Below are 126,419 nucleotides of genomic sequence, written 5' to 3'. Positions count from 1 at the left end.
TTATGATTGAACTTCAGCCATCACTGCCTTACCTGACAGTAAGAAATTAATAATCATTGCTGTGCCTTGGTGCTATGGTGGAGGATCTGAAGTGCCAAATTCAGACAAATGAAATGCATGAAGCTGCACTTCTGAAACAGCAAAACAAGTGAGATCTAAGAGTACTGAAATTATACCTACGAAATCCTGGTCAGGGCTGAATGTCCCAGAACACTGATTTTTCTTAATGGCTTATGTTTTTGAAAGCATCTATAATTTCATTAATCCCAGTGTTCTGAATATTTGTTCTTAAAAATATTTCATGTTATCACAGTACCAAATAGATGTCAACATAGCCAAGTTGAAGAAAGTGAGGGAGAAAAGATGAATAAATTTGAAATTCCAGGCAAAGCAAGGCAGGCAAGCTTGTGCTGGCTGTAGATTCAGCTGGGCAAAGACTTTGCAGTCAAAGGCTGCCAATCCAGTACATTTTGTGAATGCTGAGTTGAATTTACAGGGTTTGAAAGTGATGTCATTTTAATCTAGAAAAATGCTTCCTGGAAGTTGCTTAGACTGGAGTGAAGTAATGGAAGGAACACTACCCTGAGGACAGAGCAGGAGCAGAACAGCCCCAAAGAGTTACAGCTAACAGGGAAATAGAGCAGGGGTGGTATTTTATTATTAGGTGCTAGGTTATTCATCATTTTCTTGTAGAACATGGGTTTAATGCCATAACTATATCATGTTGGGTTTGGAGTGGCAGTCAAAATACAATCCCTCATTCTTTTCACCAGACTGACTTGATGAAGCCAAGGTAGAATTGGAGTGGGACAAAGCTTTGTTTATATGGATAGATCACTCTCTGGCAGAGTTTTTGTGTCCTCCTCAAAATTATGAGATAGATACAACTCAGATCTCAGTTTCCCTTGGCAGTGTTCTTCATGTGGAAGGGAATGATCAAGAAATAGCTTTTCTAAATTGGAGCAAAGTGCAAAGTGTCTCCTAAGGATGCTCAGCAACACCTTTCCTTGAAAGGTTGTCTGAAACACGAGTTCTCTATATCTCCCATTCTTTTTCAGCTTCTTTAAACTCAATGAATGAAGTAAACACCTGAAATATGAAAACAGATAGCACAGCTAGAGTTTATTATAATAAAATAGCAGGAAATATATTCAGCTTCTTAGACTAAACTACCATAGCAATGAGACCTTGCAGGTCTATGAAGCACCTAAATCAGCAGATAATCACTTAAGTAAGATTGGGGAATGTGATGAGGAAAAAGATCATTATGCCCTGGGGTTATCCCTTACCAGAACTTCTCTGACAGGTACATTGACACTGTTAATTTGAAAATAAATCTGACCTGTTTGTTGAAAATTGTGTTGTAGGCACTAAGATCTCCTTGTTGAAACCAAGTGATTTAGTTAAGAACCAGCAACATGCAAGAAACTTCTAGTAACTGCTTCCCTCGTGGAACAACTTGTATGTTACATGCCAAATCATTATTTTTGTTTATTAGGAAAAAAAGGAAGAGTAGCTTCCCTCAAGAGAGAAAACTGTTTTTTATTTGCTTGAAGTGACAGGTGAAGAGAAGCAAAAAGACACTCATGGTAATGCTAGAAATAGAATCCAGGTCGTGCAGTACATTGAACCCTTCTCCAACGTGTGTGTACTACTTTTACAAAAATTGGGAAGTTGGTGGGAATAGCAACAGTGTAATGAAAGCAAAATTGGCCTTCTTTGCCTCATACTGGGAATTTGCCTACTTGCCAAGAACCCAGCGTTTTCAAGGACATTTAGCTCCTACATCAAGGACTTCTATGAAAGTCTAAACAGGTTCAATCAGCGTGAAGGGAAAAGGAGTGATGTGATGTCACTGATCTGTAAGCAGATCTCAGCCTCAGAACTAATATTATGGTTTAAGGCTTTTTACATGAGATGAAAAGACACATTCCAGAGACTTGAGCCTGTAATTTCAGGCACCCTGTGCAGCCATTCAGGCCCATGTGAAGTGAGTGGGTATAAAGTGCTGTCAAATCACCTACTGCAAACCAGGCCCTCAGAGCTGTGCATTGCAATGGTATTATGTGGTCTACTTAATAATAATAGAAGGCTACTGAAGTGCCAGTGGTACCATGAGGTAGACACTAGCTACATTTTCAAAGAAAAAATGGACAAACACTTGCTTTTTTTGGCATTAAGTGGCGACTATATGTACATTTACATGTTTGCACCTATTAGTTCCTTTTTTCCTAAGGCAAGCCAGGTATGTGTTTAGACAAATCCAATCCACTTTGGAACGAATCCACAGGATCCTGAGCCTGTGCCAATGAAGTTTCATTCTTCTCTTTTCAGTCCTACTAGTAGAAATTAGAAGTTAGCAAGCTTGCCACTTGGAAAGGGACTGCAGGATCAATTTCCCTTATCTCTGCATTGCCCTGGGGACTGAATGTAGCTTATAACCTCCACACACTTTACTTTCTTAAGATTTCCTTATCGTTTCTATATAAAGGCTGGATTTTTTCCCTAGATTGGTTTCCCTGTCCCTGTGTCAGCCAATACTCCTTGAAAATGTAAACATGAACCTTAGCCTACAGCTGAGTGCTGCGAACCACATGATAAGTAGATTTATTGTCACAAGCCAACATCTTTAACAAATCATTTTTCTTTTTGACAGTGATGCAAATATGGGTACCCACCACTTCATGGTACCCATGAGTGCAATGTGCCCTCCTGTCACTTGGCTGGTTGATAACAGAAGTTACTGCAGGGATATTTCCAGTGTTTCAACTAATGAGGCTGAGGGTTGCAATGGATGCATGGAGTGCAGAGTAGCTCTTATTTTAGCAAGTTATCAATGATTTCCATCCTGTGCAAGTAATTAAGTCTGAGTATTTTTGGACACAGTTTGATCTTTCTCTGATTGGGGGATTTGAGTCCCTGTGGGGATCAGAACAGGGGAAGCAGGACATAATAAAAATAATAGCAAAAGGCAGAAAGGTCAAGTGATGAATTCAAACAGTTCACAGTGATTTTTAAACCCAGAAAGAAGTGGCTTTTTCACACTGCTTTGTGTTGTAATGTATTTTAATCTGTAGACACATTCTCACTTGTGGCTCCTTAGCAGAAAGAACTTCAAGCAGCAGCTCACCAGTAGGAAAGACAAATCTGAGTGAGAAGCATGGCTCCCTGAGGAGGAGAAAACCCTTCATCCAGGTTTGCACTCTTCTAAGCCCCTTGTCCAGGGTGTCTGGCAGTTCTGACTGAAAGATTGCCTGATTCTGTCATAGTTCAGAGCCTACTTTCCTTAAACCTCATCATTGGATAAATACCATCTGGTCCTAACTACTTGCTGTGCCTCAGAGCATTAAACTCCTCTGGTTGGAAGAGGAGTAAATACCACAGTGCAGTGTTGATTGAAAATGTAATCTCTCCTTCTGTGGGCTGCTGTGGAGTAGGTGATAACATTCCAGCAGAGGTGCTCTCTGTTTGAGTGACAGCAACTCAGGGGGTCATCCCAAAGCCCTGCTTTCCATCCTGTGTCAGAGGGATGGACAGCTACCAGGGGGAGGAGATCAGAGGAAGAGCCTGCTAAGCACTGTAGCTGTGCTGTGAGTGGGAGCACCTCCTCCTGTGCAGCTCCAGAGTCATTTGGGGCCAAGGGAAATGACAGCCTCATTATCTGGTACAGCAGAAATCATGTTTCCAGCTCTACCAAATAATTCTTACCCTTGAAATGGTGTTCAGTGCTGAGTGAAGGGCTGAGCTTGCTGAGTGTCATCATTCCCAGGGGAGCAGGAGATGATATTGGCAACTGGTGGGTTAGTCTTAAGCCTCCAGGTGATAAACTTCTTACAAAGAGGCCACAGCTCACCTCTGAACTAAGAAAGAAACAGAAACATTCATTAGGAATTAATCAGAATTGATATCAGAGGCATGGTGAAGCCTCAAGTCTGATTCAAGCAGCCACAGGTGCCAACACCCTGCTTTTCCATAGCATAGAACATGTTTAACTCACCTCATTATGGCAAGGGGAGGTGTTTTATAAAAGGTTGGGGATCCCATATACTGTGTTATGAAATGAAAAAAAATCCTATATGTACTTCTGTCACAGTTGTCCTGCCTTATATGTAAGAAAAGCCACTGTTCATAAAAAGGAGTGAGGAAAGGCCAGCATTTCTAGCAACTGAGAGGTGCTCAATAACAAAAAGAGGAAAACCCCAAGCAAACAGGATATTTGGAAAGAGACTATTCCTGTTACACTGCTGGTAACAATCTTTGAAGCAACTAACAGAGAAGATGAGAAAGTGTGGGAAAAGGGAGATATGACATTATTATCAATTATTCCCTGCAGGCAATTTAGAATATATGGAAGATACAAAATCTTTTGCCAAGAAAATTAGAATAACTCTTCTGTTGTCAATAACAGGTTATGTCCCACTGAATTAATATGTGTTTTGGGAAGGAAGAAGTTTGTAGAGGTAAAAATAAGGAAAAAGAACCTCAGCACTTCTGTCTTTCACTGGTCTCTGTGGTACCCAGCATGTGTGACCAGGTGCTGACACACAGGTATGGACATCACATTTCCCACTTTAGTTTCCAAATTAAGCAAAGCAAAAAAACCTTTAGGGATCTTTTCTTGGTTTTTTTGTTTGTCTGTTTTGGTTTTGCTTTGGTTTGTTTGTTTTGTTTTGTGGTTTTTTTTGGGGTTTTTTTTGTGAGTTCAGGTCAATTCCATCAATCCCATTGCAACCACATTCAGTGAAGTTTGAGGTTGATATTTGGCTTTCAGTAGGAACAGTAACCCCTGAAAAGCTGGGAGAAATTTTCCTAGGGTTTCAGAGCAGAGCCAAGTCCAACTGGACTGGTACCTCAGACAAATGAAGGCAAAAAGGTAAAACTCAGGAGACCCTCAGATGCTGCATTAATTTTTCAAATATCCCTGTCCTGGTTTTTAGGAGTAAACTGCAACTACAGCTCCCATTAAAACTCAGAGGATGAGAGCTGAGCTGCTTATTCAGCAGAAGAGCTTGAGTAGAAGGCCAAGTATTTTGTGATAACATGACAGACAGACACTAGGAAGTGTCTTTCATGCAGAAAGCATTTATATGCCTATAATAGAGGTATTTCCATCTCCTTCAGTATTTTTCATTACATTACCAGAGCTGCTGTGTGGAAACTGCCTGCAACAATGAGGGCTTTGTCTAGGAATCCCACCCCTTAAGCTTCCAGGTTCAGCTAACAGGGATTTCTTACCAATAGAGAGCTCAAAGGAAATTCATCTGAATAGCCAGAGGTAGAGTAAGCCCTGAAACATTGAAATTCTAAGCATCAACATTAGTCCATAAGGGAAAAGTGATACAAACTGTTTCCTTATCAGATGGAAAAACTGTTGACAGAAATATGTGCTTGCAAGCCAGATTTTGGAAAACTGGCAATTTGCACATTGTGGACTTTGATGTGGGCATAGAATTCATTTGAAGAGATCCAAAGGTTATTCAGGGGCTTGTTAAAATCAGGTGAGTAAATATAAATTAGGTGTTCATCCTGTGTGTAAAACCATTATGTTGGAAGACTTACAGAAGCATTTTAAAAATTTGCATTGTGGCCAAAATTGGGTTCTCAAATTAATAAAATCCCTTTTACACATGTAAATCAACAGAAAATAACTGAACTGCAGTATTACATTAAAAAAAGAAAACTTCAGGAGCCTCCTAAACTTTTTACACATCTAAACTTTGTAGCATGTACATTTGCAGTGTAAAAAGGGGAGTGTGAAAATTGTGAACATGAGCAAAGTTCTGGAAAAGGCCAAGAATGATACACTGACTTGTCCCCAAACCAGTGAGATACATAGAAAATTATTGAAATATTTTGAGGAGAAGGCAAGAGCTTGCTTCAGCCATCTTACCACAGAAAGGAGGTAGGAATTCAGAGGGAAGGAAGCTTCAGTATATCAGTGTTTTGCCCTTTTCTCCCTGTGACATTCCCACAATTAACACAACACAGCTCATTAGATCCTGAAAGGACTGCTAGACACTGTCCTGAGCAGTGTCTCCCTGCAGCCCTATTAGATTAGATATGCTGAGCAAATTAAATAATCAGCAAGCATCCAGTTTTGTGGAAACCACAAATAAAATCCAGATACAAGGCACAAGGATGCCCTTGACTTGCTGGAGCTGAAAGATCCCGGTCACATACTGAGATGTTAAACCTGACTGTACATCCCATGAAGAAAAATAAGCAGGAAATTTTGTGTTCCAAGGCACATGAAGCTTGCTTGTTCCTATGTAAGTTCCCTACTTATGTTCCTTTACTTTGCCCATCTTTCCTCTTTTCCCTCTGCTGCCATCCCCACGCAATGCAGCAATCATTATCAGTAGTTCTTACTGAGGCATCTGGACCCAGTTCAGCAGCAGCAGAATATGATTCAAATGATGGTAATTCTATGGAGCACTCCTGCAAGGCTCTGACCAGTGCATCCTGTTTGTAGTTGTTTAATAGAAATATCCTCTAATGTCTATTTAAAATCAGAAGTGATTTTTTTAATACTGGCCCAAAATTGTGGAGATTTGTGAATACTATTGATTTATTCAGCTGCTGGATTGAAATAGAAATGGGAGAGGTAATGAGAATGAATGTGAGCAGCATTGTGCACAAAAACAATTGACAGTTCAAGAGAAACAGACCCAACCAGAGCATAAACACAGCCTTAAATGTTATTAAAATATTAAAGAGGTACATTGGGTCATTCATGCCATTTGATTACTTTAACATTTGCAACCACATGGGACAAGGACTTGACATGAGGGATGGAGTGGCTTTTGCACAATGGACTATTCAAATTGAAAAATTGGCCAAGTGCACAATGGACAATTTGCCTTCCTTTGAAGCATCTTGCATTTGCCAGGCAGAGGGGACAGTATTGGACTTGATGGATCATGGGCATAATGGAGCATGGCAGATCCTATGTTTCTATTAAAACTGACTGGCAGAGGACATTGTTCCAGACACAAATTTGGGGTTGAAAGTGAATGTATATATTCTTCTGAGCCTTGCCTATATAAAAAAAATTACAAGCTGCATGATTTTTGTTAAAACTCATTATTTTATGTAGCTTGTTTTTTTGGTGGATCGCTCTGATTTACAGATTTATTTATGAGACACATGATTTAATATTTATTATTCACTATATTACTATATTATAACAATGTAAGCTGTTAAAATTTGTGTGGCTGAGAAGTATGGTGGTCTTGTGACAGAAGTACTTCTAGGTAAAATGAAGGGAATAGTCTTGGGAAACCAGAGAGGTAATTCCCAGTGATGGCTGTCTTTATAACCTTTCAGCCAGTGTAATGCAACAAACCTACCTAGCCCACAGCTACAAAACCTCTTATCAGAATTAAGCCAGAATTAAGAAATAAAAAAAATCCCATTTAAACCTTTTTACAGGCAGAGGCAGGGCTGGAATGGATAAGTATCTCAGAATGACATAATCTTCCACTCTGTCCTATTTGTGGCAGGTCCACACCCTTAGAAAAAGGGCAAGGCAGGGCATCTGCTGCCTGGGCACCCATTAGTGCTACAAAATGCTCTCCCCAAATCTAAAGGGACTTGTCTTGTAAGTAATGAGGTGTTTTACCTGCTTGTCTTGTCCTTTGTTAGAAAGCTACTCTAGAATCCTTCATCTTTGTCCAAGTAACTAATTTTCCATGGCTGAACACCATTGTTGTTGTCTAGGGACTGCATGCAGTAACACAGTGGATTTGTGCACGTGGTTTTTTCAAGCTAGATAACTATAGCAGTATTAAAGGCAAAGAGCCTTTAAAATCCATCTCCCTCCAATTTACATCCTAATTATTAAACTGCCTCAGAGCTCAGGTGGACATCCTGCAGTGAGCCATAGCAGGAGCAGAGAAGACTATCACTGTCTAACTTCTAATTTAAGTAATGGATTTAGAGCCTTCCTTCCTCCCTTATGTATCAGTGCAGAAAAGGAGCAGCTCTTCCAAACAATCACTCTAAATGCCTGCATTAGGGAATGTAACAAGGGAATCCAACTGGCTTCCCAGTTTAGCCACCTACATTTGGTCCCTGAGGTCGGCTGGTACATTATGGTCAGAAAGGGAAAGCTCTGAGAGGGATTGCTTTACCAGCTTCCTCTAAGTTTTTCTGTATTATCACAGGCATATTAGAGGGCATGGTAAGAACTTGGAGATAGCAGCTCTACCAGAATCCACTGCTGGAAGTGGGGGTTTAAATGCCAAAAGGGCAACTGCAAGGTTTTGATTCCTATCAGACTTGCACACTTCCTCGGAGAGAACACAGGTAGAGGACATCAGGGAGAAGGTGAGAAGGTCCCAAGAACAAAAGCCACCTTGGATTTCTATTCAAGGCTTGCAGCGTTCAGCTTCCTCCTTCCTGATAATCCCAACTCATCCAGGGAGCTTCACTTGTCAGAGTGATGTGAATGTGACGAGTGGGCGCTGCTGAGCAGGGCCTGTGGGCAAAGTGCCTGAGACAGGAGACCTGAGTCCACCTGAATTTGGTGCTTCTAAAAAGTGTTTGCATTTTAGACCTTTCACGTTGTGCAAGCGCTCACCTGGGAACGCTCGTGTTGCCATATGAACAGATGTTTAATGCTTACAGAGTGCTTCATTTTTTTTCCAAAGAGCTTAAAGAACATAAATAATTGCTGTGGTGTAGCCACTACTCCAAATGTTAAGTTCATAACAAGTTTAGGGCCAGATGATCTGCCTGTACCTTTTTTCACTAGAAAAGGTTTGAAAGTGCTTTCAAAAGCAGTCATAGCTGGCAGCTGTAAAGAGATGATGATAATTTCTTCCCTTTACAGAAACCAGAGAAGACACTGGAAAGGCACAAGCTGTCACAAATAACCACTTCCCTGTCACAGGACAGGCAGGATTTTGTGAGAGCTGGAAAAGTAGTAGTTTTTCATACTGATGACAGCTTGGGCACAAACTGAAGTCATCTCTGAGAACCCTGAAAGTGGAGGTAGCAAAGAAAAAAGTGGATAATAAACCAAGACAGTTACATGACGAGGTTTCTTCTCAAGTTTCCAGGGTTGATGATTCCTGCTGCTTTCTGAACATGTTTCTTTGGAGCATGGAGGTAAACAGGTACGTCCCTCGATGCTGCAGATGCCTGCAAATGCCTCCTGGCTTCAAAACACAGTAAAGCCTAAGTTTTACTACATCTTTCAGCTTGAAGGGATTTATGAGAAGCTTGCCCTCATCTGTGCAGCTCTGTGCAGCCAGGGAATATGAGGTCTCAAGGGCTTTCCTTTTTATTAGAACAAACCCATTAGTTTTATGAGCTTTTAAGTAAAGCATTGGCAAAAAGCAAAAAATAGTAGCTGATATAAAAGATGCATACCTCTTTATGAGTGCATGAGAAATTAAATAATTTTCATTAATTTTCAGGGATAAAAAGGGACTTTGACTTACATCTAAAATCAGGCCAGGCTGGGGATAAGGCAAATAAAACATTCTGTGTGAGAGCTGCTCTTGACCAACAAAAATGTTCATTTCTCATTCACCAAGCCACAGCTCAGGCAAATATATTTGGGTCATTGCCCAGCTCCTTTGCTCTGCATTTGGATTGGCCATCTTGCTGCTGTATTAGCAGTCACTGTGCTCTACTCCAGAGAATGCTTCTGGGAATACATTTTTGTGTTGGGATTGCAGTAACAGTAAATACAACTGGTCTTTCAGATTATGAAATACAGGACATGTACAGGTCACTCCATTTAGCCTGGCTGCTTTTTGAGTGCATTTCCTCTCCTGCCTTTTGAGACAGCAAGGTCACTAAGTTGGCCAAATGTGGTGAGAGTCTCTTACTTACGTTGTGGAAAATGTGTTTTCATATACATCCATTACTAGTGTACAGAACAACTTATAAATTATGCATCAAGCTTTCTTACCTACAAAACCATTAAGGTAAATAATATAATATGGCAGGGGTTGATTAGGGGATACCACATTTAAATAAAAATCTGCTTTGCTGCAATAGAAGTCTATGAAATCACAGATATGTAGGGCTGTGTAAAATCCCAGCCATAAATTCTGTTCTCTGGGATCAAGTGTAGTAACTCACACAGATATTTGTATAGCCTGTTCTAACACATGCCCAGAAATGCAGATTCCACAAATTCTGTAAATTACCTCCATATTGCTAAAATGTAGCAATGTTGGAAAGTTGAATTTTTAAAATTATTTTTCCATTGCCATGAAAAAGTAGATTTAATTTACAAAATGGCAAGTTTGCAATTTGTTCTCTTGGTGCACTCAGGGCCCTGAAACTGCTAAGTAAGCTCTTGCTCTTCCTCTTATTATTTTCATTTTTAATTTCATTGTGCAATGTGTGGATCATAAATGGATTTTTTGACTGAAACCATTCTAACCTAATTTGACCTATTCTGAGTGCAACTATGGCACCTTATTATCACAATCTTTTGAAATCATAAGCTTCAAGGCCAGTTTCCCTACAGAGACCTCACAATGGGAGTGCTTTATCCACTTATTTCCGTAGACTGGTATATAAATAATTATTTTCACACTGGATGGACTATTATGTATCTATTTTCCAGGTAGAGTGGTAGAGTTTTGACATGTAGAAAAAGGTATTTTGCAGAGAATCATGGAATAGTTTGGTTTGGAAGGGACCTTAAAATCACCTGGTTCCAATCCCCTGCCATAGGCAGGAACAGCTTCCAGCAGACCAGGTTGCTCCAAGCCCTGTCCAACCTGGCCTTGAACCCTTCCAGGGATAAGACATCCATTTATAAGCCTCCTTTTTTTCTCCTCAGTTACCCCTTGGCTGCTGCTCATAAATAAGGGAAGTATCAGGCTGCTTCAGTATCTTTAGACAGATAAAACAGAGAGGTTGTGTTCTTAAGAATAATAAAATAATTTCTGTTGCCATTAATAACCAGCAAATAAGGTTGAATTGATAAAAATAGAAGAACTAGCCTACTCAGGCATTATTTTTAAGGGATCATAGTTCTAGCAGCATGGTATTGGACTGCTTTGCTTTTGTATATGGATTTATCAACATTTCTGGAGGTAATATCACTGTTTTAGCAAGAAAAATATTGTATGTTTTCACTGGCAGGCATGCAACATTTTTTCACTAAAGCAAGGATCACATCACCAGGCATGGGGTTGAATGTACAAACTAAATTAATAGGATAACTTCACCATCTGATAAAGCCTGCAATTCTTCATCTCCTGACCACCCAGCTGAGGGAGATGCAAAATACTCAGCCAGACAGAACATGTGCACAGCCTTTATAGGAAGACATGAAAGAAATTTTTATGAAAACAGCATTTCTGGTGTGGAAGAGGAGCCTGCCTGCTGCTCCTGCTCTACCTGCCCATGAAGGGGTGGATTGGGCCTGCTTCCACAACTATCAGTGAGCATTTTCAGAATTAGGGTATCCTCTTCTCCCCTTTTCTGAGAAAGGTGCTTGCTGGGGAATTGCAGTTTTGCCTCACTCTTTCTCCCTGATCTGCCACAAGTCTTGGTGACAGGCTGGAATAATGTCAGTTGTCCTGATAATAAGAAACGCTGATTTCCTCACCACTGTGAAGTAAAACAATAAGTTGCTTTATGATAATATTTGCCTCAAACCACACTTAGACAAAGCTCTGAATTCCCCCTGAGAGGCTAAACTGAGCTCCATGGGTTATTTATAGATCCTCTGCTGGCTGGTGATAATGATCCTCCTCAGGCTTAAGTCACAGGCAGAATAATCCCCTGAATTGGAGACCTTTTATTAATTGTTCCTGTAATTTTGCTTTGTGGGAGGAGAGCTACGTCCTACCTGCGTGCTTGGATGCTATTAACAAAACACCTCAAAGAGCATATTGTACTGTTCCAAAGGAGCCTTACCTCAGAGAACAGGGCCCTGCAGTACCTTGGCTCAGCCTCCCAAGAAACTGCACAAGCTTTATCCTGAGAAGGGTAAAATTCTCAGGCTTTATCCTGAGAACTTGCTTACTCAAACCACCATGGCTGAGGCCTCCTTCACATGCCCACAGCATCAAAAGCCAAGAGCAGTCATCCCACACCACACAACTCTGCAGCTGTGTTGTCCAAGGTATTCGACCCTGTAGATGCTAAAATTTTCCTCCTTTTCTTTTTTTCTCTTTAATTTTTAATTAATTTGGAATGGAGCAAGCCCTAATCAGATAACACAAATGATCGCTCATTATTCAGAAAGAAACAGACAGAGAACAAATGCTCCCTCTTCTTTAATGTGCCTTTGGGAATGAAGAAGCAGGAAAAGTGGAAAATTGAAATTGGAGCAGAGAGCCTTAGAGCTTCTGTAAGGGAGGAATAATGTAGCTTTTGCTGCACAGTTCTTCTGACCTCCTTCACTCAAGCCTCTTCCATGATGTCCTCACTAATGGGGCAGGTCCTGCAGAGGTACTTGGAAGAAGAAGGTGTTAATAAAACAATTCTCTTCTTTTATTAATTTCCCATGTATAAGTTTGGGTGGGGGAAATAATATTCTTTATGCTGGTGTGTGGAAAGAGAATGCATTCTTTGTCACATGTTTAGCAAGGGGTTGTTTTCACGTGAATCTGACTCTGGCAAACAGGTATTTTCCGAAGTGATAAGATTCCTTTCATCACAATTTTGTTTCCTTCATGAATTTTTACCTAGTTTTCTGCATATGTATGTGTTGAAAAAGAGACCACACTCCATGGAAATCTTGAAGATGGGAGCACTTGAAAAATCATTGGCATTACAGATTTCCTACCAGCAATTCCACTGAAGAGTGCAACGAGAAAGGAAATGGCAGATTATTTCCCCTCACTTTCCATGCTTCCAAAAGAGTTTCAGGTGAGAAGTAATATCATAATGAAGTCAGTAAAGACAAGCTTTACACTGCCCCACAAATTAAGAAGGGTCAAAACTTTGTTAGAGGGTCAGGTCCTACACTAAAGGAAAAATAATTGTATAATCAGACAGTTCATTGGTGACACAATGGAGCATTACTTGCACCACCAATAGCTGCTAGAATGCAGCTCCATTCTGGAAAATGTTTTAAATTAATTTCTAATAGACCATGCCTGCTGTACAAGAGCAGGCAACAAGTTCTCATGAGATTCCTTCAGAGAAACATCTTACTGAGGGACCTGAGGAGAAATCTCTTTGGGAAAACACTTTAAAGTTGCTTTTGAAATTAGAATGTTGTACTACCAGATAAAAAGACAAAAGTGCTGCAGATTTGCTGATAGGAAGAGTACCTACAGAAATTTCTTTGTAGTCTCCATAAAAGTTGAAAACACACATATATCTAATGTTGAGGAACTGGTCTCTGTTAATTTGCTTCAGTATTTCAAGCTATGGGAACCCAGAAAGAATAAATTGCCCAAGTCAGGGTTATGTGTAATATGTGGATTAATTCTCAGAAAGAGAAATGCAGACGCTGCAGTGTTAGGAACTGCCCAGTGAATGGGAGGAATATTCAGAGTAATTCAACAAAGAATACTGATAATGTCTGAGTAGGTGATCCTTCACGGGCATTTTGTATAAACCACACAGTTTTACAGCCCTGCAGAGACATGTGCAGCAGTTTAACCAGATGCTTATGCTTAGAAATTAATATTATAAAAGAGAATTTAAAAAATCATCTTTTTAACCAAATTTGCTGTATCTGTGTTAGCTTCCTGAGGCTCCACTGGTAATTAAAGAAAGGAGACCCATAACAGCCACCCCATTTGATTTCAAAGAACTAAGCTAGTAGCAATAGAGTGAACACAAAATTTATTACTTAGTCACAGTTTTGCAAAGTATCTGCAAAATAAGTAAATAAACAAAACCCCAGAGATTTTTTTTCAAAAAATTCTTCAAATGAGCCTACAAAACAGCACTTACCACAGAACTTCATTAAAGAGACTTAATGACATAATCTCTCTGTGTGTTTACTTCTTCAGAACAATTACTTGAGGCAGGAAATCTTTAGATAAAAACCTTTAATGATGCTAAGTCTCCTATCTAACCTCCTTCCCGAAAACATTACAGTTAATGATGACAAATTCTTTCCTTTTGTATCATAATAAAATTCAGCCTTTGTATGTGGTTCAATAAGAACAAAAGAAAATTTGCCCTTCTTTCTGATTATAGATTGACAGTGGTAATTAACTTGTGAGAAATTTAAAAAGGTGGAAAAAACTGTTTTTCTTCTTTTGTCAATGCAGTTTTTATTTCTTCTGAACTTGCAAACAGGTCAATTTAATTAAAGACCAGCAAATCGAGGAGTTCTGGGGTACAGTGAATGAGGGATTCTGCATTTTCTTTTCTCTTTCATAGGCTGCAAAGATAATGAGATGAACCTACAAGATGCAGTCAGACCAGGTGAGAAATATAAAAGTACAGCTACAGTTGGGAAAAAACCTACCTGGTGGTGTGTATCATCCTGTGAGAGTCAGGAGCTATGAGAAGAATTTACAAACCAGGAAACTGGAAGGGAAAGCAAATACTGCCAGCCTGGAGTGTGGTATGTAGGTCCTGTGGTGGGAAAGCTCATTTCCAGATAGCCCTATCTAAGGGCCACATGCTGCTTGGGAGCACAAAAGTGCCAGCAGACCTGCTCACCTACTGATACTGCCAAATATATTGGGGGTTTATCACAAGTTTTCAGTTACTATGCAGAAAATGAACTTGGGCCAGTTCTGCTTGCATCTAATGAGAAAAGAGTCAGTTTTGCAGAAGGAATTACTGAGCTAGGGATTACACACAGAGGACTGCAGGGCTGTTCTTCAGTTTAATTATGATTTTTTGCATCTGAGTCTAAGGTAAGTCCTGTCAGTGGTGCTAGTGGCAATGAGTCCTCTAGTACTCAGAGGATTTGCAGGAACCTTTTGCCCTTTAAAGAACCCACTGTCAGGGACATGCACGTAGAAAAGGCTCTGGAGCACTTTGGTGAGAGATGGGATTATCACCTGCGAAGGTGATCCCTGGGTTTAAATCCCAACAGCAATTTTAGCATTTTCTATCCTAAGGCTGTGTTCTGACAATCCTTGCTGGGAAGGTGGTGGCAGCTTTAGACACACAGAGCTGCCTGTTAGTGCTGTGCCAGAGCTCAGCCCAGCAGTTCAGCAAGAGAGTGAATCTCTGGAGGGCTCCTCACCAACACCACTGCTGCAGTCAGCCCATTCTGATCTGTGCTGCTGCTGTGGCTGCCTGAAGTAGCTGGGCTGATTTAACACTGCAATGGCTGAGGAGAGCTCATGTAATCTGCTCCCTGGCTGAGCTGTGGGGATGGAACTGCCCTCAAGCAGCTGCTGGTGACAAATGGGAGAGACTTTGTGCATAGATCATCTGAAGGACACCTAATGCTGCTGCCAGTGCTACCTCTGTCAGGCTGGAATCAATACAGAGGAGCTTTAGAGGCTCCTTATCAGTCTGGGTAAAGCCAGAGACTCTACAGAAGCAGCATCTTAAAAGCTTGAAAAGCATAAAAGCATAAAGCTGATGTTTGAGGCGATGTGGGCCCACCAATACCAGAATTTTTTATGAAAGCTCTTACTGAAACAGTAAATGAAATTGCCTGAGCAATTGTCCCTTAACATTGCACATGCCAGAGAAACATGTTTAATTCAATATGGCATGTCTTTGTGTTTTACAGGACCTGGGTAAGAGTAAGGCATTGATAAAGTTCAACTGGGAACTTGAGGAAGTTCTTAGCTGAACAGAAGGTTCTGGTAGGCACTTTGTTACTGGAGCTGGGCCAGGGCAGCTCCTGAGTAAGGACTCCCACAGCTCAGAGAGCTGCTGATACTTTCTTGTAGGTCCAGCACATTATTTAAAACAATACATGATAATCTTTTGAAGTACATGCTGGAGTTTCCACTTTTTGAATTTAAAATACACAGCACTGCAGTTCAGGCAAGAAAAACAAACAGCACACACAAGAGTGGACTCCCTTGCCTGAGTCTAAAATGCAAACAGAGCACACACCCTCAAACAAATATCCACCATAACCCTCAACCCCAAGGAGCAGCCCTTCTGAGTGTACTGAATTCTGCTGGTACCTACAGGTGTTATCAGCTTTTATTATTCTGTCACTAAAATTAAAATCATGCTCAATTTCAACTCTCAGGTCACAATCTTTTCATTCCCAGAGAGAAATGCCCAAAGAGCTCAATATTGTTGTAAAACACAAGAGCTCTGTTTTAAAGTGATTTTTCATCTTTGTTGCTGCTGTGGCTGGGCTGAGGCAGAGGTGACCCTCAGAGGTGACTGAGGAAGTAGGAAAGAAGCTCAGTGCTCATTTTCTCAAGGTCATTAGGTCTCAACTGTGAGATCAAGGGCTGTGCTGTGTGTACTCACAGCTCATTTCAGTTGTGCATCAGACACAGCTTTGCTGGGAGAGAAACTGGGGTATTTTCAGCCCAGCACTCCTGCTGATACCCTCACTTGGGACTGATAGATCAGAGCTGCAAGTTTTCAGCACATGCCCCTGCTAGGCAGAGCAGGCGTCACCTCTAAGTCCCTGTCAGACCCACACTGTGTGCCCTGGGAGCTGGAAAACTGCTAATAGCACCAAAAGGCCGTGCCAAGGTCCCAATCTGGGGTTGTTTGTTCAGGAGACAGATGAACAACACAGCTGGAAACCATCCAGGTATGGTTTCCAAGCCCTTTCGGAGCTCCCTGCCCTCATCATAACTCCTCTACTCTCTTGCTTCTGCAGAAGTTATATCCACCCTGGGCAGGGGAGCAGGAGCTGCCAAGTCACCCTGTCAGAAGCTCACTGCTCTGCTGGTGTGCAATTTCTCCTTGTTCCTGCTCTCCCTGCCTCTTCCCAATCTGTCAGCACCAACCTCCTGCATCCCTCTGCATAAGATACACCCAGGGAGCTGGAGAAGGGCAGGTGGGAAATGCAGCAGCAAGTGTCAAAGAGGGAAACATGTAGGAAATTAAGAGCAAATAGCAAAAAAACACAAGTGAGTATGTGTTTGCAGGTGTTTGCAGATAGTTACACTACATCCATCACTTCTGTCATCATCATCAGAGCCCTGTGGCACAGCCTGTCCTCACTGGTGTTAGTGGGCTTCAGATTAAATCTGTAATCAATACAAAGTATTAAAAGAGCTGATTAAGAAACAACTCCAGGAGCTTGGCTGGTCAAAAAGCCATTTTGGTGCTTGAATGATGCCCCCTGCTCAGCAGTCAGCTGCATCACTCTTGGGCCCTCTGCTTTCAGAGGATGTGTCTGTGGTGACAGTGACAAAGAGAAATGCAACTAGGGGATACCATCTGATCCAGGGCTGCTCCCTGCCAGGAAGGGCTGACTCTGGGCTGATGAAGATGCTTGTTCTTAGATTGAAATACTAAGCTGGCATCTACATTGCACTAGGCCAAAAGAGAGTAGGCTTGCTCTTTTGTGGGAGTGCTGGTGCTAAAGCCAGCAGTTTTCATTTTTGCCAAGTCTGCAAAAGCAATGACTAATATGGTCAAAGTCAAAGGAATACTGCCAGTTTAGCAGAAGCCCTGTTTCTAAAGACTTTGAAGTCTCTCTTGTAAAATCTGGTAGGAGCAGAGTTTCTTACCTTGCACAGTTAATACTGAAAACACTTTTCATTGTAGATATGATTTTTGGTTTCCTTCCCTGCCTCTTGCAAATGTAAATTGAATAAAAATAAAAGTGTAAACTCCATAAACACATTTCAAAGGGTATCAACAAACCCTTTCCTGTGCACGTGTTGAGCCAGGGAAGTGGGATGACTGCGGGCTGAAAGGGAAACTGTGCAGCTCCTTCTGCCAGAAGATAGTGCTTCCCTATCTCCCCATTCTGGCCACTGCCATAGGAAGCATCCAGGATTTCAGATAACAGCTCTTGAGGCAGCACAGTAATGGTGAGCAGTGCTCTCTTTTCAACAACAACAGTTTCAGTAACTTTGACCTGTGGTTCAAGGGCACCTGCTGGTGTTGACTGTTTTCAAGGATGGCTCAGGTAGATGGAGAGGACTCACTGTGCAAACAGAAAATGTTGAGCTGTCATTTGCCAGCTACCCGTGAGATGGAAAAAATGAAGAGTTGATTTTATTTGAAGGCAAAAACCACCTCACTCTTGCAGGGTGGCAAACAGCAGAATAGTCAGAATATAATCAGGGAAGCTGCTTAGTTTAATGAATGCAAATGTGATAAATTGCTTGTTTATAAATTACTTACTCCTTGTAAATATAATTAGTGAAGTATTTATTAGTTAAAATCGCCAAAATCGTGTGTCTCCAAGCTTGTGAGCTGTGTATTAGCAATGCTAAGTGTTACCATCAGCCAGTTTCCATCACCATATTTTATTACCAGTAACATTACATTTATTTGCACTGTTTTGTGCATGAGCCAGGTGGGATCTGCAGTGATTACACTGTGAAAGTGTCAGCCACACTTCCTCAGGGTCTCTGGGGAATATTCATGGCATGTACCCTGCCTCCATGGATGCCATGGTCACAACTTCCAGTGATTCCACTGAGAACAGGAGCAAGCCTCACATGTGCTGCTCTGCTCTCTCCTGGCATGATCCCACTCTCCAAGCTGAGGGCTTGGGAGCTCCCCATGGTCATCTGACACCTCATTAATTTATTCCCTGGATGCAGTATGTCTTGAAGCCTTTCCTCTTCCATTTCTACTGCTGCTTGTTATTTTAGTGACATTTTTAAAGTCACCTTGCTCACACTGAAGCTGGAAGGTAAGATGCAGGAACTTTGCAATTTGACACTGCAACATTTGGAAGTGAAGGTGTCCACAGTGAATTAAGACACAGTCCTTACAGGTTTTATTTTTCCCATTAACCCTGGAAAGCACAGGAGACCTGGAAAATGCAGGTAAAGAAGTCACTTAACCCATTCACAGCAGCAGGCACTGCTCTAGCTGAGTGTGGTCACTTCTATGCCTCAAAGTAATCCTGCCAAGCATCTACCCAAAAAGATTGGGAAAAGATGCCATTAGAGGTGTATAATGAGCCAGAGGATCTCCTAGGCAACTTCCAAAGTCCTTGGTCACTTAGGGTACAAGGATTTCAAGCACTGAACACAGGTAAGTTGCACTGCACAGTAATTTACAATAATCAACCATCACTGTTTCCTATGTTTAATGGCTCTCCACAAGCACAATTTTGACAGCCTTGGGTCTGGTTTTTGTGCCACAATTATTACCTTCACATCTCTTCTTTCACCCCTAAATAATTTTCCTAAAATCTGCACTTAAGCATCATTATTCCCTGAGTGGCACAATTATATCACCCCTTAAAATCCATGTTATATTTGTGCATGAAGAATGCACTGCTGGATTCCTCCATCCTTTTCACTTTTAAACCAAAAAATGAACAAGTAATGAAAGGAATAAACTCCCACAAAGTCTCAGTATGGTCCTGCCACACAGCAGCCATCGAGACACCAAGTGAAAAGTGGCTTCTGCAACAAAAACCCTGGAGGAGGTTGAAAAGAAATGTAGGTGGATATTTGCTATTAAAAAAGGCTTATTGTACAGAGCTGGTATTAAACATGGGGTGATACCCCTATGTCTGTCTTTGTACACCCAAACTTCAAGTCTGTGGGAATTTCCAAAGTGCAAAGAACATGGAGTATAAGCCAGAATTATTTGTAAACATGGGATAGCTGAGATTTATATAACAGGCTACTGCAGATTTATGAATCCAGGAAAGGAAATAATTACAAAGGAAATTAAAGTTAAAAATAGTCACGAACCACCAAAAAGAATGTGCTTGCACCTCTTTCTCTGGCAACAGAGTGTAACACCCACTTGCTGTGAGGCAGTTCATTCTTCTAGATAATTAGTAGTGCCAGGAATGGGGTCTCCAGTTTAAAAAAGAAACTTTACTTGGTAAATACTTCTCATTATATGTTCAAAATGGGTTTTAGATTGCCTAGACAAAAGGCTTATACTATATGCCTATACATCTAGTACAAAAAGTCTAATAATAGTGTGTTTCAGTATAATGCACTTCTTTTGAGAGCCGGAATAACTAAAAATAAGAGAAATTTTAAAGCCTAAAGCTAACCTACCATCTGACGCCATTTATTACCAGCAGAACAGCACAAAATGCAGTGTGTGAAATGTAAGATATGAGCACTGGAGGAATGGACACAGCTGCTTCTAGTTACCCTGCAGATAACTATTTATAGGGCTGGAGACACACAATAAAATCCAGCATAAATCAAGAATGCAACTGGCCAGAAACAAGATGGGGAGAAAGAGCTCAGCACCGCTGGATATTGCTGTCACCTGTGGTGCATGTGGTGGCACTGGGGCCATGGCAGGGAGCTGGGAGGATGTCCAGGGTCTTTAGGGGCATCCAAATACTGCCCTGAAGCAAGGCACAGGTTATTAGTGGCTTCAGTGAACTGATCATAGCAAAACACATTTTCTTAAGAGTAAGGAAGTTATAATCCATGCCAAAAACATCCCTAACGAAAAAAGGAAGCGGTAGCACAATTAAGTTTCTCGTGTGCAAATCCAGCAAGTGATGTGGGGTAGAAAGGTGGGATTTTAAAATAATAAATGAAGGATTTTGTGAAAAAACATGTGCAATGTTGCAGGTGCAACACAAGGGCACTGAAGTGTGTTTTACAGACTGCCAGGATACAGCAATGGGACCTCATGGAATCCCTTTCTCTTTGCTTGTTTTCACCTGTCATTTTCTGAAATTAAAAGTACCAGTTTTTCACAGAAATAGGATGTTTTGTCCTGTCTGAAAACACTTTTAATAGATGAATTTCAGCAAGTTTTTGGTTTCTACAAGCTATACCTTGGGCTCACTGAAATCACTGTTAATTTTGTGTGTTTGATGCCTGTTTCCTCACAGGATAATCTGTGTCCAATAGGTCTGAATGAGAGGCACAAGAACAGTCCTGAGAATCTGGCTAAATAACACTCATATCTGAAATGCAGATTTTATTGTCAGTGGTAGTTTACAGTCACACTCATTAATTACACCAGGAGGAAAGAGTTTATGAAAGTGACAGTTTGAAGAAACGAATAAAAATGAACATGTTTTGTTGGTATTCTCATAGTCTACTCTGACTGCTGATCAAAGTGAAAATGATATTGCTCAGTTTAGAGGAATATGACAGCATATCCTTTAGTAAGGTAAGTTATGTTTTCCTTAGCATTTTGTTTAGGGATTGAATTAAGAATATCTTGATCTTTCTACATTTTTCTTATATTCACATAAGATCTGGGTGCACAGATGCAGACAACAGTAAATTACTCATGGAGCAAGGATAATTTCCTCAATTAAGGGACCTGTTTGAGAATCAGTTTTTAGGGTGCACCACGGAATGGGGAACTCCTTTGGAAGACAGGCAATGTTCAGTGAAATTCCTTGAATAAATATGCTTTGGAAGTTAAACAGACACTGAGTACTGAAAGGTCAAGTATGGAATAAATTAATTCTGTAATTGATAACAAGCGACTTCCAGCTCTGGCAAATTATGTACTTAAAACAAATTATTAATATTTGTTTGTTTTCTGAAATAAGTGTCTGTGATTTTATCCTCAGATGAAAAGAACCAAAGAATTTAAGATTTTGCTCTGAAGTTAAAGGATGTGGGTGTTTTGACCCAGCAGCTTCTGGTTTGTTGAAGTGAGTTTTTGGAGTGTTCTGTGTATTTTGCATAAGGAATATTTATATTTCTTTATCTCTAAGCTCAGTGTTTGTTTGTTGTTAATGTAATCTAGAATGAACTCTTATAGTAAATGCTGATGTTATTTAGAAGAAGCATAAATCAACCATTGATATCCTCACAGCTCCAGCAACTTCAAACCCCTCACTAAAGCAGAGCTGAAGACAGAATAAAGTTTCACAATACACAGAGTGGTAGTAATGTGCTTTTCTCTTTTCTATTTATTTGCAATTGTTGCCTCAGCTGGGAGCAAAAGGGAAATATTTGGAATTCTGATTTGATTAGCATGCTGCTCTTGGTCCACCAAAGGTGTGAGATGCCCATGGCTGCACACTGCAGTCTCCTTGGATAGCAAACACAGCACCAGGAGAACAATTCCCTGGTATTCCTACAGAACTCCCTGCAAGAGGATTGCCTGACAAGGGCTTTTCAATCTGATAAGGCTATGGAAGGGCTCTTTAGAGCCTCCTGATTAAATGAATTGTCTCCTCAAGTAACTGATGCCACTGAATCAGCTTCCAGCTCCGATGGTGAATGCCTGATTCTGCTTACTGGGTTGTTGCAGGGCTCTTAGAGGGGTCATACCTGTGAGTGTCATTTAATGTCAGTTGGGCAGTGACTGCTCCATTCCCCTGGAAAATGCCAGGGCTGCCCTAACAAGGTAAATGGCTTAAGTCCCAGAAAAGACTATGAATATTCATAGTCATACTTTTGCTTTTGTTAAATAGTATCAAGTACCCAGCAGCTTTCTGATTCTGTCTAAACAAATTCTGGCAGCTTCAACGTCAGCTTCTCTTTGACCCTTGGATGGCATCACCCAAAGATAAAGCAATGGGCTAAATGACTTGGGAGCTTTTAGAACAGTGTTCAGAGAAGCATCTTCCACTGCAAAGCAGGAGAGGCATAAATAATTTAAAGACAGTGCTTTTACTCAACTATTCCTTTTTGCTTACAAAGAAAGTCTTGGAATTTCAGGCATGAAAATAAACATACTGAGGTGAATGGTCGTGCCACCCAATGTAAAACAAGTTAAAGCATAGAGGATGTAACTTTCCTTAACTTGAAAGTTGTATAATGGGACAACATTTACAAAATCTCTTTTCAGTTGCCATGCTGATAACTAGAGATGCAACATCAAATGCTGGGAAGAATGAGGGATGAAATATTCTCTGTTTTCTAGACCATGAGAAAAATTTTGAGCAAGATTGAAAAGTTACACCCTAGAGACAACATTGAAGCCTGGGCCATTCTTGCTGTGTGCATATACATAACACCATCAAAAGCTGCCAGCTTTGCCCCAAAAAGGAAATGAACCTCTGGTATGTTACAGAGCAGACAGGGGTGAAACAACCCTTTGATTTAGCCCCAGCCTACAAAATGTGAATCTAGATATTACAGTCATTTTGTTACTCTGCTTTAAAGGTACTGAATTGTGTTGCAGTGCATTATATTTCATCTGTTAATCTCAAACTGCCCCGAGGAGGGCTCAGTGTGTCAGGAGAGGCTTTCCTGGTGCTTCAGATCTGAGTCATCAACTGGCTTACAGAAGACAAAGGTAACTAATCAATTCACTTCTCCTATGACATGAGCTTTTAGGTTTGTGTGGCTAAGGTATCTTGAAGCTTTCATTATTAGTTTACCCTTTTTAAAGTGATTTCTACAAATAAATTTCAAATGTCAAATATATTTTATTGTCTGGAATCAGGGTACAGAAGGAAGGGCTGAGAAAAGCGATTCAGCATCATTCCTTATTGGAAAGAAAATGAAGGAAAAAACTCCTTTAAGAAGAGAGAGAATGAAAAGAAAGCAGGGGAAAAATATCAGAAGCTAATTTATAGACACTCCCCCAAAAGGTCATGGGAGGCAATGGAAGGAATGAAACTGGTGATGGAAATCAGCATCAGAGGCAAACATCCTAAAAATGCAATCTTCAAAAAAGCAGCAGGCAATCAGGCAGGGGTGCTGTGAGAATCCACAAAGCTCACGTCAGCACTAACCTACAGCAGCCACCACCAGCCCCTGTCACACCCAGGCAACAGCCCTGCTTCCAGGGAGCTGCACTCAGGGGTCACAAACTTGCACATAACACCAAGAGGCCACCTAAAAAGAGAAAATCCTGGCACCCGTTTTCCACAGTCCCAGGCTGGGATGCTGTGACTCAGTGCATTGTCCACATGCAAGGCATGGTGAGAGCCTGAGAACTAATCTCCTTGAACCAAGTGAAATGATGCTGAAAAAATAATGCTCAGGCATAAAAATAGCGGGATCAAAAACCAGAACAAATCTAAATCTTAAATTTATATGAATTGTTGGCACTAATTGCTAAAATTACTCTTTGTTACCAGTTTTGGAAATAGTTCTTATTCTTGCTGCATTAACAAAAGAAGGAACAAAGAGAAAACTACAGTGCTGCTGGCTGAACTAAGGCAAAGCAAAGCTGTTAAATCACAGCTTGCAAATACACACAGGGGCTCATATTTTAGTTCAACATTTTGGACTTAAGCTGACCTTTGCTTAAAAATACTGTGTGGAATAAATTCTGCACTTGATTTTTTTCTGTTGCACAAGTAGCCTTAAAGCCTCTCCATTTCCTGCCCACCAATGGAATTGGAACAAGACCCAGAGTTTTGGCTATCCTGGCTTTTCTATTTCAAACCTGGTAACTTGAAGTTGAGGTATTACTCTAAGAATAGAAATAATTTCTCCCTCTGTCTTATTTTGGTTGTTCTGGGACACATTCTGCCCTGTATTCATAAGAGTTTAAAAATAAGTGTAGTCAAACACAAAAATATTTTTGTGAGAAGAAAGTGCACGTTTCTTTTACAGAGAATATGAACAATAGTGTCCTTTAGAAAACAAATAAGTTCAGAGGTGTAGAGGGGTGGGTAAATATTTTTCCTTGCGTTAATTCCCTATTTCAGTTTTCCAGCCAGGCCTACTCCAGCATTAAAGCTTTAACCTCCATCTTTTACAGCAGAATATAAAAATATAAAGGTAATATAGATAAAGGTAGTATAGGAAGTAATCTTATTCCCTAAAGAGTTGCAGCTGGGTTAATTACTAAAGATTAGGAGCAGGCCTGACTTTAACAGGCCACAGCTGTAGCCAATAACAAGAAGAGTGCTATAAAAGAGTGGATTGGTTGGCTGAGGGGAACTGGAGTGCAGCAGGCTGCTGTGAGGGGAAGGAAGAGTCAGTGCTTAGAGGAGTTGCCTGTGAGAAACATCAAAAAAGTATGAAACTCTAGCAATGTGGAACTCTTGCTATATATGACAACATCTAATGATAACTTTGAGCTAAATTTTTTTTGTGTGACTTTTCTGCATGGACCTTATTAAAGCCTTCAGGCACCCTGTGGATAAAATTTGGAAGAACTTCCCAAGACTCCATCCCTTTGGCACAACAGACCAGGGAAGAGTGCTGGAGTGCACCAGCAGGGAAGGAGGTGGAAGGGGGGCCTTCAATATGAAAACCAGGAATGCTTATACAATATTTTCCTTCCTATGCTTAGTATGATGGGAATGTAGCAGACAACAGTGAGGATAAACCTTGTTGCTGGCTTTGATTCTGGCTCATCTGCTGGGTGGAGGATGCCTGGAGCTGCTCTGAGCACAGCTCTGTCCAGCAGGGTGCTGGAGGCAGCTGGGGTCAGGGTTCCCCTGTGCTTTGTGGCACTGCTCAAGGACAATCCTGCCAGTGCCTTTCTGTGCCCAGGTTAGGAGTTCCTGCCAGGCCCCCGGGGGCATCCGTGCCCTTGTGTTTGCTGATCCAGCTGAAAGTTGGCTCTGCAGGGAAAACCACGGGGAATGCTGGAGCAGACGTGAGCCAGGAGGGTGGCTCACAGAGAGGAGCCATGAGCCCTCTGCTCAGCTGGGCTCAGTTTCACTTTGGCCCGAGCAAATCCACGGATGGGTCTCACTGTCAGACCAGGGAGAGCAGCGCCATGGCTTAGGGGTTCTGCGTTTCTCACACGGTTTCTCACCCACAGGATTTATTTTACAGGTACCAGGGGGTAAAACAGCCAGGATCCAGATGCCCAAGGATGGGTGTCCCTCAGGAGACACGGCGTGGTGCAGCTGCTGGAAACCTCGGGGGCATTGAGGGACCGTGGAGTTCAGCACCGGTGTTGTCAGCGTGCAAGGAACTCATGGAAGAAGGTACATGAACACACACACAGAGTCACTGTTTTGGTTTTCCCTAGCATGCTACTGAAGGCTGGAGGATGCACGCCTGAGTGATTTTAAAGAATTCTGTATGTTTTACCATGTCTGGGCGATTCTGAAGAAATGTGTGTACTTATCCTATTTGGTTACACCTGGCAGTCCAGTCACGGCCACGTGTTCAAAAAACCCTGAAAATTCACTTTGTATCTGGTTTCGGGGGCCAGCTTTCTTCACCTGCTTCGGAGGGCACAATTAACGGGCGGGAAAACGAACAGCCCGTTACCGGGCGGCTCGGCCAACAAACGCCTGCGGTGCCTCGCAGTTGGGCGCTCCGCGGACACGGGCGAGCGGCAGGTGCCGCGGGCGCGCAGGCGCTCGCTCCGCCAGCCGCTGCCGGGCGGGCACCCTTCTCCCGACATAACGGGCACCCAACCGCGCCGGGGGCAGGATCCATCGGCGACACTTCGATTCGGGAGCCGTGTGCCCGCCAGCCCCGCAAGGTACCGGCCCCGGCCACGCCCGCGGCCCCCGCGCACATCTGGCGCCTCCAGCTGTGCCCGCGCCTGCGCGCGCCGCGGATGGGCGGGCGCGGCTCCCCGCACACACACACGGGGCGGTGCCGCCCCTCGCCATTGGCGGAGCGGCGCCTCGGTCCCGCCCCCGCGGGGGGCGGACGGCCCCGCCATTGGCCGCGCGGGCCGGCGGCGCCTCTCGGTTGGCTGCGGCGGCGCCGTGGGCGGGGCCGCGCCTTCACCGTGAGGTGCGGGAGGGCCCCGGCTGCCGCCGCCGCCGCCGGTTCCGGGTCCGCGGGGGAGAAGCCGCGGAGGGCGATGGCGTAAGTGCGGGGGGGGAGCCGGGACCGGGCTGCGCTCCGCTCCCCACCGGGATGGGCCCGGCGCGCAGGGCTCGGCCCCGCCGCTCGCCCTGGGCCTGCCGGGAACGCGCAGCCGCCCCCGCGCCGGGAGGAGCCGCGGTTCGGCGCGGGGCTCCGCCGGGCCGGGACGGGAGGAGGCCCGGTGCCTGTCCTTCCGCCCCGCAGGGCCGTGTGGTGACCCCGGGGGCCGGTCCCGCCGTGGTGCCGGCCGCCCCGCGGGGGAGCGATGCCAGGAGAAGCCCCTCCGGAGTCGGGAGTTCGGTGTTTCCCCTTTGGCGGGCGGTAACGCCGTGCAGAACGGCTCTAAGGCCGGGGGCGGGAGCTCGCAGCCTCCGGTTGTGTCTGGCCTGCGAGGGAAGTTTCCCTGTGCTGGTCCCTGGGCGGTGGAAGGCGATGTCTGCCGGTGCCTCTGGTCCCGAGAGGGTTTAGCACACGCACGGTGGTTTAACACGACGTGCACCTGCTTTTTGGTGTGTCTGAAGCTGTAGTGGTGATGATACGTAATGACGTTGTGATAAGGTGCTTGCACTTTGTGTTATCAATAAAAAACCCGATTCAGTTACCAATGTAACGTGTGCATAACAGGTATAATACATAATATAACGCTGATACGGGGGAGGTGTGTTTTGGAGGTAGTCATGTAGCAAATGTCCCAATCACAAGCTCTGTCTGCTCTGGTTTCCCATCATAAGATCCATTTCCACAACAGCCTTCATTCAACTTTGTGAAAACTTCCCAAGTTGACAGTTTGCTGCAATGTGTAACTTTCTCAGGTTTAATATACAAAAGGCCACAGTTGTTGCCATGTGAGTTCTTCTGTTGTGTCACTTAATCCAGTAATTCTGCTTTTCTGGCTTGTTCTTTTTATTGCAGCCGTGCAGGGTTTCCCTCCCCTGCTTTTTATGTGCAGTGAGCAGCTAAACAGTGGGGCCAGAAATTTTGTAACTGAGAAGAAAAACTGGAGGGGGAGGAGGGAGTATTCCTCTTGTTTGTTAAAGTGTGTTAATAGGTTACTCAAACAGCCATTGATAAAACCAGTATTGATTGTCCACTTAGGCGGTTGGCTCTGAATGGATGTTTGTTTAGGGTCATGGCCTGAATTTGCACATTCTGGCAGTGATCATGTGTAGCTTTTGCTCCTCGTGGATCGTCTGGGCTCGTTGTCTGGAGGTATGGACACATTTAAGGGGATCTTATCCTTGTTTGTGGCGTGCTGAAGTCACTCACCCTTTTGGGAATGCTGTTAGGGAGCTTTGGCATGTGAAATGTGCATCAGCTGCTGTTTGGCCATTGCTCTTCTGCACCATTTCATCCTGGGGGAAATAGGCAAGAGGTTAGTTAATGCTTTTGCTTAGCAGCGAGCAGAGTTCTCACATGTTACTGTGGCGTGTCATAGCTTCTCCTATCGCTGCTTATCTCCTCACATAACTTATTCTAGCACTTGCTGCTGCACCCAAATCTTTGTGGTGACTCCAGGCTGAGGTGAAGATACAGGCAGTTCCCTTAAGGATGATGCTGTATGTAGCTACAAGACTGACTCTTTGTGTGATTTATGGCAAAGACTTCCTCTTTCTCCAAATTGTGGTGATGTGTCAAAAGAGAAATTTAGAGGAAGCATACTTCTGGAAGAATTCATAGGTGTGGAGTAGATGGCTTAGTTTCATAGAGTATTTCAAAGGTACAGTGCTGTACTCAAAAAAGGGAGGAAAAAAAAAAGTTATTGCCTTGTTAAAACCAACAACAAAGGCCCCAAAGGCAATATTTTTATTTTTCCCTCTAAGTTGAGGAGTGTGCATGAGGGAAATTCTTATTTATTTCTACTGCTGTAAGCCTGTAGGTTCTTCTGTTTGTGGGTTTTGGGGTTTCTTTTTTTTTTGTTTTGTCCTTTTTTTTGTCCTCTGCAGCATCAAAGCTTGGCAATGTAAGCAGGAAAAGAGCCAGCTCCCCTTGAAGAAGTCTGGGAGGCAAGGTCAAGAAGTATATTTTTAATTTTAAACAGTTAAATACAAAATCATCCCAATTCAAGCAGGTATTCCTAGGCTAGCAGTGGCAGTACTGTGTGTTGGTTGCCATAGCAGGAGTTTGTCTTTGATCTCTTTCCTGGGAAAACTCATGTCATTTACTGTTAAAAATAGATAAATAAAAGCTACCACTTGTGCTGTGAAACTCAACTTCATTGGGCAGGCTATTGTGAGAATGATTTTTATCTTGTATCTTACCGTTCCTTTGAGTATGCTTTATTTTGATTTAATGAATTTTGAAGTAGACCTGTTATTTGCTGAGCTACTGTAGTGCAAATTGTGTTTGGCTAAGGCTGTCCACACACCGGCTCGACCAGGTGTGGCTCTGCTGGGCTCTGCTTTCAGCGCAGCTGCTTCTGCTGGGGCCGTAGCAGGATTTCATTAGCATAATTAAAGCTCGAGTTTATTTTGTTTACAGTTTACCGCTAGTGGGACTTGAGGCACGGGCAGGCAGGGAGGGAAATAGACCTGATTGTTTGCTGTTTTCTTAACAAAGCTCAAAGCTCATTTCAATTGGGTACCAGGTATGAGAGCAATGCAATTTGCCCTGTGGCAGAATTGCTCTGTGGGTGCTGTCACTTCACTTAGTTTTTTGTCTGTTTTGTGGGTGTTTTTTTGAGAACAACTTTCCTTCTCTTCCTTCCTCTTTCCCTTGCTTGCTGACTGAAGAGCAGCCGAGTTTCCTAAGCTGTGCTGGAATGGGTTTGAAGTGTTTGACCTAGCTGGAGAGTTTTGGGATGGGTGCCAAGGTTGGCAGCTTTTTGTTTTGTGAGAAGTGTTTAATGTGCCTCTGGGTGCTGACAGTGTGAGAATATCCTGAGAGGAGAGCTGTGTCTGTGTTTGTGAGCCTCCTTTATGATATCATTTACTTATCTAAACCTCTCATTTCACAGCAGTCGTGCTGAAGACCCTTTGAAAGGCAGTGATGGAGTGGGTAATGCCAAAAATACCTTTTCTTTCCTTTAAAGAGCTGCCTTAGGTATGGCTTCTTGTTTGAGATGAGGCATCCAGACATGTCATCTACATGCATTTATTGACACCAGGGGGATTTAATGTGTCACTTTGGGTGTCATTGGAACTCCACTGATTAGTAATTGCTGTGGAAGTTGGGAGTAGCCTTGGAATGGCAGCTAACCTCTAATAACACCAATTAACATGTATTTGATAAGCACTTGATTTTTGTGTAGATCTGAAGGATATGTCTGGCAAATTTAAACTCCTGGTTTATTCCCCCTGAGAATTCCAGCAGTGATAAGAGAATTGGCATGTCCTTTATTTCCCTACCCGCTTCATGACCATATAGAAGTATTTCTTCTCAATATAAAATGCCAGTTTTTCCCCACCTTTGGACACCCCTTTTATTCAGCTGTCTCTCTCTGACATGCCAAGAAAATGACTTTACAAAGGATGTGGTAAAGAGACATTTCTTGTTCTTTCTCCTCTTCTCGCCCAGCTCAAGACCTGCATCACCCTCATGTTCCCAGGCACTGAGTAAAACATTTGTTGCCTTTGTGCTCAGCTGTAGGTGCAGGACAGACCTTTTCCAGGTGGGTGCAGCTGTCCCTGCCAAGTGGCTGCACTCTGGTCGCTGAATTTCTGGTTTCTCTCCTGCCAGCTCTTGCATATATGCATGCCTCCTGTAAATATTTCATGACTTAGCTCAAGCAGAGGTTTGTTCTTGGTGTTGAGTTCATTTGCCAGGCTGAGGTTAAAACGAGTTTACCTATCTGATGTGATTGGGATGAGTTTATAAAGATTAGGAGCAGCTGCTTTTGAGTATTTGGCATTTTAGGGATGGAATATTTGCGGTGAAAATTGGTTTGGACTTGTAACACAGGGAGCAGGCTGAAAATGAAGTACATCCCCTCAGGATTATAACTTCCCTTGCCTCTTTTTAGTGCTGTGGAGAATGGATTATGTGTGACACAAGTAATTAAAATTCACTTTTTCAAGTCTGTAAAGCATATATTTTTGCTATAAAGACAGCCTGGCTGACCATGAGGTGCAGCTTCACAGTAAAATCAAGCCCTCGTATCTTTAAGGCAGTCCAGTGCCTGCCTTGAGCCTGCTGAGTGCTCCAAATGTGCATAACCTGAAAAGCAGTCCTCTGGTATTTCAGTTTGGGCATCATAAATGAGGGATTTGGCCTTTATCTCTCCTTGCTTCAGATACTCATTTGGAGAGAGACAACTACATGATGCCCCAAAGGACTGCTGTGAAGATAAAATATGAGTATCACCTCAGTGCCACAGAATATTTCTTTTCTTCTGTCCTCTTCCCAGGAGAGAGCTAATACATTTTGTAGTTATTAACGTGGTGTGTGGTAAATGAGAGGCACAAGTGACATAATGAATAGTGAAAATGTGCTTAAACAATAAGGCAAGGGGAAAGGCAAATAAATTCAAACACTTATCATGGTCTTAGACTATATTTCAGCATGCTGACTGAGCTGTTCATCACAGAACAGCGCAGACCTTGAGAAAAGATGCTAAATAAGTGCAGAGAAACAAATGTGAACTTCTGGGTTTCTGTTCCTCTTTGTTACATTTTCTTTTGTGTATTTGCATGGTTGGCAAGAGCCAGCTTCACACCCTGGGGTCTTGTCATTCCAAGGGCAGTTCCTTGTAGGGTTTGCTTCAGAGAATTCAGGAGGCAGCATGACAGAACATTCCAGCCTCAGCAGCCTTTGGATCACTGTTCCTGGGGAGTGCAGCAGTTGGCTCCGATGGCAGAGCTGAGTTTGCACACGGGAGTGAGTGTGAGTGCAGCAGGGTGTGGGCAGTGAGGGCTGCAGGACTGCCAGCTGTGGTTACAGTGCATGGCCCAGGCTGCAAGGCCCAGGGTTTAAACCAGTGGTTACAGTGTATAGGGGCTGGGAGGTGCAAAGCAATGCTGGTTACTCTAAGTAGCAAATACCTGCTGTGAAAAGATGGCATTTCTTCCTCAAAGTTATCCTGAGAGGAAAATTGTGTCTGTTCTAAGTTACCATAAGTTACCCTGATGGTGCAGATTCTGCCCCTTCATCCCCTGCTCCTTATAAATGCACAGGGACATTGTGAACACTGTGCACTCCTTAAGTCTGTGCTTTTTACTATAGTAATTAATAATCCTAAATGGATTGAACACCTGATTGCTCTGAGAGGTGTGTTGAGAGCTCACATCCAGTGTAGGTGTTGCTGCTGGCAGGCTTGGGGTGCTTACACTTTTATTGCCAGCATCCTCCCTCCAGGAACTTGATCAAGGGCAGAGACTGCCCTAATGAAAGAAAAAAGCCCAAATCAGTGGGCTAGGGTGTTAAAGGATCCTCTTTGAAGCTCAAATATGTTGTATTGACACATGCTGAGTGATGGGGGATTCCTGAATTTGTTTGCATGCAGGTAGGAAATGCATCCCAGAAAAAAATTGCAAGTACGTCCGTCCAGTTTATGGTTATGGATAGTGATGACAAAAAAAAAAAGAGGTGAACACTGTCTTTATTTAAGTAGCTAAGTATCAAGATTCAATAGTTTCAGTCTCCAGGTTGTCTTGCCACTGTCCTATTTAATGATTTTAGTCATGTTTCAGTATAATGTCATTTTCTGTGATAATTTCTTGCTTCCTTGATGAGATTAAATATTGGTGGTTGAGGCAATAGATAGACAGTCCTTACCTACTGACAACATTTCCATGGTGATCTGGGTCACAGCACAGTGACACTGTTGTCCTTAGGTGAGAAAGGGAGAGGGCAAGTCCTTGCATCCTTTTATGCTGCAAGTGTTGATTTGGCTTTTTCTCCTTTTCCCTGTGATTCAGGGGTTAAAGGCTCTGGAGGCTGCCTGCAGAGGCATCATCTGCTCCATCTACAAACTGACATGTGGCTTTTTTATCAGGGTACTGTGGATGTCTTAAAGCAAATCACAGTGCCATTATGCAATTTCATTTGCTGTTCTGAGGCCCCTTCTGAAACAATGGCTCCTTTCTTAGTCTGTGTGCATTTGTGTGATGTTTATTCCTCTTATTCCTCCTCCTTGTAGGGCAGTAAGTTGGTAGCTTTTTTATCATCCCTGCTGGAAACTGGTGTTGGTTCATTGTGTTTCTTTGTTGTTTCTTTTTTTTATTGTTTGCTGCTTTCATGCTATTTCCTCCCCATTCGGTGTCTTCTTGCAGAAGGGGTAATGAACAAATTATTAACCCTTATTCTTGGGACTGTACTGCTATTGTTGTTCTAAACACAGGCTGTTGGTTCAGGTACAGCAGGAGAAACAAGTGCATTAAAGGCAGTTTTCCCCTCCCAACTCCTTCCAGTTAAAATAATAAGAGTAGTTTGAGTATTAAAGGGTAAAAACAGATGAATTGCTACATTTGCTGCTAACATTTGCAAATACTAATTATTCAAAGCTGTTAGGCTGAAAAATTAAGGACTCATCAATATTAGTTTTACGTCTTACAGCACTTGATGGAGAAACCCACAGAGACTTCATAACAAAAGGGAATAAGGTCTACTCATATTTTTTGAGGGTGAATACTGTCAGGAAGACAGGCTGCCAGGAGCTGGAAGGTGTTAGAAAATAAATAAAAAAAAAGAAGCAGAATCAATGCTTCTTTTTCTATAAGATGTGACATATAACATCCAAAGGAGAAGACTGCAAATGAAACCAATGCCACAAAAATACTGCTGTGTAATTACAGATGTTACTGAGCTGAGCAACTCCCTCCTAATCACATTTAATTAATATAAACCCAGTTGCAAGGTGATTTTTGGGTGATTTGAAGAAATGTGTAAGATCCAAAGGACTGGTTTTCTGTTCTCTATGACAGATCAACCAGACAGTCAGTTTTAACAGAATGATACAAACCCATCCTTAAAGAGAATTATGGACACAGCAGGTCAGGAGGTTTTGGGAATTTTCTGTAACTCCTGGAAGTGTCTCCTTTGGTCTTTCTTTCTGCAAGGGTAGGGGTTTAGTCTCATGTTACATTTTTGCATGTTAGTGAGCTTAATACAGCCTCATTTTTACTTGTATGTTCAGTTGCCTTTTGACTTACTGCTGTGCCACAGCAGTTTTAGACATTTATTTGCTTTTGTATGTTGTACAGGGCATCCAGGGTACTAAATTTGGAGGGCATATTTTGGTGTTTTGTTGATATGTAGTTTGTTTGAGGCAGTCTTGTGCCAGGAAACTGTTCCAGGACAGATGAATGCAAGTGTTTCTGGAGCTCTGGAGTAGAAGAGGAGGTACCTGAGAATCATGAAGTTGTTATTGAAGGAATAAAACAAGTACATATGTATTTGTGTGAAACACACTGCTGGGGTTGACTTAAGATGGTACATATTCCATTTATTCCAAACTGTACTGTGCTTGTTATTAATTTTGGTTTTGCAGTGTTTTCCTTGTTCTTTCAGTTCTATAGGTGCTGGTGCAAAAACAGTGTAGCAATGGATCAAAGAAAAAATGACAGTTTTGTCCCAAGTATCACACAGCTGGAAGATTTCCTGACAGAACATGACTCCAACGTGGTGTGGCTGTTAGTAGGTAAGGTTAACTCTTCTACCTTGGTTAAATTTATTCTGTGGTACCATAACAAAGGATTAGCATGACAGTCAGCTACAAAAACTTCCAATATGTGCCTACCTGCCATTTCATCTGGTGTAATTTAGAAAATGATTTAAGGACTATTGTGTTTAATGACACAGCTTCCTGACTAAGTTGTGGGCCACAATGAGCCTTTAAGCCAAGCTGTCATTCAGGCAGTGATGAGCTGGGTTTGTAAACATGCCTGATTTAGGTCTGCTAATTTATTTTTTCTTTAGCACTAGTGCTATTGCTTATATTGGTGTAGGCATTTTTATTCATCTATGAACAAGTGGCTCAAGGACAGCCAAGTAAATATGAAGTTGTACTCAGGTGCATGTAAGAATACTGAAAGTGTGCAATGAATTCAGACTTTTCCAAAGGTAGGTAATTAGATAATGCCTGCTTTCCAGCCTTGACTCTTGGACTTGGAGTGAGGGGCAACACAGGGTCAACAACTTCATTTTTTCATTTTCACTTCTGACAAGTTCAAGTCTATTGGCTATAGACATACTGGAATTATTTTTCCATAGGCCATATGAAATAGAAAGGACATAGGTAAATTATTTGAGGGTGCTTACTGTTTATGTTTAACTTCTAGAATGTTGGAATGGAAAGTTTGTATTCAACATAGAGTTCTCAGTGTAGTCAAGATGGAAATAGGGGAAGTCACTGGTAGTAGCTCATGGTAAAATGTGGAACAGATGCAAATAGATGTGAAAATTTTGTCTTGAAAAGCTTTGCCTTGCTTCCTGTTATGAGGCTGGGATAGAAACACATTGGAATGGTGTTTATTAAGGCAATTTCAACCAGCCTTCCCTCCTTTGCTTTTATCTGCTGACCTATGGCATCCTGCTATAAGGGAGCATAAAAAGATATCAGTGTTTGCCTCTCCTGAGTGCTGAAACAGCCAACTACTGCTCTCAGTAAAAGGTGATGAATTCCAGAAATGAACATGCTCCTCAAAGAGCCATTGCTCACTTCTGGAATCATTTCTAAAAATCACATGCAGTAAAACTTCTGAAATGCAATTTCCAAAACTTGGTTTTAGTGCAGAGGCTTTAAAAATCAAGAATATAGTAATGAAATTAATGAAGTTTATGGGATTTGGTGAAGGGAAAGGCTACAGTTTGTGGCAGAGGTGAGTCTAGTGCTGAAGGCAATGGATCAGAACTGGAAAGAGCACTGGTTTCCCAATTTTCCTCAGCATGTTTCACCTTGAGAGGGCACCTTCTTGACTGCAGCCATCCAGCAGTGCCAAGTTGAACTTGAATCCCAAATTAAACTCTGTGGACCCTCAGAGTGTGAGTCATCCCACCTTTCTCCCTCCCCAGAGAGCCCCAGCAGGGAGGAGCTCACTCACCTGAATGTGGGGGAGGTGAGCACTGTCCTTGGAGTGTGCCTGCCCTCAGTGCCAGCTGCAATTTCTTTCCTGGGATGTAGATCCCACCCTCCCTGCTCTTTCCTGTGTGATCACCCACACAGACTTGGTTTGCTTGAGTTCTTGAGTTTTGGTCACACTGGATCCATTTAGAAAAAAATAAAGCAAGAGTGGAAGAACAGATAGATAGGTTTTGTAAATATTTTTTTTCAGTAATTATCTGAGCTCTCTTCAAAGTTAAGGTTCCTATGTGTTTCTGCACTTTATATTTTTCACCAAAAAAAAATCAATTTTTAGCATAAATAAAAAAATTCTGTTACAAAGTTCAGGTGTTTTCCCTGCTCTGCTTTGGGTGAAACAGAATGGTAATTATCAGTAAGGTGAATTAAAACTAGTCCATTCCTTGGCAGTGCCATTCCTTTTGGGTTTGTCCTTCTGGAAGCTTAGAGAACCCTTGTAATTAGAAATAGGTTACTAGCTCTTAATCAACTCAAGTGAAAATGACTTTGGGGACTAGCAGACCTAATTTTTTAAAAAAAAAACTTGTTTCTCATTCGATTGCTATTTCCTTTTTTTCCCTATCAAATTCCATGCTTGAACTGTTGAGGTATTTCTGCCAACCCAAGGGCTGGTGCATTTCTCTCAGGAGGCAGTGTTGTAGGAAATGGTTTTGTATATGATAATGTTTCCTGTGATAATATATCAAAGACTAGAAATTTAAGTTACAGCTCACAGTTTGGAGAAGAGTAGGGAAGGTATGTAGCATGACTTTGGTGTTGAGGTTTTTTAGGGTGTTCTGAAATAAATGTCCATGTGGGACAATGCATGTTACAATTCAATCTATAAAATCTGACTTCTTAGAATGGTAAGTGGTGTATGAAATAATTGATGCCATCTGCAGGTCCTCTGGAAGGACAGTTTTTGATATATTGGGGAATGGAAGAGCAGTGAAGAATCTATGTTTTTCTGAACTTCCCATTTCCCCCTCCATCTCTTCACACCCTTCTCGCACCATCTCTCTGAAAACATCCATTAAACTGCCCCATCAGTTTCAATTTTTTTGGAGAGCAGGAAGAACACTGCTAAGCCTCATAGTCCTAATAGGTAAGGTTTTTATCTGGGTCAGTGTACTTTAAAAAATGCTTTAATTCATTGTAATCTTTCAACAGCAACAATATTGTCCTGTGGATGGATTATCTACCTAACTTACTATAATTCCCGGAACATTGGACTCATTCTGACCTTGGTTCTTAACAGATTATATAAACATGGCTACATCCATATTGGTAAGTTATGATTCATGTCATGCCACTCTTTGTCTGCTCCAGTTTGTTAAAATCTTGAAGTAAACTCGAGTTTTCCTTCAAGTGTTCCTTCATTAGAGTGATTTGAAAACATTCAGTGGATTCAAAGCAGAGACTCAAGCAGTAAGTCCCTGTTCCAGCACTGCCCTTGCTTTTTAAATAAGCTGTCAGAACAACTAATCACAGGTAGATCCAGACTGGGACTATGATATGTAGAATTGATACTGGCTAGAACATTTTGCATCAAAATCCATTAACTTTTTATTAAAATATTTTAAACTTTTTTCAGTAAAACAGGTCAGTACAAATCACTTGGGCACTCACCCACTTACAAAAATATCTGGTGCTGAGTCACAGAGGGCTGTAGCCCACAACCTCACTGATCACACTCCTAATTTTCTTTCACTTGCTCCTCTGCCTTCCTCTGTCTGCCTCACAGAATAGCAATGACTTCAGTTCTGGACTTTTTCTGCAACAATACCTCATAAATGTAGTGAATACTTCAAACCAAAAAATCCCACTCACACTTGGCCTGCCACAGACACCCTTGCAATTCAGTTGCTGATATCCTCAAGAACCTAAGAACTGAATTCCACACCACATTCAAATCCAGCTTTTTGGAAGAGAGAAATAGATGAAATATTTACTGGCTGCTGCACTTGATCTGTAGGCTTTTAATAAAAATTTCTCTGTGAAATTGCCATTAAGTAAGGACAGCTGACATGGCTGGCCATATGTGGTGTTCTTTATGAACCTCATCAGCAAGTAGAACGTAATGTTAATTAAATCCCACGATTTACTGCTTGGTTTCAGTCGTTTAATGTTTATTTTGGTGGTGGGTTTTTTTTGTTTTATTTTTTTTAAATTATGGTGTACTTTCTGTGAGTGGGGTGAAAAGCCTTAGCAAAAATCTGGGCTGTTGCATTACCTGCTGGTCTTCTCATACTTATTAATCCTTCCTGCTGCAAGCATAATTTGTTGTAATTATTGGACCAAACTCCTTATAGCCATTTACAATTTTTAAAAACAGTCCATCAGGAATCTTTGTTCCTCTGATTATGGTCTTGCACACAATGTCCTGAAACTCCAAATGTTCAAAACAGCTTTTCTAATTCTTTAGAGATTTGCATGGCACCTGGATGTTTCTGTGTGACTCATGTACCTCAGGGGCTTGGTTGTGTTGTTGGGTGCTGCCAAACCCAGCATCCCTTAGTTGTGTGCTTTGTCTCCTGTGTTCTGAATCTCTGACTTGCCTTCAGAAAAGGAACTCAAGATACCCAGTTAACCCATTTCAGGTCATGGAATGCTGTATTCTCTCTGTTCACAAAATCAACAGCTTTAGGGTAATAAGCTTTTTTTTTTTTTTTTTCCTATGATTAGGTTCCTTTTCATTTTCTGTGCTGTCTGGAAAAGTCATGGTGCGTGAAATCTATTTCATCACAGAGGACATGTCCATCAGGTACAGATTTCCAAAGGAATCCTCCTTCTAAATAAGTGTTTTAAATACAGGTCTAAATAGCACAAATGAAAGTGTAGCTTTCCAAATGAGCAGTGTATTTGTAAGTGTTGGACTGTCTCTTTTGGTGCTAGTATTTAACACTCCTACAGACTTGGGAGCTCAATTGCTGCCTTAGCCTTATCATTTGGAAGTGAGTGCTGGATAAAATGGTTGTTGTCCTACCATCTTAGATTTGTCAAATAAACCCCTTTGGAGTGTGAAGTTGCTCTCTTAACTTCTATTTTATTCCAATTTGTTTGGTTTAGAATTCAAGATGGATTTATCATTTTTCGCTGGTGGAAGATGTACAACCCTAAGCAGAAGCAGCATGGTAGGTTTCCCAAAAAGCTTTCCAAGTTTAAATTTACAGGTAGCCTACAGAAACACACTTCCTTTGCACAATCATAGGCATGCAATTGCTTTGTTAATATGTACCTGAAGTACTGTGATGCTCAGAAGGTATGGATTTGTTCACTGGTTGCAGAGTTGATGCAATAAATACAGGATTCATTATCGAGGATATGAACCCTTCCTGACACAAACCATTAATCTTAATAGTGGCCTTCATTAGCTGCAGTCCAGGCATAATTGTCTCTGTATTGCAGTTGGTAGCTATGATGAATAGAGATGTCTCATGTTCTGCAAGTGATTTTAGTTTGAGTTTCAGTGAGTGTTGTGCTTTCAGTATTTTAGCTCAAGTGTTATGGTAGGGGATGTCCTTTAGTATTTGACAAGCCTGTGTCTAGATGACATCTGTGGCTACAGAAGGGAGGAAGTATAAAAAAATTCATTTTTCTTCCTTATCTCTGGCTGAAGATGGATGATTAACACAGATGCAAGAGATTAATTCTAATTAATTCTGCAGAAAACAGAGAGAAAGCATAAGTAGCCTAGGGCTGTGTGCTTAATCGTTTATAGGATTAGAATCTTGTTGGATGAGACTCAGGTCCTGCTTCTCTTGACTTTTTGGAGCCATCACAGCTCCATTGCTCATTCAAGGAGGTCTGGAAATGTCAGCTATCTACAGCTGAGTACACTATTTGGGAGCGTCATTGAACTTTACAGGGTTTTTTTCCCCACTTTGCCTTTGGAAGTGGCTTCTGCTGGTGTGAAGCCTCTCAGAGTTGTCAGCAGGCTCATGGAGCTGTTGCTGTGTCTGTACAGCTCAGCAGTGGCGGCAGTGCTGCATGCAGAATCAGTCAGGTGAATATGAGACTCCACTCTGGGCAGTGATAGGAGCTTGGAAGAGCTGCTCATTTCTATTTACTGAGGCACTGCTCACCCTCTGAGGTAGTAGGGCACAATTCAAATTCACTCTGCAGTAAAAAAGTCATTGAACAAGTGGACCCTAGTCTTAGAGTTAATTAGATTTTGCCAAACCTGTTACTGTCCAATGGGTTTTCATAGGACTGTCTTCATCTGCTAGTTAAAACCCATTTCTCTGGTGGCTCAGAGAATGAAAAATGAGTTGAATTTAATGCAGTGGAGATGGTTGCCTGTCCTCTATGGTGGCATTTTTTTGCTTGGCTTTAATGTTTGCTGCTGGCATTTAAGGCCAGGTGATTAGTGGACAAATAATCCAAATAACCACAGAAGTGAGAGGTGTCCAGGTCTGACAAAAAAAGTGACATGACTAAAATGCTCTTGAGGTTTTGTGTATACTTGGGAAACAGAATTGGTTTAGGAACAAAAGCTGGAGGATTGTGTTGTGGATAGGGCACACCCCAATGACTTGGCTCAGGTGCCACAGCCCATTAGCAATTTTCACATTGTGAAACAATCTGGTAGTTACTTGTACATAGCCAACATAAATGCTGCTTTGAATAATTTAGTATCATAACATTCAGATTTGCTTTGTCTCTTTTTCCTTACCCCTTTTTGCTTCTTTTCCAAAAGTGTTTTAGCAACCAAATTGACGTGTGGAGGTCAAACCTTATTTTGCTGTTAGGAAAAAGAGATACATGTCTCTTTAAATCCCCTTTAAATAAATAAATGAATTGGTACATATGATTTCATTTAGTAAATCAAGTCTAATGCTTGCATCCAGGAATTGAAAAATTACATTTATTTGTCTTCTTGATGCTGCTCAGATCTTCTGGGTGATCAATTGTGTGTCCCAATCTTTGTCCATGTCATTCTTTGCCTGACTTATTGATGCAATTTAAGGTTGGCAACAAATGGATTTGATGGTGCTTTTCTGAAAACAGGAAGGAACTGAAGCTGGCTCATTAACTTTTCTGTCTCCTCTTCAAGAAACCTGTGATGTCAGTGGGCTCTGGAAACTTACTTTCTATGTATATTTATTTTTATAATTATATGGGAATTTCTGGTACTTGAGGTGTGATGGGGGAAAAGTTGGGACAGTGTTGCAGAGATGAGTGATTTTGAGGGACAGATGAGTTTTTTATCAAATTGGGTGCATTTAATCAAATAGATGTCTCTAAACCTTGGCTCTTGGGCATCTGCATTCCTTCTTTTGACCCTGACCACAAATGTTTGCTCCGAGTTTTAGTTTCTTGTGTTTTGGGAAATGCTGCCTTGAGTTTGTACCCCCTGAGTTACAGCTGGGGGACTGCTGTAATAACCATTGATTCTTCAGCTGCCTGAAGTCTGTTTGACTTAGCAAGACCAGATGAGGTTTTTAGAGCAGCTCAGGTCTCTTGAGTCAATGTGTAATGGGCACTCTTTCAACTGGGTAATTAGGGGGAAGTGGTGCGAGCTTTTCCCTCACATTAACTGCATAATTAGGTCACACTTTCTGAGGCGAAAGTATGTCAAAGTATGTCACAATCAGCTCTCTATATGATCAGCAGATGTTAAAACAGGTTTTAAGGATCAGAGAGCCAAGCTGATATAACAGTTGAAATCTTAAAATTGTGAGAGTGTTGACTGATTGCGCCAAATGAGCATGATCTGGTTAGTTCTTCATCTTAATAATTTCTCTGTGAAAGAAAGCTTTTTCCCACTTCAGGCATGCTGTACCAGGGAGCTTGGCTAGAAAACCTTTTGTGTTTTGAGATTGAGTTGCTCTCAGTGATATCTGTGCTAAAAAGCAGAAATTTTTGCTGAGGCTTCTGTTCTATGCATCAAGAGAGAGGTTTGTTTGTTTTTATACGTGAGACTGAAAAACTTCATTTACCGTTTTGTGCAGTTTTGGTCTGGATTTATTTTTGGACTGGGACCTAGGGGTGAAATGCCTTTCAGATTTAATATTTTGTATGCAGCTGTCTTATTTGCCAAGTTTTACTGATTTGCTTAGAAAGCTGTAATTATTTTGTGGAATTTTTTACTGCTTTTTAATATGTACTTCAGCAGCTGTTCAGTACTGTGTGGATTGGTTTTGCAAAATGTGCATTTTTGGGAAACTGTAAATATTCCAAGGGAATGTTGAGATAGAATTAGAAGCTCTTTTCCTACTCTTTGGTTAGATCCAAAGGCAGAAACTCGACTGTATATTATGGTGAATGACTTTGAATTTCACGTGTACAACCGCTCTGAGCTTTATGGACAACTTCAAGAGCTGTTTGGCTTGGATCCCACAATAATTCCAGCAAAGAAAGATGATGAGAGAGCACAAGTGAATGGGAGGCAGAGAACACACACCAATCTTGAAAGGTAAATAATTATTAATTTTGCTGTTTTGTTGATGCTTTGTTCTGCAAAGTGCTGAACTAATTGGGGAATGTTTTGTTAACGTGTGCTCTGGAGGCCAGATGAGGGAAGCACAACTGAGAGAAATTGCACTGACAAGCCTGACAGTCTGCATCTTTTCCCTTTCCTCAGATTTCCTACCAGTAATAATTAAAAAACACAGCCAAACAAACCAAGCACTCTTGTTTAATGATCAGAGACAGGCTGAAAAATCTGTTTGAAATAGGGTGGAGAGGAAGCATGTGTTGAAGAGGATTATGCTGGCAGAATAATAATGGTTTTGCTCAGTAGAAGTAACAGCTGCTCAAGACATTGAATAGGCAAAATGTGAGGATCTCTATGGTCTTGTGTACAGCTACACAAACTGTCTTCTGTTAATTCCTCTTTTTGGGGTACCCCAGAAAATATGGAGTGGAAATATAAGGAGTTTTATCTGGCTTATGTGTGGTGCAGTCAGATGTTCAATAATCAGCCTCTGTTTGGGCAGGACCTCAGCAGGCTGACTCACTGTCAGGAGCAGAGAGGATCTAATGAGAACTGAGTCCTGCCACTGCTGCTGGCCAGTTGCTGAATTTCAGAGTGGGCAGCTGCAGGAGGCTGTGGCGCTCCTGAGTTTGAGTAAGGGCTCTGCCTCCCAGCCAGTCTCACTGTGTTTTTATCTCAAGCTCTTATTGACAGGCACAAGAAGGATTTCTATCGCCTTTGAGGAGGATGTGTCTTGGGAAATGAAAAATCCCATGCCTCAACAGGAGTATTTAGAACAGGCCAAGATCCTCTGAGGAAGATTTATTTAAGTACTGCTCTGAGTTAAACAAGGCATGCTTGTTTCTTACCTATGTCAGCACCAAGGTGCAGCTCCGTGTGCTTCCTGCTGTTCTCTCAGGCTTGGTGCAAGTTGTCTTGCACCCTCCTGGGGAAGGAGTGTTCCCCAAGATCTGTGTCCTGAAGACCTTTAGAAGAAAAATTTGCTTGGTCCTTCTGCAGAAAAAGCAAAGTAATAACCCCCTTTTTTTTCTTTTTTTTTTTTTTTTTTAATTTAGTGTTAAAGTAAAAACAGAATCTCAAGACCCCTCTTCTTCATGGAGATCACTTATTCCAGTCATTAAAGTCAATGTGAGCACGGTGAGTATAAAGACCCTTACAAGGAAACTATTTATCAGTATTTGCCATTCATTTTTCTTACACATTCTATTCAAAGTTTTTCTTTGCATTTATGCTTTTAAAAAAGTTCAAGTTACATCATCGACACTCCTCTGACCAGTCACAAATCCTGCTGGTGCTGGTGGAAATACAGCTATGTTCTAACTTCTGGGAAATACTCATGCCTTAGTCTTAGTAATGATTTCCAGACTGTCACAAGTAATGAAATTGTGGGTGTTGTACGCTGTGGGATGTGTTGGTTTTAAAGAATCAGGAAGACTGTTATTGAGTTGATAGAAGAAAAAATTCAGAGTGTAACATACAAGCTAATATTTGTAGATATGCACAGATTATGGCCAGGACTTTTGTCTGTGTTCTTCATTTGCACATGGCTGGTTCAACTGCATTTTTATAGGTAAAAAATACTTAAATGTAAGAGTTTGAGTGTCATGTAAGAGGTCACTGTGAATAGGTATTTAAATATAAGAGATAAGTGATTAGCAGTGAGTTACTGGGTTTGCTTTTTGATTTAGGGTCGCTTGGCATTTGGCAATCATTATCAACCACAAACACTTTGCATTAACTTTGATGATGCCTTTTTGACATACACCACAAAACCACCTTCGAGCCACCTTGATCAGTTCATGCACATTGTGAAGGGAAAATTGGAAAATGTTCGAGTCATGCTGGTTCCAAGTCCAAGATACGTTGGTCTTCAAAATGATGAGTAAGTTTGGGGTACTTTTGTGTCCATATTATTTTCTTATTTATTTTAAGAACACAAAGAAAAGAATGTTTGATGTGTTTCCATGTGTTTATTTTATTCAGTGTGTTTATTTGTTACTACTCTGAAGGTTTTGGTTTTGGATCTTTGAACAAATTTGATTTATGGAGAAAAGTGCTGGTTTTCTGTGTTATTCCAGGTTTGTGTTTTTAGTGTGTCTTCTGCTCTGTTAAACAGAGAATCATAGAATAGTTTGGGTTGGAAAGGTTTCTTTGAAGGCCACCTAGTTCAAACCCTCCACAGCAGATCAGATTGCTCAGAGCCCCATCCAGCCTGGCCTGGAATGTCTCCAGGGATGTGGCATCCTCTGCCCAAGGTCTGTTTTCCTTCTCTCAGGTACAAGAGCTGTACTCAGCCTTTGCCACCACTGAATTTCTAGCTGAAATGCAAGGTTTAAGGTGTTGACTTGTGTAAAGCAGATTCATGGTTTAGGAAATGCTAATAAAAAACCCAAACAGGGCAAAAGCTGTGTAATACGTGGTGGAGGAGAAACCATGTTATCTTTTGAAGACAGATTGCTGATCCTTTTACCTCTGTGTGTTTTGCATAAGCAGGGTTAGGCAGCTTGAACCGACTCGAGGAAGTCAAACACAAGCCCGAGTGCTTGCATGAAGTAATAAAATAAACTGTACGTCATTTGTACCTTAATTGGCTTTTTATCAGCCAAATACTGCTGTTTGTAACAGGGCTTTATGTTTTTCTAAGAACATTCTGTGGCTGTGCACAGAATCTTCCTCTTCCAACATGACGACAAAGGAAATTTCTGCAACTAATATTGAAAACAAATAAGATTAAAACAAAATGGGATTAAGATACTCAAACTATTAGCTTTTCTTGCTTCCTCTGAGTATTTGCTTTTTATGCTTTTACCATCCCTGTAGCTCCTGATGGGTGAAGGATGGCATCTGTGCACAAAATGTGCTCTAATTTACTGGGCAAATTCAAAAAATTGCCCAATTCACTGGAAATGGAGAATATTTGACTCTTTGGAGCCTGCCCTCTTACACTGTTTTGGCTAAAATTTAAGCTGGGTGTTTTAACTTACAGAAATTCCTGCAGCCAGTGTATGTGTAAAAAACAGCCAAGTGGCATGATAAATTTGTGGCAGACTGAGAAATCAATCCAAACAGCAACATTTCACTTTGGAAACTGACATTTTGTGTTACAAACATCCATCTCAACACTTCTAATTCTCTTTGCAAATAAGTCCTCTGAAATTGAAGAAAAGAAAAAAAATGGTGCTGGGGAAAGCAGGTCAAAGTAGAAGTTTGGAGGCAGCAGGCTTAAGGTTCAGGATAGATATTAGGGAATACTTTAAAATTACAATGATCATCTCATTTTAATTTTTTGCCAATATCTAGTTTGTGTTCAAGTATGATCATTTGCTGCTGTTACTCTCAAAATAAACTTAGTTTCAAGGTTCCTACCCTGTTGCTTTTGAAGCGTTTGTGGCAGTATGTGATTTCTGCATCTGCTGTTTTTCATGTTTTCCAAGGTTTCCTGCCTTTGAAAATGAGCTGTGGTAATATGGGCTCTAACAGGTCATTCTCTTACACAGTCATAGGAATTGTCTTTTTTTGTCAAGAAATGACAGTTTATGAAAGTGGCTGAGAAACTTCAGTAGTGTCTTCTGCAGTAAAACCAGAATTATTAAAATGTAAATTAATGTGGGAAAGGGATTGTAATAAACCAATGTGGTAGTGTTAGAGAAACATTTCACCTCTTAGATTTATCATTTAGATCCTTTTATAGTGAGGGAAGTGTTATTGAGGCAGAGCAGCTTTTTTCTTCTTTTTTTCTTTCATTAACTGATGGTCTAATTACTGGAAGTCCTGTCCCTTTGGTGTAGAGGGCTATTTTAGTGAGAAAACAATTAGCAGGTGAAAGAACAATATAGGACAAGGAGAAAGGAACTCTTGCCTGGAAGAAACACTGAAAGTAAAAGTTCAGTAGTTACTTGTGGTTTAGGATATCTGAGAAATGCCTTTGTGGGGAAGAACCTGGAGTCTTCATGCTTGAGTTAACTAAACTTTTATTTAATGTAATGGTTATAATAGTAATAACAACATTATGATCAAGGGTTTGGTTTTTTCTCAAATCATTATGCAAATCCATTATGCTTAATATGTTGCATTTGAAATTATTTGAGTTCATGAAGATCAGTCTTGGCACAGGGATTTTTACCTTTCATCTTTTCACTCTTTCCTTGCAGACCCCCAAGGCTGATGGGTGAAGGTTTTGTTGTAATGCAGTCCAATGATGTTGATATCTATTACTATATGGATGAACCAGGTACAAGCTGTTAAATACAAAGATAGTTTATTTTTTTTTAAGGTGAAAAATCTATATGCTAAGAGAGCTAATGCAATGTTTTGGAACAATAGAAGTATCATAAATATGCTTTTGTTCTGACTGCCCTTGAAGTATTGCCTGAGTCTTGAGCAAAGACAGCACAGTTGATAATGGTATGTACAGGTGTAGGATAGGTGGCAATTTTGGATCATTTTTGGTTGTATTTCTTAGCCTTCCCCTGGAAGTCTGCATTGAATTGTCTTGATACTTACATACGGTAGTGCTCTCAAATAAAACTGACATGAGGACACTTTAATTGTTTTGTGCTTAAGCAAACATTTCTCTTATAATTTGAAGCAGCTTCCTTTAATAATGTGTTTAATATTTTATGTAATGCAGGCCTTGTACCAGAGGAGACAGAGGAGAGTAATGATGGAGAAGCCAGCAATGAAGACAGCAAATTACAGGACCTGCCACCATGCTGGGGTTTGGACATTGTGTGTGGGAAAGGGACAGACTTCAACTATGGGCCTTGGGCTGATAGGCAGAGGTATGACCCTGATTTACAGCTCTCATCTTCATATCCAGTATTACTGAGAAAGCTTGCTCAAGTTTCCATTGTGTGATTGCTCAGAATTTGTGTGTTTTAGGGTAGACCAAGTCTGAAAGAAGAGTCCTGCCACAATGGTTTAAGATGAGTAAATTCATTGGTGTTTATGTTGTTGGCCTTCCCAAGTTAGGATTACTCTCATTATTGAATTAACAGATTATGTTCCCTTTTTGGAAGCAAAGTATTTTTAATGTTTATTGAGTAAAAGGTTTAACTTGTTAACTGTTGATCTTTAGATTTATCAAGCTCCTGTTAGCTAATATGGGAATAAACTGCATATTGATGAGGAAATCTTAGGGAAGCAGAAATCTGGCTATGAAAATAATGAGGGAGGAATAATTTATCCTTGCTTAGCATAATCAGCTGCTTGATGTTATCTCCAAAGTACTTATTATCTAGCTATTTTAATACAAAATATTAGCCTAGAGTTCTATTGTTCTTCACTTGGCCCTGGATGCTTTGCACATGAGCATTTCTGGTGAGGACAATAGGGTTGTTTAGAGAGTGAAGGACTATTAAGCAAAAGTGACATAATCAGTGCTTTCCCTCTTTTCCCCTGTTAATTACAGGCTGGTACTTGGCCTCCACTAATTCTCCTGTGAAACTGTTATGATTTCCTGTCTCTCAGGAGTGTGAGGATGGCAGCCCAAAGAGTAGTCATTAGATATGATAGTGCATTTTAGAGAAAATGTTGCTTTCTAGACCCTTTTGCTAGAAATATGAGGTCAGTGAATCATTAATGATACTTCTAATACTCCAAAGAAAGCTTGCTCTATAATGGAATGCTTTTTATAATCTTAACTGGCTCAGTAGAAAGCAGTTTAGTGCCGAGTGCATAGAGTTCCTAGATGCACACTAGGAACACTCTTGCATCTTGCTGTGGATGGATCCTGGAAGTTTGGGAGCTTTTAAGCTGCTACAACAGCCAGGTGCTGGGTGCAGGAAGAAATTCCACCCCATTAAGACCTAGGTAAACTCTGCTGTCTGTGCTTTGTCACTCTGCCTTTCCTGTCAAGTATTTCATGGCACGTTCAGCTAAAAATCTGTGGAAATGTGGCTTCCATTCTGAGGTCTAAAGTTTTGTGTTTTCCTTATTTCTGGGCCTACACCAACTATTTATGCACAAGCTGAAGAGTAAATAGATGATTTGCTGCTATGCTTTTGTAACAGATTTTATAAACCAAGGATTAAGAATAAAAAGAAAAACATGGTTTGTTTTCCTTCCAAATTAACTTGCAGACAGAAACCATAAATTTTAACTTCTTGCCATTGACACTTTTGGAGGTTGCAATAATGAGTTGGAAGGCTGCTATAATGAAGATATTCAACATTCTTCCTTATCACATCCACTGGTTGTCCAAAGACTGAGCTAAGAGGAAGATAGTTAAATGAACCAAGTAGATGCACAAGTACACATATGTATTTCCTCTGAGAACAAAAAAAAAAAGGTTTTTTTTTCTGTTTCTCCACTAGGGATTGCCTGTGGAAGTTTTTCTTCCCACCAGACTACCAAGTTATGAAAGTCTCAGAAATTGCTCAGCCTGGGAAACCAAGACAGATCCTTGCTTTTGAGCTGAGAATGAACATCATTGCGGATGCCACCATTGATTTGCTTTTCACCAAGAACAGGGTAATTAGTGAGACTTTATCAAGAAATTAACTTTGTCTGCTGTGGTCGCACTGTGCTTTTTGGTTGTGCACAGTTTTACTTGTCTCAGGTGTTTATTACAGAGCTATGGTTTTAAAAGCTGGGTGATTTTTATCTTTTTTATAATTATGAGCAAGCCTTTCAAATAGAAATGTATTATTAGAGGCATTATTTTAAGTTTGCTTTAAGCTTTAAAGGTACATCTTAAACCATGCCGGCTCCTGCGGTCTTGGGGCTTCATGTCCTGTGCAGTCTTAAATTCTAATGAAGCTCACCATGATAGATTAAAAAAATCAGTTTCTTCTGATACTTCTGAATGAGGAGAACATTGGAGGAACAGAACTAGTATGTGTAGGAGTTGGGATTTTTCTTCTTGTTCCTACTCTTCCACATGGGGTACAGCATCACTTTGTTGTACCATTGTTGTGTTCTTTGTGGGGGGACTGAAAGGGTTACAATTGCAGTGTACATTAGACTAATGTACATGTCTGACACTACAATTCTTGGGTTAGAGTATTTTGTTGTTTCTCTAACTGGACTTCAGTTCGCATTTATTAAACCTAAAAAAGGTATTTTATTATTGTTAAACCTAAAAAAGGTAGATTACGTTGTACCAATACGTATTGATAGTTCATTCGTGCTTTTTCTGAAGGCAACAAGGACTTTAATCACCAGGTGTGGATAATGGCAGCCAGAGGCAGAAATAAACCTAGAAATCACATTTGGACTGTTTTGCTTTCTTGCAATGCAGGAAACGAACGCTGTACATGTGAACGTTGGTGCAGGATCCTATTTGGAAATAAATATTCCCATGACAGTGGGTGAAAATGGTGAGTAAAGGCTAAGCTAGCTTTGTTTTTTACTGTGTTTCCTGAACAGTTATCTTAATTCCTGTGTGTGCCAATGTCTTTTAGTGTTTTTCCTTTGGAATTTTGAGATGTGTGTTCCTAAGGAAAGGAACAAAAAAACTTCCCTGTACAGTTCACTGCAAGATGTTCAAGCAAATATCCCTCAGGGTACTTCTTGGTAGTGGACTGCTGAAATCACTGCTAAAAATGGATTAAATATTGATCTAACTCTTGTGTCTAAATGATAATTTGATGATTTTGGTTTGCCAGGCTATTCACCTACAATTAAAGGGCAGCTCCTCCACGTGGATGCCACCAGCAGCATGCAGTACAGGACTCTCTTGGAAGCAGAAATGCTGGCTGTAAGTGTGCATTAATAAGCACAAAGCTTCAGTCTCTAGGGGATTTTTAATAAAGAATATATTTGCTTTTCTGTGGAGCAGTCTTTACTTTCTTAATGCAGGAAAATGCCTTTTTAATGTGTTTTGCAGGACCTAAATACATAAGGAATTTTTATGTACTGAAACAATTGTGCATGTGTGTCATCTTTAGTGACTTAAAAAGCACTACCTTGGTGTATAAATTACCTATTTACAAATGTTGCTTCATTTATTGTGTAGCCATGTGTCCATACAGGCTTGGCCTTAATTCATGATTATGCTCAGTAGCTCTGCAAGAGGATGTGTGTGCACAAGTACTTAAAAGCACTCAAGTGTGCTTGAACTACTTGAGACATATTTCATACTCCATTACTCTTTTGTTTGCCTAATATTTCACTTCACAGTGTTGTAGTTGTGCAGATTACCCTTCTTGTTAGTTTTTAAGTTATCTTATTCAAGTGATATTTTTATGAATATCAACACTGTATCAATGGTTGAAAAACAGTCTCTTCCTGGGGCATTTTCTTTTTGGTGTGGTGCGAAATGTGATGCCCTTGATGAAAACCTTGCATTTCACATTGCTTTGTACATCTACAGCAGCAGATGTATCTGAAACTCATCTATACCTTTCCAAATAAATGAATACACTAACACTTGACCTTCAAACACAGAAGGAGGGACAGAGATTAAATTATTAAGGAACTGCAAGTACCTTCTGTTCATCCCAGCAGGACAACAGTTGTAATTATTCAGTAGGGTACATGTGTGAACAGTGCTGAGAGTCAGGGTCAGGCATTGTCATCGTGCAGGTAATCCTGATGCTTTCATTTCTTGCCCGCAGTTCCACATCAATGCCAGCTACCCCCGGATATGGAACATGCCACAGACATGGCAGTGTGAGCTGGAGGTCTATAAAGCAACCTATCATTTCATCTTTGCTCAGAAGAGCTTCTTTACAGGTAACCTCTTTGCTAAATAGGTTACATGTCAAATATTCTTTCTTTGGGATTTGTTTTCAAATTTTGCTGAGTTGTGCAAGGTCAGGTTCTCTGATTTCATGTATTTAAGGTAATAAATAGTTTCTGAGGACAAAATTCCTGATGCCTATAGAATGTCTAACTGCATGGTATTGTTACATTTGAGTAGAAGCACAAATAATTAAATTTTCTGAATAAATGTCTAAATAAATTGGATTTGCAGTTAAGTGATCCTACATTTATTTCTTACTAGAACTCATCACAGCTACTGATTTGCTTAATTTGTCACCCATGATGTTGATTTTTGCTGATATCTCTCTTTGCTTGGCTCATTTTCAACTACTTGGGCTTTGGATTGTGTCCGTATGGCTGACAGATGATGAGGAAAAGTCATTTGCTCCTCAGGCTTCTGGCTGTGAGGAGGAAGGCAATGCAAGGTGGAACAGCACCACCCAACTGTTGCTGGGAGCTCCAGCTGCAGCAATGGAAAGAATAGAGCCCCATCACTGTGGTGTTAATTAGCCCTGCTGGGAGGAAGGTTTAATTAGTGCAGGCTTGGTGCCATGCTAATGAAGTTATCCCCCGAGTGAGGCCAGAGCCACTGTCTGGGTAGTGCCACAGTGCCCAGTGTAACCTGCTGCTGTGCTCAGGGCAAAAATCAGCTTTTCCAACACCAAATGCTAAGGAATCACTCACCTGCTGGCCACTAACCCACCTTTTGTTGCTTGCTGTGGGTGTAGATCTGATCCAAGACTGGTCCAGTGACAGCGCACCTGATATTTTTTCATTTGTTCCATATATGTGGAACTTCAAAGTCATGTTCCATCAGTTTGAAATGATCTGGGCAGCAAATCAGCACAACTGGATTGACTGTTCCACCAAACAACAGGAGAATGGTGAGATCACTTACTTTGTATTTGGAAGAAGTAGCCTGTATAACAAAAATTCATCAACAAAATACACTGTATACAAATGTATGAAGAGATAGAGTACTAGAATTACACCCAAAACCTGGTGGGTAAAAAAAGCATTGAGATATTGTTATTTTTATTGTTTTCCTGCAATATCCTTGTGCTAAGTACAATGTCTTTCTAGAAGCAACAAGGTGTGGGTAATAAATACTTTCAGAATAATTGATTACAGTAATTAATGACTCCAAGTACAGTGTAGTTAAATGGTAATATTCTGTCATGAGTTCTTAAATATATTTTAATTATTACGACCTTATGTTTGATGTTTTGTCTAAGAACAAAAGAGAGAGTAATTCTGACAAATTTGTTTGGTTTTCCTTTTCCCTCCCAGTCTATCTGGCAGCTTGTGGAGAAACCCTGAACATTGTTTTTTCTCTGCCTTTCACTGACTTTGTTCCAACCACATGCAATACTAGATTCTCCTTAAGGGTAAGGACATCGTGTAAATGTGAGATTCTTTCCTGAAAGAAAAAGTCTTTTTCACTTTCAGTTCATAGAATTTTTCTTGAAGCAACCCAGAGGTAAATGCTTTCAGTTTGCTTGTGTGAAGCATTTAATCATAGGCTGTTGTAGTTTATATATACATATATGCACAAAAATGAAAATATTTCTGGAAAATACCAACATGCATACACTTCATACATGCATAAATATACACATCTAGTATGCATATTTATTATATGTAGTTAGATTGTGTGTCTGTCTGTGTTTTATCACCTGGAATTCTGTTCCCCTTCATTTATGAAATATGAAAACCTAATGTGTGTTCAAAGATAGAATCAAATACTGTACTGGCTACCCCCAAACCATTTTGAAAAGCCATGTTCCAGATTTTTAAGAGGTTCTGTAGCATAAATAATGATCACCAAGTGTTTTTCACAGATGCAGATAATTCTTTGTATTACTGTACTTTTTGTCTTCCTTAAAATAGAACTGTCTACTGCTGCTAAAAATAAGAAACTAGTTGATGGTGATGTTGCTAATTTGGTATAATTTGATAGCAAAGAAATCAATGTTTTATAGATTTCATTCTTTTTCAAGTGTGATTTAGTTGAGATGTGGAGTAAGCTTGTTTTAGTAATTTAATTTCTGCAGTGGAAGAACAGGGATCACGAAAAGTTGTCCAGTGTTTTATAGGTTGCTCTAGTGATGTGCAAGTTATTGGAATTGTAAGCATTCAGAGCTGCAGAGCTCTTGAGACTGCACTAAAACTTGCTGGGAAACAGATTTCTTGTCTAATGATGCCTTTATGTAAAATAAAGATGATGGCACACACGAACATGATGATAGCTTGAGCATTGTGCATAAGATGAATGTAAATTAACTCTCCTGTTGCTGATGTTTGACTTTTAGGGAGAAGATGTTGATCTTCATTTGTATCTGCCTGATTGCCATCCTAGTAAATATTCCCTTTTTATGCTGGTAAAGGATTGTCAGCCCAATAAAATAAGTCCCGAGTCTTGTATGTCTGCAGAATGTCAAAGTGGTCAGAAAACAGGCAAACCCAAGTGGAGGAACATTACTCAGGAAGAGTGAGTTTTATTAAGATACCTATGTATATTTGTGTCTTCATGTTGACTTTTCTTACTTTTTTATTTTGTTTGTGATTCATGAACTTTTGAGGTTGCTTTAAAGACGCTTAAAAGAAGTGTTGTGCTTGAAATAAAAGGATGCTGTTTCCTTTTGAAAGGGCTGGATGGGTTGAATGCTGGACAGTCCCAAGTGTTGTGTTCACAATTGACTACTCCTGGCACCCAATTTATCCTCAGAAGGCAGATGAGCAGTTAAAGCAATCCTGTAAGTGTCACTACCTTTTCCTTGTTAGCATTGCTGCATTTGGGAAGCTGCTGGGACTTTGGATCACACTGCTTCCATCTGCAGAGATGAACTTGGAACTGAATTGCTGTTTTATGTCTCAGGGGAATGTTTTGATCATTAGAATGCACTGGGATTGATTTAAAACCTGACAGGATTCCATGCTGCTACATTTCAGGATGTGTCCCAGTTCCTTGTGTAAAAAAGAGGGTACTGTCTGCAGTTCACTTCTCCTTGTCCTTAACAAAGTGGATCTCTTAAATGGGTTGTTGCACAAGATAAAATATCACTTGGTATATTAAACATCAGGATATTAAATAGGAAGTACAATATTTTTGGCCATGCCCTTATATTTTCTAATTTGGTTTTGACTTTTGAATGTTGTGATCTCATCTTATTATTCAAATTGTTTAAATTGATTGTATATGAGATGTAATAATAGTGCCTTCCCTTTATGCATGTCAAACTGTGATTTCATTGTTCATGGTTCAAGTGAACCATCAGAAAGGAGTGTTAGACTGGTCAGTCTAATGTCTAAGAATTTATTTTAACTTAACTGTCTAAATATTTCTAGATAACAAATATTCTATAAGTATGTGCTTGCAAAACAAAAATTTATAAACACAGAGATTAAAGTAGGTTAATTGAAATGCAGAGGGAGGTATGCAGGAAGTTTTGGGGTTACATAAAACTTTCAGGCTGAGATTCTAGAAGCAGAACTGATGGAGGAGAGATGTTGGAAGAATAATGAGGGCTAATTTGAAAGGGCCACAATCAGCAGCTGTTAAAGGCATGCTGGATGGCATTTTTAGGGTTTGAGTTCCAACAATTGACATCTAAAAGAACTCTGATTTGTGAGGATGAAGCAGAAAAGGTGAGATGGATTTTGCAGATGCTCATTAAGTGCTCTTGTGAGACTGTCAGCTTGTGTCAAATGTGCCTTCCTCACATTCTGAGAACATTTCCTCATATTTGTAGCAATTGAAACCTGTATTTTCAAGTTTGTACATACACAGGTAATTGATCTGCAGCTTCCTCCAGTGATTAGTTCAGCAGTCCACCTCACTCCTACTCCGTGGTGCTGATGGAATCTGCTTGCACTAGCAACATCTGTATTTTATTTTGAGTCAGTCCATCAAACTCTGAGAAATATGTTGCATTACAAAAGATGTAGTTTCCATAAAAAGTGGTCATCTCTCTGCAGCATTTGGCTGATGCATAACTCATAAGATGGTGCAAGCACTGAGCAGGCACTGTAGACAATAATGGGGAGTTCAGGCCTTGGAGGTTTCTGCCTGCAGGTGTCTGTAGTTCTGTATGTGCCAATTCTTCCCATTCAACTGGCACCTGAAATCTTCCTCCAGCTGGAGCATCAATTTTTGATGGTTTTCCATGGAGTTCTCTACTCCCCAGCAATCAATTCACATCCCCAAAATACTTCCAGTTACTCATTACATTGTCATTGCCTTTCCTCTCTTAAGACAGTTTTTGGGCTCTCTTGTTCCTAATTCCAAGTACAAAGAAGGGGTAGGAAATAGGATTTGAATTTCCAAACTGTTTTGTGACTAGCGTAGTTGAGTTGTTGGAGACAAAATTTTGGCCTTCAGAGCTACTAGTTCAGAACAGATTTTTAGTACAACTTTGCACTTTGCTTGTTTATTCTCTGTTGTTTATCCTGCAGTAGCTGTGTGGTTGTGGGAAATCTGCTCTGCTGAAATGAAAGCATGTTTCTGTTTAACTTCAAAAGCAAGCTAAACATACTGAATACTCTTTTTTCAGAACTTCAGGGATTGTTTTCTCTTGCATAATTAACATTGACTATAATATTCTCTATTTTCTCGTCTTCCCATAGTTACTGAAGATGAAAAACTAGATCTGTAACACAGACATGCTAATGTAATTATACAATTTAGGTGCTGAAAGTTGTGTTTAATACACATTCCTGTTGGCTGAACTTGGTCTAACAGAAGCCTGTGCTGTAATCAAAAATCTGTTTTCTATTCTTCTGTTGCTTCCAAGTGTCAGAAATGGAGGAAACCATGTTGTCTGTGCTGAGGCCATCCCAGAAAACCAGCGACAGCGTGATCTCCTCTCCCACAGCTTCCAGCCGCCTTCCCCTCGACCCCTCGGAGCTGCCCCCGGATAAACTGCATGTGGAGCTGGAGCTCTCCCCAGATTCCCAGATAACCCTCTATGGACCCTTGCTCAAAGCCTTTCTCTCCATAAAGGTAGGCAGAGCAGCACAACTTGCAAAATTTATGGGTGGCCACTTGTAGGAAGGGGAAATAATGAGTGTTAAAACGGCAAATTCAATTTCGGGAGGATATGTGAATTTGGATGAAAACTTTTGGTAGGCTCTAGTTTAGAATTGCTCTGGTGATCTGGTATGAATCACCAGATGAATTTTGTTGTCACAGATTTGTGAGATGACTTCTTACATATATATCTACACACACAGACACCCATATCAGCATCATTTTTCCTTCAACAAATACTGCGTGTTCTGAACATGTGCGAAAAATTTCTTCTTTCCATTTTCTACTAGTAAAATAAAAAAAGATTCCATGACTATGACTAGAACTTACCAAAACTGCAGTTTTTATGCAGACTTATACCAGAAGCCATGTTTTTGGTGTATTTTAAGTTCTGCAGTGTGTTATTTTTCTTAGCTAGATTCCATGACATTTCTGGAGTTAGGATCATGGAAGGGACTGGGGAATAAGCTTAATTTAAAAAGCTTCTTCAGTAAATATTTGAGAATGATTATGCATCCTTTTCTTGATATTCATCTATTATGCTTTAGAATGTGTTTGTTTTTTTTGCAGTCTTCTCTTCCATGACTGATTTTTTTTTTTTTTTTTTTTTTTGGCTGTCTAAGTTTAATTCCTTTCCATCTCCCTCACCCTCCCTTGTGGTGACAAAAGCCAAGGCAGTTGAGTGTGTCAATTCTGTTTAACTAACAGCAAAGTGCTTGGGGTTTCGTTGATTTTTGTGGTTGGTTTTTGTATGTGTGGTTTTGGGGTTTCTTTTTTTGGTGGGTTTTTGCTGGTTTCTTTTTCTCTGAAAATGTGTTTCAGCCTGTGCAGATCTAGGTTAAGGTAGTGCTTCTGGAGGCTGGCATTTTGGAGCAGAGGTTGAGGAATTTTCTGAGACAGGTCATCAATATAAGGACTCACTTACTGGAACAGTAATTTTCATTAGTTTCTATAAAATATAGCATATAAGCAAGGAATAGCAGAAAATATTCTTTTGTAGAGTATAGGACTTGCAAATATGCTCATTATTTTTTCATGTTGTCGATAAAATAAATAGGATTAAAATTAGGCCAGTACTGCATCTTGAAGATTTGATTTCTCCTGGTACAGAGCAAATGAAGCCATGTTTGAATTGTTTATTGAACCTTCTTTTTGAAGCCCATAAATTCATGGGGTATTCTGGCTTTTCAAGCAAAGCAGCACCATTTCAGTGCTTTTTACCTCTGGAGATAAATGCAAACAGTGCTCCATTGGATCCCTGATTCTGTAATGATTTCATTTTTAGGTGCAGATTTCTAACGTGAAATTTGGCTTTTCTATTCTAATTCTCAAGAGAAATTGTGGATTAATAGCTTGTTTATGAAAACGTGCATTTATTGCTCTTTTTAGCATTTTTGTGACTCTGTTTAGAACTTTTAGTCCAGCTGTGCTGGGATCATCTCTTGAAAGATTTCTAGGGGTTTTTTTTAATATTTGTTTTCCTGACTTGTGGTTGTTTTCAGTTTGTTTACATTGATCTTTATTTAATACATGGTGTGTAGATCCCTTCACACACATTGTCCATGCAGCTTTGTTAGGCCTTCTAATCTTGGGAGGTAGTTTTTTGGTGTAGCACACCCTGCTAAGGCTGTACTGTCTGGAAATGAATGATTCACAGCAGGAGTTGTCAGGAGTGAGTTACTGGTGCACCTACCACCCTCTGCTGGGTCTGCCTTATTAAAAATCACTGCAAGAAAATTCTTCTTGAGAGTTTAGCTTTTCTTTTAAGGGAGAGGATGTGATAGATTGCCAGAAACCTGATGGATTCTCTGTTTCCCAGTAGAATTTGGCAGTGTTACTTTGGCCTTAGATAATTGAAGAGGATTTGCTTAGACACAAGGTGGCTTTTAGACCCAAGCAAGCCATGTTTATGACATAATATTTTAGAAGCATGGTTAAGACTTCTAAGCCTGCTGAAAAAAAGGTTCAGCAAGTTGGAGGAGGGTGACTTCCTGTAGGATGTGTTTTGTGTTCTTACTCTGTTTTGTATCTTTGACACTTTTAAACAGATTTTGTGCTTTTAGTTATAATATTTCAGTTACTTGTGTTGCATGTTATCTCAAATACCACTACTGTCAGAACTACTGAGCTGCCGTCATTTTCTGCAAAGTAGGATGCCTAAATTTGCACATTTAAGCTATCCAGTTTTCATAAAATAAAAATATCTATGTTCCTTTAGCTGTAGGCTATGGCTATGCCACTTATTTTAGGGAGGATTAAAACCAGAAGATTTGTTTTGTATTTCAATTCATTGCCTGCATGTTTTTCGTTTGTTTTCCATGTGATCACAACAATACTTTTTCCTAGGAAAATTATTTTGGGGAAGATGACATGTACACTGACTTTGAAGAGGTCATTTCAAGCCCTGTTTTGTCCCTGTCAACATCCTCAAGCTCTGGCTGGACGGCTGTAGGAGTGGAAAATGACAGGAGAGAAAATGAAATTTCAGTCAGGCCCGTTCACCCTCTTACTTTACGCCCATGGGATATCACTGTGCTTGTTAATTTGTACAAAGTGCATGGGAGATTGCCAGTGGTAAGTACTTTATAATAATAAAAGAATTTGCTTCTTGTAATTTTTTTTTTTTTTTGTTTCATAATCTGGAACCCCATTTAACTGCCTGGACCATTTAGTTGCTGTGGTGCTTAGCAAAATGTAAGCATACATACCAAAATGTGTAGACACTCTCTGCTGAAACTGTGGCTATCTAAAAAACTTTGAGACAGGATTTATTTTGCTTATCTGGGAGGCAGAACTGGATAATTTTCTAATATGTTTGTTATTCCCAGAACTTGATTTGTGTGCTATTTTTGATAGACCATTACAATTTCTCTGCTGATTAGCCAGTTTGTCTTATAATGGTGCAGTCTGCTCTATGCTCCTGACTTCTGAGGGAACCCCAGAATAAAAAGGCCAGATAGAACATTGGGTTCACCCAAATATTTTTGAATTAGTGTTTATGCAATTTTCAAAAGGTTTTTCAAGTTGCACAGGCTTCTTCTGGAGTATCCACTGAGAGGAAAATCAGCATACTCATACTTCCTACTCACAGGTTTGCAGCTGATAGTAAAGTTTCAACCATGTTATGTACTTTGAGGTTCTGAAAGAGATGTGTTTATCTTTTATTTCAGCATTGCAGTCCAGATGGTCCAGACTGTCCTACAGCTTTCTTGGAGAGGCTGTGTTTCGAGATGAAGAAAGGGTTTAGAGAAACAATGCTTCAGCTTGTATTGTCTCCAGTGAATCTGTTTCTGAATGACAATTATCAGGTAGTCAGTCAGTGTTTGTGTGGCTGTATTGTGGAAGTTGTGTTGATGTTAAATTGTAATTATTTTTTGGTAGGAATTTTCTTGTTTGTGCAAAGGTTTTATTAAGGCTTGTAAGGCGTAAGAAAAATCTGATGGGTGTTTTGTAAAAACCTTTATTTTTGTCCAGATTTTTTGTCAGTAAAATAAACAGGATAAAATGGAGCTGGTGTTGCCTCTTTTCCAAGCATTGCCTCTGGCCTCCTTGTCCTTGCAGCGCCCCGCAGTGGACGAGGTGCTCCGGGAGGGTCACATCAGCCTGTCGGGCCTGCAGCTCCGTGCCCACGCCATGTTTTCTGCAGAGGGGCTGCCCCTGGGAAGTGACACACTGGAATATGCCTGGCTGATAGATGTGCAGGCTGGAAGCCTCACAGCCAAAGTGACAGCACCACAGGTACCATCCAGAAACCAATCTGAAGTACTGAAGTATTACCCTTCTTCCTTCTAGAACAGGCACAGTGTGGGTTTCTGGAAAGCGTGTGATCTGTGCCTTACTTTATAACTGTAAAAGCTAATAATTTCTGTAAAGAGACAGGAGGTGCCAAATGAGCCATTGTCAGAGTGAGGGTTTAAAGCAGGAAGCAAATGAGATGATTTATGGGAGTGTGGTATGGACAGGCCTCAGGAGTAGCTGCTCATTGCATAAATTGTGCTCCTTGGTCCCACTGGAACATAATTTGCTTTCCCAGTATTGCACTTTGTAGGGTCAGTCTTAGCACTAACCCCTTTTAATTTTGCCATTTATGTTACATTTGTCTTTCCACCTAGGTGAGTGACTCCAAGTTTACAACAGGCAGATCATTCTGATTTATTTCTGCTGTGGTCTGCCAGATCTTTAAAAGGGGGCTGCTTTGCCAGTGTATTCTGAGGCACAAGAAAAGTCCATACTTTCTATTTAGTAGTTACTATTTGCTTTAATTATTTTTAAATTTTTAAGACACTTCTACATCTTCTTGTTCCTCTACGAATTGGTATTTTCTAGGATTAAGCACATATTTAATTGGGAGACTTCTGCAGCAAATAAAATAAGGCATATAAGCAAGTTTAGTAACTCTAAAGAATAGATGTTTTCTTGCTGCATATACAGACATGTGTGGTGGTACTTCCCAAAATGCTGCCACTGATTTAGATCATCTGCAGGATTTTTTCCACTGCTCTATGGTTCAAAATTGAACTTTGTTGATTCAAAGTACTCCAAGGGTAAAGAACATTTCTTAAGGCCTAACGCAGCTGAAGGATTTTCTTGCTTTATGAAGCCATTCTCAATTGTATGCAATTGTATTTTTTTTAGTTGTCAGCTCTTGAATTTGCTGTTTCAGGTTCATTGGCTTTTTTCCTTCCATAGTGTGATGCATTGCAGGAATTTCTGAAGGGACTACACTGAACAGAGGAGGAGAGATTTTGTGCAGGAGAGTCATGGCTAGATTAAATTCCATTCAAATTACTGCTGATTTTAAGTGCCCTTTCCTTTGGCAAGCCAAAGAAAACCCATTTCCCTCTCATAAGAGACAGACAGTCATGAATCATTTCCTTTATGAGAGAGCTAACTATATAAAAGACTTAAATCAACAATAGGCTAATTACTGGGTCTAGCAAGAATCAGCAGTGTTTTGTTGAGCCAGTTTTCTCCTGTGCTATCTAAATGTAACTTTGTTGCTTTTATGGAAGCAAATCTGACATTTAAATTATGCATGGTAACGAAGTACCTTGAGCTATTCTTCGTGAGAAAGTTGGGGGAGCTTTGTCTTTACCATCAAGTTCTCAGCTGACTGCAAGAGCAAAAGCTGCTGCCTTTTATTAAGAAATAATTTCAGAAATTGTTTAGTGTCACCGTGCTTTTCCATGAGAAAGTACAGTCTTGCATGTTGTGGTGCACACAAGAATAAAAATCAGCCTTGAGTAGCAGGAAGGTGCTGAAGCCTTCTGCTCACATCCCAGCCCTTGGGGTTGTTCTCTCACACCACAAATCCATTTTGTGTGGGTGCTGATGGATGCTGTTGTTTGCTTGCAGCTTGCCTGCCTGCTGGAATGGGGGCAGACCTTTGTGTTCCACGTGGTGTGCCGGGAGTTTGAGCTGGAGAGGCCCAAATCCGTCATCCTGTGCCAGCACGGCATCGACCGCCGCTTCTGTGACCCCAAGGTACCTTGTCATCCCCCCCTGCTGCTCACTGGGCATGCACCCCTTCTGTGGAACACTTCTCTAATCCACCCAGAACATCAATAAAAGGCTCAGCCCAAATTGAGCTCCTAATAGATCTTTATATGGTTTTTTCCCTTGATTCTTTCTTTGCCCTTTTCCTTCAGACAAACTCTGTGCCTGGGCCGTGCCCAACGTCAGATGACTTGAAGTACACCATGACACGCTTAGCCATGGATGGAGCAGATCTCTATGTGGTAGAACATGGCTGTGCCACCAATATCAAGGTAAAAATTGTTCTCTTGACAGCAGTTAAATACTTTGCTAATAGACATACTTGTGTTTTTTGATAGAATATCTACCTGCGTTGATGGCTTGCTTGCATGCAATAGGTTAAACAGAATTTCTAAAACTTTAAGTGATAAAAAGTCATCATGGACTGAGCCAGGAGTAGATAAATTTGGCTTCTATTTAATTATGCCATGGCATTATTAATTAATTAATGCCTTGGTAAATGTAAGGAGGGAGTATATGTCTCCCAAAATAAAATGTAAGCTATGGGTTTGGTGTAAATTAATTTCAAACACCCTGGGCAATATAAATCTCAGTGTTTGTACCTGAGAGTTGATAAGAACTTTTGCTGTGAATCAATAATTCAGCAAATGGAAGTGATTGATATGGATCATGTACAAGTCTGTCATCATATTTCAAAAGTCCCATAGCTTCTTGGTGATTGCTCATGGGCAGTTCCTCACAGCACTGACTCCTTCACAGCACAGCCAACAAACTCCATCTCTCTTCAACCAGCTCACCCCCTCTTTCGTTGCACTTGTCTTCTCATTGGGCACAGCTGTGGCCTGTTGAGGGCAGGGCTGCTCCTGATCTTTGGTGATCAGCACAGCTGCAGCTCCTCAGGTGTGAGACTGCCTTCTGCACTGTTTTCTTACGTTCTGTCCCTCCACACAATTCAGTGCTGGATAACTCACAGTCCTCTTGTGTGAATTTAGATGTATCTTTGGTAGGGAAGGGAGAAGTGTTTGTGCCACTGCCCGACTGAATCCTCTGTTCAAAAAGGGCTGTGCAGAGAAGAGCCGACATTCTCTCCATTATCCTACTGCACAGGGAAAAAAAGGAATGATTTACTCAGTGTAGCAAAATATGAGTTTAGATACAGTTGAGTTATGGTAACAACAGCAAAGAAGAAAACTGCCATGCTGACACAACTGAGTAGTAATTGTGCTGTTAGTTTAATAAATGCAGTTTTAAATGGTAGACTTAAAAGTCAAAGTTTTGCCACAGCTTCACATTATGAGCAAGAATCTGACCAAAGGGCACTGGTAATTATTTTAAACATTTTTTTAATGACGTGGTATCTCATCACTTGAATGGCTTGCTGCCCTGTGGCAGTAAAAAAAATGCTTGAGCCTCCAAATTCTTTAGAATCCAATATTAAAAAGTACCATCATAAATATTAACAGTGTCTGTAGGCATAAATATGAATGGCAGTATTTTCAAAGGCAGCTTAATAACCTGAACCACTCTAGAAAATTATATCCTGAATGTGTTTCATTCAAATAAAAAAAAAAAAAAAGAAATTTCCTTTATAATCTATGACAGAGACGAGGAACAATAATTTAATATTAACCCTGTGGGTAGCTCTTCTATGGCTGGGTTATCTTTCAGCTTTTCTTGGTTTAGATTTGGCAAACTCCATCTGAAATTTCAGGTGCTTCATGGTGACACATTGGAGAGGACTCAAGCTATGCAGGAAGTCTGATCCAATGTCTTTAGATTCTATGAAGTTTGAGGACTAAGCAAGTTTGAGTGATTCAAACTTTTTGGGTTTTAGGTGACAGTGAAGAAGTTAATGATTTAAGTTTTTTGGAGTTTCATGACAAGTGATTTCTGTTTTGTTTACAAAAGGATGCTTCTATGTAATTTTTTTTTTTTTTTTTTGTTAGGTAAAAAGTGTCTGAGATTAATTTCTAAGCTTGCCTTCTTTTGTGTGTGTGCTGACTTGCAAATAGTACTGCTTCTCCAGAGAAAATTTTACTGAGATCTTTTTGGGCTGTGGTTTGGGATGGATGTGTTAACTGGTTTAAGGCCACTTTTCCTTTGTCTCACTGACAAATAGTCAGAGTTGCTGTTTAAATCCTGTTTCAGATGGGCGCCATCCGCATTGCAAACTGCAACCTGCACAACCAGTCTGTGGGGGAAGGCGTCAGCGCCGCCGTCCAGGACCTGCAGCTCAGGCAGTACGTGGAGCAGGTGAACAACTGCAGGACTGGCCTGCAGCCAATACTGAGGAGAGCATACTGGCTGGAAGCTGGCTCTGTCAACCTGGGCCTCATCACTGCTGACATTGCTCTAGCTGCAGATCACCCTTCCAAACACGAGGTGCAGAGGCATTTCTTGGAAACGCACGATAACCGCACCAAGAGGTGAGCCACGTGCTCCAGGGAGGGGCATTTGAGGGGGATATTTGTTCATCTTGCTTTCACTGAGCTTCAGCATGGTCATGGTTTTGTTTTGCTTTCTGCTCTTCTTCCTTTTGTAGGTTGTGGTTTTTGTGGCCTGATGATAATTTGAGAAATAAGAGAAGCAAGAACAAGTGTGGCTGTCTCGGTGGTTGTCGGTTCTTCGGTGGAACCTTAACGGGACTGGATTTCTTCAAACTTGAGGAACTGACGCCTTCAAGCAGCTCTGCTTTCTCAAGCACAAGTGCAGAATCTGATATGTTTTATGGGCAGTCTTTACTGCAGCCAGGAGAATGGATCATCACTAAGGAGATTCCTAAAATTTTAGATGGTGAGAATGTGCTGTACTGTGTTTTTACTCTATTTTGCCCAAAAGTATGATTCCTTAACGTTTTGCTGTTTATAGTGTTTATGAATCTGATTAATAAAGTATGAATGCTTGTGCTCTTGTGGCTTGACCCCTTCTAAGAGCAGGCAGAGCTTGAGCAAGCTTTCCTATGCTGGGTTTTTATATTACCATGCACCTCCATGCTGAGTAAAAAGGAGATATTTGGCTTGTTCTGCTTATATAGAAAGCAGCCAACTGGGACAATCTGATGTTTTGCTGACATGATTTTATTAATTTTTGTCAGGAGAACATGCTAGTATGTGCATGCATTTTGAAATTTTGAATCGTTATTTAATAACGATTTTTATTTCAGTAGGCAGGGAAGAGTCCACTGCAGCTGTGCCATGAGATAAACTTTTTCTTTTCCTGCCTTGATCCTAGGTAAAGCAAATGGTGTCAAAAGGAAAGATTGGGACTGCAGATCTGTGGGGATAGAAGTGGAAAGGAAAGCACAACACCTGAGCCTCCAAGTGCCGCTGCGCTCCCACAGCTCCTCCTCCTCTTCAGAGGAAACCAGCAGCTCCAGTGCTGCCCTGCCCTTGCTTGCAGGGGAGAAGGACAGCCCCTCATCCACTGCTGAGGATCACCTGGCACAGAAGGAGTTCCTGCCCAGTGCAAAAAGGGAAGATGCTCATGGAAGGTGAGTAGTCTTCTCCGAGTAGACATCTAATTTGATTCTTATGTCTTAGAGCATTCAAGAAATTTAAGATCTAAGATGTGGGAACCCAGAACAACCCTCTGACACTCCAGAACGGCCAGGACCCCTGCCAGGGGGCTCAGAATCTCTGGCACAGAGCCCAAAACACCTGTGGTTTTGATTATGACCCGTAGAGCAAATTGCTAACTTTATATGAAGATCAGCAAGCCAAAACAGTTTAGGTAGCACAACAGTGAAGTTATCACAGGGTGGCAAAGTAGATTTTGGGGTTTCTGGTATGGGGGTTCAGGAGCCAAGATGAAGCGATGTCCAGCCTTTTTCCTTCTCTTCCTGGCCTCCATCTTCTGCTGTGATGTTGGCACTTACAGATTGGTTTAGAGTAGAAGCTCACTGTCTAACGTAGGTGACAGGTATTGGGAAGTTACTGTAAACACTGTACATGGAGTTTTTAGTATAAAGACATAACACCGCCCCAGGGGCAGGCAGAGTGCCTGGAACTGTCCTGCTGGATGGACCTCAGCAGGGCAGGAGAAAATTCTTTATAGATAAGGAACAATAAACAACCTTGAGACTGAGAACTGAAAAGCCCTGACTCCTCCTTCAGGCACTGGGCTGGGAAAAGAGACTTTTAACATCTCTTGGGGTCACAGTGACCCAAAAGACCCCATGAGTAAGAAATTTGATTTAGCTGTTTTTCAAGTGTTAAAGGTGCAGCTGAAATGTTTCCTAGTTTGAATGATGATTTGGGCCCCTAATAGGGGGATGGTTACCTGAGCAAGGTAGAAAATCCAGCATGTTACCAGCACTTGTTAAATGTTTGGTTTTACCTCCTGTGTATGTGTCGAGATCTCTGGCTTATCAGAGTGACCCTGAGAAAAGTTGGAAAGTCTCTCTTCCCAGCCCGAGCGCTTGAAGGAGGAGTCAGAGCTCTTCATTTCTGGGTCTCAAGGTTGTTTATTGTTCCTTATCTATAAAATTTTTCTCCTGCCCTGCCGAGGTCCATCCAGCAGGACAGTTCCAGGCACTCTGCCTGCCCCTGGGGCAGTGTTATGTCTTTATACTAAAAACTATATATACAATGTTTACAATTACTTCCCAATACCTGTCACCTGTGTTAGACAGTGAGCTTCTACTCTAAACCAGTCTGTAAGTGCCAACATCACAGCAGAAGATGGAGGCCAAGAAGGAGAAAGGCTGGACACACCCAGTTCCCTCCATCTTGGCTCCTGAACTCCCATATCAAAAACCCCAAAATCTACTTTGCCACCCCTTGATAACTTCACTGTTGTTCTGCCTAAACTGTTGTGGCTTGCAGATCTTCGTATAAGGTTGGTAATTTGCTCCACGGGTCATAATCAAACTCACAGGTGTCTTGGGCTTCTGAGATCCCTGGCAGGGGTCTTGGCTGTCCTGGACAGCCAGAGGGATATCCTGGGTCCTGACATGTATGTGGCCAAGTGGCAGAGTTCGGTACGTAACCAGCATTATGAAAATAACGGCTGTGCTAATAGAGAGCCACAGAATCACCGATGCATTTGCCAGCTGCTACAGTGCAGGAAGAGCAGCATTAGTACAGAAATAACCAAGTGTTGTGTGTGTCTTTGTTCCCAGCGTCACCGTGGAGGCTGCGGAGGGCCGGCCTGCGTCCCCTGGCCCCCAGGAGAGGCCCGTGGGGCAGTCCCCCATGAGGTCCCCCCTGAAGCGCCAGGCGTCCGTGTGCTCGGCGCGCCTGGGCAGCACCAAGAGCCTGACGGCCGCGTTCTACGGGGACAAGCAGCCCGTGCCCGCGGGCGTGCAGTTCAGCAGCGACGTGTCCCGCAGCGACGAGAACGTCCTGGACTCCCCGAAGCAGAGGAGGAGCTTTGGCTCCTTCCCCTACACGCCCTCAGCGGATTCCAACTCCTTCCACCAGTACCGCTCCATGGATTCCAGCATGTCCATGGCCGATAGCGAGGCTTATTTTTCGGCTGCTGAAGAGTTTGAGCCGATAAGCAGTGATGAAGGTCCGGGAACCTATCCAGGGAGGAAGAAGAGGAAAAAGCAAGCTCAGAAAGCCGAATACAGTAGGGGGTCTATTTATCACAGCGTGGAAGGGCCCTTAACGAGCACAATCCACAGAGAAATCAGTCAGGATATGAAAACGTTGCCAATTAAGACTCATCCTTCCCAGGCTTCGTTTGTTTCAGCTCTGGGAGGAGACGATGAGCATGTTGACAACATGTACATCCTGGACTCTGAGAAGACTGTGGAACGGGAGCAAATCACTGCCCAGCAGCCTGTAATGGCATGTTACCAAAATTACCTGACACAGTTCCAGGTGATCAACTGGTCAGTAAAGCACCCAACCAACAAAAGAACTTCCAAATCCTCATTGCATCGCCCTTTGGACCTTGACACGCCAACCAGTGAAGAAAGTTCCTCGTCCTTTGAACAACTCTCTGTCCCAACTTTTAAGGTATGGAAGATGGAGGAGTAGAGAAAGGAGTAAGAATTCAAAATAACTTAAAATGGCTTAGTACCAGTTGTGTGAATAAGATACGGAAAACTTGAAATTGCTTTGCTTTTAGTTCAAGAATACCTTGAATTTCTGTGTGGCTGTGTGGCTGGAAGGTTGTGGGCAAAAACAGGAGTTGGAGTTCTGTGGTTCCAAATTATATTTTTTGCCCTTAAAATGCTGTCTGTCGAATGATATGCAGCTGGAGGACATTTATGTGAGTTTTGTTTAGAACACATTATGCAGAACTGCAGTAGCAGTACATTTAATACTGATAAAGTATACTTCAGGCTCTCAGTGCTTTATTTCGAAATTAAATTGCAACTCAGATTTAGGAAATGAGTTTTTTTTAAGTGACCTGAGCATACATGCTTTAGGAAGGAGATGAACTGAAATATATGAAAAATTATGGAAATTACTTGGTATAAAACAGGTGATTGAGTTCTGGAACTGAACTTATCATTTTGCAGAAAAGGTTTGTGTTGATGCAAGCCTTATGTAGATTAGTATTTGAAGGGTTTTTTAAAAGCAATAAATCAATGTTTATGTAAAAGTAGTGTAATCTGATTTATCAAGGAATTTAAAAGCAAACCTAGGAGTTCCAGTATCCTATATTGGAGAATCTGTTTCTAAGTGTTCTTTTAACAAAAACAGTTTTAAGGGGAATTTTGGAAGATCCCTTGGTTGGGGTTTTTATCATATATGGAAGGAATGTAATAAACTTCTTTGCACTTCTACCTTAGATGGTTAAACAGGGTCTCACAGCTAATTCACTACTGGACAGAGGCATGCAGCTCACAGGATCAACATCTAAGTAAGTTGAACACATAATCTATGCTATATTATTAGCATATTTTTCAAGAGTAGGATTTTTATTATACCCTGTAAAGTATTTTGGCTCCTGCTAGCCCTTTGAAAATTTTGATTTGCAGCAGTAGTTTTCAGTACCAGATCTATTTCAGAACAGATCATTCTATTCTGAAATATTTGGGTTTGGTCAAACAGAAAGCACACAGTGCAAGCATTAAATTATTTCACATGTACATTTTCAAGATTATGAATGGTGATTTTGTTTAGATGAATTTGGAGGTGCTAATGCAAGTGTCCATTTCATTGCCAGAAGCTTAACTTGAATCTAGGGGGGATTGTATTTTTGTGCTTTCTAAGATATACAGTAGAAGAAACCTGCTGTTATGTGGATTTCAGTAAGAGTTAAAATGATACCAGAACACTTTGGTTTGTTTTTGCAAAGCCTGGTCACTGATGTGTGTTTGCCTTCCCTAGCACACCTTACACTCCCTTGGATAAGAAGTCTGCAGAGAACACAGATGATGAAACAATAACAGAGGAATGGACGTTGGATCACCCGGTCTTCCAGACACGCACCACGGCCATCGTGGAAGTAAAAGGAACTGTAGATGTGGTTCTGACTCCTCTTGTAGCAGAGGCACTGGATAGGTAATTTTATTTTGATGGCACTAAAAATTGTCTAAAATCACTGCTGATCTGTTCAGCAAAGGCTTAGGTACAAGGACTGAACAGCCTGGCTGATGGAACAGCAGGGCCTGGTGCCTGCCGGATGTAGTTCTGCATTTCCTGTGAGGTGCCTGGAGCAATGGGAAGTGCCCTTTGTGTTTGTCAGTGCTTGTTTTTCCTCTGTAGTATTAATTGCACGTGGCTGATGGTGGAACTGGGAGTTTGAATGGTCTCTTGTGGCTCTTTTTCCCTCCCAGGTACATTGAGGCCATGGTGCACTGTGCCAGCTCCCGGCACCCGGCAGCAATCGTGGATGACCTGCACTGCAAAGTCCTGAGGGATGCTGTGCAGAACAGCAAGACCAGCTTCTCAGAAAACGTGAGGGAAAACCAAAGAAATCCTCATGGGTTTGAGGAAATGCTCGCTTCTCTATCTTACATACAAAGTATTTTAACTGAATTTAGTGTTTTGAGATATAAAGCTAAAATGATAGCTATATTAATTTGGAATGCATACTTACATGCATTTTCATAATCAACTCTTACATATTGTCTTTCACTGCCCAGGAATCTTTTACAGGATTCGGCTTTTTCTGTTTTGGATGGTCTAGAGTAATTTACATCAGATGAAATCACACAAAGAACAATTCTGTTCTTTGAAATTACTATAGCTGGTGTTCTTAAGTATTACATTCATCTCAGTGAGATGTTACTTATTATTTTGTAGTAGTTAGGGAGAGCTTTGAAAGTGCCTGTGAGTTTTTTTTTTTGCAGTTCATCTGAGACCTTAAAAAATTAATTTAACTTATATAGAATTGTATGGTAGTTCTACAGAATCAGGTGTTCTTTCTGTCTATGGTCATGACCATATTTACATTTTATGGTTTCTTAGATTTCACAGTGTAGTGAACACTAATAACTTGTTTCATTGTAAGTTGTCTGATATAGCTTACATGTGTAGAATTCCAACTTCCAGCTGAAGTCTGGTTGTTCAAGTTTACTGCAGAATGGCATTGCTGCCCTTATGGTTTTAGACCTACTGTACCTCTAAGTGCTGCAGCCTTTATTCTGGAAATCATGGTAAATTGCCTAAAATGAAGTCAGAGTCTCTTTCTGCTTCAATGCTAATAAAATATCCTGTTTCTCCTGAGCTCAGCAGCTCTTGAGTTTGTGCTAATAAATTATTTTTCTCCCCTCTTCAAGTTGTCTTCAAAGCAAGACATCAGAGGAACAAAAATAGACACCACCACAACAGGAACAACAAACCAGGGACCAGCACAGACCAATCTCTCACTTAAGCAAGATAATGTGACAATTAAAGGTCTTCAGGCCAATGTTACAGTTCCAAAGGTAACAATTTTTTTTAAAGCTTATCAGTGAAGAAGTGCCTCTCAAAGTTCTTTTTATTTTGAATCCCTGCTTGTTCCCCAAAAGCTGAAGTGAAGCTAAGCATTTGTGCTAGAGAACTAAAGTTTTGAATTTTGGAACTGCTTAATTTTTTGATGCAGTAGTTAAATATCAACCACCATAGAGGTAACTGGCTGCCATGTCTTTAAATTATCTTCTGGATGTCATGGTTTTATTTTTCTTTTTGCTGAAAGTATAAGACAAGGTTCTGTCAGAAATGAGTGATTGATGTAGCATGCTTTTCTAAATGTCTGTACTCTCTTGGAATTCTGTGTGCAGGTGAACCTGTGTTTGCTACAGGCATCTGTGGATGAATCCCCAGGAGTTTCTTCCAGCAAAACCGTGACTCACGTTTCCCTGGTAGCTTTGTGTTTTGATAGAATTGCTACTCAAGTTCGTATGAACAGGTAAGAACAGTGCATGTCACTGTCTGTCATAAACTTCAGACATGTTTATTGCATTGGTTTTGTTTATCTTGAGGTTTGCTTAATTGCTTTTTCCTCCCTGATATTGTCAAGGGGTATAGTTGAGGAGACTTCGAACAATGCAGAAGCTGGGAGGAATTCTGTCACATTTGATCGTTACATCCAAACCAGCAAAATGCAGCCCCAGTCCTCTGGCTCACTGAGATCCAACTCTGGAGCTGAAAAAGGAAAAGAAATTGCTGCTAAACTGAACATCCATCGTGTTCATGGACAACTTAGAGGTCTTGATACAACAGGTATTGAACAATATTAAAATGTGGAAATGTCAGTGTTAATAGAAGGAAGTAGTTACAGTTGGTGTTCATCTTGTAGTTTGGTTGTAGGTGTTTTGTTAACATGGATGAAAAGCTACTTGCACGCAGAACTTTTGCAGATACTTGAAAAAGAAGTTTGGGATGAATTATTATTCCACTAAGTGCTAGATTTAAACTTAGGCAAACTAAAAGGTGTCAAGACAGACTTGTGAGCAGTTTGTGTGGCAGATGTGTTGCCCTGTAAATATTGACCTGTACTGCTGGAATTTGAGGCCTGAGCTCCCTTCCTCCCAGCTAATCTCTTTTCAGCTACCATTTTTGTCACCTTTTGTCGGGAATGAATTACATTTCTTTGCTTTCTTAGTGCATTCTAACCCATTCAGTAATTGCCTGTTATGCCAGAATTTTCAGCATGACAACATGTAGATTTTTAACTGTAACAACTCTAAAGCTGAAAATGAGATCTATCCCATTGACTTCCTTGTTGTTTGTGTTAAGGAAATGCCTTCAAGAAGCTAGGAGTTAAATTTTGCTCTAACTCCTGATCCTGGAAAAACAAACCAGGAAAAGATGACCAAATGTAGAGGCTGTTTTTGTTGAACTGCTTCAAGTTTGATGGAATCTACACCAGTTTTGATTCTGTCCCATAAGGATCAGGAGTCTTCAGACATGAGGAAGTACTCTGTAAAACCAGGATGATGAAACAATACACAATAAATAAATAAACAACAGAAAATCCCATTGCTGTGCAAAGATGAGTGAGCAAATGAAATTGGAGGAAAACAAAAACAGAGAGCACTGCAATGGTTACCTCCCTTTTTACTCAGTTTTGGATGGAATCTTAGCAGTAGTGTCCTGTGTCAGATATGCCACAGACATTCAAGAGGGCCAGTTTTGGAGTTCTAACCAAGAAAAGTAATCATCTTCTGTTTAAAAGGTTTGAGAAGAGCCTTTCAAGGATCTTAGCATCTCATGTTTACTTCAAACATGGGTGCACTTACAAATTAGAGGCAGGGAGTAAGGATTAGAAGGGGGATAATGTGTCTCAGTGTAGTTCTTTGCCTGAGGTATTTGATATTTAGGTATAAAGTGATTTAAAATACTGCTCAGTCCTTGGTTTTTGGTTTTTTTTTCAAATGTAAAAATTATCCTGCCCATATTAACAGACCAGGAGCAAGGCTTTTTTGCCCTCTTTTTGTGCTTCTTTTTCTTGCTTGTGTTTGAAATTTAAACTTTTTCTTTCTTTTTTTTTTCCTCCCCTCCTGTTTGAGGAATACTAAAGGGATAACTCCCACAAAACACTCTAAACGTCAGAGAGCTTTTGGAAATTGTAAAGCTTTTCCATTTTGGAGCAAAATATTAAATATTTATTTATCATATTTATTTTCACAGATATTGGAACTTGTGCAATAACAGCCATTCCTTTTGGGAAATCAAAAGTTCTTTTTACTTTGGAAGAGTTGGATGAGTTCACTTTTGTGGATGAAACAGATCAGCAAGCTGTTCCAGATGTAGCTCGAATTGGTCCTAGTCAAGAGAAGTGGGGTTGGATAATGTTTGAGTGTGGAATTGAAAATTTAACTATAAAAGGTAAAGCTTTTCAAGGCTGTGTATTGTTTTTTTTTTAATGAGATTAGTGACAGTTCTGTTGATAGGTCTTCTGGCTTAGCAATTATTTGATTAGAAATTGTTAAATCTGGGTGATGCTGAATAGTACATCTCTGTGGTAAACAAATTTCATAGGTTATACAATAAAGACATTTTTAGTTGTAAGTACCACTAATAATAGTATAGGAAATAATTTCATGTAAACTGGTTTCATCAGTTTCTGAACTTAAGGTTGAAATTAATGCTTTCACTCATCACTCAAATCCTCACCTTATCCACAGGAAATGCATTATAGAGCCAGAGTAGCAGAGTTTTGCTGTGAGAGGGGAAAGCTAGTTACAAAAAGTAAAAAAAAACCTACCTAGTATATGTGTATTTTCTATCATCAGGGTTACTTTTTTTCAGAAAATAACATTTACCAAGTCTTTATGTGAGTACTCTTCATCTACTTGTGGTAGAAGCTCAAAAGGATCAGAAGCTCAAAATTGTTGTGATAAGTTGTTGAGTAAAATGGTAATGCATGTTGTTTAGCTAAAATCCTGTGTATTTCTCTGCTTAAGCACAGATTTTCTGTGGGGGCAATAACTTACAGCTGTTTACAGCTGCCAACCTTTACACTCTGGGTGTTTTTACAGGGGGAAGACAGTCTGGGGCAGTGCTGTATAACACATTTGGAGTCATGGGCAAATCAAGAGACACAGAGAGAGGTGGATTGCTTGCATCAAACAACTCTTCAGATTCCCCCACTGGCAGTGGCTACAACACTGATGTGTCAGAAGATAACCTCCCCTGTGACAGAATAAGTCCCTCTTCAGATATTAATGGAAATTCTGTTTCAGATGAGCAGGTGTGTTCAAGCTGGGTAGAAGTCATTAGTCACTCATCCTGTCTGCTTAGACACTAAACTTCCAGCTTTCTGCAGAGTCCCTTGGGAGGATGAGCATTTTGCTTTGCCTAAATGCCTGTGGAAAAAAAAAAAACCATGAGCATGTATGGTATGTTAGCACCTTTCAGTGTAACAATTTTGGAAGTCAATTTCCCTTCCAACTTCACGATTCCTTGTTTTTTTGAAGGATGAAGGTGTTGAATCAGATGATCTGAAAAAAGATATCCCCTTGATGCCTCCTCCCCCTGACTCCTGCAGCATGAAGTTGACAATCAAAGAAATTTGGTTTAGTTTTGCAGCTCCCACCAATGTGCGCTCCCCAGCCCACATATATTCAAGGTATGATTGTACCTGATATAAAAGAGGGAAAAGGGCACTTCTGCTTTGTTAAATTGCTTTTGTATTTGCTAGGTTCTGAATGGAATTTGAAGCTTTGAAAATGATAGTTTTTATTTTGTGTATATCACAGTAAGGCTTCCACAGAAATTACTGCAATAAAAAACTGAAGCAAGTGCTGCTAGAAAATTCTTACAACAACAAAATTAAAAGAAGAGAAAATGAAGAGTAAAAAAACCAAATGAAACCAAAAGCCCTCACTAGCAACTTCTGGTGAGATGGAAATACATGAGGGAGAAAGGCAGGGGAAGGTGTTTGTTTTGAGGAGATGAAATGCCAGTGAAGAGAGCAGCTCAGTGCTTTTGGTATTTAACTGGATGTCATGCATGATCTGACTGCCATGCACTGTAAAGTTCTAGATGTGTATTTCTAAGATAGTTTTTCACATCATGTGTGTAGAATAAGCCAAATGTTTCGGTCTGTCAGTACAAAGCCATGAGTTAGGAAGTACTCTGCTGGTACTCCTACCTCAGCCCTTTACCAAAAGTCCTTCGTGACATGTCACACTCCAGTGGGATTCAGTCAGTGATGAACATTTCAAACTGCATGATTTCAGTAGGGAATACAAATGGGAAAAGGAAGGAATAGCAGTAGCAAAAGTGGGAAGAATCATGAGTGTGTGAGTCAGTAAAACAGAAATTGCCTCAGGTCCTTTTTGCCAGTTTTATTTTCTGGGCACTGAGTCTGTGTTTATTACTTTGCATCAATGCCCCACCTATATGACTATCATTCATAAGAGCACCAGAAAATCCTGCTCATTGCTGCTGGTGCCTGTGAACACCCCTTTCTCTTTGTCTGCACAGGCAGCTGAACCTCCTGAGCACTGCCACGCCTGCAGTTGGTGCTTGGCTTGTTCCCATCGATCAAGTGAAGTCATCGTTAAATAAGCTGGAAACGGAGGGAACCCTGCGCATCTGTGCTGTTATGGGGTGCATCATGACAGAGGCTCTAGAGGTAAATGGCCTTTACAAAATCAATGAGCATATCAGAACAGGACAATGTGATAGATGTAGGTTTTGGAATTCTGGATGTTTTCAGTGGCACACTTAGAGCATCTCTCGCGAGCCTTTGGAATTTGTCACAAGAGATGGCAAAAAGCTGTGGTTTTTGTACACAGTCTGAATTTCAGAGCCAAGTCTCATGCTTCTTACCTTAACTCCAGGTAAAATAAGAGTAAGAATATACCAGGTGCCTGGTATATTCTGTGGAGTGTTTTTGTTTGCTGATGGTTGGATTGGCACCATCTAGTGGGAAGATTTTGGGTGTTACAGCCACGCTGAGATCCTGTCTTGCTTAGTGACGTGGATGACCTAAATGTGATGCTGGTTTTCTGCTCTGCTCAAAAATTATCCTTTGCAGCAGTCTCTTATTCCTGCCTCCCTTCCTGTTTCTTCTTTCTGCTCTCTTTCTAGCGTTAAACCAAATTTTGAAAAGTGCCTGTTTTGTCTTTAGCTAGGAATAAACTGTTTCTTCAAAAATTGCAGTTAGCTTTGCATCTAGACTAATGTCTGTTAGTCTAGATGTAATTTTATAAGGCCTGCAGTTTGAATCCAGGCTTTTCTTTTATTGCTTCATATATATAAATATGCATCCAGAGTTGTTTTTCACATGCAGTATTTAAAATAAGGTGGGTACCCATGAGCCAAATCCTTGTTGCAGAAGTTCAAAATGAGGTTAGATGTTTGTTGTCTCATAGATGAGATCTTTTCTTTGATGCTGTTTGCAAGTGTGTTCATATGCTGAAAATGCTTTTATTTTAATCTAGAATAAAAGTGTGCACTTCCCTCTGAGAAGCAAGTACAACAGGCTTACCAAAGTGGCTCGTTTCTTGCAAGAAAATCCCTCTTGTTTACTCTGTAATATATTGCACCATTACCTTCATCAGGCAAATTACTCCATTATTGAGGATGCCACTATGGTGAGTTACCCTGGACAACTGGAACTATCTCAGTCCTTTCGTTTCAAATATAACAATTCTAATGTCTTAAATTTGGCAACAGTTTGAAGAAGGTTAAGAAACAAGAAAATATAAGCAAGACTCATATGTATCTTTCAAGTGATAAGTAGATATTGTTTCTCTCATTTCGTTTTCTTTGATACCTGCTATTTTTATGACCTGTATATATGCACAATGCTTATCAATCTATTTTATTAGTAAATATGTGAGATCATAAACCAAAAAGGTGTGCCTTTAAAACTGTATATGGCTTTTTTAATCAGATATCATTCCCTCTCTGCCATACTTCAATGGCCTTTTTATATGATTTCATTTTTCATGGTTTTAAAATGGAATGAGTCTCAATTATTGGGGCAAGTGTATGAACTGGTTAGTTTATTCCAAATTCTCTCCTTGAAACTAGTTTTCATGGAACTAGTTTTCTAGAAACACTGGGGTAATGCAGACAGTTTAAGCAAGGAACTAGAATTGCACTAACTTAAGGGTTTAAGAATCTAATATTTTTCTTGATGGCTTTAGAGTGTTAATATTGAGATTGTAGTGGGAAATAGTTATTTGAACAAACATCAGGCAGAAGGGAGGAGTGTTTATTCCTGATTTTATGTCATTTTCATAATCCAATTCCACAGCTGTCAGATTTAAACACTTTGGTTTTCAACATATTCAGCTGAGAGCCAGTGATCAGGAATAGCACAATTTGTGGCACAAATAGCACAGTTTGACTTGTGGTTAAAATGCCAAGCTTTTGTTTTCTTTAGGACAATTCAGTGATGTAATCAAAACAATCCCTATATTTGGCCTCAAATTTATGTTCCTAAAACACTGCTTATGAACAATTGAAAAAACAATCTGTTTAATTTCATTTCTGTTTGTACAAAGTTGCTATGAATCTTAGCCCATAGCTCAGAGCCTGATAATTACTCAAGTGCTTTTAGCTTCATATTTAACAAACCTGCTTCCTGTTGTTTATTTTTGGCCCCTTGGGCTGGCTCCTCAGGTCATGTAGATAAATGTACTTACTGTGTTCAATGAAGCTGTAATTTTTTATCTGTCAGCTCCTTGGCTTCTTGCTTGATGCCAGCATGTTTGTCATAAGCCTCTTAAGTATAGAGATTTAAGAGAGCTTTGCCTTTTTCTCCCTCCAGTTTACTTCAAAATGCTGTGATATGAATTTTTATTATATATATTTTATTTTTTTTAAAGAGTGATGGTCTTCCCGCCTTAGTGACCCTAAAGAAAGGTCTGGTTGCCTTAGCAAGGCAGTGGATGAAGTTCATTGTGGTCACCCCAGCCTTTAAAGGAGTCAGCTTGCACAGACCAGCCCAGCCAATGAAGCTGCAGCCAAATGCCAGCCACGAGCATGAGGATGGCCTTGGACTGGACAATGGAGGGGGCCTGCAGAGTGACACAAGTGCTGATGGAGCAGAGTTTGAATTTGATGCAGGTATTTTCATCCATAAAAATTCACAGGGACAAGCAGCTCCTCTCAGACATTTTTATCCTCTTAACTTTTAGTGTTTGATACATTATAGTCTCCTTAGAATTATCCAGCTACTTTTTTTTATATATATCACCTTCATTCTGAGGCTGCTGCTAACAATGGTAATTATAGTATTACAATAATTAGTGTTTGTTCAGGGAAAAACAAAACCGGAGACCTCTCTTTCTTCGTGTCTTGTCTTTTTTCCCTGCACAAAATAAATCAACTTAATTATTTACTACATTTCAATCAAAAGCCAGGCAGCAGTTAGCAGCTTCAAGAGAGCCAAGATATTTGTGTGAGAAAGTTGTATGTAAACATACAGTATAAAGGCAATTTTTGCCCCCTTCTCTCAAATATCTGTTTTAATTAAGCAGAAACACTTGGATTACTGAACAAAACCCAGCACACGCCTGTCTGAGGTGTTCTTATTTGTTTATAAATCAGACAGCACTGTGTAGGTGACTGGGAAGTTCATGACTGCTTGTAGGTAGATGTGCCTGATGCTAGGTAGATTTGGAGAACCAGGATTATCCCAGTGAGGACCGTGTTTGTTTGGTGCAGCCACGGTGAGCGAGCACACGATGCTGCTGGAAGGAACGGCCAACCGCCCTCCCCCTGCCAGCGCCTCCTCCGGGCCCGTCACCGGCGCCGAGATCATGAGGAAGCTGTCCAAGACTCACACCCACAGTGATTCTGTGCTCAAAATCAAGGTGAGCGCACAGGGCTGGGCACCAGGGCCAAGGGGGGTGTGGCTGGCCTGTTCAGGAGCACTTCTGTAGCTGCAGGTGGGTAAATGCATGCAGGAAGTTACTATAGTGCGTGGAAGGTGTGCTCCTGACCTTACAAAAGGGATGCTCCAGCAGTTGGTCTGTATTCTTCATCTGTTCTTCGTTTTCTTGCCCATTAACTTCCTGTGCATCATTTAAGGATGTGCCCTAACCTTTGCAGCCTTTGATCTTTTATTTATGGCAGCACAAACAAGGATTTAACTGTCATGGTACAAAATCAAAGACTGGCAAAGCTCTCCAGTGACTTGCACTAAAATTGTGCTCCAACCTTTTATTCAGACTAAATATTACTTTGTGTTTGCAGTTTCTACAGTACTTCATTAATTTGTTTTCTGCTCACAGGGCATCCATCCATATCATTCCCTGAGTTACACCAGTGGAGACACAGCTACAGATTCACCAGTGCACGTTGGCCGCTCTGGAATGGGAGTCAGGGAGAGCCCAAGGAAGGAAAGTCTGCTCAGCTATCTCACTGGGAGCTTTCCTAGCCTGCACAATCTGTTGGAAGGGACTCCTCAAAGAAGTTCAACTGCAGTTAAAAGTAGTTCTTTAACACGAACAGGTAGGATGTAGCATAAAAAAGTATGATGTAGCATAAACAGATATGATGTAGCATAATTTTCTTGTCTTTTTGAATGAATAAGGAAATAACCATTTTGCATTTGTTTTTTCTTAACCTTTTGAGTAGCTCAAAAAGAGAGCTGAAACTACTATTTCTCTACTGTAGTTTGCATATGATAAATTCAAGATTTAGTCATGGCTTATGAAAATGTTTATTTTCAATAAATATTTTAGAAGCTTGAAGCATTGAAGTGTTTATGCTCTGTGTTATTTTTCAGAGTGTATTTTTATCAGTTTTTCTGTGTATGTACAATATATACTATATTTGATATTGTATTTTCTCGAAAACTTCTCTCCTTTGCTGTCAGGGACTGAAATATTGTTCAGAAAAAAAGGTATTTTGGTTTCTTAATGATTCCTTTCCTCCAAGTAATGGTAGAAATGAGCAAGTACAAAGCCATGTGTAGCGCAACATCCATTAGTGCCACTTGTAACTTCTGTGGTAGTGCTGTTTGACACATAATTTAGTAGAATAAACCTAGAGAATTAGATTTATTTTTATAGTTTCTAGTTGTTGGCAGTGAAATCATGCCGTGTTCCTTGTTTTTGCTGACTTGAATGCCAGAAATGCTGAAGTTTCTGCTTTACCTGCACAGGAAACACTGTGGCCACAGACATGTTGTCTGAGCACCCTTTGCTGTCTGAGCCCTCCTCTGTGAGTTTCTATAACTGGATGTCCAACGCCGTGGGCAACAGGGGGAGCGTCGTGCAGGAAAGCCCAGCCACCAAGTCTGGGCACAACAGCCTTCCAACAGGTATTGCTCATTTGCAGCTGAGTTCCAGGTGCTTCTGGGGTGGCTGGGCCTGTGTTTGCCACTTTCTGACTGAAAGTAATGGAGGGAGTGGTTTGTGATCAACAAGACTTAATTGGTTCAAAGTATTACTTGTGGGACTTCAGAGCAACCTGGGAAATGAAAACATGGGGTTTAAGCAAAACTGATGTTTTATTTTGCCGCACCCTGCCTCCAAAAATGTAGCTTTTCCTTGCATTTGGAGCTGTCAGTATGGCTGCCAAAGCAATGTGTAGCTGCCAAAACTTAAACCATAAAATCGTCTTCTGTTGCTGAGTTCCTTCATTTTGTTGGCTATTTTGGATCTAATTTGCATATGCCTATTTTGTGATTTGTGCATTGGAATCCTTGCTCTTTCTCAGCTGAATTTTGAGACCAAATATGTTTTGAGAGTAACTTAGGAATGGGTTAACTTGTGGAAGGGGATAAAGAAAAAATATATTTCTCAAAGTCATAGGTGTATTAAAGAACCAGGTGTAACAATGTATTGCAGCTCATTTATTTTTCTTCTTGGCCTGTCATCATTCAGATTTTTCAGTGTGTGTCTTAATTTTCTTTTTTGCTAACACTACACTGGAATCTTTTTTCTGTTAACACTCCTTCAACTGTGTTATATTAATCTTAGGCAAAAAGAAGTTGCTTTAGTTTGTTTTTAATATTGAACCAACAGTCTGATCCTACAAACATCATTGTGCTGTACAGATTGCTGTACATATTGAACTATTGTGGTTCCTGTGTAAACTGGAATGTGTTTCTCTGCAGAAAGACTCTTTCCAAGTTTGAATTGGATGATCTCTACCCGTTCCAGCAATATCAGGCTGTTTCTTTATCCTGAATGCCACCTTTAGTGAAATTACAGACCTCGCTGTGGCTCGTTTATCTGTGTAAATCTTGCTGAATTTGTCATGTCACTGGTGGTTAGATTTGCTGTGGTGTTAGTGTTCCATGGGTATTTATTTTCCAGGTGTGGCACCCAATCTTCCTACCATCCCCTCTGCTTCAGACTTCAACACCGTTCTGTCTAGCGACCAGAACACCCTGGATGGCACTCACTCGCAGCACAGCACCAGCCAGGATGACATTGCAGGGGTAGAAGAGGGCAACCAGGGCTTTCCTGCTGTCCAGCTGGCAGATGCACAGGTAACTGGGGTTGCACGTGGTGAGCAGGAGTGTGGAAGTGATCAAGGCTTTCATAACTCATTGGGTGGGTTTTGTTTTGTAGGTTGTGTTCAAACCTCTGCTGAGCTACACGGGGATTCAGTCGCAGGATGCGATGCCCCTGTGCTACAGGATGTACTTTGGAGAGTACCTCTCCTTCTCAGGAACTCTGGACTGCCTCAGAGCAGATATTGTTGATTCAGACACAGCAAAGGAGAGGAAAAGCAAGCGAGCCCGAAGGTATGATGGGAGATTTAAAAACCATATGTATTGGCTAAAGAACAGAAATTAGGCTTTTCATGTGGTGACAGATTTCCAAAGCACTTTCATGGGATAAGGACCAGCCCTTTATTCTTCTGATCTTTTGTTCTGTCTTCCTGTTAAAATATTTTTTTTTATCCTCCTACGGAATGATTTGGGAATTGTAACTATTTGAATCTTAGCTCCTTTTGAAAATTGGAGATTGGGGAAGGGGGAGAGCTGGTGGAAATAATAGTGGGGAGGAATTTGAGTGGCTCTGAAGTGGTGTTTGATAATTAATCCTGTAAATAATAATGATTTGAATTCTGCTGAAAATGCTCACTCTTCCCTCGGACCAATTTTGGGCAAAGCTTTAGGATGTAATGGGAAGACTGCGTGCCAAACTAGGTTTCGTAGAACTAGATGATTTCTATGTTAGTAGCACACAGTGTGAAACTGTAAAAGTTCATTTTATCATATTTAGAACTGTGGTAAAAAGGTGATATCCTAAGGGAAATAAAAGGCTGGGTTCAGTAAATTAGATGTAAGCTGTATTTGACTCTCATAAAAAGCAGCACAGTAGTAACTTGTACCTTTCCTTTCCTCAGGCAAGGAGCTGTCAATCTCCCTCCTCTGGAATTCAAACCAGCTTTGATGTTGGAGACTTTCAGCATTAGCGCCGTGGTGATGGAGAAATCCATGTGCACTCCTCAAAACTCCACCAACGCCCTCTCCTTCCACGACCTGAACAAGCGCTACTACAACACCTTCCACTGCAACTTCACCATCTCCTGCCAGTCCATCAGCCAGCACGTGGACATGGCCCTGGTGCGGCTCATCCACCAGTTCAGCACCATGATCGACGACATCAAGGCCACGCAGACGGACATCAAGCTGAGCAGGTACACGGCCGGCTCGGCCTCCCCGACGCCCACCTTCAAAACGCGCAAGCACCGCGACTTCCGCTCCTCGGACTTCAGCCGCAGCTCCCGGGGCAGCCTCAACGGGGGCACCCGCGTCAACAACGCCAAGGGCAAGAGGACCAACAACGACAACAACAAGAAGGAGGCTCGCAACAAGAACTCCCTGGGCAGGTCGGAGAGAAGGACGTCCAAAGTGTCCAGGAAAGGCTCCAAAGATGTTGTTGACCACGTGACCATCCATATGGATGACTCGGACTCCATTACTGTGTCGGAGCAGAGCGAGCCCTCTGCCGAGTGCTGGCAAAATATGTATAAACTGCTGAACTTCTATTCGCTCATTTCTGATCCCACTGGCATCTTAGAAAAGTCTTCTGAAACCTTTGGACCGACAGGTAAAGTGGTTCGTGAACCCAAATAACCGAGTGTGTGTGGTTTTGCTTAAATGGTGCTTTCTAAAGCTTGCTCATGATGTTTTTTTGTGAACTGCCCATCCTGTCTAAATTGGATTAGAGGGGCAAGTGGTGAGGACAGAGGTGAGCTTTTGATTAGTTCACCAAGATGATGTACAAAAGGAAAGCTTAACTTTTCTCACTAATTGCATAGTGTGGATTGAGTTTGTTCCTCCCAAAGTGGTGTTTTGTGTTCAAGGGGGTATGGAAATGCTGCATATTATTATTCCGTGGGAATATGCAAGCAGGTACATAAAGCCATCCTGAGGGAGTTAATCTCTGCCTTGAGAATGACTGACAGTAAAAAAAAAAAAATAAATCTGTGAATCTTGCTATGAGAGAAGGAAAGCTGCAATAGTGATTTTGGTCAAGTCCCGCTAAGATTACAAGTGTTTGGGCCTTATTCTCATCTAAAACTTGGAGATCTGATGTGATTATTACTATTTCCAATGTATTTCAACACAGAACAGCAAATCTGAGAGCTGACTTAGCATTGTTCTCTTTGTTGCTGAATTTAGGTTGCTGAGAATATGCAGGGGATGGTATAGTTGCTCTATTGCCATATTTTCTTTGGACTTCTTTTAACTAAAGAACAAAAAACTTCTGAGAGTGTCAGATGGGAACTCGTATTAAACGAGATACCAGTGTCTTTCATGCACAGAATATCATATCCACAGTTACAACATCTGCACAAAGTGTAAATTTTCTTACCTTGTTTTTAGCTTCCTGAATGTTGAAAAAGAAAACATGTCCATCCAAAAAGATGAATATTATAAATCTTTGCCCGTGCAATGATCAAAAAATAAACAGGGCAATTGGAAACTGTCAGGGCATTTTTCTGGTATAACAATAAAACCAGATCATTACAAATATTTATATAAGGCTCATAAGAGCATATCTGTGAATAATAATGAAACCACATTGCTCATTATCGTCTCCATGGTGTCTTGGATTCGGTTCAGTTGCAGTGGTATTGGGGTGGAGTGAGTGAAGCACAGATAATTTTCCTGAAGAGTTTTCTTGCCATGAAATACCTGTGATCCTCAGTTTGAAATGGAAATGTAAGTGGGCTATGGCACGGGTTTATCCCCGAAGGAGCCTCAGGGAGCTGCTGGTGTGTCTGTGTGCAGGTGTGCGCAGCCCCACGGAGCCAGCCTGCAGGGTGGTGTTTGAGAACGAGCAGGACAACGGGCGCAAGCGCAGCCTGGTGAGCGCGGAGCCGCAGCACGTCACCCTCATCGTCTTCGGCATAGGCATGGTCAACAGGACGCACCTGGAGGCCGACATCGGCGGCCTCACCATGGAGTCTGAGCTCAAGAGGATCCACGGCAGCTTCACCCTGAAGGAGAAAATGAAAGGTGGGATGTTGTTTCCTGATACAAGGCAGGGTGACTTGGTTTTGAGGAAACGGCACGGCGACTCAAACTCTCTGGGGTCGCTCGGGCTAATGAGCACGCAAACACCGATGTGGTGGACGGTTAAAAGGCGTTTATTATCTCATCTCGTAGGGTTTTACAATCTAGGGGGTCTTCTACGTCAGAGGGGGGTCTGTCTTTAGTATCTATGGTTAGTAAGGAGTGGAAAGTTACTGGGTAGGGAATGGAAAGTTACTGGTATTCGGTTTAGGGAGGCTACATTCCTATGTGAATTTCTTATCTAAGGGGAACAGAGGGTCCTGCCTTCTCGTTACATCGTGAGATCTTCGGATTGCCTGTCCCTATCTACCACAGTGGGATCAGCTAAAAGCATTCTTGAAACAATTCCGTGCCAGCTTTACGTGTGCGTGTGCAGTATGTGTGTGTAATGTAATAATATTCGACAAGTGCTTTTAAAAAATTATTATTAGCATGCTGAAGGATTATAAAAGGATGCTGCGAGCTTTTCAGAAAGTGCCCTGGAGGAAATTATCTTAGAAGACAGTCACTCATTTTTCAAAAGCTTTCCTCTTGTCACATTTTATATTTGACATCACTTAGTGTGACTGCTCAAGCTGTAATTTTTCAGTTATTTTCCTGCTGCAATATTTTTAAAAGCAGTCAGCACACCTGAAGTATTGTACTGACTGAAATGCTGTTAAATAAATTTTTTCCCCGAAGATGTGCTACACCAAAAGATGACTGAGACATGTGCCACTGCTCACATTGGAGGTGTCAATATTGTCCTGCTGGAGGGAATTACCCCAAATATCCAGTAAGTATGAAGTCTACAATTTAAAATTGTTCAAATTCATCAAAGTGTTATGAGTTGTATTATTTCTCTTGTGCTTCTAATCGCTTTTTGAAACTTGTAGGCTCAAACCATATGAGATTTGTAGGGAGTAATTAATCTTCTGATGGTAGTTATTCATTGGTAATTATATGTTCAAGAGCTATAGTGTTTCTTTAGTAGACGTATTTTCCAACTCTCATGATGCATTGTTCTTTGTTCTCTCATGTTAGTTTTGTTGTTCTAATATCCCTTCTCCAGCCTTTATATAATTGACACAAGGTGGCAGGGGAGGGGAGGAGAACCACTTCCTGTGCATCAACATCATGAATCACTTGCTCAGCATCCACATTGTTCTGGCTTTTTCATTTCTGCCAGGTTCACAGACTCAAAAAGGCCATGCATTATTTTAAGTTGTTCCCAGCTGCATCTCTTTCTGTTTGAGTTGCAGAATGAGCTGAACCACAATTCTTTGTAGCACAGATCACCCTCACACAATTTGGGTGTTAGCTGGGTAACCCTCAGTATGTGTACTGGTCTGAGAACATGACTCTTGTAGAAAGGGGCTAAACAATGTCACTTGAGTTTCTCTCTCCTTTTAATTCCTGGGTAGTTTGCAGGATGCTACATAGAAATTAAAACATACAGAATTTTATAATTTCCTCATCTAAATTGCTTCCAGTAAGTTTGTTTCAGAGGGATAAATAAAAGTTCCAATCTGACAGTCATGAACATATTGGGAGGGTACAAAAGGAAAGGGGGGAAATAACGATAAATCTTAAAAACAGCAAGATCAAAGAACAAACATGAGCAAAACCAAAACCTTCACCTTGGTAATTTTAAAAATAAGTGTCATATTGTGGGTTACAAATAATTAACTGACTAATTTTGCATGACTGTTTATTCTTTATTTGCTTTGTTTTTGTTTTTCTTGCTTTCTCTTCAATCTTCATCTGTAGACTGGAGGATTTTCCTACATCTCCTACAAGCACAGCCAAACAAGAGTTTCTGTATGTCATATTATTATGTTTAATAGTCTTGCAATTAACTCTGTGTTGTGTAGATAATGGCTGCTTTCCTACTCTGTGTGATTGTGGAGGCAGATGATGCTTGAGTACATCCTGGTTCATCATCTAGTATTACCTAGATAAACTTTTTTAATGAGGCCTGCTAAATATCTGCCTAAAACAAGCCTTTGTCAATGTTAGCAATACAGTTAGAGGGACTGCTATTGCACTGCACTCACTACTGTAATGTTGGAATGGTTTTAGTGGCCCTTAAGTTCTTTAGATCTGCTCCTGTACTTATTTTAATGAGCTGAAATAGTGTTGATAAATGTTAGGGAACAAGAGGTGAGATTTCCTTTGGAACTGCTGTGCTTGGAGTGATGGTTGTGGTGTCATCATGGACAGGGCTGTTCCTTTTTGTCTTTATTTCTCTGTGTGCTGGTTTAACTCCCAGGCATACTGAAGATCTGTGTCTATTTATTCAGTGTTGTGGTAATGCAGGATTAACTTTAAAATGTTCTTATAGCTCTGGAAAAAGAGGTGATGGACTGAAAACTACAAGTGATGTAGGGCAAATAGTGGGATTTGTGTTCCTTTTTGTCTGGTAGCAGCATTAAGCCAGGGCAGCACTGAGTTGTTGAATTGGCTGCTATATGATGTGGTCAACAAAAGTATAAAGGATGAACAGGATTGGATAAATCCATGTTGGATTTATGGTGGTGTGTCATGATGGAGTCTCTGGCTTAGAGAGTGAGTTCCTTTTGTCTGGAGTTAAGGGAAGGATCCCTTTACTTACACACAGCTGACTCAGTGCAGTAGCTCCTGTGTGTTATTGGCCTCCTGCTGACTTTTCCCCCCCACATACTTGTTACAACATGGCAAAAATCTGTTGAGCACTGGCCTTGTAGTCAGTTCTGCAGTGGGACAAAGACTTTTTGTCACTAATTTGTCTGGAGAGTGATCATTTAGAGTATTGATGTGGGAATATAGAATTCTTTCTGGAAGCATTACTGGTACAGAAGTTAAATAATGATTAATGATTTTAATGAGATAGAACCAGGTGTGTTACAGGCATGTCACTGTAGGTAAGCAAACTGCAGATCTTCAATAATAAGTGGATAGCCAGACATTCTTGTCATGGAAGTAGGTTTTTTGTAGGCAAGCAGCAATGAAATTCATTTGTTGCATGAAATATGGAGAAAAGCACAGTTAATTTTGCTGAGCTTTCTTTCTCCTGCAACAGCCATACTGGTGTAATATATTTTTAATTAAGGAAATGTTTAAAATGGTTTGAATGCAGTAGTATTTTGTGTTTATAGATGGAGATGGAAGTGTGTTCTTGATTGGCTTCATAACAGTTGAGTCAGAATGATAGCAGGAAGAGAGTGGGACAGGAGCAAATATAAAGAAAAATAATGTTGTTCTTCTAAAGTGGTGGATTAAAGCAATTCTGGCTTTTTCTTAAGTAATGTTTATTTGTATAATGTTTTTGTGAAAATTGTTGTGAATTGTTTCTTCCTTCATCACATATTTTGCAATCATTTTTACTTGACAGTCTGCTCTAAAATATTAATTCTGAACTGCTTTAGGTCACTTGCATCTCTGGCATAGCTGTGAAAATCTGAGTGTTCCTTGAACTTGAGGCAATTAATTTGCTGTTGATAGGCCAGTGATTGCCTTACAGTGCTGTGTATTTCTTGATTATAAGCAGAAGGGTGATGCCTTTTTTTCTTTGGTTTGTATTTCCACATCTGGGTTGCTTTGGGCTTGCTGGTATTTTAGCATAAGAATAAGAAGAAACATTACTTAGAGAGTGGAGTTCACAGAATAATGAATCTTCCACCATGGGACCAAACTGTCTATAAACAATTTAAATATGATACAAAAAGTATTTTAGCTATACCCCTTGAAATACAGTATTTGAGAAACTTGCATTGAATGTTTTTATGTATTTTATATTGTCTATTTTATGTAGTCTATAGTTTATTTTACTCAATTTTTAGTCTATTTTTCAGCCATTTTAGCTGATGTATTGCATCTTGACAACTACATGTCCTTCTCTTTGAGGCTGTAATTCTGTGTTGGCTGCATAATATACTTCCATTGGGTAACCCTCCAGGAATTGACCATAGAAACATTTATGTGTTACCCCAATATATTTTTAATAGGAGTTTAGTGAATTCTGCTCTGCCAAAATTCTATAATGACATCAAAAACTGTCTGCTTAGTGCAGTTATCTTTTTATCTTGGGTAACCATTGTGAACTATATCCTCCTCAGTATTAAAATCAAGTTTAGATAATATGTTTTGCAATAATATCTTTGAATTGAACATCAATATAATGCACAAATTTATGAATCCCATGCTGTGTGTTTACTGTTAAGCATTTCCTCCAATGACCTATTTGGATGCAAAACTCAGAAATCTGAGTTTTTACTGGAAGGATTATTCAAGATTATTCCTGAACAGGAGTTGAAATGGAAGGCTCTTTTTTTTATTTCTGTGTGTGCAAATTTGTTTGTCTATGTGCAGCCTGGTGTAAATGCACTGAAATGACCTTAAGTTAAGCAAGGATAGGAGTTTAGGTATAGGTGTTTTTTGGCATGCGTGACATGTAGTTCTCTTAAGTGTAACGTAGTTGTTTGTGGCATGTGGTGCATCTGTGTGTAAAGTGAGAGAAAAAGGGATGTGGGTGTAGTTGCTAATATTACTGCAAAATTCAGCTGACACTTAAATACTCAGTTTAACCCGCAACTGGAAGGGCGTGCAAATGACTGCCGTTCCCTTTTGCTGCCAGAACCGTGGTGAAGTGCAGCATTGCCAAATCCCAGGCCCTGTACAGCGCCCAGAGGGGGCTCAAGACCAACAACGCGGCCGTGGTGAAGGTGGGCGCCATCAGCATCAACATCCCGCAGCACCCGGCCACGCTGCACAGCATGATGGTGCGCAGCTCCCACCAGCTCTCCAAGCAGATCTCCGACCTCATCCGCCAGCCCTCCGCCGCGTGAGTGCTCCCACAGCCCTCCCCTGGCGGGGTTTGGCACCTCGGGTGCCTGGCCGGGTTAACAGCGAGGCTTTCCTGCTGTTTGTCTCGGTCCGCAGGCCCCAGCCGGCCAAGGAGGATGTGGCCACTCCTCTGCCCTCGGAGAAGACTCCAACGAGCATCAATCAGACGCCGGTTGAAACAAATGAGTTCCCCCAGCTGCCAGAAGGTTTGGAGAAGAAGCCCATAGTGCTGAAGTTCAGTGCCATGATCGATGGGATTGCCATTGGAGCAGCGCTCCTGCCCTCCCTCAAGGCGGAGTACAAGATGGGAAGAATGAGGAGTCATGGAATGACAGGTGACGGTTTGGCCTTCCATAAGCACCCACGAGCACTTGGTGTTTCAGTTCTAGCTAGAGCTTTGAATCTGTTGTCATCAGCTTTGGTTTTTTTAATACGGGTGGGCCCATATAGAGAATTTTCACTGTGGTTGTTGCACAGTTCCCAGAGGCAGAATGCAAGAGCACGTGAAGACATGTCCATGTTCATATATAGCATCCTCCCAGGAAGCTTCCCTCTAACTGCCAAAATCAGGTTATGATCCTTGATTACTTAAGTTTTGATTTGTAATGCTGGTTTAGAATAGTCTTGTAAGGCTTCAGTATTCACAAGGTGGTTTGTATGACTTCCCCCTTAGTCTTGTTACTGTGGAATCTTTGTTTTCTCTAAAAATTAAGACAACCCAGAATCATGTGGGTAGGTATTTATAGTTCTTTGGCTGTGTGAACTCCAGTAATGTTTTAACCATTTACATTGTTTTCTATTGTTCCAAAACTGTTCTTAAATTTAAAGATAAATAAGAGATTCTTTTGCCAGTTCATACCTTTTCTTTCCCCACCTTCATTTTTCAGGTGCCCAGACCAGATTTAATTTTGAGCTTCCAAACCACAGACTGCGCTTCACTTCAAAAGTTTCTGCCACTGACATGTCAACCATTCCTCCTTCGGCCAGTCTCAACCTGCCTCCTGTCACCATGTCAGGGAAATATGTCATGGAAGAGCATGACACTTACTCTGACCAGATCTGGAGCATTGATGAGCTCCCTGCCAAGCAGGGCTACTACCTGCAGGGCAACTACCTGCGCTGTGTGGCTGAGGTGGGGCTTCAAGGCATCTCTGACAACTTATTTCCCTTCTATTACAATTCTCTCTGTTCACCTTCACATTTTTTTAGCAATCTGCCTCCTCCAGAACTCTCAGGTTTACAAGCTGAATCCAAATAGTGAAAAACTATTTTTTTTTATTGTTTTATAGCTGATTTTTTTAATTAGACAGCTCCATAAATGGAATAATGACATGACATAGAACCTTAATGATATAAAATGCTCTGCTCAACACAGAGTGTCCTATTCATAAGTTCTACTTGTGTGCCAATTTCCATAGTTAATTTTTCCAGAGAGAAAAGGGGTGCTGCTTAAAAGAAACACCTGCTGGGGAAAAGCAGGGCATTCCTACTAGCTTTTTAGTCAGAAAAATAGTCTGGCATGTTTGTAAATGAGAATTCTGATGTTGGCAGCTAAAAAAAAACAACCTGAAAATCCACTGTTTTTTAAAAGTAATGTTCGTTCTCAAATGTTCTGCTTCTGCAGGTTGGCTCCTTTGAACATAATCTCACGACTGACCTTTTAAACCATTTAGTATTTGTGCAAAAAGTGTTCATGAAGGAAGTAAATGAGGTCATACAGAAGGTTTCAGGTAAGTGGAACACTTAAAAGCTGCTTTAAATAAGATCCTCAAACTTTGTTTGATGGCAACATGATGTAGCTCTCAGTCAGGATCAGCTCATTAATTTCACAGCCACCCTCATTTCACCTCTAGCACTGCAAGCAGCAGCAGGAAGCAGAGCTGGGCTTTGAAATGATAGCAGAGGCTCTGGAAATTATTCTAGGTCTAGCATAAGCAGGACTTTTATTGGGAAGCAGGATTGTTTGGCATTCTGGACTTCAGCCTCTGTGTGTCTCCATAATGTGACCTTGGCTGGGTTACTTCCTGTAGTCACTTTGTTTGATTTGAACTTTTTTTTGAGTAATCCTAAAAGGCAAATTTTTAGTTTAGTAAGATTCATCAATAGCTGGAAACATCATGAGGAAAGAATAAAAAGTGGTAACTAAGTAAAAAGAATGTCTGTATGTGCATCTGCCTCCTTTCATGTCCCTCTGTGTGTGTGTATATATATATTCAGATATATACATCCAATAAAAGAATGGTGCAGTCCACATGACATGCCCTCAAGGCAGTTAGAAAATGCAGTGGAGAAAATAGAAAATGCCAAATTCCCTGAAGGCTAACAAGAAACACCCTGATACTTGTTCCAGCCAAAATATATTAGTACTGGGTAGTAAGAAAATGCTTGGGCCAAGAATAAATCTTCTGACAGCTGTCATTATTCTATCAGAGCTTTTTTTTTGTGTGGAGGAGCATATAGTGCTGAACCAGGAAAGCTGTATTAGCTTTTACAGTGTTTCATAGACCCAGCTTTTCAATCTGCCCTGTACTTTTATGTGAGGAATTTATTACCAGTGCTGCTTCTCTGCTTTTCCAGACTGTAAATTTGTATTGCCAGTAGCAGCCTGGTGGTTTTACAAATGTGACTGTTGCCTTCCATGTTGGGGTAATTCAGCAGGGACGTGGTCAGGTCAGCAATCTGTGGGTCTGCTCAGTGCAGAACAATGGGGACAGAAATTGGCTTGGTCCCTCTGGCTTGGAGCAAAGTAATTTTTTAAATGGCTTGAAAATACTAATTAGTGTGATGTGCTGCAGTATTTTTTCTAATTAGTGTTTGTGTTGCACTAAAGTATTGTTTGCCTATTATCCTTATATAAAAACTGTCTAAGTACCAATTACTGAAGGTGAAGTTGCACAGATTGAGGGCTAGTTAATGAACAGAGCAGTCCATAATAATGGCATCTGAAAATTAAAGGCAGTGTTGATTAAAAGAAAATTATCCAGATACAGAATGGAGTGATAAAAATTGATTGTTGTTTGGGGTTTTTTTTGAATCCATGATTCAACTGCTTGTCCTCACCACCAAATAACTGTCATTAGATCAATGGTATATTTGGAGAGAAATAATGGCTTAGCCTTTTCCAGCAGCAAGCCCTTCCTATAAACTAAGTTGGAATGTAGATAAATATCAAGGAGAATTAAAACCAGGATTGCTTCTTAGGGGTACATAACTTGGAATGACATGTGCCAGAATGAGCAAGTAAACCCAAAAATAAAATAATTGCAGAATACTCTTTCCTCTCATGGAAAAATACTGACATAATTTCAATTCCTCATTTTCATGGGATTTGCATAGTATTTGGTCAAGTGTTAAACTTGTGTTGTCAGATAACTAGGAGATACACTGGTGCAGGGGACAAAAACCATCCTTTTTTGAAAGGCAGGTGTTAATCCTTTCAGACTTTGAGACTTCCTATGGAAAATTTCCCAGGAGGGAGGAACATGCCTCTGTTCCTTCATTCTTAGTGGAGAGATATTAATTGTATGTCAGAAAATGGATCTGCACTCATGTCTCCAATCGTCACTTGTTTTTGTAAATCCTCAACTGGTCACTATTTAAAATGAGTCTTAATTTATGGTCACTTTATGTGTTGGTTTTAAAATGTTTTCTTCGATAAAACTGTGATTGTGCATTTTTAATGTGTACAGGAGGGGAGCAGCCAATACCTCTTTGGAATGAACACGATGGCACAACAGATGGAGATAAACCAAAAATTCTTCTTTACTCCTTGAGCCTGCAGTTTAAGGTAATCTTATGATGACAAAGCAGTGGTTGGGTTCTGCTTTCCTTTCTCATCATGTCTCTGAGCCAGATGCTCATGGCTTTGTGCCTTCCTTTTCCATTAGGGAATTCAGGTGACAGCTACAACTCCCTCGATGCGTGCTGTGAGGTTTGAAACGGGCTTGATAGAACTCGAGCTCTCCAACAGGCTGCAAACCAAAGCAATGCCTGGAAGTAGCAGCTACCTCAAACTGTTTGGAAAGTGCCAGGTGGATTTGAATCTGGCTCTGGGACAGATTGTTAAACATCAGGTTAGTGCTCAAGATCTTTGCATGTAATGTTCTTAATGTGTGATTAAAAAATTGCATAATCAAGCTAAGAGGTTGTTGCACAGTGCTGGTTTTTATCTGTTTTTTTCCTATATTAATATCTTAGAACTTCTTAGCCCTTTAGAACAGTAATAGCCTTTCTGCTGAGTTAAACTCAAAACTTTTGTTGATGTTAATATAATTTTTTACAATATTTGAATGAAATAATAAGATCAGAGGAGATCCAAACTTTGCTAGACCTACATTTTGACCTAGTTTGTCTGTCTTGGTTTGACAGTTGTACCCCTTGTACTCTTAAACCTGCTGTTACCTGGAATCACTTGTTCTAGGATATGAAAGTGTTTTGTGATGCCTAGAAAGAAACAGACAAAGAGAAATCTTAAGACTTGTAAATCAACTGTCACAATAGAGAATCTGGATCTATAAATAGCTACATTAGTTAACAATCTATGATAAATAAGGAAAATAATGCTGTGATCAGACCTTAATTCAAGAATACTGAAGCTCCTCAAAGGACCTTTGGCTAGAGAAGAACAGGAAAGGACACAACTTGTTTTAATTTTATATTCTGTCAAATGCAGTAATTTGGGGTTTTCTTCTTCCCCCTCCCCATCCCTGAACTCTTCCCTGCTGCAAACCCCTCCCTCTTCCCATTTTTTGTAATGTTTTAAGGTTTATGAAGAAGCTGGCTCAGACTTCCATCAAGTTGCCTATTTCAAGACAAGAATTGGATTAAGAAATGCTCTCAGAGAAGAAATCAGTGGCTCATCAGACAGGGAGGCTGTGCTCATTACTCTGAACAGACCCATTGTTTTTGCCCAGCCTGTGGCCTTTGACAGAGGTACTGTAGACACAATTGCTGCAAGTTTGTGTTCATACTGAGGAAGAGATTTTTTTTTCTCAAAAGGTTTGGTTATTCAAGATTCTTTGTATTTCTTGTTAAGTAGCTGAGACATTTGGGAGATCTCCCCCATGCCAACAGATTGATAAATCTGTCATCACACATCAAAAATTCCGCATGTTGAGGTGATTAGATGGTTTGGAGCAAGTTGCTGTTGTAAATCCTCACAGATGAATAATGAATAATGCTGAGAACAGCAGGACTTTCTGTATTTCAGTGTGTTAGCTTTGGTAAATGATCAAGTTTGTCCATCTTGTCCTTTGAAGCATGACCTGATCGCTGCACCCTGAACCTGTGTGTGTCCATTGTTACACATCCTCTCACTTAAAGTAATGGAGGAGCTGTAAAAAGGGATTGCAAAAAGAATTTATACATTATTTTTTTAACGTGTTGATTTCAATTAAGCATTTTTGGTTTCCTCATTAAGCTGTGCTGTTCTGGCTGAACTACAAGGCAGCCTATGACAACTGGAATGAACAGAGAATGGCTTTGCATAAAGATATTCACATGGCCACAAAAGAAGTGGTGGATATGCTGCCTGGAATCCAGCAAACCTCTGCACAGGCTTTTGGCACTCTGTTCCTTCAGCTGACTGTCAATGATTTAGGAATTTGCCTGCCCATCACAAACACACCCCAGGTAAGCAAAAGCATGATTATTGCAAGTCTGTTAAAACAGCCATTTGTGTGTGGTGTACATATACAAGAACCAGGTGATATAAACTTCAAAAAAGGTCTAGTTTATAAAAGGAGATATAAATTAAAATGAAACATAATTATAGATGTGCATATTCAGAGATAGAAATTTATCAATCTGTACATTTAGGATTGTACCTAATTGTACACATGAAAATAAACACCAAAAAAAAAAATCACATAAAAATTAAAGGTACTTTTTGTCTTTGTTCAGTCAAGTCAGGTGTCATTTTTCTTGGAGAAAAGAATTGATCCTTGGCTTGTCTTCTCTGGTCATGGGGCCATATGGATTATAGCCCTTGATCAAACCTGGATTTCTGTTCCTTTTCCAGATGAGCTTGACTCCCACTGCTCAAATAAATGTATAATGTAGGTGTTGCATTTAGGAATCAGCAATGCAAGGTGTTGTATGGGCAGAGGTGATGCTTTTGAAACTCTCTGCAGAGAAGGAAAAATACAAGGAGATATGAGCAGGGGTCAGTTAATAGGGAAAGATAAATGGCATTTAGGAAATGTAATCACTTTGGCATTGCACTGACCAGTAAGTTCTCCCTGTGATTTTCTTTTCCAGTCTAACCACTCTGCAGATCTTGACACTGGCTCTGCTTTAGTCCTGACTATTGAAAGCACACTCATCACTGCCTGCTCCTCAGAGTCTTTGGTTAGCAAAGGTCATTTTAAAAACTTCTGCATCCGCTTTGCTGATGGCTTTGAGACAAGTTGGGATGACTGGAAACCAGAAATAAGAGGAGATCTAGTCATGAATGCATGTAAGTGCAGGTGATTTCATACTGGACAAGAGTATTTCAGATATGAATCCACTTTTGCCTTTGCCATTGACTTGAAAAACAGCTGAGCTTTCCCAGTAAACCTAAAGAAAAGACTTGGGCCTTTTGAAAGCAAAATAATATAGATCCAAAAGGTTATATTCCTTTTTTGTTGCTTTCCTTTATTAATATAAACTTTACTGCTTTATATATAATTGTAGTAATTTAAGTTTTGCCTGAGAGATATTGTAAGAGTTGAATGCATTGCTTTTATACAATTACATAAGATCCCAGTAAGATTTTAGTAGTCTAATATGGAATATTTTTATATAATGTGAAAATTCCAACATTTTTATGGGTTTTTAAGTTGATTCATTGCATATGTGTGTTATACATGATACTTATTTAGAGTTTTGTATGTTAGCAAGTAAGTTCACTTTACTAAATAAGAAAAGTCCTTCAATGAGAAATAAAACTAGAACTCTTGACATTCTTTAATTATGGCAGGCAGGACAATGAGGGTGGGATTGGGAAGGGCTGCTCTGAAGCAGCTTTTACTGGCTGCCTAGTCAGTGACTTGCTGTGTATGCTTCATGTAGGTGTTGTGCCAGATGGTACCTATGAAGTGTGTTCCAGGACAACAGGCCAAGCTGCAGCAGGTAATGTGCTTGTTTTAATTAATCAAGTCCTCCATAAGAAAAGCATTCATAGAACATGAAATTTAAGTCCTTTAACTGTGTTTTAATTTAATTGGCTGGAGAAGAGTCAGCAATAGTTGCCATAACAGTCAGCATTGCTTCCTGTCCTAGGGATTGCTCAATCTTCCTCATGCTGAGGCTTTGCACCCTGAGCTGCCATCCCTCTCTTTCCTCTCCCAGAAAAGACTTCTCTTTTTCCCAAATTCCCTCTCAGCCCAGTCTAAGTAGTCTGGACCTTCTCCAGAGCATTCAGAAATAGCTGTCAGTCTCTGTATTAGCCATACTTCCATATAGGAAGAAAACCAATATCCTGTGTTGTCATGCTTAGAGCAAGATCTGTATTTTGATGCTGACAAGTGGCACTCAGAAAAATCCTGGGCAGACAGGATATTCACTAGGCACAGAACACATATGACATCTTCCAGCATCAATGTTAAAGACTTGAATAAAAATAGGTCAGCATTTGTACATGCAGAAAGAGCAGAAAGACATGCTTTATGTTTCTTGCTGTTAGAAATTCTGTTTTGGAGTAGTGTACTTGCCTGCATTTGTATGAGCTGAAGCTTGAGATGCTCTTTACTTGCTCGGAAGAGAATGTATTTTCATGAGGTCTGCCTGTGTTACATCACTTGTTTAAGAAATACTGTGAAGTATTTTCATTAAGCATTTCAGTTATGGAACGTGTTTTCCTCAGAATAGACAGAAAAGATAGTGTTTTTCAGTTACAAAGAACTGTCTTGGCTAATGGGTACACAATTCTCTATGGGAGATTTTTTTAAAACAGGAAAAACTGTTTAGACTGGTTTGTTTGTTTTTTTTAACACAGAAAGTAGTAGTGCTGGAACCTGGACACTGAATGTGTTGTGGAAGATGTGTGGTATTGATGTCCACATGGATCCAAACATTGGGAAAAGACTGAATGCTTTGGGCAACACCCTCACAACATTGACAGGAGAGGAAGATATTGATGACATTGCTGACCTCAACTCTGTGAACATAGCTGACCTTTCAGATGAGGATGAAGTTGACACCATGTCTCCCACTATCCATGCAGTAAGTGATTCCACCAAAATAATTCTACTAATTGGCAAAAGTCTTCTGTCAAATGGAAAGGTCTTAATCTTGAGTCCAGCATGTGAGTCTTTATAGCTCATGCAAGTCTTGTTAAATCAGAAACGTTTGTGTGTGTGTTTTCTAACTCCATCTTTCAAAGGCAACAAATTGCAGATCATATTTCTGCTGGTGTTATGTGGAAATAACGATCTGGATTTGAGAACATGGAGGGGACACAGCACCTAACCTCAGATAGCTGAACTGTAAAAGCTGTGCCTTTCTTCTAGGTTTTCTTCACAGGAGAGTAAGTAACTAACATGAAAAAAATTTATGGAAACCTACTTCTATTCAGTATGCTGTTGACCTTGCTTTTTGGTTTTCTGCAAAACCATTTTAACAGCTGTTCCTTCATGTCTCTAGCCTGCTGACTGAGGAAACATTTTCCCAGCACACTAATGCTCCTGTTTGTTGTTCAGCAATCAGGCGGAGGCTCCTTGGGTGGAGAGGCACGCAAGCTCACATTTGGGCAGCGGATTGTAAATCACCTGCTGGGTTTGAGCCCCCCAAGGCAGCGATACTCTGTTCCTGTAGAATATCTCTGGGGCTCAGCGAAGCGGGATCTGCTCCAGCCTAGCAGAGCACATTTGAAAGCAGGCAGATCCTGCTCATGGGGGCATGTATGTAGTAGTTACAGTGTGTCTAACTGAATGATGGGCTTTTGGATCACCGGAAAAAATCCAATCAGCTGCCTGTTCACATGAATTGATTCTTTTGCATGCACTAGTCCAAATTTGAAGGTGTGAAATTCACTTTGCCTGTTGTTCACAATGTTCTGATGGCCAGTTTTTCATGAGGACATGAATGAAATCTTAATTTTCAACAGGAGATCGTGGATCACCGGCGGCAGGGAGCTTCCAGTATCCAAACTGGAGAACAGCGAGGAAGGAAATTTATGAAGCGTTTGGTTGATATTAGAGAGCTCAATGAGCAAGCAAAAGTCATTGATGACCTGAAGTAAGTGGGGTTTGCTTTATGTTTGTATCATACATCTTGTGGCACTGTTAGGGTTAAGTGCAAGTTGTTGCCTGTATTTGAAAAGAAGAGGATTTCAAAAGCAAAGGCTATATGTGCAAGTGCTCTCTCAAATCTCTCGGGTTGTTCCACAAGTGTCAGATTAGTCTGTGTTTTTCTGACTCTGCATTTTAATGACTGATTTATAATCCTTTTCCTATTGATTCAAAATCAGACTTCTGTCTTGATATATTATCATGCTGATTACTTTAGGAAAATATATTACTTTGAAACTGTAATAAGCTTAGGAAGAAGAGGGAAATTATTTAAATATAAATTTGTTTTTGGTGTCTTGCACATGATGTTTTCAAGATGAAACTTGAAAACTTTCTTATACTGTACTTGAGAAAACCCTGAAGAAAAACTTATTTGAGATTTCACTAATGTCACCTGACCTTCTGTGTATTTTATTAATAGTGTTTTCTGACTTTGGGCTTGTTTGGGCTTTCCCCCCTCTTTTCCCCAAGACAGACTTACTATAAATGGATCTGTCTGTGATGGGAGTACAGAGGTTGGTAGTTACATGTTAAATAATGAAAAGGGATACATGTTTTACTGTTTATACTTAAAATGAGATTGCTGTCACCATTCAGTGGGAATTTTTTTCTGAAATTAGGAATTTAGGTTAAATGCTTGTTTTCATAATTCTGTGGCTGTATTTGGCACTGGTCCTAAGTATTGGGACAAAAGAGAAAATGGGTTAGTTCCTGGGGAAAGCATTCTTACAACAAGAGTTTTGAAATTGTGGAAATAATGTCTTGTAAGGTAACTCAACCATGCTTTACCTCCAGGAAATTAGGTGCCAGTGAAGGGACCATAAACCAAGAAATTCAGCGCTATCAGCAGCTGGAGTCGGTGGCTGTCAACGACATCCGCAGGGACGTCCGCAAAAAGCTCCGGAGATCCAGCATGAGGGTGAGCAGGATGAGGCTCCTTGGAGAATACTGTAGCACTTGTGTCCCACAAACCCTTTGACTTTGCTGGCACTCCCATGTGCAGTAGCATTTCAGCTTGCCAGAGTTTTTCCCTGTGTTCTCAATGGTTGCATTTCCGTATTGTTTCTGGTGTAGGCTGCCTCCTTGAAAGACAAGTGGGGTCTGAGCTACAAACCCAGCTACAGCCGATCAAAGAGCATTTCAGCATCAGGGAGGCCACCTCTGAAGAGAATGGACAGAGCAAGGTGAGCCTCTGGGAATTTGGGACTTGTGATAGCCACAGCAGCACGTGGGACAGGGGAGAAGTTGGACTTGGGCCTCAAGAGTCCTTTTACCACAGGCAGCAGCTGTTTGTGGTGGAACTGGCTAGAAAGAGGTCATTTTGCAAGGCAGGCATGTTCTGAAAAGCTTTTCTCATTTTTCTGAAACCACTGAGAAGATTCCACTTCTAGAACCACTTAGGGTTTTCTACAGAATCCTGATTTCAAAACATGTATATAAGGAAAAATAGCATACTGTAATAATCTTGTTTTCTACACCTGATTTGCAATCATCTGCCTTTTAAAAGGGCTCTTGTAATGAGAAGAAGAAAGGGAGATGCTTTTTTCTGTGTAAATAATTGTCCCATGTGGCAGATTACAAATGGCTTTTTTTTCTGTAATTTCTGCATGTTGGCTTTAGGATTGAAAAGCTTGCACAGAGACATTAGCAGAGATAGAGTGCTGGCCAAGTCATGTGCAGCTTCCTTCTCTTTTCTTCTCCCCCTCCTTCCTTTTCATGTACCCAAGTGCTTCAATTATGATTTTATATCTTCTTCCCTAAAAGAATGCCAAGTGTGACCTTGTACTTGTGTAGTTAAATGTTTGCATGACCCTAAATCCTGTAGTACAACTCAAAAAGCTGTTTTGGTTTTGTTTTGCTTGCAGCTCTCGACTGGGAGACAGTGAAGACCTCCCAGATATTCGTGTGGATGCTGCATCCCCTGGGCCAAGAGTAACCTTCAACATACAAGATTCTGTAAGAATTACTTTATATGCCATATATTTGTATTTCCTCTGCCATTTGATCACCAGTTCATGAGATAATTACATCCAGGCAAGCCTGAATTGTGTCTGCTTTGCCTCAAATTACAGATTTGTTTTTGAAAAACAGACTTATTTTCTTAGAAGACAGATGTATTTTGGTTTCTTGGCGCAGAAATTGACTCATGAGAGAAAAATATTTTAAAATGGCTTGATTTGTTTCTTAGGCTCACACAGTAGTCCTTTTGTTGGAATTTTTGTCAGAGGTGTGCAAAAAATCACCTAGGTTTTTTGGTGTTTCAATATGTTTAGAGTTTTGGAAATGGGTATTAGTTTGCTGTAGCTGTACAGGTATATCCTTAGTATTTGAAATGGATTGTTGAATTGGCTTGGGGTTGTTATTTTTTTTTTTGTATGTTTTCTCACATTTAAAATGTTTATTTTGCATGGTTGAGATAATTGTAATTATTTTAATTTCTATTTTTTTTTCATTTCTATTAAGTTGAATCAAACAGCTTTGGGGATTGCACAACAATCCAGCTGTCCAGGGGAAGGGTATTTTCAGGTATTTCTGAGCAGAAACAAGTGTTCTTTGCCAGAGAACTAATTTATCTCATAGGGAGCTGCTTTTCAATATTTCATCTCTTTTGCACTGAGCTAAACAGAATGTATATTGAGCTTGAAAATATTTAAATACATAAACTAAGTAGAGGAACATGATGTATGGTTCATGCACCCTTATGTAGACTTAAAACTTCTTCTAAAATGAATTAATGACTTTTTGCTTGAAGACTGAGCAAGGCTGATGTAAAGTGACCCAAGTCTAGTATTGAAATGTGCTTTAGAGGCTGATTTTAGTGTGTGCCTTCACATGTCACATTGTGTTCCAATGTGATGGCAATCAACACTGGTACAAAATAATTACCAGGTGGGAGGACTTCTTCTCACATTCTTATTTCTGTTTAAATTCTTATATTTAGTGTGGAATAAGACATTTTCCAATAATAGCAAGTAGGGAATGTTCTGAAACTTAATACCCTGAGGACAAGTTGAGTTTTTTAACCGCTTCCAAAACCATCTTTTGAGAAAATAGTGGTTTTTTTAAAAGAATTAATCAAGCAAACCCAAAACTCATAAATCAGGAAAGGCAAAACTAAACAAGCAAACAAAAAAACCAAACTGAAGAGGCAGTAATGTACTTTTTCTCCTTTCTAACTCTCCTTCACGCTGCCAGGAAATAAATGCCTATTTCTGAGAGAATGGTGGAAATGGCACCTGGCAATGTGCTTTGCACATTTAAATATGTTCACATTTCAAAGCTACCCTGCGTGGTGTTGTTATGTAAAAGCCCAGTTAGCTTAGGTTTTGCTGGCATACTAAAAAACTATTAATCACCTGGAGGTACCCAATGTTGAATATTTTTTTTTAAATGTGTTTTGCTGACATCATGCCAGTTGTTCATCAGAGCTGTAATTTGAGTATGTGGACAACAACTGTGTAGCTCTACAGTGATACTGCATAGGAAGTGCTGGCGTTTAACACTTGTAGATGCTTTTCACAGGCATTTTAAGAATTTAATGTTGGACAATGGCTTGTGGCATGATTTCTGTGAGAAGCAGGAGGCTCCTGGAGGGCATTCAGTTCCATGCTCAGGCTGGGATGCCCAGGGTGGTGCTCTACATTCTGTCTAGTGCCCTGCGTGCCCTCACTAACGCTTCCTGCGAGTCATGGGCACTTGGGCTGCCTTCTGTCCTTTGCTTTCAAAACAGTTCTTAAATTTAAATGAAATGTTTCCTTTCCTTCTAAATTGGTAAGAGCATGATGAATCTTTGTCTACCAGGCTGAGCTCAATCACTAGGCAATGGCAAAGGTCTTCCCACCAAGCTTTCATTCCCTTCTTTTTCATAATCCTCCTGCAATTCCTTTACCTGCTCTCTCTGTGTTATGAGGAACTCAGAAGTGAGAGTTTCTCATAGCAGGCCTGCTTCTTTATTTCCAGATCTATCTACTGCATTCTCTGTGGAAATCCAATCTGTGGAAATTTACTATCTTTTTGTCTTTTCACGATCAGTTTCCAGAGGAGACAGAAATGGACCTTTTGTCCGTAACTATTGATGGTCCCTCCTGTTACTCATCTGCTAGTGAAGGCTCATGCTCGGTATTTGGTTCACCCAAAACTCCAGCTGTCTTCTCACCCGGCATTCCCTTCCAGCCTGAAGAAGGACGCCGGGATGACAGCTTATCCTCCAGCAGCGAGGACTCGGACAAGGACGATGACCATGAAAGGGAGAGGACCTATTTCTATAGGAAACCTCCGTAAGTAACAGTCCTGAGGAAGATAATTAAATATGCTTTCAGTATTCTCTAACTTGAAATATTGAATTTAAAGCTACAAATTCTGTTGCTGATGTAGTGAATACACTCAGATGTGGGTGTGGAAGGCAGGTGAGGTTGTGTTCACTAGAGGTGACCATGTGGGAAGGAGTGATCCTGATTGGAAAAGGAGGTAACTGTTACACATTTCAACTCTTGGAACAGAATAAAAAAACTTGGAAAGTGAGGCTTTTGACCACAGAACAGGGTGTAGTTCCACAAACTGAATGTGTAAATATGGCTGCTTACAAATATGAAATTGATTGTGTGTGTATATTTTTGTTCCTTTTTTGATTGAGACTTTAAGAAAAGCTTTCTTTTTTTCTGCTACTATTGCTGCATATCAGCTAAGGCCTTTCCCCAAAATATTCTCGTAAGATCCTACAATGTGGGCACAGTTTGGGAATGCCTTGTAGCCCCTGCTGAGGTGAATGTCCTGCTGATACCTGCCCCCCACCTGTGCCTGTGCAGGAGCACCTCTCGCAAGAAAGCCACGGGCTTTGCTGCTGTGCACCAGCTGTTCACCGAGCGCTGGCCAACAACACCCACCAACAGGAGTGTCACTGGCACCACCACGGAGAGAAACATTGACTTTGAGCTCGATATCAGGGTTGAAATTGATTGTGGCAAGTGTGTGCTGCATCCCACGATGCTCCAGCAAGAGCACGATGACATCAGTTTGCGAAGGTAAGAAATTGCGTGCATTAGTTTATTACCAGCAATTAATTATCGCTGCTTAATAACAGCACCATAAGTTGTTCTGGCCCAATGTGGCACCAGAAATTACTTTAATAACATGAGGATATTTGTTTCAGGAGCTATGATCGGAGTTCCAGGAGTTTGGATCAAGAGTCTCCTTCAAAAAAGAAGAAATTTCAGACTAATTATGCATCTACTACTCACTTGCTTGCTGGCAAGAAAGTGCCATCATCTCTACAGACAAAATCCAGTGATGTGGAAACAACAGTGTTTTATATTCCTGGGGTGGATGTAAAGGTAAAATGAAGGGATAACTCAGCAGGGAGGCAGTGACAACGTTTTCTTTCCAACAGAGTCAAACTGTACATTTCCTTGGTTTTTAATCATTGTGTCTATATCCTAGCATGAACAGGTCTCAACAAAAATGTCCTTGTATTTTGTGATTTGAAATCCTAATGGAGTAAGAACAGGGAAAAATCTGTTGCTGCTGAACAAAAACTTGATATAATTCTGTTGAGGCAATGCCATGAATCAAATGCTCCTCACTTGATACAGCTTGGCTTTTCTAGTCTTGCAATGTGGAAGGACCATGTATTCCATGCTGTACTCAGGGATAACAGTTATACCTCAGGTCCTGCCTGTTGCTTCTAGTCAAATTCAGGAGTGACTAAACATTCTCTACGACTTTTGTTATGTTCTGTGTTCTCAGTAGTAGTCTACTGTGCACATGGAGGAGGTGTGAACTCCTGGGTTCAGAGGTATTTTGGGTTTTTTTTATGCCAGTTTCTGTATTCCTGTGTTCAGTAGTGGAACAGTTCCACCACACAAATACATAGTTGTGCATAGGTGGCACAGGGTGCACGTCATGTAACAGAGAGAGAAACAAGCTTTAGTGTTCCTAAATCATGAATTTCCTCTGTTTCTCTGTGTTTTGTTGAATGCTTTAATAGTTTATTAATTTATGTATTTTTTTACTAAGTGTTCAGTTCTTTTTGTGTATAGGATGTGAATTGGAATGTAATGTATATTACAATGATATTTCTGTAAAAATGAGAAGAAATAAATTTTGGAGGGAAGGAGTGGCACCAAATGGCTGTACAGCAATTGAATTCTTTGTGTGAAGTAACTTGATCTTGCTTTGCTTTCCAGCTGCACTACAACTCCAAGACTCTAAAGACTGAATCTCCAAACACTTCTCGAGGATCCTCTTTGCCACGCACCCTTTCCAAAGAGTCCAAGCTGTATGGTATGAAAGATACTGCCACATCTCCTCCTCTCTCTAGCACTATCCACAGCAAGACTAACACCTTACTTCCTCCCCAACCCCCACCCATCCCATCAGGTACTTATGGACAAACTTTCTGAACCTTTCATGGATATTTTTTCCCTTGGTGGTGTAATCTACTGCCTTTAGATCTGGCTGCACCTTACCTGGAGCACTGTGTTTATCCAGGTTTGACTTTAGCTGCAGGAACCTGACCCCAGAAGCAAAAATGCAGTTCATGAAGCTGCATTTTCAGACATTGTTTGCCAAAGCAGTCTCAGTAATTTTTTTGTCATAGTCACCATATCCCAGTGTTGGGCTGTCACTGCCTTCTCCCAGTTTTCATTTAACCAAAGAGTGTTGGAAAGCAGTGTAAATATCTGTAAATGTCTCACCCATTGAAGGCCTCTAAATAGCCATGATTTGGAGTAACATGAGTTCTAATACAGGCTTTGTTGTGTCTCCAATGATTCCTGTTCTCAAGCAGGAGGCTGTTGTTACCTCCTGTTGGATCCAGAGGCATGTAGATTGCATCTCCAATTTCTGAGACATTCACTCTTCTCTCCTTGGCATTGAAATGCTGCTTTAAACACAAAGCCAAAATTTTGCCAGAACTTGATCACCAAGCAAAATTAATAACTGGAAGTTGTGCTTGAGGATTTTACCTTATAAATCACCAGAGATGCTGGGAGAGAAGAGTGAAATGGGAATACTTTCCTCAGTTCTCCATGCTGTTGAACCATTAGCTCTTACTTCTTTAGGGGGCCATCCTCTTTGATTACCAGATGTTGCATAGTGGTTTATGCTACTTCACTTTTGTTCTCTACTCTACCTTTCTAATCTTTGCCTTTGAATTCTTAGCACATGATGTCCAGATCCTGAGTCTTGCTGGTTAAATGTCTGTAAGCTCTGCATTTGGTGTGGAAATTGCACTTGTATGATAATGTATATGCCCCCCCAAGACTGCAGATTGGCTTGTAATTGCTTTATTTCTTTATGCATTTTATTTCTAGAAGTATTTATTAGTCTTGAATGGTTTTGAAAAACACCTATTGTTGTTTATACTACTTTTTTGTAATAGTACTCTTCCTCTGGAATGGAGACAACTTGTTGTATTGTCTTTGGCTTCCAGTAAAAGTAAGGTAGGACCATGTTGTCAGAGACATGAGACAGAATAATTTGCACAGAATGAGAAGTCAGTGTTTTCTCTTTTTTTAACAAATGAAAGGATTTTCATCTCTGTTTTAGTAGCTAATTTCTATATTTGTCTTGGAGAATTTTAAATCTATGACTCCATTGATGTATATTCATTCTAATAGCTGTATAGCATAGAGACAGCAAGTGAGCTGGTACTTATGTCTTCTCTGCATATTAATATTTTGATGAACATGGATTCAAGATTCCTCTTCCACAAATTTACAAGAGAGTAACTTTTTTGTTTATCCTCTGGCTAATTCCAAGCTTTCAAAAATTATGGTTTAGAATCTTTAGTCATTCTTTGCATAAATATAGTAGGACTTGCCATTTGCAGTTTTAATTTTTTGATGTATTTTTCTCTATTTAAACTGATATTCTTTCCAGACTTGTTGATTTAATCTTCCTAATACCACTTTCATTTCCAGTTAGCTGTGGTTACTTTGCACTGGGTATTTGGAGAAGAACTGTCTGTGTTTGCTTTCAGTGCTATTTTCTAAGAAGTGAGATGGTGACAATGACAACAGAGTGCTTGGTTGAGAACATGAGCAATGGAATTACTACAATTAAGCCTTACAGACTAATGGTTATTTCTGCAAAGAGAAAACTTAATGGCTTCATTTCTTCTAGCAGACCTGGTCTAGATCTCTTCAGATGATAGAGAAAATAAGAGGGCACAGCTTGATAAGTTATGAAGTGCCTTCTAATGTTTATCAGTTACTGCTCAGTGCTATTACCTTAGGCAAATGTATCTTCTCAATGTTGCAGCCAAAGGGAAAGGAAGTGGTGGAGTGAAAACTGCTAAACTCTATGCATGGGTTGCACTCCAGTCACTGCCAGAGGAGATGGTGATCAGCCCCTGCCTCCTGGACTTCTTGGAGAAAGCCCTTGAAACCATTCCCATCACACCCATTGAAAGGAATTACACAGGTCAGTTGCATAGCTGTGTTCTGGCACTCTGTGCTTTTTTGGTGTTGAGCTGTTTTCCCCTTCAAATTCCACTTTCTAATGAGTTTTTGTACTTGTTAAAAGCTGTTAGTTCCCAGGATGAAGACATGGGACAGTTTGATTTACAAGATCCCTTGGAAGAGTCCACAACGTCCTTGGTGTCATCCTCAACATCAGCATACTCCTCCTTCCCTGTAGATGTGGTGGTTTATGTACGAGTCCAGGTGAGGGTTTAACTCGACATTCAGGGGGGTAACTTGCTTTAGTCACTGTCATTTAAACAAGCCATGGTTCTAAATTTCATTTTTAAGGAATAAAAGCTCTTGAAAAAAACTTCATTAAGGAAAAAGTCAAATGTCCCTTCTGAATGCTTTATTTTCTTTCTGCCTGCCAGCCCTCTCAAATCAAGTTCAGCTGCTTGCCAGTATCCAGAGTTGAGTGTATGCTGAAGTTGCCTTCCCTGGATCTTGTTTTCTCTTCCAACCGAGGAGAACTGGAAACTTTAGGCACAACATACCCATCAGAAAGTGTGTCCATTGGTGGCAGTACTCCACAGAGTGGCTCCAAGAACTCAGCTGGCAAATCTGGAGCACCAGGTAATGCATGTGTGAATGTTGACTGATTCAGAATATTTAAGCTATATTGCTGATAAAGGGCATAATTTGAAGTGCATTTGGTCTGTTTAATACTGCTGTTACCATTAAGCATTATTTCATGTTTGAAAATGCTTTAAAAATCTGATTTTTTTTTGCCCCCAGGTTCATCCCCTGGCCTCGGCAGCCCTCTGGGCAGGACGAGGCACAGCAGCAGTCAGTCAGATCTGACGACTTCCAGCAGCAGCTCTTCAGGCCTGAGCTTTACTGCCTGCATGTCTGACTTCTCCCTTTATGTGTTCCACCCCTATGGAGCTGGAAAACAAAAATCAGCTGTTACTGTGCTGACCCCAGGATCGGGAGCCTTGGGTATGGAATGAGGTTTTGTTTGCTTTGATGAACGTGATTCAAGCGTGGCACAGGTTTCTGAACTGCAGATTTGAAGGGATCACACAAGATGAAACTGTTTCCTTCCTCCTTGTAGGGAATGTGGATGAGGAGCCCACTTCGGTCACTGGCCGGAAGGACTCCCTGAGCATCAACCTGGAGTTTGTGAAAGTCAGCCTGTCACGGATCCGGCGTTCAGGAGGCTCCTCCTTTTTTGAGAGTCAGTCTGTGAGCAAAGCTACCAGCAAGATAGACACCACTTTGATCAACATATCTGGTAAATGCTTCTTGCATTTTAATCCCAGCTAATTATAGAGCTGCTGTTCCAGTGATGGACTTTACTCTTGGCAGCTTTTTTTTTTGGAAGATCTGTGTACTTATTTTCTGCCCCTGCATGTGGGATCCTGACTTACTGGGGAAATAGCAGGATGGTTGTGAGTAATTTGCCATTAAAATCCTCCCATGAGGAGTCTGAGGCACATCCAACACAAGCAGGACTCAACATAATCTGTATTCTTCGGTTCTACTGTGTCTTTATGAAATGCATTTTTATCTAATGGCTGGACTTGAAGAAATAGCAACACCTTAGGAAAACTGTTTTTTCATGACAGCAGAGACAACATTATTAGGTGAAGGAGAATATGACTTGGTTATCAAAACCTGTTATTACTGGGAATTTACAACTGTGTGCATGTGCTTTTTCAGCTGTCTGTGACATAGGATCTGCTTCTTTCAAGTATGACATGCGCCGCCTCAGCGAGATCCTGGCCTTTCCCAGGGCTTGGTACAGGAGAAGCATTGCTAGAAGGCTCTTCTTGGGTGATCAGACAATAAATCTGCCAGGTAGGAGACTGCTACTTATCACAAAAAAACTTGTTACTCAAAGAGAGTAGGAATTTTATAAGCATTTATTACCTGTGTCATATTAAATCATTGGATACATGTAAATGTATTATGATTTATTCCATATGCAGTCACTCAGAGATGTCTTGTAGGAAAGCCTAGACAGAAGAAGTGATAAAGTAATAATTTAAAGAGCATATTCCAAGGCCAGGTACGATGGGGCCCTGAGCAACCCAATCTAATAAACCCTGCCCGTGGCAGCGTTGGAACCAGATATTTAAGGCCCTTCTCAAACCATTCTGTAGTTTTATGATATATTAAAAAAGAGTAGAAAACTTTGAGTTATGTTAAATGAAATGCATTTATTTCTTAGTACTTCTTAGTGTATGTGAGGATATGGTTAGACACAAATGAAATGGTTTTTCTGTATTTCCTGTGCTGCATTTTCTCCAGTAGCATCAGGCCCTGGCACACCAGATTCCATTGAAGGAGTGAGCCAGCACCTTTCTCCTGAATCCTCGAGAAAAGCATACTGCAGGACGTGGGAGCAGCCCTGCCAGTCTGCTTCCTTCACTCACATGGCACAGTCCCCCAATGTTTTCAGTGAGCACAGTGCCAGCAGCAGCATGTCACCTGGGACAGCATCTCACAGCCTCAAGTCTCCAGCTGTCACAAGATCCAGGAGCGTGTCTGACTCTTCAGTGCCTCAGAGAGGTGAGTGGATAATGACCTGTATATTTTTCTTCAAGTATTTCCAGCAGTTATATGAGAGAAGTATGTCATTACTGCTTTGAAAATATTCTTTTCCACAGTGTCTGGCACTGGAGAGTCAATAGTTAGAGAAGGTAAAATGTCTGAAATGGGTGAATGAAAGTTGTTAGCATGTTTTCCATAAAATTTCCTTATCTATGAGTCAATTTCTGTGATAGCTAAAGCAATGCATATTGCAAATCCTCTAGTTCTCACTTATCTTTTCTCATGGCTTTGTGCTCTTTATAAATATTGTGCTTTTCAGTCCTTTTGTAATATTCAAAATGGATATATTCTGCCAGTTTTTCCTAGTATGTGGAATATTTTCCTATATGTGGAATAATTTACATTTTTGTCTGGTTTTTTTCTGTTTAGATACTCTCTCAAAAACATCAACTCCATTTAATAAGTCAAATAAAGCGGGCAGCCAGCAAGGAACACCATGGGAAACACTGGTTGTGTTTGCTATGAACCTAAAACAATTAAATGTTCAAATGAATATGAGCAATGTAATGGGCAATACTACGTAAGTATAAAATATGATCAAGTTTTAACACTTGGTGTTTTGAGGGCAAAAAAGCAATATTTTCCCCACAGACTGTTTACAGTCTGTTGACTTTTAGCTTTAAAATCCTACCCTTTGCAGTTTTGGACTGAGAATTCCCTCTTGAATACTGTAGTTGCTTAATCCTGAAGTCACATATGCCTAAACCCCACCTTATTTACTGCTTTCCAGTAGATTCAGTTTCTCTCTTGGCAGCCTGGCAAGTTGTTGTCTATTTTGACCTCTGTTCTAGGTGGACCACCAGTGGTTTGAAAAGTCAGGGCCGTCTGTCTGTGGGCAGCAGCAGAGATCGGGAAATCAGCATGTCTGTGGGCTTGGGAAGGTCCCAGCTGGACTCCAGAGGAGGGGTTGTTGGAGGTACCATAGATGTTAACACCTTGGAGATGGTGGGTAAGTTGGAAAGTGCTCCAGTCAATGAAGGTGATATCACTGGAAAAACTGATTTTCATCTCTTTAATTCTGTATTTCTCTATTGCTTTGGTTCTATTTCAGCTCATATTTCTGAGCACCCAAACCAACAGCCCAATCATAAAATTGAAATTACTATGGGTTCTACTGAAGCACGTGTTGACTACATGGGATCCAGTATCCTCATGGGAATCTTCAGTAATGCTGATCTTAAACTGCAGGATGAATGGAAGATTAATCTGTATAATAATCTGGATTCGAGCATGACTGATAAAAGGTAATAATATTTCCTGTGCTTAAAATGTATGATGTTTGATAATGTCAAATGTTTTCTGTCCAATACTGCTAACCAGAAATGTGTTTGCTAGAATGCAAAGGGTTCATTGTTTGGTTTTGGTTGTGAGTTTTTTTATTGTCAGTAGGGAATTGACAATAAAAAAACCTGTTAATTTTCTTGCTCTTTTTAATATCTAGTGAGATATTTGTCCATGGGGACTTGAAATGGGATATCTTCCAAGTGATGATTTCAAGGTCAACTACACCAGACCTGATCAAAATAGGAATGAAACTCCAGGAGTTCTTCACGCAGCAGTTTGATACAAGCAAGCGAGCTCTGTCCACGTGGGGACCTGTTCCTTATCTCCCTCCCAAGACAGTGGCAAACAACTTGGAGAGAACCTCACACGAGCAATGTAAGTGCTACCAAAAAATATGATTCCCGATTGAAATGTTTTAATTGCAAAAGTTACCTAGGAGACAGTGTCAGGGAAACAGAAAGTATCACTCGTAATTCCAATTTTTACTAAAAATAGAAATATGCCAGCAGTTTTTTCTGCACCTTGCCTGAGGTTTGTTGTTCACATTTGCTCTGCAGTGTTGGATGCAGCCCATCATCGCCACTGGCCAGGAGTTCTGAAGGTGGTATCTGGGTGCCACATATCCCTGTTCCAGATGCCACTGCCAGAAGATGGGATGCAGTTTGGAGGATCCATGAGCCTGCATGGGAACCATATGACCCTGGCGTGTTTTCATGGACCTAATTTCCGCTCAAAATCGTGGGCCTTATTTCACCTGGAAGAACCCAATATTGCATTTTGGACAGAAGCTCAGAAAGTTTTGGAAGATGGTAATTTAAACTGTTTACTCATTCCTCTAAATGTCTTTGAATGAGTTTTTAATGATGTATTATTACATGAGAATAAATCAAAAATTTATTTTCTTTGTCTGAATCAAGAGTATTTCCCAAAAATATACCATTTATCTAAAAATAATCTGTTCCCTCCACACCTTTACCACAATTTTGCCTTATGTGTGGAATGAAGTACATTTTCAAGTGTACTGGGTATGTCCCTGATAACGAGCCTACCGAGTGGATTCGCTGGCTTTTTCATTGTTTGTGTAGTCTTTCCTAGCTGTATGATGAATTTTGGTGATCTTATTGCTTATATTAGTCTTAATATTGTGAAGTTTTATTGTTTGTAGAGGATTTGATTTCTCTGTTGTTTTCAAGCTTTATACCAGCATTTATACCACTGGCACACTAATTATTCATATTAATTACCTGTAGGAGAATGAGAGAAAATTCCACTACCCTCACTAAGCTGCTTTTACTTTTTTTTTTTCCTCTCCCATACCACGCTGCCCACACCTCCAATGCAGGTACCAGTGAGCACTCCACGTACATTGTTCAAACCCTGGACTTTCACTTGGGCCATAACACCATGGTGACCAAGCCCTGTGGGGCCCTGGAGAGCCCCATGGCCACCATCACCAAGATAACGCGGCGGCGCCACGAGAATCCCCCCCACGGAGTGGCCAGCGTCAAGGAGTGGTTCAATTACGTGACAGCCACGAGGAACGAAGGTCAGAGTCAGCCTCACTCAGCCTGGGGACTGATCTCCTTGCACAGGGAGCTGTTGGAAAGCTGCTGCATCTCAAGTGTATAAACAACGAGTTTGATGGACCTTTGCTAGACATGCTGTTGGGAGCAGAATAAAAATCTTCTCAGTAATCATACAGCAGCAGTTTTACATGGGACTTTTCTTAACTTTTTTGCCTTGTCATGATTTAACATGTCCCATTGTTCCTGTAGAGTTGAACCTGCTGCGGAATGTTGATGCCAACAATCCAGAGAGCAGCACAACAGTGAAAAGCTCGAGCTTGTTAAGTGGCTTCAGGGGTGGCTCCAGTTACAACCATGAAACTGAAACCATCTTTGCATTGCCAAGGATGCAGCTGGATTTTAAATCTATTCATGTTCAAGAGCCCCAAGAGCCTTCATTACAAGGTGCAGTAAAACATAATTTGGTTTTTCTTGGTGAAAAAGTATTTCTTGCAAATTAGGAGTTAAAGGCAAAGGTAGTGGGCTGATAAGAGGGTTTAATGAGAATTGCTGCAGATCTACAAGAAAAAAATAACATTTTGTAGTAAAATGTAGAGGGAATTCTTTTAAGAGAGTGAAGATCTAGTGCAGAGATGGGTTGCTGTAGAAAACAACTGAAAAATGAATATGAACATTTCAGCTACACTGGCTGTTTTCATAGGCTTGGTTTCCTTATATTTATTAAAATGTTAACTGCGGTCCTTCCTCTCAAAAGTTGCTGATTCAATGAAAATATTATTTTCAAATGATTTGCCTTCCAATTCTATGTGCTTTTTGACTTACTGTATGTACTTGTAAGTGTACTGATGCTATTTTTATCTGGCTGTAGATACAAGTGTTAAACCAAAGGTGGAATGCAGTGTGGTAACTGAATTTACAGACCACATCTGTGTGACCATGGATGCTGAACTGATCATGTTTCTGCATGACTTGGTGTCTGCTTATTTAAAAGAAAAAGAAAAAGGTGAGTTGTTGTTCAGGAAGTAACACTTGTCTAGAGCAAATACTCTTAAGTCTCCTATTTTTATTTTTAGTTTAGTTATTTTTAGTGAAATACCATGTTTCTTTTCATAAGATGGTATAGGCAGATGAAAACTTTCAGAAAGCTTTATTCTTGCTATTGCAATCCTTTCATCTGTGGGGTCCTTTTAAGATATGCATTTTTCTGATTTCAGAATTATGTACTTTTCTGCCTTTTTAATGTTCAGCTGCAGCATTCAAATCTGGCATGGTCCTTCTTAAGCAATATGTGGCCGCCTGCAGAAAATCTGGAAACATGAGGTGGTTCTCTTCTTGTTGAGACTTGTGCTTTTGTTTTATTTAAGCTGTGTACAAAAAGAGTCCAAGTGAGCTGCTCATGGCTGACTGGTGTTTTCCTCTCTCCCCCTTGCAGCAATTTTTCCTCCTCGCATTCTGGCTGCTCGTCCAGGGCAGAAGAATTCTGTTGGTGTCCTTGAGGACAGCTCCACTGATAAAGAGGCAGAGGAAAGCATTACCTACACTACAGTTGACTGGAGGGAGTTTATGTGCAATACTTGGCATTTGGAACCCACACTCAGGTAACAAGCAGCTTTAGTAGCTGCAGTCTCTTTGGCCGTGCATTAACTTCTGGGTTAGATTTTATGCACATTAAAGGTATTGTTGGAGGCGCTTCTGAATTAGGATACAGTGAACTTTAAACTCATCAGTTTCAGGTTTTTCACCTCTTCCTTTGAGAGGATGTTCCATTGATCATCTTGAGCTTATGTGTCTAAATCAAGTTTGAAACAATGCCTGTTAGATTTAAGATTTGACCATGAGTAATACTGGGGAAAATTGATTTTTTTTTTGTATATACAAATGCCTATTTGCTATATTTATATATTCGAGACTGAGTCTATTTATTGCTTTCCTAGATTAATATCCTGGACTGGGAGAAAAATTGATCCTGTTGGTGTTGACTACATCCTCCAAAAGCTGGGCTTTCACCATGCAAGGACTACTATCCCTAAGTGGCTGCAGCGTGGTGTTATGGATCCTTTGGACAAAGTTTTGTCAGTCCTTATAAAGAAACTTGGTACTGCACTACAAGATGAAAAGGAGAAGAAAGGAAAAGACAAAGAAGAATATTAAAAGTACAATGTGACAACCCTAACTCCATTTGATTTTATCAAAGTGTTTTATTATATTTTAAGAACTTAAATATGGTTTAAAGAGAAACCTAACAGCTTTTTGCTACTCTATTTAAAACTTACATTGTGAGTAACTGTTTACTGTGGTACTTGATACCATTCTGTATTTGAAGTTATTGCATGATAATGATGATGACCAATGTATATTCTGTGAAGGAATAGCTGGAACACTGTAAATCTGCTCCTCAGCGTCCATTTTATGATGTGCAATATGATCCTGCATCTTTACAATACTTGCAGATTAACTGTGAATTTTCTTAAAATTTTACTTGCCATAACACAAACCCCTCGTTCATGTGACCAGTAATTGATTTGTCAATGTAGACTGGTGTAAATTATATATATATATAACTTATGAAACTGTGATTGCCTTAGTGCTAAAAATCATGAAGTTTATTACACTTGTAATAAAATTTAACTACTGTACAGGACCTTTTTTTTTTTGCATCGATCAAGGAAGCTGAACAACGAGAAGAGCGTTTTAAGTGTAACTCTGCAGACTGTGACTGAAGTGAGGTCAAGCCAGAAGCCGGGAGCTCGGCAAGCAGCCGGAAGGCGGGAAGCGCCGCCCCCACCCAGCAGCGCGGACGCGGCGCTTTCGCCGGGATCGGGGAAGCGGCTGCTCCCGCTCCCTCACGGCTGTGGCGGCTTCGGGTGCCGCCCTTGCCCGGCGGGAGCGGCCCGGGAAGGGGAAGCAGGCGGCTGGAAGCGCTACTGAAGCCGAGCCGGCAGCACAGGGGCCAATTTAGTAGCGCCCTCGCTCCCTCAGCCGCTCCCTCAGCTCCTCCCTCAGCTGCAGCTGCGGCCTCGCGCTTCGGCCGCGCCCCTCACAAAGGGCGGGAAGGGCCGAGAGGGGCCGGCCCCGGCTCTGAGGGACCGGCGGGCTGAGGAGGGAGCGGTGCTCGGCTCTCGGAGGCCATCGCCTCAGGGCAGCCGGCACTTCCTCGGCTCCTCCAGCTTCGTGAGCCCTTAGGGGCGCTCCGCCTGTCCGCGGGTGTGAGCGCTGAAGAACCCTCCACAGCTGGACCAGGGCAGCAGGTGCAGGTACCAAACCCTTTAACTGCGGCGCTAGCTTGGCCTGGAAGCTTGAGAGGGATCAGCTTTGTTGCTTTAGTTCGCCTCATTCCCTCAGGAGAGTTGTTCTGAGGTGTGTCCTTCGAGGGACAGGCCCGCCTTAGGCGTGAGGGGAGGTGGTGTAACAAGAGGAGAACTGGCCGCCGTGTGGGGAAGGACACCGGGTCTGGGTTCTACCCCAGCTCTGGGCGAGTTGTTCTTGGTGTTCCTATGAAATAGCTTGACCAGGAGAACTGCTGGGTTGTTTGCAGGTTGTTTTTGCTGCTGGCAGCATTAGTGAGTTAAGTTTCCTTAGGTCGGTCGGAAATGGCGAGCAGCACTGGCTGCTTTGAGGGTGCGGCAATGTTCGCCTTCGACCCCGCACCTGAGAAGATTTTGCTCCCCGACGTTCTCAGACAGCCAATTTCAAAGGATCTCTCCGAGCCTGTGGTTGCAAGGCTGAATCCTCCACCTTGTGTGATGTGCAATGAACCGGGGGTGATGAAAAATCCAGGTATAGTTTGCAGTTTATACACCGGGATTGGCTGTTAATGCTGTTGAAAGTAACTTTGCTTTTTCTTATCGCTGTGTTTTCTTACATGACTACTTTGGCATCTCCTTAAACTTGTCCCTCCTCTTCTAAAGCCTTTTTGTGCTGGAAGTTTTTTAGCCATTTGTTGTGGGGTGGCCTGTGTAGTCTGCAGCATTACCTGTTTATAAAGTTCAAGTTAACTGTAGAGTAACAAAATATAGAATACGTTCTGCTGCATGAATGTTATAAATAACATTGTGAAAGGGTTTAACTGCAGTTTGAGATGTCCCAGGGGGTTGTATTTTGAATTGCTTTGAGTAGTTGTGTTGCAGTAAAGGCACTGTTAAGACTCTTAAAAGCGAGGATTTCTTGTTGGCTGGGAAGCGGTTGTGCTTGGGTCTAGCACACCCCTGAAGCTGATTGTTGCATCTATCCAGTGGTTGCTGAAACTTCTGTAGTGTCTCAGAACAAGGAGTCCTGCTGCTGCCCAGCTTTGTGTGGAAGAAACACAGGCTCCACTGTTTGCTATCTGCCATCAGCAACTTGGATTTGATTGTTGATTTGCAAGAGAGGGGAGGGGGATATATGTTGTATTTTGTTGTAGTACATATCTCTGTCTATATTCAGGGATTATGGGATTTACTACAGTAAAAGGTTTGATGCTCGTAAAAGAGAACGCACAACTGCTTTGGAATTGCTCTTGTTGCTAATGCAGGGTTCAGTACAAAGCACTAATGCTCCACAGTAAATTTTGGTTTGCTTTTTTAAGAAGCATCTGAAAAGCTTTTGTTGTTTTGTTTGTTGTTAGCAGATTTTCAGGGAGTGTGTTCAGTTCTCTCCTTAATTTTGTTTAAGGACATTTTCTTTCTGAAGGAGCTGACACCACCACATTTTCAGCCTTTCCCTCGCAGAATGACCTGGATTTGATTGAGAGATACAAACAGGGAGTAATAAACTCAGTGTCTGCCTTGCATCTGTTTGCCAAAACACACCACCTGCAGCTTGAATTGAAAGAAACCAGCGTGGCAGGTAAACACTTCTGCTACCAAATAAAGTGGTGTTTGGGTGTCCTTGAGGATATCTGAGTTGATTGGGCGGTGCTGGTACAGCTGAACCTTGTTACTGGCACTGCCCCCGCATGTGTTGGGGTTCGGCTGCGCTGTCCTTGCCTCCGCAGCTGTGTTGTGTCCTTGTGAGGTGCTACAGAAATCGAGCAGGTCAATTGGCTTTAATTACGGCTGCTAACACAAATTTGTGAAGAGTGCATGAACTGAAAGGTGCCAGAGTTTTTGGGGAGGTTATGGGTGAGGGCTTTACTTTGCCAAAATTGTCTTTTTGCCTTGTATTTCTTCAAGGAATTAATACAAGGACATAAAGCTGTGGATGAAGTGCCTTACAATAGTTTCACTGCTTGCGTTCTCTTTTTTGTTCTCCTTTTAAGGCGACGTCATAAGGCCTTACTTTGCCTTTTGTGCTGTGATAAATGGGGTTTGCTACAAGACTGGGCTGGGAAAGAACAAGAAGGAATCTAAATTAAATGCAGCTAAACTGGCTCTTGCTGAGCTACTCAACTTGGAGAATACAGGGGCAAAGTCTTTTGAAGATTCAGGTAAATATTGTAGCAGCACCTAATTAGAACTTGAAATGCTTGGCTTAACAACAGCCTATGCCAAACATCTATGGTTTTATTAAATACTGCAGTATTGGCCTCTGCCAGGTTTTTTGAATCCTTGGGGCAAATCTGTAGTTTGATTCTGAAACTGGTTTTTATTTTTGTCATTTGTGTATTGAGAGTTGCATCAGCTGATGCCAGGAACACTGAAGGAATTAATTCGTTGCTGTTGCACTTGATTTGCTACTCACTAGGTGCAGCAACAAGAAGTACATCTCGAGTGGGTTTGAATTTTTATGATTAAAAGGCTTCCCCACTGAGGTACTGCTTTCAACAGAGTTCACTTGCCATAATATTTTATCTTATGTTGAGTTTTGCTGTGTGAATCATTCTAAGCTTACAGGGACTTAAAAGTCAGAAGAGCAAGTTCATAGAGAATTAGAAAGTTTGACTTGCTGCAAATAATGTGAGATTCACGTTTAGAAATTAGGCATGTCCATCCCACTTCAAAATGTTCTTAAATTCTTAGCTTTTTCCTGTGTTCCTGCTGAGCCTCGACCTCCAGGAAACTCTGCTTGTGTTTCAAGAACTGGTAAGGAATAGTCTTTCTTTTCCTCTGTTGATTCAAATTGCTCAGCAAATAGTTTCTTTTTAAAAATTATTCATCTTTTAATACACTTAGTGCTTCTCTATGTTGTTAGTATTGTTTTAAACATATTTGAAGGCTGTAAGAGCTCATATTACTAGGTCAGTTCTACAATATGACACACCTTCAGTAAATTGCTTGAATTTCTGTCACCAGTCCAGGTGACAGAAATAGCAGCAATATTCTCTGTCTTTACTTGAGCTAGTGTGCAGTAGGTGATCCAACTTGGGCTATATCTGTTGTTACTGTAATGGATGATAAAAACATCAAGTATTTGAGTGTTCTTGAGCTTTTTTTAATCCTGGGGATCTTAAGAATCCCAGAAATACGTGTGGTTGTGCTTACACCATGTGTTCAGGGATACATTTGGCAAGTTGCTCATGTCTGTTATTTCTGGTACCTGTAAATTTGTGTCTTGATGGATTCTGTTGTTCCATTTAGGAGGAGAACATATCTATCAAAAGCTCTCACAAATGCTGGAGGAAGTGTTCAACCGCCTGACTAGCCAACACCCCGAGTACCAAAGCTGCGGCAGCTCCCTGGCTGCCTTCATCATTGAAAAGGGCAAGTCTGGGTTGATTGTGAGCTTTGGGGAGGGGGAACTCTGAGAGCTTGGTGGGCAGCCAGCCCCAGTGAGCCCCCCATCCTGTCTGCTTTTAGGTGGGCAGCACGAGGTGGTGGCTCTGGGGACAGGAGAGTGCAACTACAGCCGGCGCGTGGAGTCCTGCGGGAGGCTCCTGCACGACAGCCACGCCATCGTCACTGCCCGGCGCTCCCTGCTCAGGTGGGAATGTCTCTGCAAATCCTTCCCTATGTGCCACTGTCACTGCTGCACCTGAATTCTAAACCTATGGAAACAAATAATAATGCAAACATGTATTCAGACTATGTATAATAATTTATTAAAGTATTCAATGTAAAATACATAATTTGCTTTTATTTTAGATACTTGTACAGGCACCTTTTGCTGTTCTATAACAAAAATCCAGCCAAGGCAGAGAGATCCATATTTTGCACAGCACCAGGCTCGAAGCTGCTTACCTTAAAGCAGAACATAACTCTGTCTCTCTACATGAACCAGCTTCCAAAAGGAACTGCTCAGTTAAAATCAGAGGTGTAAGTACCGTGGCATTTCCTGAGATAATAGTGGAAGGTGAATTTTTATTTTGTTTTGGGAACATTAATGTACAGGGTAGTCATGATATATATGCAGTACAGCTCAATATGGTGATACAGAAAATTTCTTTGTGGGTTATATAAGTTCTTGGTTTTGTTTATTACAGACAATGAGCTGTTAACCCCTTTCCCAAGATAGTATTAAAATACTATAAAATCATGAATTTAACCATTGAGCAAGTAGATGTAATGACCTAATGCCATCAAATGCACTACAAGATTGGAGTACAAAAAGCCTTGAATTGAAACCAAAGGCTCTGCTTTGATGTCTTGCCTCTTTGTAACTATGGGAAAAAACTGTTTTGCTTTAGAACAACCACTGGTTTGTCTCCCTTAGGTGTTGTATCTACTTACTTAAATATTTTGAATCACAGTGTGAGTTATGTTTTTAAGGAGATTTTAAGAACCTTACAGGTGTTTTTTCACAAGTAACTGTTACAGTATGAGTAGACAAAAAGTGACAGCTTGTTTGCAGCTGTTTGATTTTTTTTTTTTATGTGTGCATTAAAATTAGACTGGTGGCTAAGATTAGATTGAGTGGCTATTTCCTATTTAAATACTGATTTCAGTGTTGTAGGCACTTGAGCAGCTCAGTCTGGTGTTTTTAAGAATTACAGACATTGAAGATAACACAAGGCCTAGATGCAGTGGTGATTTTTTTGTCAAAAGCAACCTTAGCTAGCGCTTACTGCAATCTCTGATCAGAGTGCCTGCTCACTGAAATCCGTTCTCCTGTCCTGCCACAGGCATCTCGGTCCCCAGTCCATCTCTGCTTACGAAGCCAGCGAAGAGCTGAGTCTGCACGTTGCCCTGGAAGGCAGGATTTACCTGGCTGTCTGCTGTCCCCCCAAGACTGTCAGAGTGAGCAGCATGTCAGCTGGGGACAAACTCACCAAGTGGGAGGTGGTTGGTCTTCAGGGAGCCTTGCTGAGCCACTTCATCGAACCCGTGTACATCAGCAACATTCTCGTGGGTATGTTCAGTGCCAGCTCCGGGTGGGGGGGTTTGTGTGTTTCTGTATTGCAGTTTGATTGCATTTTATAAAGCATGAACTAAACCAAAGGTACTTGGAAGAATTAAGAATTGTTCTTTGAGATGCAGTGAACCAAAGTATATTTGTTCAGTAGGCAGTCAGAAATGCTGTTGAATGTGAGGTAATGTGGGCAAACTCCTCAACATATTTTCTATGCTGGAAGGTTGAAATTCTGTTTGAGTAGGGAACGTAAAGAGCTGTTGAAAAACAGTGGTTCAAAAAAGAAAACATTTTCCAGTAAAAATAATGGTGCCTCCGGAGAAGAAAACGGGAAATCATTTTTGTTGTGTGAATTGAATATTGGAACTGATCTTTACAAACGTGGATTTTATGGCAAAAATGACTATAATAGATCAGGAATGCAGAAATATCTGCATTTTTAACTATTTAATTTGATGTACTTGCATGTGGCTGATCTTGTCCTGTTGGCTAGGAAATGGAAGCTGTAAGGACACAAAAGGACTGGACATTACCATAAAGCAGCGTCTTGATGATGAACTCATTTCGAAGCTTCCTGAGCATTACCTGGTCAACAGATCTCACATTTACTTGGTGAAAGCTGCACTGCCAATCCAAACAGATTTGAACCAGTGGTCGCTTAGTTTGAATTGGACATTGTCAGATGCATCCTTAGAGGTTGTGGATGGATTAAGTGGGAAAACCACTGAAAGGTCAGTGTTTATCTTCATTTTAATGGATATAATGGGTTTGTGCTGGCTTATTGTAGTATTCAGTTTTCTAAGCTATGAGAGAAATTCTCTCCTGTGTTAGTTGAAAGCATCCTGTGATTAGGTGAAATTTTAGAGATCTTTTAAGCTCACAGTGAGATCGCAAGGCACCGAACAAAACAGCTCTCTCAGTGGAGATTGCCTGTAGTAGTGAAAATGTTTTATCTTTCACAATGCATAAAACTAATTGGGATTCCAATTGAGACGGATTCCAGCACGATGGCATTCACTAGTGTTAGTGGGGAGGGGAAAACCCCTGTAAGGCTCAGAGCTCTCCCGCGGTGAGTTTGTTCCCGAGTTCCATGGCCGTTTCCCCGCTCTGCCCGCAGCTCCCCGTTCCGCAGCGGCACCTGCCTGGCCAGCCGCCTGTGCAAGGCCGCCATGTTCAGCCGCTTCAGGATGCTCGCCAGGGAAGCAGCACGGGCCGACCTGCTCCAGTTCCCAACGTACCATGAGGCAAAGGTGAGCTGACGTGGGGAGAGGGGTCATCTTTGCAGTGTTTGTGCTTGTGCTTACTGCATGTTGGTGGCAGAGAACTCTGATCCTGTTAGCGTTCAAAAACACATAATCACGGGGGATTATATGCGGTGCTTTTTATTAAGAGCTCTGGGAGTCGGGGTATATTCAACCCAAATCTGACTCCGACCATACATGCAAAATGATCATGTTTTATACTCTATCGTTACATAACTTTCATGTTAATTATTAAACTTATATTTTTCTATTGTATACATAAATTTAGCCCCTCTCTGAATTTCCAACATAGTTTCTCACTATTCTTCTTATGGTTATATAATAATTACATTTAATTACTAAACAATCATCACATCTAACAATTATATAATTTATCATACTGCTTACACAGGTGCAGTTGATCTGGGAAAGCACAAAGCCTAACATTTTAGATTCTATCTTTAACTTTTTCCAGGGTTCCACTATCAATCCCTCTGAGTAATTCTTGAGCTTTTTCTACAGATCTCTCTGTAACTCTAATTCATGAGATTTTACAAGCTGTATCTTTTTTCTTCTTTTAGATTAAATCTCAGTTGTACCAGGAAGCCAAAAGCTTGCTGCAGAGCTACCTAGAGCAGCACAGCTACGGATCGTGGATTGTGAAGTCTCCGCATATTGAACAGTTCAGTGATTGATGGAGGTGGATTAAATGTCAAGTTGGTTTGAATGATCTGTTTCAGTAAATAGAGTTCTGAGTAGTAAAATGTTCAACTTTCAAGTTGGTAGTTACAGGAAGAAAACAATTCCGGAACTGCTTCTTGTCAGTTTAAATGCAGTTATTAAACTACCTGTAGTAGTTCGGTCTTTTCCCAAAATTGATGTTTGCTCATAGGTGGGAGTATCCAACAGCTTTGTAAAACTTTGTTCTGCTTTGCCCCCCGGTGCCACCTCATTTCCTCTCACTGACCCTGACTCCTACAAATCCCCACCCTGTGGAATTAACATGGTTTTTTCCTGATAGTTTCAGGATTTCTGTACATTGATTTCTTCTTTTTCCTCCCTTTCTCATAACTTCAGAAAAGAAAAAAAAACCAGTAAAAGCTGGATTTCTTTAGAAAAAAGGCATGCTAACATGAGAGTCTTCCAGGAAAAAAAACACATGGACAATCTGTGCTTATCTGTAGGCATTCATCCTTTGCTGAGAGTTTTGTTTAGTGTCAGTCTGCCAACTGGCTTATAGCTTATGTTGTTTGTGCTAGAAGAGTTAAATAATAATTTTTGTCCTTCCAAATGTGAAACCTGGAATGACTGGCTGTTACTCAACTGTTTTGTGATAATTACTGGTTCTGGTAGTGGGTTTAAAGCATTATGCAGGTGTCAAAGCTGTAATTGAGAAAGTAATGCAATGCAGTACAGAAGTCTCCAGAAACAAGATTTTTTCAGCTTTTGTGATTTGCCTCAAACCCCATCAGCCATCAGCGTTAATGCTTATGGATGAGTTGGACTCCTGCACTGAAGATGACTTCATCACTGCACTGACAAGTCCCAGTGAAATCATCTGCATACACAGTAACCTGGAAAATAGTGCCTGTCACAAGGGAATTTACTCCTTTTGAGTCCTGATGGGAACATGGTAGCATTGGGAAGGTGTTGTTGCATGCCATGTTTGGAGTTGGCGTGGTGTTGTGAACAGTGGCGTGTTCAAGCTAGACAAGTACACCTGGATTATGTTTGTGATTCCTGTAAATCATGTGAGGGGGATCACACAGTGTTCCCATACATCAGGAATAGTGAGCGTAGGGCTGTAGTCATGTTTCACCTTCTCAGTGTCAGAGGATTCTCAAAGAAGTTCCTCCTCCTGGTGTTTGTTTCTTTCCTTGATCTGTTCTTCCAGCTAATAGGAGAGTCTTCTGTTGGGATGATTGTATGCTGAATCACAAGTTGTTGAAACTCGCTGACCTGTTACTGCTTGGTCCTCGACCTTTTTTTTGGCTTATGTGCTCTCTTGTGTTCTGTTCCTGTCCCTTAACTTTGGGGGTTGTGTGGTGGTTTTTGGTTTATTGTGGTGCATGTTCCACAGACTGCTTGTTCCATGTAATGTTTTCTAAGAATGCTTGGGAATGGCCATCGTGTTCCAGGCTAGAGCACAGTGTTGCCTTTTTGTAGGGGTGTTAAAAGTTCAATAAATGTCCTTGACAATGCATTAGCTATACCTTCATATGTAGGGATGCTGGGAAGTGATATACATGTTAAATCTGACACACACATAGCATACCACACATGTGTTTGCATTCTGTACACTCCTGGATTGCTTTTTATATGGCCTTAGTCTTCTGCTGAGGTATTGGCCCCAAGGTGTTTCCTGTAGTTGTACACATTTAAGGCTTCCTGACCCAGAAGCCTTAAATGTCTACAAGTACTGAGGTTTTTTTTGTGTGCTGCAGCCATTTTATTAATTGGACAGCAAACTGAAATTTCCATGCAACTTAGGTGCTACCTTAGGAACAGAGATATTTGTTAGTGGAAAGGATGTGTTTGGCTGGACATGATCACTGTGTCCTTGAGCAGTAGCTTGATGGCACCGGTGTAGGTCCAGTTCTTTTGCCTGGGTTGTTCTTTGATTAAGTAGCAGCATATGCAGCATGCATCAAGCTAGTAAATGGAAGCATGGAGATGTTGTGTCCGGGTTTTTCCTTGGCTACTTCAGTAATTCCAACATGTATGATCTTAGAAGCTTGAGAGAGGCAAGAGTGCTGCAGTTCCAGTGCTGAGGCTGAAGCTATTCCCAGCCAGATCCATGCACATGGAGCAGGTGTGCATCACACAGATGTGGCACAGAGCAGACACAGGCAGGTGAGTACCAGCAGCAGCCTGTGGCAGGGCTCAGCCTCTCCCCTCCCTTCTTGAGGAGAACTGAGCTCTGGGGAGAAGAATGGATGTACACATGGAGTGTGGGGGTGTGCCTTCCTATTCATGGAGCTCTACCTGGACAGCTGGAGTGACACACAGTGACCTTTACGAGTGGTGCTTCCTGATTCTTGCCCCCACCGAGACTCCAAACCACATGCTGCTCTCTACTTCCCATGCTTCTCCCTTCACCTCCCTTCTGCAGTGGCATGGAGTGGGGAACTGGGGGCAGAAAAGACAAAGGTCTTGGAGTTAAGAACAATTTACTGGAAACAGCAGTGGTTCACAGGGGGGAGAAAAAACCCCAATAACAGACAATAGTGGACAGCTCCTTCCACCGTTTTCTGAACCAGAAAGAAATCCTCCTTGGAAGAGGATCCCTCTCTGACATCCCTGGTAATGATGTGAGGTGGTACAGAATGAGCTCTGTGTCTTGGCTGTGCCCTCTCCTGGATGCTGCAGAAAATCCTATCCTGGATGGAACCAGAACATTATTCATCCTTTTTACGTAGGGACACAGGTCTCATTTCCATAGCCAATGGCTCTCTGTCCAAGATGTTGGTTGAGTTAATTTGATCCATCTCTGTGGCTTCTGTCTATCCTAGATGGACACACAATACACACAGTATTACACAGTTCAACATTACAGACTGTTCTCCCCCAGAAATCAAATCCCCTTCAGGTACAAATTGTGTTTCCCCACCTCTGCATTACCTGCCACATCCCCTGGGTTTTGGGGCTAAAAACAATCCCACAGCTGGTTTTGCCTCTGCCTGAGGCAGGGCTAGTCCACTGTTCAATGTCATGTGTCATGTCACACCATGTCTCAGACTTGGTAAGTTCACATGCATGGCACGTAAATGTCACATGCTACATATGTGTACACCCCTGTCATGTCACATGCATTTTGTGGCACATGTCAAACATCTTGATTTGATACTAGAACTGTGCAATCACGCAGGGGAAGGCAGGTCAGGAAATCAATGTTGATAACTCTTTTTAGGGATTCTGTGATTTTTTTTACAGCATAGTGGGGGAAGGTACGTTTAGTAAAGTTCACTTTTATGCATTTTCAGATGCTTTTTAACAGCATCCTTTTGATCTAAAAACATCTTTTAAAGCTTGGGCAAGTACAGAAGCTGGCCCGGCAGATGCTGTTTAAGAATGTGGACCTTCCTATAATTAGGTGTAGATTTGACAGACATGACCATGTGTAGCGCAAGCACCTTCCTCACACCTCAGCTAGTTCTTTGTGTCAGCAGTCTTTATACAAATATTTCTTTGAAAAAGCATCTTGAAATTCTTGCTGGAGGTGCTGTGTGGGGGAGCAAGGCAGCCTGAACATGGTTTGAAAATCCACAGCAGATCACGGCTACTGTGCAAGTGTGATGTTATCCCCAGAACTGGAGCCAGGACAGGAAAAGCCTCCTCTTTCCATGTCTGTCAACCTGCAGCTGTCTTGGAACAGCCCAACTCCAAAGCAGTTTGTGCAGACCAAATGCCACAAAAAGTGTATGTAGTTCCACACTGCTTGTGTTTGTGAAATTGTTAGTGAGCTCCAGCTTCTGCCTTTCCTTATGAATACATGGGTGAATATCTCTTTACCATCCTTTCCTGCTTTCTGAACTATTTGACTCTTCCTGCCTTACCTAATACTTACTGTTTAGGGATTTAGGAAATGTTGTGGTTATTCCATGTGGGATGTCCAGCTGCACAGACTGACTCCGGGGTAGATTTTACCCATCTGCCAAAGCTGAGGGCTCTTTGGCTTAAGAAAATAATAAAGAAAGCCTTATTTATTAAGAGAATTGTTTTTAATGAGAACTGCTTCTTTGCCCTTTCTGGTTGTCGAGAGCTAGAGCAGCATTACCACAACACTGCCCACAGAGAAACGTCTGAGCTGATTCTGGAAGAGGTTTGTTTGCAAAGCCATGTGATGTGGGTGATGCTGTTTCTTTCTACATGCTGCATGTAAGAATTTTTGGAGTAAGAAGGTGTCTGTATAAAGAGAAGGATTTTTCTACAAAGGTTACCAAGGTAGAAGGAATTCTTTTGCAGAAGTTTCTTGCCTGTTTTCTCATATGTGTCCTGTATTCAAGTATTTTTGTTGTTACTGTCATCTGATTTGAGGAGAGGGTGGAGCTTGTCTGTTTGTGGCTGAGGTGACTGACAGTATTTACTTTCCTGAGTCCTTGTGGGTGGGGACAGAGCGCTCCTTCACCGTGGGAAGAGAAGATGAGTAGAGAAACAGACGGCAGTGCTGTGAGTATTTTCCCAGTTTTGGCAGAAAGCTGTCATTAACACCCATTTTCTCTTTGCAGCATGCAAGGAAACTGCTGGTTTTTCCATTGTTAGTCTGGTTTTAAGTCTAAGGTGAAGTACTCCATACCACACCCACCAGGAAAGCACATCAAAGTCTGAACGCTGGTAGATGATAGCTGCTGTAGTAGGCTGACTTTCATCAATTATAGCCCGCCTTGTTAGTATTGACTTGGGGCTTTTGTGTAGT

General features: G+C 40.9%; 2 protein-coding genes across 10 annotated transcripts; both read left to right on the top strand.

Moving 5' to 3' along the window:
- Positions 1-26,573: 26,573 nt before the first annotated feature.
- On the top strand, positions 26,574-114,196 carry BLTP1 (bridge-like lipid transfer protein family member 1). 9 transcript variants are annotated; one of them, XM_054283749.1, is made up of 87 exons: positions 26,574-26,657; positions 34,101-34,230; positions 36,820-36,936; positions 38,335-38,413; positions 38,719-38,783; positions 41,881-42,067; positions 43,144-43,225; positions 43,777-43,970; positions 46,240-46,319; positions 46,719-46,869; positions 48,403-48,559; positions 49,329-49,407; positions 49,696-49,787; positions 50,647-50,764; positions 51,523-51,678; positions 52,085-52,182; positions 53,107-53,285; positions 53,444-53,550; positions 55,588-55,796; positions 58,170-58,397; positions 58,994-59,131; positions 59,385-59,561; positions 61,179-61,307; positions 61,472-61,591; positions 63,468-63,745; positions 63,862-64,112; positions 64,551-64,809; positions 66,439-67,282; positions 68,065-68,135; positions 68,606-68,779; positions 69,055-69,175; positions 70,000-70,146; positions 70,483-70,610; positions 70,722-70,924; positions 72,335-72,532; positions 73,186-73,397; positions 73,624-73,775; positions 74,636-74,786; positions 75,598-75,750; positions 76,993-77,233; positions 77,834-77,982; positions 78,403-78,622; positions 79,278-79,436; positions 80,437-80,612; positions 80,695-80,870; positions 81,479-82,185; positions 83,373-83,600; positions 84,339-84,432; positions 85,407-85,457; positions 88,252-88,458; positions 88,557-88,795; positions 89,348-89,592; positions 90,085-90,190; positions 92,150-92,247; positions 92,348-92,533; positions 93,224-93,392; positions 93,880-94,091; positions 94,719-94,917; positions 95,514-95,573; positions 96,439-96,665; positions 97,142-97,342; positions 97,549-97,679; positions 98,528-98,651; positions 98,807-98,916; positions 99,598-99,688; positions 100,196-100,258; positions 101,765-102,009; positions 102,538-102,753; positions 102,882-103,062; positions 103,915-104,107; positions 105,992-106,153; positions 106,256-106,395; positions 106,566-106,767; positions 106,930-107,133; positions 107,249-107,428; positions 107,857-107,994; positions 108,451-108,708; positions 109,120-109,270; positions 109,542-109,699; positions 109,802-109,994; positions 110,192-110,409; positions 110,592-110,843; positions 111,377-111,580; positions 111,810-112,004; positions 112,429-112,563; positions 112,993-113,158; positions 113,495-114,196. In XM_054283749.1, the coding sequence occupies exons 2-87, from the start codon at positions 34,134-34,136 to the stop codon at positions 113,709-113,711; spliced, it is 15,258 nt and encodes a 5,085-aa protein (XP_054139724.1). In that variant the 5' UTR covers positions 26,574-26,657; positions 34,101-34,133; the 3' UTR covers positions 113,712-114,196. The 9 variants fall into 9 exon arrangements, with proteins under 9 accessions (XP_054139724.1, XP_054139717.1, XP_054139722.1 ...); XM_054283742.1 differs by lacking the exon at positions 97,142-97,342 and having other exon boundaries at positions 80,476-80,612; positions 108,448-108,708; XM_054283747.1 differs by lacking the exon at positions 97,142-97,342 and having other exon boundaries at positions 103,915-104,011; positions 108,448-108,708.
- Positions 114,197-115,150: 954 nt separating this feature from the next.
- ADAD1 (adenosine deaminase domain containing 1) lies at positions 115,151-121,698 on the top strand. Its single transcript, XM_054283835.1, has 11 exons — positions 115,151-115,337; positions 116,211-116,384; positions 116,797-116,964; positions 117,497-117,559; positions 118,055-118,177; positions 118,274-118,397; positions 118,559-118,729; positions 119,536-119,762; positions 120,256-120,493; positions 120,880-121,012; positions 121,585-121,698. The coding sequence occupies exons 1-11, from the start codon at positions 115,151-115,153 to the stop codon at positions 121,696-121,698; spliced, it is 1,722 nt and encodes a 573-aa protein (XP_054139810.1).
- The last annotated feature ends 4,721 nt before the right edge of the window (positions 121,699-126,419 follow it).

Source organism: Melozone crissalis, unplaced genomic scaffold (assembly GCF_028551555.1).
Source record: "Melozone crissalis strain CALT ecotype California unplaced genomic scaffold, PUWL_Pcris_2 ptg000039l_1, whole genome shotgun sequence".
NCBI classification, from domain to species: Eukaryota; Metazoa; Chordata; class Aves; order Passeriformes; family Passerellidae; genus Melozone; species Melozone crissalis.
This window is presented reverse-complemented; position numbering and strand designations above follow the sequence as displayed.

Excerpts from the sequence above, each read along its gene's own strand:
- BLTP1 (XM_054283749.1), top strand. The coding sequence starts at position 34,134 with ATGGATCAAAGAAAAAATGACAGTTTTGTCCCAAGTATCACACAGCTG. Across the intron at positions 75,751-76,992 it reads TTATTGAGGATGCCACTATG|AGTGATGGTCTTCCCGCCTT; the intron begins GTGAGTTACCCT and ends TTTTTTTTAAAG. Across the intron at positions 94,092-94,718 it reads CCATCACAAACACACCCCAG|TCTAACCACTCTGCAGATCT; the intron begins GTAAGCAAAAGC and ends TTTCTTTTCCAG.
- ADAD1 (XM_054283835.1), top strand. The coding sequence starts at position 115,151 with ATGGCGAGCAGCACTGGCTGCTTTGAGGGTGCGGCAATGTTCGCCTTC. Across the intron at positions 116,385-116,796 it reads GAAAGAAACCAGCGTGGCAG|GCGACGTCATAAGGCCTTAC; the intron begins GTAAACACTTCT and ends TCTCCTTTTAAG. Across the intron at positions 117,560-118,054 it reads TGCTTGTGTTTCAAGAACTG|GAGGAGAACATATCTATCAA; the intron begins GTAAGGAATAGT and ends TGTTCCATTTAG.